This window comes from Oncorhynchus kisutch, linkage group LG10 (assembly GCF_002021735.2).
Source record: "Oncorhynchus kisutch isolate 150728-3 linkage group LG10, Okis_V2, whole genome shotgun sequence".
Lineage (NCBI taxonomy): Eukaryota > Metazoa > Chordata > Actinopteri > Salmoniformes > Salmonidae > Oncorhynchus > Oncorhynchus kisutch.
The window spans coordinates 51,113,664-51,256,820 of record NC_034183.2 but is presented as its reverse complement, the minus strand read 5'-3'; the positions used below and the strand labels follow the sequence as shown (position 1 = coordinate 51,256,820).

The window sequence follows — 143,157 nt, the reverse complement described above, 5'->3', positions numbered from 1 at the left end:
TCTCAGCAGGTAGCCTAGTGGTTAGCGTGTTGAGCCAGTAACCCAAAAGGTTGCTAGATCAAATCCCCGAGCTGACAAGGTAAAAATCTGTTGTTCTGCCCCTGAACAAGGCAATTAACCCACTGTTCCTAGTCATTGTAAATAAGAATTTGTTCTTAACTGTCTTGCCTAGTTAAATAAATGTTAAATAAATACAAATATTCTCATCTTTCTATACCGGTGCTATCTAGAATCTTAAAGGGTTCTTCAGCTATAGTGGAACCTTTTTGGTTCCAGTTAGATCCCTTTTGAGTTCCATATAGTACCCTTTACACAGAGGGTTCTACCTGGAACCAAAAAAAATTATCCTATGGGGACAGCTGAATAACCCCTTTGGAACCCTTTTTTTCTAAGTGTAGGATCTTAATTTGAGCCAGCAGGAAAATAATCGTGCAACAACAGGAAATGTTAATTATTATGTGAATTATAATTCATGGCAAGTTTTTGTAAGTGTTGATACATTTTTAATCCGGGCAAATCAAGTCTGACATTTTAAAGTGGAAATTACAAACTGTTGAAGCCTTTTTAAACCTCGAATACAGTTCAAGTTTGCATTTCCTGCTTTGCAGGAAAATTCTCAGCAACTAAAGAGGGATCAAATTAATATCCTACATCTGTATACTCACAAGCCATAGGGTTACTGCTATTGGCAGTCGACGAGTCATCTTGAGGTTTATTCAGTGTCACAACACTGAACTTCAGATCATTTTTACATTGGCTCAAACGGGACTTAGATGTTCAAGAAGGGTCATCAAATGGTCTACCTACCTAAACACAGCCGTAAGGCTTCATGAAGACGTAAAAACTTAGTTGACATGTTTTTTTATTTTTATTCCTGTGTTGGGAAAGGGGTAAACAAAGAAGATAGAAAGAGAGGAGAGGAGCACCCTCACACTTTGCACTCCCTTGCACACTCATTCGTGGCAGCCTAAGTGTCAAACAGAAGAACACTGTCACTAGAGCCAGGGTGACACCAGTGTGTGATCTGACCCCGCCCAGCGCAGGAGTCCAGACGGGGTGAGAGGAGTCCAGACGGGGTGAGAGGAGTCGCAACAGACCAAAACAGGGAGGGAGGGAGAGAAAGAAAGAGAGACAGAGAGATTTAGATGGAAGAAGAGGCAGACAGTCAGAGTAGCAGACTGAGGGAGACCCAGAGAGAGAGTGCAGGCCCTGTACACTAGAGTGTGATAGCCTTAGTCATGTTCTATGCGTCAATGTCGGAGTGAGGGAGCAGAACAGTATCTGGGCCTTATGTGATGTGCTGTCCTGACCGTCACTCATTAGCCGGAGCTTTACAGACAGATCATTTGTCTATGGATGAGCACTACAGAGCAACTGAGGCTGCCATGAATCATGCCTGAGTTTAATGACGTGTGTCTCACACACACACACACATGGATGGGGGGTTAGGGTTTGCGTCGTGGTGACATCACCACCCTTGGTGGCAGGGTGCTCTGTTTGGCCTGTAACAGTTACAATGGGACGGGAGGACGGGCCCCACCTCCGCGACGCGCACCGCGATGCTGAACAAAAACAAGGACTGGGGGACCCTGCGTTAAATATACAGGACTGTCAAAGATGGGCCATTAAGAATACATGTGTGTGCCGCTGCATGTTAGTGGAGTTGGCAGGTATTGAGGGGGACACAGAATAGACTCTCCCGCTCCCCTCAGCGCACACACACACGTTTCATGCATAGCTTGCACATCCGTGAAACCCCAGCAGGCACATCAAATCAAATCATATTGGTCACATACACATGGTTAGCAGATGCAATTGCGAGTGTAGCGAAATGCTTGTGCTTCTAGTTCCGACAGTGCAGCAATATCTAACATGTAATCTAACAACTACCTAATACACATAATTCTAAGTAATGGAATGGAACAGGAATATATACAGATAATGCCACGCTACATCCAAAAGCCAGTCTGTTGGTGGTGGTGCATATGGAGGCCAAAGGGGCCCGACAACAATACAACCGAAACAGAGCCATTCACTTCAACTCTGCCCACACAAGTCGAGAGGGCCGGACACAAAAGAGGGAGAGAGGCAAAGGGGAGAGAGACGAAGGGGAGAGAGGGGAATCCATATGTTCCACATTCATCAGGGACAGGAGAGGAAGGAAGAGGGCTGGGGTGAATACTGAGGCAATAAGGGAAAGTAATGGGGTTGAGGGGGAAGCGGTTTTGTGGGGTAGGGGGAAGAGAGTGGTGAGGGGTAAGAGGTTTGAGGGGATTGGGGAAGAGAGTGGTGAGGGGTAAGAGGTTTGAGGGGATTGGGGAAGAGAGTGGTGAGGGGTAAGAGGTTTGAGGGGATTGGGGAAGAGGGGGGTAAAGAAGGGGTTTCAGGAAGAAAACAAGATTGACAGTTAGGGAGAAAATGGGATTACAGCATGATACCATAGTAACAAGCAGCAGAAGATGAAGAAGAATGTCTGCATTAAAAAGTGGGAGAGAAAAAACGTGAAAATGGGTTTGTGAGAAAATGTTGGCCAGCTTCGTTGATTGTGTGGGAGGTGTCGTGAACCCATTTCGCAAAGCTAATTAAAATGCACAAAACATCAATGGCAAGAATAATTCATTTATTTCTTCTTCAAAATGAGCCTGTTTACATAAGAAACATGGCTGTGATCCCTCCCGGGCCAGAACACAAGCAACAGTTTAGAACTGTCAATCCAAAACCTCACATGGCAGCTGCCTCCATGAACAACGTGCGATGAAATGAGTCGCTCGTCAACTGCATTAAAAAAGCATGAGACAGAGCCTGCTATTGGACAGCATAGGTGTGGAAAAGAGACAGCATTGTAATGTAAATGCTGAGCGTCTTCATTCCAAATGTACTGAATATATTAGGCCACTTATAACATGGTTATTAAAGCAGGGGATGAGTAGTACATGAGTCCAGTATCTGCAATACAAGGTTTCTGTATGACTCATAATATGGCTGGGTGTTATAGAGAATCACTTTGATTCTGCCGTTACTGTCTGCTGGTGGCTGAATTCTCTCTTTCTGACTGTTGGCATGTACAGTGGGGCAAAAACGTATTTAATCAGCCACCACTTGTGCAAGTTCTCCCACTTAAAAAGATGAGAGAGGCCTGTAATTTTCATCACAGGTACACTTCAACTATGACAGAAAAAATCCAGAAAATCACATTGTAGGATTTTTTATGAATTTATTTGCAAATTATGGTGGAAAATAAGTATTTGGTCACCTACAAACAAGAAAGATTTCTGGCTCTCACAGACCTGTAACTTCTTCTTTAAGAGTCTCCTCTGTCCTACACTCGTTACCTGTATTAATGGCACCTGTTTGAACTAGTTATCAGTATAAAAGACACCTGTCCACAACCTCAAACAGTCACACTCCAAACTCCACTATGGCCAAGACCAAAGAGCTGTTAAAGGACACCAGAAACAAAATTGTAGACCTGCACCAGGCTGGGAAGACTGAATCTGCTATAGGTAAGCAGCTTGGTTTGAAGAAATCAACTGTGGGAGCAATTATTAGGAAATGGAAGACATACAAGACTACTGATAATCTCCCTCAATCTGGGGCTCCACACAAGATCTCACCCCGTGGGGTCAAAATGATCACAAGAACGATGAGCAAAAATCCCAGAACCACACGTGGGGACCTAGTGAATGACCTGCAGAGAGCTGGGACCAAAGTAACAAAGCCTACCATCAATAACACACTACGCCGCCAGGGACTCAAATCCTGCAGTGCCAGATGTGTCCCCCTGCTTAAGCCAGTACATGTCCAGGCCTGTCTGAAGTTTGCTAGAGAGCATTTGGATGATCCAGAAGAAGATTGGGAGAATGTCATATGGTCAGATGAAACCAAAATATAACTTTTTGGTAAAAACTCAACTCGTCGTGTTTGGAGGACAAAGAATGCTGAGTTGCATCCAAAGAACGCCATACCTACTGTGAAGCATGGGGGTGGAAACATCATGCTTTGGGGCTGTTTCCTGCAAAGGGACCAGGACGACTGATCCGTGTAAAGGAAAGAATGAATGGGTCCATGTATCGTGAGATTTTGAGTGAAAACCTCCTTCCATCAGCAAGGGCATTGAAGATGAAACGTGGCTGGGTCTTTCAGCATGACAATGATCCCAAACACCGCCCGGGCAACGAAGGAGTGGCTTCGTAAGAAGCATTTCAAGGTCCTGGAGTGGCCTAGCCAGTCTCCAGATCTCAACCCCATAGAAAATCTTTGGAGGGAGTTGAAAGTCCGTGTTGCCCAGCAACAGCCCCAAAACATCATTGCTCTAGTGGAGATCTGCATGGAGAAATGGGCCAAAATACCAGCAACAGTGTGTGAAAACCTTGTGAAGACTTACAGAAAACGTTTGACCTCTGTCATTGCCAAAAAGGGTATATAACAAAGTATTGAGATAAACTTTTGTTATTGACCAAATACTTATTTTCCACCATAATTTGCAAATAAATTCATTAAAAATCCTACAATGTGATTTTCTGGATTTTTTTTCTCATTTTGTCTGTCATAGTTGAAGTGTACCTATGATGAAAATTACAGGCCTCTCTCATCTTTTTAAGTGGGAGATCTTGCACAATTGGTGGCTGACTAAATACTTTTTTGCCCCACTGTAAATATTCACAAGGAGGGTGATTGGTGCTCCGTGTTGGGGAAGCTACTCTGAAAACATAGTTTACCAAGCTACTAATTACTTCACACTGAAAGAAGTTAAGCTACACTAAAACGTCCCTTAAGAAAAATATAGTTTTAGTGTTTAGTATGTATCAGGAGCCCCATTAGCTGCTGTGAACTGAAGTTATACTTTGAAAAAGTAGTTCACTACATCCAAACTACTTTGTGATAAAAAAATATATATATCTAAATCTGAAATGTCATAGACTACAAATTGCAAGAACAGATCACTCTGGAGTCAGATGTTAAAAGAATGTGCATATTTGGCCTATTAAAAACGTACACTTTTTCAAGTAAAAATTTGTCAGGTCTGATAATGAAAGGAAACTCTTGCCTATTTCACACATATTTTGTTTTCTTGCAAAAAAATAGTGGGAAGTTCCAGTAGTTAGCTACACCTCTACATGTCAAAATAGTAATTAACTACTGAAAACACTACCTAGATTTGAATTGATTTGAACCACAAAGCTACTGCAAAATGGAGTGTAATTACTAGTCGAACTACATGTAGTTCACTACTCCCCAACACTGTTGATGGTGAAAATTCTGTATGGAAAGTGATGAGAGTCTGGAACAATGAGGTGAGAGTCTCACCTCAATGAATATTCAATGCCTCTCTCTTCTCTCTAATTTACCTCCAATACATTTGTGCCCAAAGGAATGAGTGTATCGAGAGCAAAGTTCACTAAACAGAAGAAGCAAACCACTCCTTTTTGGGGGGGAAAGAGGAAAACACATCCTATATTAGCTTTGCTTGTCCTCCAACACCTGAGTTCTGGTGGAATGTGGCCCAAATGGACCCATTAGTTATGGTAGGCTACCAATAAAAAAAAATTTGGTCATAATGTCTCCACAATCCTAACCTTCAAAGAAAGAATGGTTGAATTTTAACAGTGGCTTAACTCTGAAACTCTCAGCTAAAATATACATATTATACCATGGGCCAAGATCAAAGTAAACCTCCACAGCGGTCTAGGGAGTTTGAATTAGTTCAGCTTTTAGCCCCCTGGCTGTGCAATATTCAGAGTTTTGACCTCATTCATACACAATTATTGATGTAGAAGCTTGAGTACCCCTAGGCTTCCCTCAGCTCCTCCCACCCGCACTCCTCTTACACCAGACCAGTAGGCTCCCTAACGCTCAGCTTTACTTGAAATCTTTCATATGGTCTGGTTCCTCTCAATGTTTCTTCCACAAGTGTTTCATCTCAATGCCAAATGTCACCTTCAGTATGCTCTGTGAGAGTTTACACCTGGCTTTTGTAATAAATGGTCTGTGACAAATGACTGTGGAAAGCGCTACAAATACATTTAAGTGGATACACTATTCTCATCCATGCTTGTATGAAGCGAGATACCACATTGGTAAGTAGATAATGCCGCTGTGGCTATTTTCAAAGTGCACTCTGTATACCTACATTCTCCAGAAGATGTCATGACAGAAACATTGTAATTTGCTACATGGCAGAAAGTGAGATTCCACCCTATTGGTAATGTCAGCACCAGATTGGCATAGAGACAGACAGAGGGACCCTGGCAAAGAGATGGCAGGCAAGTGCATTTCCTTTGTAGCCTATCCTGTACAACATAGCTAAGTATACAAATACAGCAATGCCTTGTCCTCTTATTCAGATTTGAATCAATCGTGTTTACCTCGTTTTTGAAACACAAACCATATTTTACACTCGAAGAATCAAAATTGACCCGTTAATGTCTCTTGCCATCAAGCTTTCACTCATCTCTGTAGCTCCACAGCAAGAGGCCTTTCAGTCTCAGTACAGGCCCCAGCCATTATAAGTGGGCTATTTTACCATCCATCAAAGGCCCCATTATAATACAACAGTGAAATGCAACTAATTTAATTTTCATGTGATGGCTGGACTCAAGTCATGTTAACTTAAGGGTCAACTGGGAAAGGGCAAATTGTATCATTGAGTATTCTGACTTGTAGAATTGTGGCCATCAGTTCGTAGATAGATAATCCCGTATGGCCGTTGGTGGAGCATGGTGTTTGCGACACCAAGGTTGTGGGTTTGACTCCCACAGGGGGACCAGTATGAAAATGTACACACTGGATACTGTAAGTTTCTCTGGATAAGAGTGTCTGGTAAATGACTCATTTAAATAGTACATATAGTAGTTTTGTGAATGATTTAAATGTTTAATAGGCCTATATGAGAAACGCAGTACCATGCAGTCAGTCTGAAGACTTGGCACAATGTCGCCATCCAGTGGTAGCCATTGAATTAACTTCAAATCAACCACACGACAATCATTATCCTATACTTTGTTTAATATTCCTCTGTCTAAACAAAATTTGCTCCACAAAGAAACATTTTATATTCAAACATCTATGAAACAAGCCCTCAGTGTTGGCAGGTCGTCATTTAAAATTTAACCTTTATTTAAAATGAAACATTTCAAACCAATTTATTCTTAAGGCAGAGAAAATAAAATATTTAAAATAACATTACCAGCCATTTCTAAACAAATAACTTAATACAACTCAATTCAGTTTATACTGATTCAGTAGTTTAAGAAAAGATAGCCAATTTAAAGATACATCAATAACCTGCCCTTTTCCAGGCAGACTTAATATAACAGCTTGCAGCCACCAGCACCAACTGAATTATTTTCACAATCATATCTATGTATGTATAACATGCATGTATTGTAGGTTTGTTAGGTTGCTTTTAGAATTCTATTCAAAGTCTTTTGACCAATCAGATCTGAAAAATATCTGATGTGATTAGTCAAAAGAACAATTAGTGGAAAACGCTCAGAATTGGGCTGCCTGTGTGAAACGCAGCAGTTATAGGAATTTTCTTTAGGCAAAAAAAAAACATTTCAGATCAGCAGTATGTTCTGCAAACAGACCAATCAGATCCAGTTTAGTGGTTGAGTGGCCACACCAGTCACTCTACTTTTACAAAAAGGATTCTGAGGAAATAAGGAAAAAGCAAACCTCCAAACGACCATTTAAAATGTCAAAAGCCAGACGTTTTTAAATGTATTTTTTATCCATCCATAACCATGTATACAGAAAACAGACTGGACATCCCTGCAGACTTTTGTTCATTGTGACAGTATTCATTTGATAAGGTGGTAGTATTTATACGAATTTAAGCCACAGGCTTTAATATACATTTATCTATATACACACTTACATTAGAGAAAGCTATCACCAAGCAGTAGCACTGTCAAGTACATCAGTTTCAGGCAAAGTTAAATGGTTCTCTGGTAATACAGTAATACGTTTAAACAACAAACAAAAACAGTACAATGTGGAAGGTATCAAGAGAAATGGAAAATAACAAGTTATTGAAATTCTAGGGTACTAGCTATAGGTTAGCACCATTTGTATATAGGATTTATTCTTTATCTAAAAAAAGTGCGTTAACGAGACTTAAAACCATAAAATAATAACTAAGGCATACGATGCCGTTGTGAGATGAAATGACACTCCTCCACGTATTTAGTTGGACAGTGAAGCAAAATTGTATTATTTGTCTCTACTCCAGCATTTAGATGAGATTCAAATATTTCATTTGATTGGACTAGATACATAGTGCTTTCATTTTTAAAAAAAGAGAAAAAAAAAGATATTTATTAAAAGATCCTTAAATTAAACAGAAGGACGACATTCTGTACTGCCGCCTCGTATGAAACATTGACCTCAAATCCAAAACGCTGGAGTAGACATTTAAAGTTTTGCTTCACTGTCCAAATAAATACGTAGGGGAGTGTAAATGTAAAAACTTTTTTTTTTTTTTTTTAGCTATGGAGGGTTCCGGAAACACTGGAGTAGAATCTGTCTGGTGGGTGGGATGAACACAGCTCTAGCTAGCCCACATAAAATGACTACCTATCCCAGTTATAACTCTCCATAATACTCACGACACATTTAACCCAGTCCTAAACATTTGTTCGAGCTTACAACACGTTTTTTGCATGAATATACCTACAGTTGAACGACAGATTGTTAGAAGGAACAAAATTCTACGAATGTCGTCATCGGTGTCAAGTAATGTTTAAAGAGGAGTTGTTTACCAAGGGCTTTCGTTAACGGTTTTATATGGTTACATTTTATAGGGGTTTTAAGACAGCACTCCACTCAGAGGCAAAACACTGGTAGGTGAACCAAAACAGCGAAAAACCATTCAGCATTGTGGGCGACCGACCAATGGTGCACCTGAACACAAGGCAGATAAAAACGATTCATCATCCGCTCCACAGGTGGTGCTGGTCCTCTATTGCAGACCCAGTCTCCCTGTCCCTCGCTCTCTTCCGACTGGTGTAGTCATTCGGAACATCGTGCTAGGATCTGACCTCCTGACTGGCCTTCCCACTCCGGTCCTGGAGAGACGGGAAAAATAGCAAAAACGGGACAAATCAGCGCAACTGTTCTGTCGCACAAGCTTTGGATTAGGCAGGAAGAGGGAGGCGAGAGAGACATGAACGCATGGTTCAGCAATTACAATTGAGCTCATTGGAAAAGTCTTGAGATTTTCACGCAGCTAGGTGTTGGGCATTCGTTTGTTTGCCGGTTACCTCTGCACCAAAGCACATCTCTGCTGGGACTTTGAATCATGTCTCTGTAGAGTGTGTGTGTGTGTGTGTGTGTGTGTGTGTGTCCACACACATTTCAAAAAGAGACATCAGTTTGAAAGCAGTTTTAGGAGGAGCTCTAGGGGATAAGAGGAGCTCGTCTGTCATAACGAACTGGAGAGCACAGATCTAAACACACATTCAGCTGCTTTCCTCAGACTCAGAGCCACCGGCCTTCACGCGTGTCCAAGGCAAAAACACCATTTGATTTAGACATGTAACCTACGTTTGAACGGGGGCTAAAAATAAATCTAAAATAAAAGAGGAACACAGACACATGTATGGCTATGGTATGGTGTGACCTACAGCTACACAGACCTATTCCGTACTCCTCACCCACCCAACAAAACAGACTTTCAACATTACCAACATTTTAAAAGAACATAACCTTCCCTTTTGTCCTACTCTCACACCGGCTCATCCAGTTAGGACTGAGGCAGGTCTAAGTCTTGGTGTTTGATTGGGCGAGTGGGTGAGAGACTGAAGACTTGCCAGTTGTTGGGTCGCTGGGGTTTGGGGCTCACTCCGGGCCGTACCCTACCTCTGGTGGGGGAGGTTTGACGGTGACGGGCTGGGAGGAACGCCGGGGAGGCGAGGGTTTGGGCTGGGCTTGCTGCTGCATCGGGTCGTAGTACGTCACCCCACCGTACACCTGCGACTGGCCGTACACCTGCGACTGGGCCTGAGGGGAGGTTAAACGGTTTATGCATGAGTGTCAATACCAGTATATTTGTAGCATGTGCTACACATTACTAAATGTTAACGGTAGAGTCGAACACCCCTTATAAATTTGCCAAGAATTGCAGAGCTGACAGAATATTGCAACAATAATGTTGCACTGGGTATATAGAATATATAGCAACATTTGACATGCAGATATGGTAGCTATGGTGTCGAGGGCAGAGGTCTCACCGGGGGGTTGTACATGGGGGGCAGGGTGGCTCCTGCCGGGTAGGGGTAGTTGGTGTTCCCAAAGGTCATGACACCTGGCGGAGGGTAGAATGACGGGGCCAACAGCTGCTGTGGAGGGGGCTGTCCAGGGGACATGGAGACAGGGGGAGCAGCGTAGAGAGCCGGGTTGGGCATGGGGCCGCTCGACTGGTGGGGGTGTAGACCTGAGGGGAGACAGGAGGGATTCATGGGTGTGACTAGACAGACCCATACAGTAGCCAACACCATACCGGCATTTCTGGTCAGGACTAGAAGTGGCCATTTAAATTAAAGGGATTGCCAGGGATTGTAAACATTTTGAAAAAAATCGTTCACCGAAGAACAGTCCCCCCCCCCCCACAATTAAAATCACAGTGCAGTTAGTCATCACACAACTACCATTAAAAAAGGTCACCAGTCATAAATGGGACAAAATAAACATACCCAACGCAACAATGCTGTAACGTTAGGAGATATGAATCTTTCAAAATTATTTGCCACGAATATAAAGCGCGCCGCCGCACGTCATCATTGCTAACAGTTGAGAAAATGTCAGAGTGAGACAGGGAAGCGACAGCAGCAAAGTCCCATACGGCAATAATTAGAGGTTAAATTAGGTAGTGAAATGCAAAACTTTGCAAAGTGGAATTGAGCTACAATGGCAGTACAGGTACAATGCTCAACTATCTGAAAGGGAGGCACCGCGAGACTCGAAACATTGCTGGCAGCAGCACAGGACCCCAACAAAAGACAGGATCTTCACAAGAAAAGTGCGATAAGGGATGGAGAACAGCGCTGATTATAGAAACTATTGCAGTTAATATGCAGCCATTGTCAATGGTAGAGGATGTCGGCTTCAATGCCCTGATGGTATATCTAGAACCAGACTACAAGAAAAACCGTGAAGCCCCAGAAAGTGAAATTGTACAATGATATCTCTGCAATCTGAACACGCGGTCATACATCATTGCCACGAGCCATCACATTGATGAGAAGCGGGACATTAAGTTCCATGTGCTGACCACCGAGCATGGAGAAGAGGCACACAGGAGAGCCTACCATCATTGCTGAGTGGATGGGGGACAGCAGTAAGGTGAGCGCCGTCTGGCAGCCATGACTGGGGTGGATTGAACGCCATTGCCCCCTAGTGGTCATATGAATAACCATATCTGCATTGTGAATTCACATGTCATTTTATGTCGTAAAAAAAAAAATGGTTAAAGACAAATTGTACATTTTTCACATCCCTAGTCTGGAGGCACTTGAGTCAACTTTTTATGAAGTGAAACACTTGTTGAAAAGCACTATACAAAGTAGTTATTTTTCTTCATTAATCCAGTAAGAATAACAATTAATTTGAGAGTTGAGAATTTAAGCAATACTATTACCGAGTTGATTGAACATGTCTTCACTTGCATGGTGATTATGCAGAGGTAAGTGATGTTCAAGAAAGCTCGTCATTGATGTATTTTTTTTTGCCAGCGAAGACTCCAGGCCAAGTTCATATCTGTCATCTTAGTTGAGAGTAACTGCTACCCACACCATGTATTTCCCTGGCAGCAAGTTGACAGACACTAACCTGGGTGTCCTGGGTGGGGGAGGTGCATCTCAGGCTGGACCAGAATGCCCTGGGGTGGGAGGGGGGCGGGGCTGTCACCGTGGGAATAGATTGGTCCTTGGTAAGACACTGCAGGAGGAGACAATATAGCATTTACACTCTACAGTATATTATTCTACAACTCCATGACCAAACCAAAAGTATGTGGACACCTGCTTTTCAAACATTCCTAAATCATAGGCATTAATATGGAGTTGGTCCCCCTTTGCTGCTATGACAGCCTCTACTCGCCAGGGAAGGCTTACCACTGGATGTTGGAACACTGCTGCGGGGAATTGCTTCCATTCAGCCACAAGAGCATTAGTGAGGTCGGGCACAGATGTTGGGCGATTAGGCCTGGCGGCTTTCTAATTCATCCCAAAGGTGTTCGATGGGATTGAGGTCAAGGTTCTGTGCAGGCAAGTCAAGGTCTTCCACACCGATCTCAAAAAAAAACATTTCTGTACAGACCTCACTTTGTGCACGGGGGCAGTCATGCTGAAACAGGAAAGGTCCTTCCCCAAACTGTTGCCACAAAGTTGGAAGCACAGAATATTCTAGAATGTAAGTTATGCTGTAGCATTAAGTTATCCCTTCAGTGGAACTAAGGGGCCAAGCCCGAACCATGATAAACAGCCCCAGACCATATTCATGCATTGGGGCAGGTAACTTTCTTCTGGCATCTGCCAAACCGAGATTCGCCTGTCGGACATTTCTCCAGACAATGCGTTTCCACTGGTGGCGAGCCTTAAGCCACTCCAGGCGACGCTTGGCATTGCACATGGTGATCTTAGATCTTTCATGAAGCTCCCGACGAACAGTCCTTGTGCTAACGTTGCTTCCAGAGGCAGTTTGGAACTCGGTAGTGAGTGACGCAACCGAGGACTGATGATTATTACCCGCTTCAGCACTCGGCGGTCCCATTCTTGTGTGGCCTACCGCTTCACGCCTGAGCCGTTGTTGCTCCTAGACATTTCCACATCACAATAACAGCACTTACAATTAACCGGAGCAGCTCTAGCAGGGCAGAAATTTGACGAACTGACTGGTTGGAAAGGTGGCATCGTATGATGGTGCCACGTTGAAAGTCCCTGAGCTCTTCAGTAAGGCCATTCTACTGACGTTTGTCTATGGAGATTGCATGGTTGTGTGCTCAATGTAATACACCGGTCAGCAACGGGAGTGGCTGTACAAGCCATATCAAAAGTATCTGATGTGGCAATCAGGTAATCATGTGTTAAACTATAACAAAATAAGCTACGTGTTTATGACAGCTCCCCAGACACCCGTGTACACTACCATTCTAACTAACCTCTCAAAACAGTTTCAACATTTGAAAACAGCTTTTTAATGCAGCTAAAACATGTTGTAGTTTAGTACTGATTCTACCAGAGCCTGGCTCTGAGCCTATGGACAAAGACACCGGCTAGTGTGTGTTTTCAGTTGTGCCCTGCCTTCTGGTGGTAGTGTGTGGCACTGACTCACTGGGCTCATAGTAGTGGCCCTCCATGACCCCTATGTGCATAGGAGGAGCGGGCTCCGGGCTTGGCCTCTGGCGCTGGGACGAGTACCGCTTTGCCCGGTTACCAGCTCCCTGAGATGGAGGAAAAGAGGATGAGAGCTAACCGAACCACTCAAATGTCAGGTAAAAAAAAATCCAGATTTCCCCTTGAAGGCAACATATAAAAATGACACTCATCTTGCTACATAACACAAGCAGGCCTACTCACCAGCTCTTCTATGTTACTGTATTGTGGAGGTGCTCCACCCATGTGTATAGAGCTAGGGATGCCTGCAACGAAACGAGAAAAGGGTCAACAACACGCAAGCAAAACAAATCCAACTAACTGATCAACTACTGCTGTTTAGTTAGTTACAGTGAGGAACATGTTACACCGTATAAGCTTCATGTCAAAACAGCTACCAACGTGTAGTTTTAACTAGGGTTTCTGTCCTGACAAAATGTGTACTTGGGGCACTTTAAACCTTGGGTGCCAAAAGTACATTTTATTTCCGATGTATTGCACGATAAAAACCTCCCAGGCTCCAGACTACGTGCAAGGCTTAGGAGAGAGAGACTTCCATTCCCACACTACTGTCTGCCCACACTGACTGCAATGGTCTCATTATGTCAACCAGCCACACTGAGCGGTCAGCGACTGACCGACCAACCAACTCAGTGCTGCACCAGGGAGCTGCTGCTTAGCATCACCTGGGCTGCTGGTGCAGTGGTGACTGAGCTGCTTGTAACAGTGCGGCTGGAGCTCTGAGAGGGTGTGTGTCACTATATAATACTCAAAATATCAAAAAATGTAGAGCGAGCGAGAAAGGAGAGAACAAAAGAGAAGGCTCACCCCTCATCTCAGCGCGTAGATACGAAGATGGGTTCTGGGGCCAGTTCGGTCCGGCCAGGCTGAGTCTGGTCAAGTCCTGGTCCAACCCTGTGAGTACTGTCCCCTGGCTGCTGTCTCCAGCATCCCCCTGACTCTGACCGGGGCCATGCCACGGCTCACTCTTCAGGGCCGAGGAAGAGACAGTGGAGGCAGGCTCCTCAAGAGAGGCCTGCTTGCCCAGCTCAGTGGCCCGGGTGCGAGTTCTCCTGGCTAGGGAATAAGACTTCTTCTCCACGGGGCGCTCTGGAGCCGGGGAGACATCGCGGGTAACCTGGTCGTCTGCCGGAGGAGCAGAGCCCCCTCGCTGCTGCTCCTGTCGTCGTGGCGGTGGCGCAGAGTCCCTTTCACGATCTCCCTTGCCACTGTAGTGGCGATTGTAGTACACGGACTGTGACGTTGTCACTGTAGTTGTGTTGCGCTCGTCATCCTCCTCGCTGCGGACCTCTTCCACCACGACCGAAGGGCTGCGCTCTGTATGGGCCCCTCTGTTCCCCCGGCCCCTGGGGCCTTGTTCCCCGTCCATGGGCGGTAAACTCCGAGTCTGGAGGGGCTCGGCCTTGGGGCCTGGCCGTTGGGAGTCCTGGTTTCGGTCATTCCTGTGGTGGGCCTGGGGAGGGCGGTTGCCCTGGAAGCCCCGGGGTGGGGGGTGGGAGGAGGGCCTGGGGGGGTTGTTACTGCGCTGGGTGTTTGGGGCTGCTGAGGGGGGAGGACCAGACTGCTGCAGGGCCACGGCTGGGGGGGCGCTACGGCTGTTGGGGTTCCCTCCTTGCTGCCAGGAGGTATGGACAGGCCTCTCCCAGTCTCCGTCCTGCCAGCGCTTGTCCCGGACTGGAGAGGTGCTGTGTCTGCAGGGGGAAGAGGCGGCTAGTGTGAGGACAAGCTGCAAGTAGACCAGCAATGGGCAAACTATGGTACGTGGGCCAGATTATTTTGATTTATTTTTAACATCTAAAACGAGATAGTAAGTATGTAGAAATGACAAATGGGGAACTATATATTTTCAAAGAATTTTCCCTTTTCTGTCCTGCAAAAAGCTCTTCACTATCTATTTTTACCTCAATGTGACCCTCATGACAAAATTATTGCCACCCCTGCAGTTAACCATTGTGGTTTTTCACGAGATGACATTGTAAGGGGGTGACATTGTGCCTAATGTGTTAATATAAATTGGCACGATAGACGGTACTGGTGGTTAGTGTTACAGGCTGTCAGGGACATGGGGATTTGAACACTGGGCCAATAGAGTTGAAGGGTTAGTAGTACCTGGGCTTGCGCTGTCTATAGGACCGCTCATTGGAGACACCTCCGTTGCGGATGTCATAGCCATAGATCGCAACCAACTCCTCATGTGACTTGGGCGCCTGCTCCTCCTCCCTGAACCTATCGTGTTCCCAGCGACCCTCATCCTTCCACAGCTTCCTGTTACGACCCTTAGGCCTGGAGGACAGGAAAGAAGCCACAAATATATCAATAAACAGGTTTACCAATGAAACAACACCCATCTATTACCAAGGGATACAAACTGGTGAGGGCCCAAAAAGGTGACACTTTGTTGTTGCACTGAAACATGCTAAAAATACCTGCTAGGGGGAAATGCAGGTTTTAACTAATTAAACAAAGAATATGATCTACATTATCAGTCTGAGTGTAAAATAAGTGGTTCATGTGAACCTAACTCACAGCTAAAAAATTTAAAGAAAGCAAGCCAATGTTACTGGTTGCCTAGACTTTACAGCAAATTACACTCAAGTCTTGAGAAAAAAACAATATACTACTATTGCAGTTAGCCATGACAGCCTTCATAATAGAACACTTGTGACCACACACAAACACACCTAAATATTACACTTGGGGATTTTTTAAATATTTTTAAGTAGAATGCATTACACAAACAAGCATTCTGTGTTTGCTCTATTATAGTGGCCACTATAGATGACATCAATCAGGTGCAACAGGCTCAGTGTGCAAAAATAATGTTCACTTCGTAAACAAATTAAATCCCCCCCCCCCCCCCCCCCATTTCAGTCGCGTGCTTGCATGCGGTTTTGTGAACGATAGGCTGAGCCTGGGATGCAGCCAGTATTGCTCCAAACTCCCATCACTCGTTCGCTTACAGCCAGTAGTGATCCAAAGCCTCCGCCTCTATCCCCAAACTTTTCTCATCGGATCTACACGAATCTATCACCTATTCTGGATTCAAAACGGCGAAATTCATCGAAAGGTGACTAGTTTGCATCCCTGATTAGTAGGAGTTATTCCTCCTTTCTGTGTGGTTGTTGGTCACGTTTGGCTAGTTCCAGTTGGACGAAAAACATTTAAATGGATAAAAAGGGTAAACGCTCCCCCTTTACCGTTCCTCCTCCTGTGCATTTCCTCTGACGTCGTGCTCAAAGAACATTCCCTTACGGGGGATATAGGCTGGGTTATTACGATCCTGGTCATCATCCAGCTTCTGGCCTGGTTTAGCGCCTTTATTCTCAGAGTCCTCTGTGCTTTCCTAGTAACACAAGAGTAGAATTACTCAAAATGATTGACCAAGAGGCCTATATTTGTATGTGATTCCTCAACTCCCATTTTCTTTTCAATTAACCATCTTACCTGTCCATCCCCGCTTTGACGCTCCCCTGCCAGGTTGCCTTTGTCTTCACACTTCACTTCTTTCCTCATACTTTTCTCACCCTCCTCATCCTTTCCCCCTCCTTCCTTCAGCTCCCCCTCTGCAGCAGGGGTGTCGGAAGCAGGAGTGGGTTTGGGCCCAGCAGCCGGTGGAGGGACCTCTTCCTCCTCCTCACCTCCCTGAGAGAGAAAACACAAGACTTGAGTTAGTTTGCTCCATGTGTATCATTATCAAGATACTGTCAGAGAGCTCAATGCAAATATCCTTGGAGTCCTACTTATTGCAGTCAAAACCATCCACGCATAGTGGACAAATTCAACTTCACATCAGAACCACAGTTAAGACCTCATTAAGAGGATTCCAGTACCATCATAGGCATTGCAATGCACGAGTACATCAACTGTAACTGTTTTTATTTTTCTGTATTCTGCAAATAGGGGCTGCTACAATGCAGAAGGTCTATATTCCCAAAATACCAGTACCTGTATCAATGGTTGAAACCTGCTCATTTTGCATGGCAATATGCAATGATTTGGTCAAATTTGTTACAAAAATGCACTGACGAGGGAAAAGCTTGTGATGTGTGCTTAATTTAACAATATTTTATAGTAAATGTGCAGTGGAATTAAAATTGTGAGCCCTTTATAAGTGTGGTGATCGGTCAGTTGTATGCGATAATTTGACTGTTTTATGAGGTAATAGTACAAGATTGGTCAAATTTGCAAGCCCTTAAATAATATACTAGGAATTGTTGATTTAACAAACAAAAAGGGGGGGGGGGGGGGGGTCTCAGAATAGAAAAATCCTGGAGGGACTCTCGTTTCATGGTGATACACAAAACAATTTTCACAAATATTTTGGAAGTTAGAAACATCATGATCTTTCCAATCTATTTGTTGGGATATTCTGTTGGGAGAATGAGGAACCTTGTGGTAGGCTCATGAAGCCTGCATGACTGAAATTCAAACAACCTGGTTAGTCATACTATTTTGCCCATGCAAAAAAAAATAACAAAAATAAAATGACATTCAAATTTTACCCTAAAGCATAACTCTGTTCAGCAGTGGAAACTTACCTCTGAATGGGAGCCATTCTCCTCAGGATCTGCGCTTTCATAGTCAGAAAGGACAGCTGCAAAAATAAACAAACTGTGGGAAATGCCTCAGATGCGTGCATCATTCTAGATAGATAGGCCATTGGATTGCATCAAACACTGACTCACCTTCTCCTACACCATCTTCACTTTCCTGTTAAGAAAGGATAACACTAGTCAAACAATGCGACTGAACCGACAACAAATAGCAACAGTATGTAGCCTACACACCACTGACAGGCAAACATGATACCAACTCTACAGATGTGGAAGCGGAGAGGTTTTTCTATCCACAACCCAGACTGACTACAATAAATGGTTTCCTAAACAAAATCTAATCCAAACCTGGCCAAAAGAGCACCCTTCCTTGGCTAAATGGAGAAATTGGGAAACTGATGAAACAACGAGAGCATGACAGACATAGGTTTACCATGTTGAGAAATAAGGCGATGAAAGAAATCACAGGCCAAGGATCCTTGTAGTTTTTGTGGAAGCTAGAGCCCAGCCCAAACACATATTTGGCTTTAGTGAGCTAATCACCTTGTTCACCTCTGACTCAGAAACCTCCCTTATGATGAAGACAGGTTGAGTGTCCTTCACTAGTGCTGAGCCCAGGAAACCAGCGGAGAGGTTGTGTCAGTACCTTAACACTAAAAAAAGGAGAAATCGAAGGCTGTTGCTAATGCATCCTGTGTTAGACTGTCATTCACATAGATGTCTAGTCTTTTGGCAGTGTCATTGTGGTCTTTCCCTGTTAAGTTTTTTAGATTCTCCCAGATCAATTTAGAATTTCCCTTTGCTTCACCAATTATGTTGATTTAAAAAAAGTTTGAGTCACTCATTGGCCCCATTACCAAGGTCACCAACACATCTATTGGTCATGGTGTTTCCAAGGGTCTGGAAGTTGGCCATAACATCAATCTTTAAATCAGAAGACCCTGCTGAAGTGAGTAACAGGCCCATTAGTAAAGTACCTGTGGTGTCAAAGGTTGCTGACAAGTGTGTAGCAGAGCAACTGATTGCCAACCTCAACAGCCCCTTCACATTACACTCCATTCAGTTTGACTTCAGAGCAAAACACACCACAGAAAGGGCCAACTGCTTTCTTCTGGAAAATGTGAAGTCCAAGATGGACAAAGGGGGCATTGCTGGGGCTGTATTTCTAGACCTAAGGAAAGAGTGACACTGTTAACCATGAGGTTCTCATCACAACTGTCCCAAGTTTTAACTTCTCCCCTGATGCCTTGAGATGGATGAGCTCATACTTTGAAAAGGCAGAACCCAGTGTGTCAGAGTGAGCAATGAGCTGTCGACCACTATCAGCTATGAGGTGGGTGTGCCCCAAGGATCAGTACTGTTCAGCCTGTCTTCTGTCTGTACTGGGTCTGAAGTTTAAATGTATGCAAATTATAGTGATATAGGTGCATGCAAAGAGCAAACAAGCTGCACAATAACTCACTACTGTAATGGTCCAGGTTACAAAGTGGCTCATGTTTGCATCTCAAAGTTTAAAGAAAAAATATAACAGTCTGCATGTTCTTCTCAAAGAGGGCAACTGATGATCCTGAGCCAGATGTCTATGTCAGGTGGTATCTGATTTTAAGTACCGTGGCATCATACTTGAGTCCAACCTCTCGTAAAGAGCAGGTGAAAAGGGTGCCTCAAAAAAACAAATTCAACCTAGCTAATTTCTGATTTTATACGAAATTGTATGACTAGGAGGTAGCAAAACTGTAAGTCAAATCTATGATACACATCTTAACATACTACTTGATTAGTTGGGCCCAAGCTTGCTGTACAACATTAAAACCCATTCAGTCCGTCTACAAACAGGCTCTCAAAGTGCTTGATAGGACGCCCAATAGCCATCATCACTGTTACATCCTCAGAAAGCATGAGCTCATGAGCACATTTAATCAACCTGCTTTCTCTGTGAGAGCTTCCCATGTCTGGAACACACTGCCACCACACACTGCCCTACCTATCGCACCGCAACAAAACATGGCTAAAGGCCAATCACACTTGTGAACATAAACCTTAGTTGTATATTGCCACTTGCTATGCTATAGCTTGTGAGGTGTGGAAACTGTTGCTTTGATGTATTTGTTGCTTTTTGTGCTATTGCTCAGTCTGCGTGCTACGTGTTGCTTGTCCTATGTTGTTCTGCAAGTGCTCACTGCTCATTGTCTGTATTGTTGTTTTTAAAAACCTGCCCTGGGACTGCAGTTGAAAATTAGCTGGCTGACTAAAAAGTGCACTTTCACTGAAACGTTGATTCATGTGCACAAGTCAAATAAAAATAATCAAACAACCATTCATTGTGCCAAACATGGATTCCTCACATCACTAGGGATTTCGATAAATATCAACAAGCTTTGGCGTAGTGATGGCCATTCAAAACAAGAGGGTGAAGTCAAGTTCTTTACTGATTACTGGACAAGAAAATGACTTTAAAATGAGGCGTGGTTGGTAGAGGTAAATATCGTAACTAGTTAACGACGTTAATTATGGTCACATTTTCAGTCAGTGGTGGAATAACTCAACAATATCAAAGCTCCCTTTGGATTTAACATTAGCATAGCTACTACTAGCTAGTACAGTTGGCAAGAGCTTAACTACAAACACTGATAGTACAGTAACGTTATTTAGCTAAATTAAACACTTCCCTATAGATAACGCGTTACCAGCGTGGTAAACATCAAGCTAAAATTACAAAACAAAGTTAGCTAGCTCCAACGTTAGTTTACGGTTTGGCGCTGCAGACGGTTCCCGGCCGAACATGAGCTAGTTTGTTGATTTATGAGAAACATTAGCTGGACGTGGCAAACTCAAAACATGGGGATATGACTTGGCCTAAACACCGGACAACTATCCGCCCGACACCGTCCCATTCCCATAGCCGGGTGACTTGTTGACCCAGCCATGAATTAGTAGCGAGCACGCTAACGTTAGCCGAGTTAGCTAGTTATCCAACTAATCAAGTCCTATTAATTGATCGGCTTCGCGTCTCGGGAGTAAGACTCACACACTCGGATTCAACCGCGTTTTCCGGCACCACACGAACAGCTGGTGCCTCTACTGGTTCAGGGTCCCGTACTCGGGGCTTTGTCGTTGGCGAAAGGGACTTTCCACTTTCTGATCCCGAACCAGATTCATCGTCCTCCTCGCTGTCCTGCGATGCGCGCCTCCTTCGACGTCGCCGGTCCGCCATCTTAGGAATCAGATAAAGGAAACCGGAAGAATGCCAGGAATTGTGGGTGAATGTCAGTTACGCAATTCCGCCCTAGCCTACTCGATCTTTTTTCAATCAAGGCATTTCAATCTTTCTGCCAAGTTATCTTTTCAATTAGCAAGTGTCGTTAATTGGTTGAAGCATTTTGAAATGATAAAAAAATGATTGATGACATCTGTGAACAAAAGTATAAATCTCCTGAAATCTCAGAGGTTGAATGAATATGAATTATTAACCAGAGACAATATATTGATAGTGATAAAGATTCACTTTCACTCATACCTAATTCCCATTATGTTCCAGTGTTTTCAAGGTCATTTTATATCCTGCACTTCAGGCACAAATCAGGCAGACACAATTCAAAAGAAACCAAGTCATGTTCATAAAGCATTTTTGTTTTTTAAAATTTCAACATCTTGTTTGAAACACAAACCATAAGTGCTGCTGAAGCGCTTTCAAACCATCTCACTCTCCTAATGTCCAATGTTTTTTTCCCCCCCTTTTATCTCCAACAGGAGATGTCCTTTCTATAGGATGCAACAGCAATCACATACAGATGGGAGTCAGCCATTCTGGCATGTCAATGTGAATGACAACGTCAACAGTTTGTACAACTTTAGCTTGGGGATTTTTGGGGTGAAGTGACAAAGAGGAAAACTGTCCTCAAATGAACCCAGTGGGAATCTAGAGGAGACAAACATGTCTGCTCTTCCTGGATAGTCCACACCACCCTCAATCTTCTTCCAAACCAGCCCTACTATATGATCTGTTCTGCAGTCCAGCAACCATGTCCAAACTGTGGCACAGTGCATCCTTTGATTTTAGGGGATTGTGGCATGCAATTCCCCAACCTCCTGTGTGTGTTCCTCTCCCAAATAACAAGGCAGACGTTTACACAGAGGAGTCCTGCCTGGCACCAATCCAGCTGGTGTCTCCTCTCTTGGACTCAGGTGGAAAGGACAGATTTATTTACGGCAGGTCCGGTGGGGAGTCTGCTTTTTGGGCACCTCGACTCGACAGCGGCTCCGCTCATCCAGCCAGGGCAGGTCAAAGATCCTTCAAGGGTGAATAGAGAAACACAGGGGTTTAGGTTGAGAGGCAAGCACTCTGATTGTATTCAAGTGATGTTTAGCTTGGTGTAATTCAAGAACCAGTGCGTATGACTCAACTCACCGTCTTGACAGCTTTGGCAGAGGTCGTCCAAACACCACCACTGGAAGGTGGGGGGTGATCATGAGGTACTCCACTGAGGAGAGAGAAAGAACACTTTCATAAGCAATGAGTATAAGACCCTGCTCAGTATTTCGACTGACTACATCTCAACAATCATTCCTTATGGGATAGTTGATTTTTGGCAATATCTAAAAAATAAAATGTAATTGGTCACATACACATATTTCCCAGATGTTATTGCAGGTGTATGAAATGCTTGTATTCCTAGCTCCAACAGTGCAGTAGTATCTACAAATTCAGTGTATAGGTGGACTTACCATCCTCAGCTTCTGGGTAGAAGGAGAACACTTCTGGCTCACTCTCTTGGATACCCTTCCTCTTGTTCATGCGCTGCTGCAGTCGCTGGAACATCCGCTGCTCACGGATCCGCTGGATGTCCCATCTATGGGAGGTGAACGAAGGAGAGTGAAGAACACAGCGATGGAAGGTCAAAATAAGGGACACACAAAAATAAGGAGAAAGTCAGAAGCGGTATGCCAGAGAAACAGACCGACTCATAGCAAGAGTTGGTCAGACACGCAAACAAAGCCGAGTGAAAACTCCAGCCCTCCCTTACCTCTTCCTTCTCTTCTCATCCAGTTCATGCTTCGAGTGGCGCTTCAGGAAGACATTGTCATCCAGATTCTGTAAGAGAAAACAGTTTGACTTTAGACCTCCTGACCAGGGGTCCAATCTGGACTTCCACCAGCCTAGGGCTTCACACAGTGCAAGACAAGTAGCCACCTCAGGGATATCAGATGCCTCCTCCTCTCCTAGGGGCTCCATAAGGTTTTCCTTCCATGAGGGAACTGTGTACAAGAGGGAGAAGGTCATTCCACCACCCATGGACTGTTACAAATCCTGTTTAGCACACATTTTCCAAAAGATACAGCAACAAAAAGCAATAATGTGGCCTATTCCAACATACTTAGGCCCAAGTCTCAGCCTTCTTATGCGCTGGTTCCAATACAACCATTTTCTAACAATTTGTAACACTCACTGGCCACAGGCTCCTCCTTCTTGGGTGAGGGCTCTCGCGAAGTTGGTGACGGGGGAGGCACATGCCAGCGACACAGGTACATGTCTATGGTGGACAGGTAGTCCAGTTCCTCAGTGGCAGCCGAGCTGGTTCCAGGAGACCCATCTGAAAACTCTCCTCCATCCAGTGGCTCCTCTTTGGGGAGAAGTGCCTCGTTGTGTGGGGACTGGGAAGCCTTGGCTTGGGCACGTCGTTTGGCTGCCCTGGGGTCCTGGAAGAGGAAACGCCTATTGGCAAGAACATAACCTTTAGAGGAATTGCCTGAGGGACAATAAGGGCTTTTTACATGCATCTACAGTATATATATATATATCTCCATGTATGCATCTAGGAAGTACGTAATATCATGGAGTCCTAAAAAAATAATAAAAAACATCGCTACGTCTACCCGAATGTGGAACCCTACCGTTTGTGGCCCTTGCCGCCTTTGCCAAAATTCAGCGTTCGGGGTGTATGGCTGCTGCGGCCCTCAGACAGCCCCTGCCCCTCTGGTGTCCCTGGCGTTGCTGCCTGGTCTTGTTGCCGGCTAGGGATGTGGGTGGGGTGCTGGCCACACCCATCCTTCTTACCTAGCCGCAGACGGCGCTCCATGCGCTCGATCTGCGCCATGAGCTGCAGTAGTGAAAAAACACGCCACGTCAATGGGGCTAAAGTGAGGTTTATACCCCTTATAGCATTTAAATAGTTTGTCTTGAAGGGTAGCCTATTCTCTTCAACACTTGTGAGATGTACAGTCCATAAGAGTACAACAAAAAGATATTGAATGTGTTTGAGGCTGATTTAGTTGACTTCAATTACATCACACTTGATATAAACAATGATGTCATAATAGTGCTGCACTGCTATTACATCACAATACCACTGGTGGCATTGTGGAGCTGGCCTAGGTTGGAGAGAAAATACCTGCTGCTGGTTATTCTGGAAAATTAAATTTCACTAAATATGCTGACCAGTTTTGACAATTGAAATGTTATACATTTGTGTTTGGAGTGTTTGCTAGCATACCATTTCCTTCTCAGCTTTAAGGTCATCTATCTCCTTACTCTTGGACTGGAGCTGCTGTTGCTGTTGTTCAATGAGTTCCAGTTGGAGGAGGAGGATCTGGCGTATGCAGCTGGTCTGTGTAGGGGAGTGACCAGGCCCTTTCCTAATATTCCCTCTTTTGCAGTCTGGGCTGTGTTCTGATGACTGTGCCCCCATGACTGCTGCCGTAGCAGCCCCTCTGACCTCCCTGCCACCCACTACATCGTCCCGGGGCTGTTTGATAGTGCTGTGCACTCCAAGGTCCGTCTTGCCTATATTGCTGTTTGTCTGTCCTAGTAGTGTCTTGCTCTTGACTGGTGTGGTGCCTTCGCCCCCCATCGGTTTGCCCTGGGGAGTTTGGGCTCCAAAGCTCACCCAGTTCTCCTCTTGCCCCGACCCAAGCCCAAGGTTCTGTCCAGATCCAGCCCTGCAGGTAACCTGTCCCTGTCCTGGCACCACCTTGGCTTTCCCCTGAAGCTGCTGGCCGCTGCTGTTGTGTATACTGCCCAGCACGTTTGGGACTCCGATGACATATTCACTTGGCTCCCTCCTCAGGCCGCTGAAGGAATCAGGTGTTCCTCCCACTGGAGCTTTGACCAAATCAATCTTCCCTACTGTGTCCAGCTTATATCCTCCACTTGTGAACACAGTGGATGTCATTGTTGTGGCAACCCTACAACCAGAACCCTTGCCAACCAACGCCCACCAATGTCCTCCTGACAGGGGCGTTGGTGGCACAAAGAGCTTGATCTCACACCGTGGATGCCGTTTCTCCTCAACAGTGGGCTGTCTAGATGTCCATGCAAGCCTGAAATACAAGGGAGGGATGTCAGATGGACACACAGTTAATTCCACATAACCTTGTGTCTATCAGGTATAAACTAACTCAAATCAAATGTTGAAACAGACAGGAATCAGCCACCTTTTACCAAGTTGGCCACAGCACCTTCTCTTACAGTAGATATAGCCCAAACAGAAAGCCACTTAGCTAGTGACGTTAGTGTTCTCAATCTCTGTGTTCTCAACCAACTACAATTTCTCCTCACACATTTCTATACGTCCAAGAATAATCTGTATATTGACACATGAACCAACAAGGTGACACAATAACAAAAACCGAGCTACCCAGGGAGATTAGCTGACTTGCATCTCAACAACACATGTGTATGCCTCACAGACGAGGTAGTTAACTAACGTTACCCTAATACAATCATTAAATAGTTGAGTTTATTCGGCTAACGTTGCCTAATGATGTGTATAACTGACCTAGCCGGTGTTTGAAAGAACACCGGTGATTGGAGAACACATTATGCAGCGACTGGCAATTGCTTGGTTACAAGGGAAACAGTCCTAGAATAACAAACGTTAACAGATGAGCTGCAGTCGCTTAGTTGGCTAGCTACGTTAGCTGGTTAGCCAAGTCCTCCATTTTAGGTCCGCAGGAAAGAGCAAAACAATGACAGCCACTTTGCCTTCAACCAACCCGGTCTCATTTGACGCCATTTTAACTTTAAACGCTTTACAAAGTTACGTTTTTCTCTTAAACGTTATAACATATTGTGCTTGACACTTATGCCTAAAGGCCACCTGTCTATTTGATGTTCTCTGTACTCATTGGAACTCACCTATCGCCTTGATGCCCACCTTCTCAGGTCGTTTAAAAATAATGATATTGCGCATGCGTTCCCCGTATGCTCGCCTCTGATTGGTCAATTAGCGAGCGGTTGCACTTCAAAGTATTTCTGAAGGATAAAAAGGCCAAGACAAATGCATATTCCTACCTAATTTGAACGATTGTTGCTATTTGTTGTAGTTCATATTTTTTTGTACAATCATGCAACCATGATGAAATTGTTATTTCTCTACTCACAAGCGGACTAGGTGCAACCAATTGGCAACTGGCTCAGTCACCAACAACGATTTTTTTTTTTACGTACTGTGGAATGGATACAGCATTACGGCATTTCACCTGCTTGCTTGATATTAGGTTGGGCTCCTCTCTATTTGGGGAGAGGACAAATCTTGTAAGGGAGTTATGTTGATGGATGATTCGTTGAAGATAAACATTACATGTTTCTATTTTTCTTATAAATGAGTTAATATCTCTCAACACTAGACCACAGGCTGCTACGTTGGTGTCACTGTGTATCAATGTCGCTCTTTTACCACTAGATGGTAGACTTTCCTAACTGAAACGGGTGTTAGTCCCACCCATCATTGTTTGTAAAAGTAACATTCAGTTGAAACACCTGTTTTTAGAAAACTGTTTTTCATAAGCATGCATGGACAGGCCAACTTCAACAGCAAAAAAAGCAATAGCCTACTATAATATTTTAACAATAACATATGAATACAAAGAAACATTAAAAAATAAAAAGTTATGCCGTGTGCTAGGTAGTTTTTTTCGAATAGGCTATAGCCTTGGCATATAATATGGAGATATACAAATCCAAGATTATATTGCGCTTCTTCCCTCACATGTCTCTCTACCTCTCATCTGATAAGTGTTTACATTGATGTAGCCTATGACTGAGTGATGCTACACTCTTAAGTATTTTTTTCCACGAAAACAGCAGAGGATCGGCCCCCATGCCTGGTCGTAACAGCACCCCTGTCACGTGGACAGGCCCGGTGACCATGCATAGCCGCTGCAGTGTTTATTAGTGTGAACACTCATCTCACGCTCCCGGGCTGGCAGAGCCGTACTCTGTGCTACAGCGCTCACATGGCGCACGGGGACCCTGCGTCAAAATATGCACCTAAGGATTATATATATTTGTTTTACAAATACTATAATAAAACGGAGTGGCAGTTAAATAGTCTAAGTTATTGTATTATTATTGGAATTATTCTCAAGAATGGTAATGAGCTCTGCCAGGTTTTAATGTTTTCTACTGCTTGTCATATGGATGCTGATGCAATTGAGAATCGTGTGAGAGGTTTCCTCTGCACTGTGCATTATGGCATAGCTTACAATGTTGTTATTTTATTGGAATAAATTCATTATAATTTTGCCTATGGGTATTGTGAATTTTTAAATAAACTTGATGTCCAAACACCGTAGGCCTATACAACATGTCCCTATTATTTTGGGAGAAAAATGAGGACACATTGAGTATGAGACATGATTGGTTATAAACTGGGTGGTTCGAGCCCTGAATGCTGATTGGCTGACAGTCGTGGTATATCAGATCATATACCACTACCATGGGTATGACAAAACATGTATTTTTACTACTCTAATTATGTTAAAAAATAGCAATAAGGCACCTTGGCCACTCCGCAATGCGTCGTAGATAAGAACACCCCACAGCCGTGGTATATTGGCCATATACCACAACCATTCGTGCCTTATTGCTTAATGATATACCAGAGAAGAGAGGCATAACATTTGCACCATTTGACAATACAGTTGCCCAATGTCTGCAGTATGGTTGAGCCCACCCATTTACTGTCGGTGAGTCCCGTGAACAGTAGTTTGGGAGGCGGCAAGACTCGCGATGTGACCTACTTTTACTTCAGTCATTCATGTCTTCACTGAAACTTTTAAAGGATTCAAGTTCAACAATATACAAATGGCGGTTTAGATGATGAAATGTTTAGGCAATTCAAAACTAGAATAGGCTTTTTCTAATTGTACATAGGCTATGAGATATATTTCGACAAACCTACTCATTCAAGGGTTTTTCTTTATTTTTACTATTTTCTACATTGTAGAATAATAGTGAAGACATCAAAATGATGAAATAACACATCTGGAATCATGTAGAAACCAAAAAAGTGTTAAACAGATCAAAATATATTTTATATTTGAGATTCTTCAAAGTAGCCACCCTTTGCCTTGATGACAGCTTTGCACACTCTTGGCTTTCTCTCAAACAGCTTCATGAGGAATGCTTTTCCAGCAGTCTTGAAGGAGTTTCCCCATATGCTGAACACTTCTTGGCTGCTTTTCCTTCACTCTGCGGTCCAACTCATCCCAAACCATCTCAATTGGGTTGAGGTCAGGTGATTGTGAAGGCCAGGTCATCTAATGCAGCACTCCATCACTCTCCTTCTTGGTCAAATAGCCCTTACACAGCCTGGAGGTTTGTTTTGGGTCATTATCCTGTTGAAAAACAAATTATAGTCCCACTAAGTGCAAACCAGATGGGATGGCTTATCTCTGCAGAATGCTGTGGTACCCATGTTGGTTAAGTGTGCCTTGAATTCTAAATAAATCCCAACAGTGTCACCAGCAAAGCACCCCCACACATCACACCTCCTCCTCCATGCTTCATGGTGGGAACCACACATGCGGAGATCATCCGTTCACCTACACTGTGTCTCAAAAAGACACGGACTCATCAGACCAAAGGACAGATTCCACTGGTCTAATGTCTATTGCTCGTGTTTCTTGGCCCAAGCAAGTCTCTTCTTCTTATTGGTGTCATTTAGTAGTGGTTTCTTTGCAGCAATTCGAACATGAAGGCCTGATTCAAGCAGTCTCCAATGAACAGTTGATGTTGAGATGTGTCTGTTACTTGAATTCTGTGAAGCATTTATTTGGGCTGCAATTTCTGAGGCTGGTAACTCTAATGAACTTATCCCCTGCAGCAGAGGTAACTCTGGGTCTTCCTTTCCTGTGGCGGTCCTCATGAGAGTTCAGTTTCATCATAGCGTTTGATGGTTTTTGCGACTGCACATGAAGAAACTTTCAAAGTTCTTGAAATTTTCCGGATTGACTGACGTTCATGTCTTATAGTAATGATGGACTGTCGTTTCTCTTTGCTTATTTGAGCTGTTCTTGCCATAATATGGTATTTCACCAAATATGGCTATCTTCTGTATACCACCCCTACCTTGTCACAACACAACTGATTGTCTCAAATGCAATAAGAAGAAAAGAAATTCCACAAAATTAACTTTTAACCAGGCACACCTGTTAATTGAAATGCATTCCAGGTGACTACCTCATGAAGCTGGTTGAGAGAAAGCCATTATTCTACAATGTAGAAAATAGTAAAAATAAAGAAAAACCCTTGAATGAGTAGGTGTGTCCAAACTTTTGACTGGTACTGTATATGGCTACTGTATATGGCTACTGATGGGCATCTCTCATAAGTAGGTGTGGTTTGTAACAAGATATGGGCATAGTGGCCCTCCTCATTCACATGGGGTAGGCTGTATGCCAAGTCTCTCTCTTTCTCAACCCTATTGGAAGGTAGTTGTAAGACAGAGACCGGCAGACACAGTTGATACATATAACATTAAGAAATAGTCCATGCACCTGACCATGCATAGGCTATAACAACTTTTTTGTATAACTTGACCACTGCCATATTTAGCATCGGAGGTCGATGTAAGGTCACTGCCACATTTTGTAGCCCTGCAACACAGCAACATAACAATACCATACCATACAAATAACAAGGGCAATTGAATGGGCTACCGAAACAGTGGTTAGGTGTGGGACCTGAATATTGAAAGGCTAAATTGGTAGCATGTTGAAAAGTATAGCATAAATTATTGAAATAAAAATACAACTTAAAAAAATAAAGATAGGCTGAATTCTCAACCTCCTCAAGCAAAATATTGACATTTTGAAGGCGCAATGCCCAATACAGTGTCTAAATTAAGGCTGTTCAAAGTCATCATTTTGAGTGTCTCATAAAAGCCTGTATGGCAAGGTTCTCAAAGGAATCAAATCGTGAAGAAACCTTTTTCATTATGGTCTCATCAGTCGCCATGGCGTGCTGACAGTGTTTTTCTTTCAAACGTCATTCATTCAAGGCGAGCCGGTGATGAAAGATCAACAGAGACGGGAACACTGCTGCAGCATGCATGCATGCGGGTGCATGGCACATAAGAATTTCCTCACCAGGACCGACACAGGCACCGCCGGTGGAACAACTGATAACCAGACACAAACAACTCTCGATTCCTAAAGGCACGAGATCATTCGACCATTAAGGTGATGCTCTGCCCTAGATTCAAAACAGATATGACAACATTATTTCAGTATGCTGAACGAATAGAACAAGTAGCCAGTTAAAGCCTATACACCAATCTATGTGATACTCATGTGCATTAGGAAGGGAATAATAACCTATTATTTGCCTGTGATTATTCAGATTACTTCACTTATAGCAATATAACTTGGAGCAAAAAACTTGCATCTCCCGATTAACCCCAAATATGGAGTTTGGCAACCTGCTCTGGGTTGCTTCCTCTCATCTCTGAGACAGATCTTGGAGAGCTGCTGGCTATAGTACAGACCTTTATTGAAAAGCAAACTTTCCTATCCCCAAAGATGAGATAGGCTTTTCGGGTCATGTTGACTGGTAAACTAGCATGAACAGCACCTTGGCTCTTCAGGCCAAGGGCACACCTCACCAAATAGGCAGACGGTGACAGGTAGTAAGATATGGTTAAGAGGATAAGGAAGTCATAATTCGAGACAGATAGCATGACGAATATAGGCCACGTATATCCCTGTTCTTATTTGTGGTCACATAAGTGCTCCAGTGACATTCATGTATTGGTCTATTTTTGATAATGTGTGTTCTCTCTTGCTAATCCTTTTAGTCAATACTATAAAGACCCTAGGTTTATAAGCGCAGAAAACTAGCATGCTTTCTGGCACAGTCGATAGAGCGCCGGACCTCGGGCTCGAAGGTCAAGGGTTCGAGACCTGCTCCCTGCTGTTTCATTACAATACATAACTAATGCTGGTTTGGGGTATTCAACATTGATTTTGTTAATTTACGAAAACATTTTGTATTTGATATCCAGTTATTGCACTTGAAATGTTCTTCATTTATTTAAGTGATAACGCCCAGAAGCTGGTGTTTGGAGGATATATTGGAATGGGTGCTGCTTCGAGGGCATTATCGCAGTATGCAAGGGGTTACCAAAATATTCAAATAATGTTTTATATATTTTCTTTAAAAACGTTATTTTGATGAATTTATTATACTATTTCATCCTTCCACAAGATATAGTCCTGACACAAATCTAGGGTTGCTACCCAAGCCGGCTGGTCGTTTGTTCTATCGGTCCGGTTGCTAGAGACGCGGTCATTCAGGCTTTTTGATTTGTATCTATTGACGCGACCCAGTTGTTCGTTCTCAATGTTCCATTGCCATACTGGCTGGCAACATTCTTATCCCTTCTTTGCTAGCTAGCCAGCTATGGCTAATTTACAGTCACGTCAAAAACTGAAGCCAAATAACAGCAAAGTAGCCACATTTGAAATTGTTTAAGCTGTTTTCTAGTGACATTTAATTGGATACATCCATAGCAATGAGCTATTGAGTCGCGATTTCGCCTGGCATAGAAAATGCGCTCACTCATCAGGATACTGTTCTTCAGAGGAGCTAGCCAACAACACAGCGAACACAGTCACTTCGAACTGAAGCTGGAAAATTATACTTTTTTCAATTTACAATTCTTTGTATACAATCAGGGTTTACATACACCTCAGCCCAAAAAAAATAAATTCAGTTTTTCACAATTCCTGACATTTAATCAGAGTAAAAAGTCCCTGTCTTAGGTCAGTTAGGATCACCACTTTATTTTAAGAATGTGAATATTTCAGCTTTTATTTCTTTCATCACATTCCCAGTGGGTCAGAAGTTTACATACACTCGATTAGTATTTGGTAGCATTTCCTTTAAATTGTTTAACTTGGGTCAAACGTTTCAGGTAGCTTTCCACAAGCGTCCCACAATAAGTTGGGTGAATTTTGGCCCATTCCTCCTGACAGAGCTGGTGTAACTGAGTCAGGTTTGTAGGCCTCCTTGCTCACACACGCTTTTTCAGATCTGCCCACACATTTTCTATAGGCTTGATGTCAGGGCTTTGTGATGGCCACTCCAATACCTTGACTTTGTTGTCCTTAAGCCATTTTGACACAACTTTGGAAGTATGCTTGGGGTCATTGTCCATTTGGAAGACCCATTTGCGACCAAGCTCTAGCCTCCTGACTGATGTCTTGAGATGTTGTTTCAATATATCCACATAATTTTCCTACCACATGATTCCATCTATTTTGTGAAGTGCACCAGTCCCTCCTGCAGCAAAGCACCCCCACAACATGATGCTGACACCCCCGTGCTTCACGGTTGGGATGGTATTCTTCGGCTTGCAAGCCTCCCCCTTTTCCTCCTAACATAACGATGGGCATTATGGCCAAACAGTTCTATTTTTGGTTCATCAGACCAGGGGACATTTCTCCCAAAAAGTACGATCTTTGTCCCCATGCGTAGTCTGGCTTTTTTATGGCAGTTTTGGAGCAGTGGCTTCTTCCTTGATGAGCGGTATGAAGGCTGCGTGGTCCCATGATGTTTATACTTGGGTACTATTGTTTGTACAGATGAACGTGGTACCTTCAGGTGTTTGGAAATTGCTCCCAAGGATGAACCAGACATGTGGAGGTCTGCATTGTTTTTCTGAGATCTTGGCTGATTTCTTTTGATTTTCCCATGATGTCAAGCAAAAAGACACTGAGTTTGAAGGTAGGCCTTGAAATACATCCACAGGTACAACTCCAATTGACTCAAATTATGTCAATTAGCCTATCAGAAACTTCTAAAGCCATGACATCCTTTTCTGGAACTTTCCAAGCTTAAAGGCAAGTTTAAAGGCACAGTCAACTTGGTGTATGTACATTTCTGACCCACTGGAATTGAATTATAAGTGAATTATAAGTTAAATAATCTGTCTGTAAACAATTGTTGGAAAAATTACTTGTGTCATGCACACAGTAGATGTCCTAACCAACTTGCCAAAACTATAGTTTGTTAACAAGCAATTTGTGAGTGGTTGAAAAATTAGTTTTAATGACTCCAACCTAAGTGTATGTATGGGACAGCTGGAGATCGAATTTGAACATTGAAACAATGGTGCAAGTGTCAGAGAGACAGACAGCAAGGTTTATACAAATTTCCTCGGTTGAAAACTAAAGGTTAGTCTAAAAGAAATGGCTAGATGCTTTTTATAGTGGAGATCAAGTTTATAAAGTGCCTGGCTGGGCTGATGAGACAGAGGATTGTGCAGTCAGATGGAACAGAGTAAGTAGGCATTTTAACGTCATATATTTAGCCAGTGGTAATTTATGGAATAGACAACAGTTGGAATGTGGTTTTAACCAATCAACATTCAGGATTAGACCCACCCGTTGTATAATTAAGCAATAAGGCACGAGGGGGTGTGGTATATGGCCAATATACCAGGACAGAGTGCCTGGACACAGCCCTAAGCTGTGCCTTATTGCTATTATAAACGGGTTACCAAAGTAATTAGAGCAGTAAAACGAAATGTTTGGTTATACCTGTGGTATAAGGTCTGATATACCACAGCTGTCAGCCAATCAGCATTGCGGGCTCGAACCACCCAGTTTATAATGAATCATAATGCACTGGCAATACTTCTGTAGGGCTTAATCATGGGTCTGATATACGGTCTCCAATGGTATCAAATTTGATGACTTGAGACTTGATATGGAGCCTCAAGATTCGGGACTTGACTTTGACTTCATACTTGAAATTATTTTGCCAGGTTTAGTAACATTTTGTCACTAATTTTGTTGCACAAAGTCCATGGATTACTCTCCACACAGCCAGAGACAGTAGCCGCAGCATCATCTTTGTCAATCAACACAGGACAGGTGAGCTAGAGAAAAGATTGCTGATTGGTACAGCCATATGATCAGTTGCAGCACAAACGTCAAATTGTAGGGAGAGAGGATTACCATAATAAATACAAAAATTGTTTGGAATCAAGAATATTGTCCGTTTACTTTGCAAGCTCGCCAGCGTTCAAGCATCAAGCAACACTTACTAGCATAGGCCTACTGGTCTTTTGGTATGTCAAAATTGCTTTAAATTGATAATTTGATGCATTTAGAATTTTTTGTTAAACTTATTACGGTGTGGAAGACGCACCATTGGCGTCTCTTCACTTGCACTCTCCAAACTCCTGCCAGTGGAGAGAGAGAGCGTGCTTGTTTAAATGTTTGTGGTTGCTTTCACAAGTAAATTAAATGCATATGTGATAAATCTATATTCCATCTAATCCTACAATAATTGCTAGCGTTTCATCATTCCATTCCAATAGTAGCATGTGCGTAAATTGAATAATACATTTAACAGTAAATTGAATAATATCAAATGATTGTTCCATGTATGAATGGTGATGAAATATCATTAATAATCATAAGTCTAACTAATGTAACAATGGATGTGGAATATGCATTTTACATTGTAGAACCAGTTTATTGATTGTAATTGCCAATTGGGTAATTGTGCTGTCCTGGGAGGGGCTAAGTGCCTAAACAGTGCATTCAGAAAGTATTCAGACCCCTCGACTTTTTCCACATTTTGTTACTTTACAGACTTCTTCTAATACAGATCAAATGTTTTTCCCCCCTCATCAATCTACACACAATACCTCATAATGACAAAGTAAAAACAGGTTTTATAAGAAATTTTAGCAAAATGATATAAAATAAACAACTGAAATAGCACATTTACATCGGTATTCAGAACCATTTCTCAGTACTTTGTTGAAGCACCTTTGGCAGCGATTACAGCCTCAAGTCTTCTTGGGTATGACACTACAAACTTGGCACATCTGTATTTGGGGATTGTCTCCCATTCTTCACTGCAGATCCTCTCAAGTTCTTTCAGGTTAGATGGGGAGCGTCACGGCACAGCTATTTTAAGGTGTCTCCAGAGATGTTTGAACGGGTTCAAGACCGGGCTCTGGCTGGGCCACTCAAAGACATTGAGAGACTTGTCCCAAATCCACTCCTGCGTTGTCTTAGCTGTGTGTTTAGGGTCGTTGTCCTGTTGGAAGGTGAACATTCGCCCCAGTCTGAGCTCCTGAGGTTTTCAACAAGGATCTCTCTGTCCTTTCCCTCGATCCTGACTAGTCTCCCAGTCCCTGCAGCTGAAAAACATCCCCACAGCATAATGCTGCCACCACCATGCTTCACCGTAGGGATGGTGCCAGGTTTCCTCCAGACGTGACGCTTGGCATTCTGGCCAAATAGTTCAATCATGGTTTCATCAGACCAGAGAATCATGTTTCTCATGATCTGAGAGTCCTTAGGTGTCTTTTGGCAAACTCCAAGTGGGCTGTCATGTGCCTTTTACAGAGGAGTGGCTTTGGTCTGGCCACTCTACCATAAAGGCCCGATTGGTGGAGTGCGGCAGAGATAGTTATCCTTCTGGAAGGTTCTCCTGTCTCCACAGACAGGAGAAGAATATTTTTTGCCCCACTGTATGCATAGTCACTTTAACCATATCTACATACTACCTCAATCAGCCTGACTAACCGGTGTCTGTATGTGACCTCGCTACTTTTATAGCCTCGCTACTGTATATAGCCTGTCTTTTTACTGTTGTTTTATTTCTTTACTTTCCTATTGTTCACCTAATACCTTTCTTGCACTATTTTTTTGAGCTTGTAAGTAAGCATTTCACTGTAAGCTATTTGGTGCACATGACAAATAAACTTTGTTTTGAAATCTACACTCTTAACACTTCAACCTGCCTTGTCTTCTGCTGATTTAATGCCCTTAGAACTGCTACAAAGTCCATATTTTACAATTACATGATCGAAATGTGTGTTGAAAAGGGCTGTCTGGTAGCCTCAATAAATAGAGAAAAAAATACTTGACTTGAGACTTGCTCTTTTATTTATTTATCCGTTATTTTACCAGGTAAATTGTGTCACGTTTCTTCAAAATCGAACCCAGAAGCAGACCAGGACAAGGAGAGTAGGAAGAAGGTGAGTATTTATTTACAAGTGAATGTGAGTGGGTAGATACATCCAGGTGGCGTAGCGGGCAGCGGTGGTGAGTTGATGGGAGTAAATAGGTGGATCCAATGGGGAAGCGGAATCCTCCGATGACCAGGCGGGAATGGGGTAAATGATCCGGGTGAGTAACTGAAGACAGAACAAACGGAGGTAAGTTGAAGGCAAGCAAGACGTACAAAACAACAAAACAAATTCTATCCAACTTGAGGCTGATACTATGGCACAACATACTGTTCATGGCTAACGATCCGGCAGGGAATGGATGTCAGGTCAGAGCTTTTGAAGGGGAGAGGTGATGATCAGGACAGGTGTGCAGATTACTGATGGGATACAGGTGCGGGTGAACATCGATCTCCCAACAAGCTAATCTGCCCGGCAACCAGACAGGGTGCGTTCCAGGACACCGGAAACACACTCCAGGACAGAAACACAGGCAAACACAGACTCAGGAAGCGGGGTTCGTGACAAATTGACTGAGAACACGTTCTCATTTACAGCAACGACCCGGGGAATAGTTACAGGGGAGAGGAGGGGGATGAATGAGCCCATTGTAAACTGGAGATTATTAGGTGACTGTTTGAGGGCCAGATTGGGAATTTAGCCAGGACACCAGGGTTAACACCCCTACTCTTACAATAAGTGCCATGGGATCTTTAATGACCTCAGAGAGGCAGGACACCTGTTTAACATCCCATCCGAAAGACGGCACCCTACACAGGGCAGTGTCAACCACTGCCCTGTGGCATTTTTTAGACCAGAGGAAAGAGAGCATCCTACTGGCCCTCCAACACCACTTCCAGCAGCATCTGGTGTCCCATCCAAGGACTGACCAGGACCAACCCTGCTTAGCTTCAGAAGCAAGCCAGCAGTGGTATGCAGGGTGGTAGAATGCACAACTTCGATTTGACTCGAGACTCAACCTGTTTTACTTGGGACTCGACTGAGACTAGGACCGTGTGACTCGAGACTTGCTTGTAACTCGAATAATAGGCTGGCCAACCAAGAAAACCCAGTTGCCCGTAAAGACAATAATGTAGCATATCTCGAGTGATTTATCTAATTGTCTGCACGGTACACAGTGAGCAAAGATAGCTCTTATAATATTGTTCCAAATGTCTGTTTTGAATGCTTCAATAAGCCTGACCAACTATTAATAGCCTAATGATGTTCCCATGCACACTATTGGATTATGTTTTTTTTTTCAATTATTTAACTAGGCAAGTCAGTTAAGAACAGATTATTTTTTACAATGCCGTCCTACCAAAAGGCTAAAAATATCCTGTGGGGACAGGGGCTGGGATAAAAAAATAAAAAATAAAAAACAGTATAATAATAGGACAAAAAAACACATCACGACAAGGGAGACAACACAACACTACATAAAGAGAGACCTAAAGACAACAAAATAGCAAGGCAGGAACACATGACAACACGGCATGGTAGCAACACAACATGACAACAACATGGTAGCAACACAACATGGTAGCAGCACAAAACATGGTACAAACATTGATGCAGCTATTGTAGCTTATGGAACAGTCTGAAATGGTTGGCTGTATATTGTAAACACATATGGCAAATAATAGGATATAATAGGTTCTGTTTATTTCCTCAACAGCCCTTTCCTCTCGGACAGTGATCTATGCCTTCAAACTGGACAGTTTCATCTCCATCTCTTCATTCAAAGACTCAATCATGGACACTCTTACTGAGTTGTGGCTGCTTCGGGTGATGTTTTGTTGTCTCTACCTTCTTGCCCTTTGTGCTGTTGTCTGTGCCCAATAATGTTTGTACCATGTTTAGTACCTCTACCATGTTGGGCTGCTGCCATGTTGTGTTGCTACCATGCTGTTTTGTCATGTGTTGCTGTAATGCTATGTTGTTGTCTTGTTGTTACACTCTTTATGTAGTGTTGTGGTGTCATGACTCTTGTCATGATGTGTGTTTTGTCCTATATTTTTATTGTATTTTTACATTTTTATCCCAGCCCCCATCCCTGCAGGAGGCCTTTTGCCTTTTGGTAGGCCATCATTGTAAAAAAAAAAAAGAATGTGTTCTTATTAACTAACTTGTCTAGTTAAATAAAAAATAATAATTTAAACAAATGTAAAAACATCCGTGGTAACCCAGCTAGCAATGAGGAATCGGCACAGCCCTCTTTCGGGGGCCGGAACTGATTGAATCCGCCCGGAATTGGGTGTGGACTCAGCCTGGAATCAAAATGAATGACTGACCAGAATCGGCCCAAGTACATCGGGATGTTTCGGTCTACCGGAATTCCACGAACTTTGCCGGCATCTTACCAGAATCCCATGCAAATTTAAATAAATGTATACAAAATGACCTGCTTTTGTCATTTTAAATATTACTATTATACATTTTATGCATACAAATCATACCCATCCACCCCAAAAAAAAATATGTCGGAAGAAACACAGTACATCTGGTGACCGTGTCAGCGCGCATGCGCCGGGCCAGGCACAGGAGTCCCTACAGCGAAATGGGACAAGTACATCCCGGCCGGACAAACCCTCCCCGATTGACGAGGCTTCGGGCGATTAGAGAATTGCGTAACATTTTCGTCACGTTTACTAATCACTCGTCGGGCGATTAGAGAATTGCGTAACATTTCCGTCACGTTTACTAATCACGTTACTTATCTGGCCAGCCACCACGAGACAGCAGGGAACGCGCACGAGTCAATTAGGCCTGCAGGCTTGGCAGCTTCCCAGCTAGCACAGTGGATCAGGGCCGATTCCGGCTGAGATTTGGGGCACTCGGCTGAGAGTCAGACTCAGTCGACGTTTTATGGCTAGGATGCGGGATTAAGTTCGGGCCGATTCCGGTGTGAATTATCTGGGCAAAATGTGTACACTGCTCAAAAAAATTAAGGGAACACTAAAATAACACATCCTAGATCTGAATGAATGAAATATTCTTATTAAATATTTTTTTCTTTACATAGTTGAATGTGCTGACAACAAAATCACATAAAAATCTGGATTTGGAGTCACATTCAAAATTAAAGTGGAAAACCACACTACAGGCGGATCCAACTTTGATGTAATGTCCTTGAAACAAGTCAAAATGAGGCTCAGTAGTGTGTGTGGCCTCCACGTGCCTGTATGACCTCCCTACAACGCCTGAGCATGCTCCTGATGAGGTGGCGGATGGTCTCCTGAGGGATCTCCTCCCAGACCTGGACTAAAGCATCCGCCAACTCCTGGACAGTCTGTTGGTGGATTGAGCGAGACATGATGTCCCAGATGTGCTCAATTGGATTCAGGTCTGGGGAACGGGCGGGCCAGTCCATAGCATCAATGCCTTCCTCTTGCAGGAACTGCTGACACACTCCAGCCACATGAGGTCTAGCATTGTCTTGCATTAGGAGGAACCCAGGGCCAACCGCACCAGCATATGGTCTCACAAGGGGTCTGAGGATATCATCTCGGTACCTAATGGCAGTCAGGCTACCTCTGGCCACCCCACACCATGACTGACCCACCGCCAAACCGGTCATGCTGGAGGATGTTGCAGGCAGCAGAACGTTCTCCACGGCGTCTCCAGACTGTCACGTCTGTCACGTGCTCAGTGTGAACCTGCTTTCATCTGTGAAGAGCACAGGGCGCCAGTGGCGAATTTGCCAATCTTGGTGTTCTCTGGCAAATGCCAAACGTCCTGCACGGTGTTGGGCTTTAAGCACAACCACCACCTGTGGACATTGGGCCCTCATACCACCCTCATGGAGTCTGTTTCTGACTGTTTGAGCAGACACATGCACATTTGTGGCCTGCTGGAGGTCATTTTGCAGGGCTCTGGCAGTGCTCCTCCTGCTCCTCCTTGCACAAAGGCGGAGGTAGCGGTCCTGCTGCTGGGTTGTTGCCCTCCTACGGCCTCCTCCACATCTCCTGATGTACTGGCCTGTCTCCTGGTAGCGCCTCCATGCTCTGGACACTACGCGGACAGACACAGCAAACCGTCTTGCCACAGCTCGCATTGATGTGCCATCCTGGATGAGCTGCACTACCTGGGCCACTTGTGTGGGTTGTAGACTCTGTCTCATGCTACCACTAGAGTGAAAGCACAGCCAGTATTCAAAAGTGACCAAAACATCAGCCAGGAAGCATAGGAACTGAGAAGTGGTCTGTGGGCCCCATCTGCAGAACCACTCCTTTATTGGGGGTGTCTTGCTAATTGCCTATAATTTCCACCTGTTGTCTATTCCATTTGCACAACAACATGTGAAATGTATTGTCAATCAGTGTTGCTTCCTAAGTGGACAGTTTGATTTCACAGAAGTGTGATTGACTTGGAGTTACATTGTGTTGTTTAAGTGTTCCCTTTATTTTTTTGAGCAGTATATAACTTGGGGCTTGGGCCGATTCGGGTGTGAGTTATCTGGCCCAAATGTATTACTTGGGGCTCAGGCCGATTGGGGTTACTCTCTGACAGATGATTACACAGGCTGCTTTATATAATGAACATTTCATTGTTTATTTTCACATATTTTCTCACAATTAACATTTAAATGAAATTCTTTAAGAGTCCTGTGTAGTATTTTAGTATTTTGATACCTGGTGCAAGGAAATTGATAAGCTTTAAACACTTTGAGGATGGAGCCTCCCAAGTGGCGCAGCGGTCTAACTGCATCGCAGTGCAAACTGAGTTATTACAGATGCTGGCTCGAGACCCGTGCCGGCCGCGAACGGGAGACCCATTAGGCGACGCACAATTGGCGGAGCGTCGTCCGAGTAACAGCCTTGATCTACACCCCGTTTACCTGAGTTGCAGAATGAATTACATCCGCTCATTAACTTGTCATAGCAAACGCACCACCGTAGAGAAAGCTCAATGTTCTCAGGGCTCTAAAGAGCCATGGCAATAAATAGCCTACTGGATATGCTTTTCTGCATGCAGTAAAACCGTTTCTAAGAATTTCAAACCAACACCCACGAAGTCTTTCAATAACAAGTAAGACAACAGTAGTCACCGGTGGAGCCACGTGTGCTTGGCATGCATCATTTGTGTTATTAATGAACTGCCATAATAATCACTGAAATGATACATGAAGTCGATATGACTCGTTTGGTTATATTGATGTTATCATGCACCTCCACGGATGCAAAATGAATCGACATTTACATTTGACAATGAGTGACTGCTTTGTAAGTACGCCTACGCCTAAACAATTTATATTTAGAAGTGCACCCATGTCTGCTCGACAGGCTTGCACGCACACATAATCAAGTTATTCCTCCTCTTGCTTGGTAATGCGCTGTTTCGAATAACATTGCTCTCGGACACTTGTACAGCGAAGTTAAGGCTGGAATCCTTATATAGTTGCTACATCCATTTTTGGACATACACATTAATTATATATATAAATGCCTCATGAACTTAGTTCAACTATCGTACTCACAATACAAGCTTGATTTAAATGTAAACAAAACATGGTTAAAAACAGGTTAAATAAAAATTTAATAAAAAGTTAAATCTATAGGCCTGATTTTGGTGTGTCCTTGCATCCATAGCTCTGTATATGCATTTGAAAGTGGTTACATTTGTTCAGGCCCATGCCTCGGCTTTTTACCAAAACACAGGGGGGTGACCCTTTGTTATTGTTTCAATTATGGATTCTAGCTTTGAAAATGAATGAGTCTACCGATTTTAGATAACCGCTTTTGGGTTACTTTCTCTCCTGCGCTATATGCAGCAGCAGCAGCACAGCGGGTGGCATAGGCCTCCTCATTTTGGGTTTAAAATACTTTTTATCACGGGGAGTGCATTTACTAGATGCGTGGAGGTAGCCTAACTCTGCAGGTGGTAACAGCCTTTGTTCAAGATTCTAGAACAGTCCCCAGCTAGCACATAACGTTCTGAGAACCATGTGAGAACCATTTTTGCTGCTTGGAGAGAGCATGGTTGTCCTATGGTTATTTTGCATACAACCTTCCCGCAACTTCTGGAAATGGTGAGGATAGTTGCTTATCTTTGGCACATGCGCAGCACATTCAAGGAACCGGAAGAAAAAAAAATATTGGTATTTCATAACTTTAACATAACTTTTCTAAAAGTTTCAATATGGGTTGACATTGGGAATGTTCTCAAATAGTTCAGACAACATTAATAAACATTCTTCTGTGGAAATTTCAGTACTTGCAACCCTGCCCAGTCATGTTAAATCCATAGATTAGGTCCTAATGAATTTATTTCAGTTGACTGATTTCCTTCTATGAACTGTAACTCAGTAAAATCATTGACCTTTTTGCATGCTGTGTTTTTATTTTTGTTCAGTATATATTCTACTTAAATATTATTTACATATAAATTAAAAAAATTGATCCAAAATGTGACCAGAGGACAATATTCAGAAAGTATTACAAAACACACACAAAGTAGGCTATTTGATTGTCAATGATTCTTAATTCTGTAACAATGTAAAAATGCAAACAACTATTTAGGGACTATTTCAAAATGTAGGTAACCTCTCTCAATAAGATTTAGTACAGTCCGGGCCTGACACAAAATGTAGAAATAGTAGCCTACTTCGACAACAATTCAGTGAATGCAACAAGTATTTCATATTTCACACTTTAACATGTTTGCATTTAGCCTACGACATATCATGGAACTTCTGGAAGCACTGCCCCATCCTGCAAAGTGGCACAGAACACGTAGAGCACCCAAAGGAGGTTTCTACACATTTCTCACTCTTTGCCCAGCGTCCACTCCGGATGCACACCATCCACCCTCTCTTGCGCCCTTCCGACTTCACCTGCTTTCAAATGAGTTACAACTCGGTCCACACACCCTCTTGGCTCCCCTCTTCCTGCCAATGTAGCCATATTACTAAGTAAATGCACTAGCTGCTTTTTGAATGGCTTCAGGGACCAGCACCTGTGGTTTCTAGGAAGAGGCTTTTGCAGGGTCCCCCCACACAATGTACGCAATTATGATGTTCATGTTGAGCATCCCCCAAAACACATACTTACACCTATTTCTGCCTGTGCGTCCAACATCGTAATAAATCAAGATGGTCAACCAGGCACATTTTATTGTTGTAATCCATTACAAGCTCTGGAAAATACATAAGTTCCTACCACTTTTAAAAACAACTCGAAAACCCCTGCCACTACCAATTTAGAGCCAGGCCGTGTGGTACAAGGGTGAATGGTGGGACTGACTCAATCCATGGAAACGTAGGCTCCCCTCTCGGGTGTGCTCTCCCTCTTCCCCTCCCTCCTCCTCTCCCTCTGCTTCCTCCTCTCCCTCTTCTTTGTACTCTCCCTCTGCTTCGTCCTCTCCCTCCTCCTTTCCCACTTCCTCCTCCTCTCCCTCCACTCTCCTCTCATTCGCTCTCCTTTTCCTCTCTTCCTCTACTCTCCCTCCTCCCTCCACTCCTCATCTCTATCCCTCCAATCATCTCTAACTCCTCTTCCTCCCTTCCTTTTCCTGCTGAGCCCTGACTCTCCACATCACTTCCCTTATTTTCACTGACCAAGAGGAACATGGGGTATTGTGTTTAGATTGATGAGGAAAAAAACAGAATAAGGCTGTAAAGTAACAAAATGTGGAAAAAGTCACTGTATTTGCACCTAGCAAACATATAACATAAGGCCAACATATAAAAACAAATTTCTCTATCCTTAAATTTAGCCTAGATGTTAGAACATTGCTCTGGGGACTTGCTTCCATTCAGCCATAAGAGCATTAGTGAGGTCGGGTACTGATGTTGGATGATTAGGTCTGGCTCTCAGTCGGCGTTCCAATTCATCCCAAAGGTGTTCAATGGGGTTGAGGTCAGGACTCTGTACAGGTTAGTCAAGTTTTTCCACACCAGTCTCGACAAACCATTTCTGTATGGACCTCACTTAGTGTACTGGGGGCATTGATGCAGCGTAGGGGGCTTTTGATTAACGCAGCGGTCTAAGGCACTGCATCTCAGTGCTAGAGGTGTCACTACAGACCCTGTTCAATTCCATGCTGTATCACAACCAGCCATGATTGGGTGGCGCACAATTGGCACAGCGTCATCCGGGTTAGGGTTTGGCCGGGGTAGGCCGTCGTTGTCAGCTGAAGAGGCCCATTGGACAAATTCTTTGGCCACTATACATATTTTGCCAATTGGCCTGGACCCTTTCACCACACGGAGCCCTGCTGATCCATCAAGGCTAGTCTGCCGACGTAACAGCACGCGGGGGCTACAACAGACATCTTCCGTCTCAACATCCCTCTAAGGCCCTTCTGCTATCTGTCTGAATCGCCGTGTCTCCAGCCTGCAGAGCTACTCACTGGACCCCTATGATCACTCGGCTACGCAGAGGTTAATCCAGGCCCTGCAGTGCCCTGCAGTGCCTAGCTCCACTCCCATTCCCCAGGCGCTCTCATTTGTTGACTTCTGTAACCGTAAAAGCCTTGGTTTCATGCATGTTAACATTAAAAGCCTCCTCCCTAAGTTAGTTTTATTCACTGCTTTAGCACACTCTGCCAACCTGGATATCCTAGTCGTGTCTGAATCCTTGCTTAGGAAGACCACCAAAAACCTTGACATTTCCATCCCTAACTATAACATTTCCGACAAGATAGAACTGCCAAAGGGGGCGGAGTTGCAATCTGCTGCAGAGATAGCCTGCAGAGTTCTGTCTTACTATCCAGGTCTGTGCCCAAACAATTTGAGCTTCTACTTTTAAAAATCCACCTTTCCAGAAACAAGTCTCTCACCGTTGCCGCTTGCTATAGATCACCTTCTGCCCCCAGCTGTGCCCTGGACACCATATGTGAATTGATTTCCCCCCATCTCTCTTCAGAGCTCGTGCTGTTAGGTGACCTAAACTGGGACATGCTTAACACCCTGGCTATCCTACAATCTAAGTTTGATGCCCTCAAACTCACACAAATGATCAATGAACCTACCAGGTACAACCCCAAATCCGTAAACCCGAGCACCCCTCATAGACATCATCCTAACCAACTTGCCCTCCAAAGACAACTCTGTTGTTTTCAACCAGGATCTCAGCGATCACTGCCTCATTTCCTGTGTCCATAATGGGTCTGCGGTCAAACGACCACCCATCATCACTGTCAAATGCTCCCTAAAACACTTCAGCGAGCAGGCCTTTCTAACCGACCTTGCCCGGGTATCCTGAAAGGATATTGACCTCATTCCGTCAGTAGAGGATGCCTGGTTATTCTTTAAAAGTGCTTTCCTCACCATCTTAAATAAGCAAGCCTTATTCAAAAAATGTAGTACCAGGAACAGATATAGCCCTTGGTTCACTCCAGACCTGACTGCCCTTGACCAGCACAAAAACATCCTGTGGCATACTGCATTAGCATAAAATAGCCCCCACGATATGCAACTTTTCATGGAAGTTAGGAACCGATATACACAGGCAGTTAGGAAAGCAAAGGCTAGCTTTTTCAAACAGAAATTTGCATCCTGTACCACAAACTCCAAAAAGTTATGGGACACTGTAAAGTCCATGGAGAATAAGAGCACCTCCTCCCAGCTGCCCACTGCACTGAGGCTAGGAAACACTGTCACCACCGATAAATCCACGATAATTGAACATTCATCGACTTGGCCAAGGCGTTCGACTCTGTCAGTCACCACATTCTTATCGACAGACTCAATATCCTTGGTTTCTCAAATGACTGTCTCACCTGGTTCACCAACTACTTCTCAGACAGAGTTCAGTGTGTCAAATCGGAGGGCCAGTTGTCCGGACCACTGGCAGTCTCTATGGGGGTGCCACAGGGTTCAATTCTCGGGCCGACTCTTTTCTCTGTATACATCAATGATGTCGCTCTTGCTCCTGGTGATTCTCTGACCCAACTACGCAAACAACACCATTCTGTATACTTCTGGACCTTCTTTGGACACTGTGTTAACTAACCTCCAGACGAGCTGCAATGCCATACAACTCTCCTTCCGTGGCCTCCAACTGCTCTTAGATGCAAGGAAAACTAAGTGCATGCTCTTCAACCGATCGCTGCCCACACCTGCCCGCCCGTCCAGCATCGCTACTCTGGACGGTTCTGACTTAGAATATGTGGACAACAACAAATACCTAGGTGTCTGGCTAGACTGTAAACTCTCCTTCCAGACTCACATTTCAAATCCAAAATTAAATCTAGAATCAGCTTCCTATTTCGCAACAAAGCATCCTTCACTCATGCTGCCAAACATACCCTTGTAAAACAGACCCTCGTTAACTGACTATCCTACCGATCCTTGACTTCGGCGATGTCATTTACAAAATAGCCTCTAACACTCTACTCAGCAAATTGGATGCCGTCTATCACAGTGCCATCCGTTTTGTCACCAAAGCCCCATATACAACCCACCACTGCGACCTGTATGCTCTCGTTGGCTGGCCCTCGCTTCATATTCAATGCCAAACCCACTTGCTCTAGGTCATCTATAACTCTTTGCTAGGTAAAGCCCCGCCTTATCTCAGCTCACTGGTCACCATAGCAGCACCCACCCGTAGTATGCGCTCCAGCAGGTATATTTTACTGGTCACCCCCAAAGCCAATTCCTCCTATGGCCGCCTTTCCTTCCAGTTCTATGCTGCCAATGACTGGAACGAACTGCAAAAATCACTGAAGCTGGAGACTCATATCTCCCTCACTAACTTTAAGCACCAGCTGTCAGAGCAGCTCACAGATCACTGCACCTGTACATATCCCATCTGTAAATAGTCCATCCAACTACCTCATCCCCATACTGTTATTTATTTAGCTCTTTTACACCCCAGTATCTCTACTTGCACACTCATCTTCTGCACGTCTATCACTCCAGTGTTTAATTGCTATATTGTAATTATATCGCCACTATGGCCAATTTATTGCCTTACCTCCCTTATCCTACCTCATTTGCACACACTGTATATATATATTTTTCTATTATATTATTGACTGGATGTTTGTTTATTCCATGTGTAACTCTGTGTTGTTGTTTGTGTCACACTGCTTTGCTTTATCTTGGCCAGGTCGCAGTTGTAAATTAGAACTTTTTCTAAACTAGTCTACCTGGTTAAATAAAGGTGAATTTTATTTTTTACTATAAAAATTTTAAATAAATCAAATCAAATCATATTTATTTATATAGCCCTTCGTACATCAGCTGATATCTCAAAGTGCTGTACAGAAACCCAGCCTCCAACCCCAAACAGCAAGCAATGCAGGTGTAGAAGCAAATAAACATTTGTTCTTAACTGACTTCCTTTGTTAAAGGTTAAATAAAATAAAAAATGGCACGCTGAATGTCACGTTCTGACCATAGTTCTTGTGTGTTTTCCTTGTTTTAGTGTTGGTCAGGACGTGAGCTGGATGGGCATTCTATGTTGTGTGTCTAGTTTGTCTGTTTCTGTGTTTGGCCTGATATGGTTCTCAATCAGAGGCAGGTGTTAGTCATTGTCTCTGATTGGGAACCATATTTAGGTAGCTTGTTTTGTGTTGGGGTTTGTGGGTGATTATTTCCGTGTCTGTGTTTGTTTCACCACACAGGACTGTTTCGGTTTTCACATTTATTGTTTTGCATATTTGTAGTGTTCTCTGTATTCGTCTTATTAAAGATGTTTAACACTCACCACACTGCGCTTTGGTCCTCTCCTTCCCAGGAAGAAAGCCGTTACAGAACCACCCACCAACCAAGGACCAAGCGGCGTGGTAAACAGAAGCAGCAGCAGAAGCAGCAGCAAAAGCAGCAGCAGGAGAAGCAACAGGTGCAGCAGGAGAAGCAGCAGCAGCAGCAGCAGGAGCAACAGCAGCAGCAGTGGGAGAGGCAGCACTATTTGGAGAAGTGGACTTGAGAGGAGATCCTAGACGGGAAAGGACCCTGGGCAGAGCCAGGGGAATATTGCCGCCCCAAAGTCGAGCTGGAGGCAGCGAAAGCAGAGAGGCGGCATTATGAGGAGCTAGCACGGCAGAGCGTCTGGAAGCCCGAGAGGCAGCCCCAAAAATTTATTGGGGGGGGCACAGGGAGAGTGTGGCAGAGTCAGGAGCCAAACCTGAGCCAACTCCCCCTGTTTACCGTAAGGAGCCATGGATGTTATCGGAGCTGTCGGCGAAGCTGAGGGCTGAGTCTGAGAGGGTCGAGAGTGAACGGATGGGAGATGAGGAGACACTCGAGGAGGTGTTAATAGAATTGGGGGAGTGTGAAGAGAGAGAGCAGTTGATTTGGCATAGTATGCAAGGCATTCGCCCTGAGGTGCGTGTCCCCAGCCCGGTACCACCAGTGCCGGCACCCCGCACCAGGCTGTCTCTCCGTCCCATCAATACAGGTGCTCCCGCCTGTTCGGCGCTACCAGAGTTTCCGCTCCTCAGTCCAGAGGCGCCAGAGCCCCTCAGTCCGGAGGCGCCAAAGCTTCTCTGTCCAGCGCTGCCAGAGCCTTCCTCCTCTCCAGCGCAGCCGGAGTCTCCCGCCTGTCCGGCGCTGCCAGAGCTTCCGCCCCTCAGTCCAGAGGCACCAGAGCGGCGCCAGAGCCCCTCAGTCCAGAGGCGCCAGAGCCCCTCAGTCCAGAGGCGCCAGAGCTCCTCTGTCCAGCGCTGCCAGAGCCTTCCTCCTCTCCAGCGTTGCCGGAGTCTCCAGTCTGCCCAGCGCCTCCTGAGCTGGCCGTCTGCCCAGCGCCGCCTGAGCTGGCCGTCTGCCCAGCGCCGCCTGAGCTGCCCGTCTGTCCAGAGCCGCTAGAGTCTCCCATCTGTCCAGAGCCGCTAGAGTCTCCCGTCTGTCCAGAGCCGCTAGAGTCTCCCGTCTGTCCAGAACCGCTAGAGTCTCCCATCTGTCCAGAGCCGCTAGAGTCTCCCATCTGTCCAGAGCCGCCAGAGCCGCCAGTCAGCCAGGATCCGCCAGAGCCGCCAGGATCCGCCAGAGCCGCCAGTCAGCCAGGATCCACCAGAGCCGCCAGTCAGCCAGGAGCCGCCAGTCAGCCAGGAGCTGCCAGAGCCGTCAGTCAGCCAGAAGCTGCCAGAGCCGTCAACCAGCCTGAGCTACCCCTCAGTCCTGAGCTAACTCTCAGTCCTAAGCTACCCCTCAGTCCTGACCTACCCCTCAGTCCTGACCTACCCCTCAGTCCTGAGCTATCCTTCAGTCCTGAGCTACCCCTCAGCCCTGAGCTACCCCTCAGCCCTGAGCTACCCCTCAGTCCTGAGCTACCCCTCAGTTCAGTGGAGCCCTTTGTTAGGGTTCCTAGGCCAAGGTCTTTATTAAAGATGTTTAACCCTCACCACACTGCGCTTTGGTCCTCTCCTTCCCAGGAAGAAAGCCGTTACACTGAAAGAGGACAGGGCCTTCCCCAAACCGTTGCCACAAAGTTGGAAGCGCAGAATCGTCTAGAATGTCATTGTTTGCTGTAGAGTTAAAATGTCCCTTCACTGGAACTAAGTGAAGCCTAGCCCGAACCATGAACAACAGCCCCAGACCCTTTTACCTCCTCCATCAAACTTTACAGTTGGCACTATGCACTGAGGCAGGTAGCATTCTCCTGGTATCCACCAAATCCAGATTTGTCCATCAGACTGCCAGATGATGAAGTGATGGCCAGAGTATGCATTTACACTGCTCCGGAGTCCAATGGTGGTCGAGCTTTACACCACTCCAGCCGACGCCTGGCATTGCACATGTGATCTTAGGCTTGTTTGCGGCTGCTCAGCCATGAAAACCCATTTCCTGAAGCTCCTAATAAAAAAGTTACTGTGCTAAAGTTGCTTCCAGAGGCAGTTTGGAACTCGGTAGTGAGTGTTACAACCGAGGAGACACTATTTTTATGTGCTACGCGCTTCAGCACTCGGCTGTCCCATTCTTTGAGTTTGTGTGGCCTACCAATTTGCGGCTGAGCCGTTGTTGCTCCTAGACATTTCCACTTCACAATAACAGCACTTACAGTTGACTGGGGCAGCTCTAGCAGTGTAGAAATTATACAAACTGACTTGTTGGAAAGGTGTCATCCTATGAAGGTGCCACATTGAAGGTCCCTGAGCTCTTCAGTAAGGCCATTCTACTGCCAATGTTTGTCTATGAAGATTGCATGGCTGTGTGCTCAATTTTAGACACCTGTCAGCAACGGGTGTGGCTGAAATAGCCGAAACCACTAATTTGAAGGGGTGTCCGCATACTTTTGTATATATAGTGTATTATTGTTAGAAAAACAAGGCCGTTCGCGACCACTATAGTATTTCAAAGAAAGGTCATCGATGGCTGCTATGGGTTCTAGAGTTTTAAGGAAGTTGTAAAAAAAAACTAAATAATCTCTATAATTTCCATTCTCAGACCGTTAATAAAACATTCAAGAAACCAGAGCAAACCGTTCTCATAACCTCCCCGCAACCTAAAAAATAAACGTGCCCATAATAGGCTAAATGTTCACTTCAGTTCACAGAATAGTTACTAAACATTCCATTTTACCAGTCTGGAAACATATGGGTTCGTTGGGATACCACAAACCACGAATGTGAAACCACCAATTTACGTTCCCACAACTTCCAATGATCCAAATGTGCTAGCTGCGTGTAATGGGAAATAGATTAGATTTTCAGGGGTAGTCGCAGAATGGGGCTAGGTGATCTTTACATGTACCCACAGCAGCACAATGTGGGAGTGTGAGGACAATGTGCACAGCTTAGAATAGGGTGGGGCGCTGTAAACATTCTGGCAGAAATGGTTCGCTCCTTTTGATCCTGCAGAGTTTTCCTATTACAAAAACACTGGTAATAAAATGGTAATAAATAAGGTATTATGATACTTATCTGCATTCATTCTGGAGAGTTCTTGGACATTTTTTTTGTTGTATTCTATACCACCATCACCCCATTCCCATTGCTTGCAATACTACCAGAAAAGCTGAATAAAAGCTAATCCTTGTTCTTGATGATATTAAGATGTTTGACATGGCATGTTCCTCGCTTCACAACAGGTCGCACTAATCTTTTCAATGTGTCAAGTGAGTGCCTGTGGTCACATCCACATTCCAACCAGACATGAAAAGGGGAGCCCTTTGTGAGCCAGTATATAATGGCACGTCCAATTAAACCCAAATTAGACATAATTTGAATGATGGAGGGAACATGTGCCATGGCATTGCGCAATGGCGTTGGGTAATTTGGTGATATTAAAATATTGTCCTATCCCCTAAAGCTAAAATATTATTTTCCCACATTTTTTGTAGGCGTTTTCATAGGCGGAGTTACCGTCTCCATGTGTGCATTTTTTTTTTTAAAGCGAATGTGTTCGGAGAAAAAAGTGTGTCAATGGGGCACGAGGCACTCCCCGGGGGTCACATGGTCCCGTTTTCAGCCCCGTGCGGGCATGCATGCAGTGCGTCCTTGTTCCTTTCCTAGGGATGAGGGAGACTGAGCAAAACCAGGCCGACTTGGAAACTGCGGTTCAGACCAACACGGATAGAGCCTGTGACAGCATAGACGATTTTCGTAATTTTTTTTTCACTCACAGAGAAGTGATTCACATTACGCGGGAACTTGCTCGATAGCAGATGCATCCTTTGGTACAGTTTAATAACCCTGGTTCTAAGTATTTTAATGAGTATTCGAACTCAAACAGAGCTTTTATTATAGTTACTTAATGACATCGTTATAACAGAGAATAGAGGACCTGCTTTTTGCCAAGAACTTCGCCAGAAGGGAAATGATCCTTTCCTAAACTATTTTCTATTTGAACCGATATCTATATGAATGTTTTGGAGCTCAGGTTGGCAACAACAGCAATGGACACAAATAACAACAATACAGGTAAATATTCTGGATTATTTTGTTGTGCATGTGTAATGGATACTGTGTTTGGGGTTAAAATGTGTTTTGGCTACCTGGTTTATTGGCAGTCTGTTGAAGCTCTTTACAGTTTGTTGTTTATCAGTCCGCAATGCGTAAATCAATGATGAGTTGTATTGTATTGATGTACACCTGTCGATTAAGTAGAGCCAATTTTGTATGGGATTTACGTGGTTGATGGAATCATCCTTGTGATGCACTAGATGGGGTAAAGTTCAATAGGTCTCTGTACAGTTCTCCTCATGCCAAACCTCAGTGACTGATTTACGAGGCTTGAAGTAGGCCTATTTCTCTATTCCTCGTATTTTGAATTAACTGATGGCTGTGGGTTGACATTACTGTAGCCTATAGATTTTTACCCCAACCGCTCGACATAACTGCCATTGTCAAGGACGAATTACTGGCCTCAGTAAATTAAAATGAAGAAATGTTGTATCAAGAAGTATTTTAAATACTATACATTTTTTGATTGTGTACGTGTGGTAGTTAGAACATCATGGGTTAAGACACAGTGCTCTAAAATAATTCGAGGGGAAGTAGGTCATGTCAGGTGGACGGACATCGCTTTGATGCAGACATCCGCGCATGTTTTTGCCCAATTCACATGGCCCGCCAATCTAGCCATGTGCGTTTTGTTTTCATTCACTATTCTCCACCAATCTCCATTGGTATAGAGAGCAAGCTCATTACATAATTGCTCGTCAGAGTCCCATGGGTGACGCAGTCTTGGATGCCATGTGTGCACTGCTATTGGATAGCTTGCGGGTGGAATTCTTGCGATTCGATCCGGACATCAGTCAGTCACGTGTTATATTGAAAAGTGGGACACGAACATTTATGTAAGGCATAATGTGTTGTTTCTGACATAATTACACAGGCATAACCAAATACTTGCAGTGTGATTGGGACATTCCCTTTCGTTATCTAAGATGTCCAAAATATTGGGCTTACCTTTATTTTATTATTATTAGGGCAAGGCGATAGTAGGTCTAATAAAGCATTTAGTGGTTCATTCATTTGAATATAGGTTCAGAGTAAATGCATTTTCAATACATAAAATGATATTGTACAGCTACAACATAGCAAAGTGAAAACATAGATAGATACCAAGATTTTCGGTTATATTCAGCAAGTATATTGTAAATGACATGAGAATATCTTGTGGGAATTGGCTGTCTATTGGGTATCATGGATAGCGCTAAGCGGGAGGGAACGTGAGGCTGTCCTAGACACAGTTGTTATGTTCAATCTGCGTGTATTGCACAGCCAGTAGGGTTGCAAGTCTTTTTTTTTATTTTTTAGGCTGCCTGTCTCGTTGAGTAACCTGAAGTTGGAAGCGCGCACGTTGAGTAAGGGCGTGACTAGAATGTAGTCCAGCCAGCCTGCTCTAGTGCTGCTCCTCGAGCAACACAAGTGTGCAGCCCAGCCTGTTTTCATTCTATGGCTCTCCCATGCATAGCTTTCGATGTATTATTATATTTCTTTCAAGTACTTCACTCTGAATGTATGTTTACTCACTAAGACTAATTCAACATTCATAGCTATATCTATTGATGTGTTTTCTTCATTTCACATTGACTGTACAAGTGTTGGTTTAAATGGCAGGTAATTGATTTTGATACACAAGCAATCTTATTTTCCACTCACTGATTGGTTATTGTGGGTAATACCTTTTTTTTTTTAGATAGAAAGACAGGAGGTGGAAGACAGAGCGAAAGGGATTGAAAACACGAGGTGGAGAGAGGGGGGGGAGGAGCCTTAATACTATAGAAACATGCAGGACAAGGAAGTACACGTGTTGTGGATGTTGTGGTGACACCTGACACAGTGACCCTATAAGACCTTATGTTCCTTTCCACAGTGAAATATGTTTCTCCTCCAGGGCTGCCTGGCTTGCTGGACTCTGAGATTGGAATGTCTCAAAAAGAACAGAACAGAACAGGACAGACATTCTCTCACTGTTTGTTCAATCAGGAAATTTGAATTCATCCTGTGTTAGGCTCACAGAACAGAAGTATGGAGTTTGGTTTTGTTAAGCACAAAACAACGATACCATCCTTCAATAGGCCCCACCCAAACATACAGTAGGTGGGCAGCTTGCCATCAATGCAGGGAAATTAAATCATAAAGACGGTTTTCAAGGGCATCATCAATTGAAAGCCTCAACAACACCAATAAAATGTATTGCAAAGGTATCAAAGACTCCTTAAAACAACACATTATCGACTCACAACAACACGTTATCTCCTAACAACACATTATCTCCTAACAACAACACAATACAGTTGATCTGGTATTAGAGCACAGGTTAATTGGAGTCAACAGGAAGTGCAGAAAGTCTTGGGCATATGCTTTGTAGGTTCGGGTTTCGGCAGGGACGCTGTAAGTGGCAAGGGCGGGGCACACCATTTGGCATTTAAAAAGCGATTAGCCATTCCCGGTAGCCTTGTGCGTGGCACCCCCCGGCGCCTGGGCACGAGTTGGTGTGTGGGTGGCCAGCTGTGGCGAAACGTGATCCTTGGACGGAACTTGTGAGAATTAGCCTTCACAGCGGGAGAAACCGAGACAGCTGGATTAGAACAAGCGGGAGGGAGAAAGAGAATGAAAGTGAGAGAGGGAGAAGAGAAACAGAGTATGAGCAAGATAGAGTACAGAGGGGAGGGGGTGTGGAGAGAGAAGAACAGGGAGTTTCACGGAGAGTGAAAAGGGAGAGTTGGAGAGAAAGGGAAGTAGGGCAAGTGAAAGTTGTCAGGAGAGTTCCAACAAAGAGAGAGAGAGAGAGCACAAGAGTATCTAAATCCACTCGTGTGGGTGGCTATGTCTGGCCAATGAGACTGCACAACAGCAATAGCACTGCCTGTGCTATTGGGCTGCATCCAAAAAGAACGCGCTCATTCTCCATGCTGCAATAGCTTCTTCCATAATGTAAATAATGTTCTGTAGGTGATACTTGCTCACGTGGCACAACCTACGCAGGACAATCTTGCCCTTATGGCTTCCTATAAATGTACTCTGTGGTCAGGGCTTCTGTTTTGGTAAGAGTGGTGACCTCTGAACTAGAAAAATAAACGGAAAGCTAGTCAGGGCAGCCATTCCTGCCAACATTTCCTGGAAAGCAATGTTCTTTTCCAGTCACTTGTCTTCTTGGACTCTCTCCAGCCACCCTGTTGCTATGGTTATCCTAACATTGCCACAGTTTCCTTGCATAACTGTCCTGGGTAGCTAAGGGAACATTTGGAATGTACAGAATGATACAAAGTTGCATCCGCCCCCTCGTTTTTTGTCAGTGAACATGAATGGGCACAATATCAATCCTAACCAGTGGGCTTCCTCTCTCCAACCCTCTTCCTCTTTACCTCCTCTGTTTTAGTGTCCATCAGTCCTCACTGTCAGTTGACTGATGTACAGTGGTTAGAGAGTCAAAGAACGGAGAACCAAATGTGACAAATCAAATTAGCTCACTGTTTTTAAACCACGCATCCATTCTAACAAGTGGTCCTCTCGCTTTTTATTTTGTGCACCAGGGGGCGTAATCTCCTACATCGGCTCCAGTGGCTGCTCACCGAATCACACCAGCCCGGTGTCTATGTACAGCGAGAACTCCTTCGGAGCCTCCTTCCCTCCCTCCCCCAATGGTTCCCAGAGCTTCTCCAATGCCTACTCCGGCAGCTCCAGCTCCTCCAATGGGGATGATGGCAACTCCTCTTCCGGCTCCGGAGGGTCCCCAAGGCCTAGGGGTCGTAATGACAACAGCATCTCTCGCTGCTCCACCAGCAAGTCAGTGGCAAGCCTTACCAGTGAGTAGACCACCTTACCAGAACCACAATACTTTATATGACTCCAGATTGTGCACCCCCATCTGTCACTGCTGGAACTGCAGCTTTGAGTGTTTTTGGAATTTGGACTCATTGTCGGTTCTACTCTTTATGTTTGTAACAGAACTGAATGGGATGGTGCTGCTGTGTAAAGTGTGTGGAGACGTCGCCTCAGGCTTCCACTATGGGGTCCATGCCTGTGAGGGCTGCAAGGGATTCTTCCGACGCAGTATCCAGCAGAACATCCAGTACAAAAAGTGCCTGAAGAACCAGACCTGCACCATCATGAGGATTAACCGCAACCGCTGCCAGCAGTGCCGCTTCAAAAAGTGTCTGTCCGTGGGCATGTCCCGTGATGGTAAGTACAGCTTCACAGGCTAAAACATGACGCATATAACCACAAAAGGTTTAATAGATCTGTTACACTCTCATCCCTGTTAGGACTGTTGTCTCTACATGTCTCTTTCTCTCTCCCCAGCTGTTCGCTTTGGCAGAATACCTAAGCGTGAGAAGCAGCGCATGCTCGCAGAGATGCAGAGCGCCATGAACAACATGAACAACATGCAAAACGAGTTCCAGCTGGCCAGCCTGACCCACAACTCTCCCCCTTCTCCCACTTCCTCCTCTCCCTGCCCGGGTCTGACTGTGGCACCCCAGCCTCAGGCCCTGTCTTTTGCCCCTTCCCCTTGTCCTCCAGCACAAGCCCCTGCTTCCCTTCTGCCCCCACCAACCACCCAAAGCCCGCCACTGTTGGCCAGCTCTCCACCCCTGTGCCCCAGCCCTGGGGTGGACTGCACCATAACGGCCATTGCCCGGGCGCACCGTGAGACCTTCGTCTACGCCCACGACAAGCTGGGCGAGTCCACGAGACAGCATAACGGAGAGGTGGACAACTGGGGCTCCAACTACTGCCCTGCTGGCTACCATCAGAACGGCCTCAACACAATCTACCACCACAACAACAACGTGGGCCTCCAGCACCATGGCTCCCAGGCTATGTCTGACAGACATCACCAGAACAATGGCAAGCAGTTCCACGACAGCAACCTGTTCGGGTGCCACCAAGGCATTGAGACCAGCAGCGTTCCCCAGGGGCAGAACTTCCCATGGAAAAACCACAAGGACATTGTGCTGGTGAGTCACTGAACAGAGTAGCAACATTGAAAAGATCTTGACGTCAAAGATTGTCAATAATAATGGCAGGTAGTCATAGCATATAGGAAAATGCTGATTACGATTCTCCTCGCTCCTCCAGGCATGTCCAATGAACATGTGCCCCCAAGACGAACCCAACAAGACCCCTCAGGAGATCTGGGAGGACTTCTCGCTCAGCTTCACGCCGGCTGTGCGCGAGGTGGTGGAGTTCGCCAAGCATATTCCAGGGTTCAGTGCACTCTCTGAGAACGACCAAGTCACCCTGCTCAAGGCCGGCACGTTTGAGGTAGGCATCCGTGAAATATGTGCAAACACAGATATGCAAAGACCCTTCACACAGGGATAAGCAAAAATACTCACAGCTTGAGAAGATACAATGACTCACCACTCACTTACTTTAGCCTTTCTTCTGTTACAGGTCTTGACGGTGCGCTTTGCCTCTCTCTTCAACGTGAAGGAGCAGACTGTCACCTTCATCTCTGGTGCCACCTACAGCCTGGAGGCCCTGAAGGGCATGGGTATGGGAGGCCTGCTAGACACCATGTTTGAATTCAGCGAGAAACTCAACTCCCTGGAGCTCACGGCCGAGGAGCTGGGTCTCTTCACCGCTGTAGTGCTAGTGTCTGCAGGTAAGAACAATGCGAAGCCTTATTACTTTTAACAACCTATCTAAGCAGTCAGCGAAGGTACTGTACTTCTCCTGCCAGTAAATCACCATGACCAGTGTTCCCCCTAAGCTGCATGCAGGTGCGCAGCTCCACCGGGACTGCCCCGCAGAAGAAATAACGAGATTGAACTTCACTCAACTTTCTGGAGTTTTCCCCATTAGTTAACAATATCAACATTTCCATTTACTGGGGGAATCAAACCAAACTTTATTTGTCACATGCGCTTAATACAACAAGTGTAGACTTTACCGTGAAATGCTTAAATTACAAGCCCTTAACCAACAGTGCAGTTCAAGAAGAGTTAAGAAAATACCAAGTAGGCTAAAATAAAAAGTAATCATAAGAAATAACACAATAAGAATAACAATAACGAGGCTATATACAGGGGGCACCAGTACCGAGTCAGTGTGCGGGGGTTTCAGGTTAGTTGAGGTAATTTGTACATGTAGGTGGGGGTGAAGTGGTGAAGTATACATAGGTCATAAACAGTGAGTAGCAGCAGTGTACAAAGGGGGAGGTTCAAAGTAAATTGTCCAGGGGCGATTTTATAAATTGTTCAGACAGGAGTCTCTGACAATTTTATGGGCTTTTTTCTGACACCGCCTATTATATAGGTCCTGGATGGCAGGAAGCTTGGCCCCAGTGATGTACTGGGTTGTTCGCACTACCCTCTGTAGCGCCTTACGGTCAGATACCGAGTAGTTTCCAAACCAGGCGATGATGCAACCGGTCAGGATGCTCTCAATGGTGAAGCTGTAGAACATTTTGAGGATCTGATGACACATGCCAAATCGTTTCAGTCTCCTGAGGGGGAAAAGGTTTTGTCGTGCACTCTTCACGACAGTCTTGGTATGTTTGGACCATGATACTTCGTTGGTGATGTGGACCCCAAGGAACTTGAAACTCTCGACCGCTCAACTACAGCCCCGTCGATGTTCGGCCGCCTTTTCCTGTAGTCCACGATCAGCTCCTTTGTCTTGCTCACATTGGGGGAGTGGTTGTTGTCCTGGCACCACACTGCCAGTTCTCTGACCTCCTCCCTATAGGCCGTCTCATCGTTGTCGGTGATCAGGACTACCACTGTTGTCGTCAGCAAACTTAATAATGGTGTTGGAGTTGTGTTTGGCCACGCAGTTGTGGGTGAACAGGGAATACAGGAGGGGACTAAGTACACACCCCTGAGGGGCCCCAGTGTTAAGGATCAGCATGGCAGACGTGTTGTTGCCTACTGTTACCACCTGGGGTACTTTAGTACTTTAAATGCAACATACCGAAACAAAACATAGTATGCAAGATATTTTGTTGTAGGCAGAACGCATCGGAGTAGGATTCTATTGTTTTGACACACACGACTCAGCCCATACTCCACACAGACCTGTGCGGCATAACCAATCAGAGCTGCAGTAGGCCTATATGCAAATATTGCCATATATGGATCTGTGGCATTGACTTGGAACTGGACTGTGTTTACAGCATGAGCTGTACATGAGTAGATTCACTTGTTTTGAGATCAAAGCAAGAGATGCATGCAGCCACGTGTGTACACTTGTTCATATCCTTTGATAGTTAGTGAGTTATTAGCCCAGTTATAGATCATTTGTATTCAGCAATTGGGGAGTGATTGCTTCCTACAAGAGCACAAAACGTGAATATTTCTAGACATCTTTGAAAAGGGAGTTAGATAAAGAGCTTTTTTGTGTCTTAAAGGGGCAGTGTTGTATTTTGAGAGTCTTAAATAAGCTAAATAGCCAATAGGCAGTAAGTAGCATTGTTGGTCTGATACACTATAATATTTTGTCAAGTGGTTTCATCGAACAACACAACATTTTCAGTCAAGCCCTGCATGTTTTTTCAAAAGTCTAATGGAATGTATGCCTACATTGAACACCACACGTTGGCTGCTACTTTCGGCTGAATGATAGAACAGCCATTTCCATGTTAAAATGTTATGGAATGCATTTTTCCATTGTTTTTGATGGTAGGCCAATCTGGTAGGCCTACATTATGATCAAATTGCCACAGTAGCCTACTTGACCACTGTCTGAAACTGTTACTTAAAGTGTGTACAGCCTCAGCGTTCACAGTAAATACTCGCTGGAAGTTGCACAGAATTTCCACAATGTTCAAGTTTGCGCCCAGCAGACCTGAAATTTGCTTAGTGCCGGAAAAAATGATGGGGAACATTGACGATGACACTTGAAACTTAAAAAAATCACTCACTATTATGGCATAGTAATGGTCTGTACTAAAGTGTAAAGTAGTCTAACGGGTCTCTCTTTCTTCTCTGTCCTCTTTCAGATCGCTCAGGTATCGAGAACATTAACTCAGTGGAGCTGCTTCAGGAGTCTCTGATCAGAGCGCTGCGTGCCCTGGTCAGCAAGAGCAACCCCTGTGACGTCTCTCGCTTCACCAAGCTGCTGCTGAAGATGCCCGACCTGCGCACACTCAACAACATGCACTCAGAGAAGCTGCTGTCCTTCCGCATCGACGCCTAAGAATGTCACCACTGATGACAAGAAAACCTGTCTGGACTCGTCGCTCATCTCCACCTCACAGACATTGGTGGTTGGTAAGCTAAGGGGCGGGGCGGGGCAAGTTTGGGGAGGTGACGCAATCTGATTCCGCCTGCTCGCTTGCCCACTTCAGGGACACCCGCCCGCCTCCGAGTTGACTGATGTGCGCTTCAGCCAATAACATGGCCAAGAGACAGTGACTGACAACTGATAGGGGTAAGGCCAATAGACCCGTGGAGAGGAGGGAAACTAAGCCCTACATAAATGATTTTGGGTGGAGGTTGGGGTGGTCGCAGCTCAAAACTACCCAGAACAAGTGCCCCCTTTACACCAGCTGGTCTGAGGGGGCCAGAGACCACTTGTCGGTTGAGGTGAACCAAAAGCAGCATGGGACTTTTCTACCCTACATGTCCAGCTAGGCCTGGTTCCTTCCAAGAGGCTGCTAGATACATATTAAAACCATCTGCTCTCTGTTTTATCATGACTGTAAATAATTAGTCAAATATATGCATTGTTGTATACTTTATTCATACTGCAAACTGAGTTTGTACAAATGTGTAAATATCTAGCTACAAACATCAATAGGCCTACTTGAAATGTTAGAAAAATGTGTATAATATATATTTTTTTGTTTAGATGAAATGCTTTAAGGTGCAAAGTTGTAAATGTGGGGGTAGAAATGTATAAAATTCAATTTGAGTGTATTACATAAAATGTTTTATGTAATGAAGGAATTATATATATAAAAAAATACTTACTTGAATTCCTTTGTGTGATCTTTTTCTGTCGTACCAATCTTGTTATTCTACTTCTGTCTGGGACTGGGTTGGAGAGACATCACCGAGCATTTAGAGGGCTGTGCTACGTATCAGTCAGCCACATGTCACAACACTCACTTAGGATGCTGACAACACTAAAGTGGGAATAACAGTTCGTACTGACCAATTTTTTTATTCCACCATTATTTAACCAGGTAAACTAACTGAGAACAAGTTTTCATTTACAACTGCGACCTGGCCAAGATAAAGCAAAGCAGTGCGACAGAAACAACAACACAGAGTTACACATGGAATAAACAAGCATACAGTCAATAACTATAATGTAATAACTATAACAAATAATGTCTATATACAGTGTGTGCAAATGGCGTAAAGAGGTGAGGCAATAAATAGGCCATAGTAGGAAAGTAATTACAATTTAGCAGATTAAAACTGGAGTGATAGATGAGCAGATGATGGTGTGTAAGTAGTGATACTGGTGTGCAAAAGAGCAGCAAAGTAAATAAAAACAATATGGGGATGAGGTGGGTAGATTGGGTGGGCTATTTAAACAGCAAGCAATGCAGGTGCTTCTACACGGTTGAAAAACATGCATTTGGTTTTGCTAGCGTTTAAGAGCAGTTGGAGGCCACGGAAGGAGTGCTGTATGGCTTTGAAGCTCGTTTGGAGGTTAGTTAACACAGTGTCCAAAGAAGGGCCAGATGTATACAGAATGGTGTCATCTGCGTAGAGGTGGATCAGGGAATCACCCGCAGCAAGAGCGACATCGTTGATATATACAGAGAAAAGAGTCGGCCCGAGAATTGAACCCTGTGGTACCCCTATAGAGACTGCCAGAGGTCCGGACAACAGGCCCTCCGATTTTACACACTGAACTCTGTCTGCGAAGTAGTTGGTGAACCAAGCGAGGCAGTCATTTGAGAAACCAAGGCTACTGAGTCTGCCGATAAGAATACGGTGATTGACAGAGTCGAAAGCCTTGGCCAGGTCGATGAAAACGGCTGCACAGTACTGTCTTTTATCGATGGCGGTTAGGATATCGTTTAGTACCTTGGGCTGAGGTGCACCCGTGACCAGCTCTGGTAATTGAACAGACTGGTAATAGGGGTTGAACAGACTGGTAATAGGGGTTGCAACAATGGTGCCGGATCATTTTAGAAAGAGAGGGTCCAGATTGTCTAGCACAGCTGATTTGTACAGGTCCAGGTTTTGCAGCTCTTTCAGAACATCTGCGATCTGGATGTGGATGAAGGAGAAGCTGGGGAGGCTCGGGCAAGTAGCTGCGAGGGGTGCGGAGCTGTTGGCCCGGGGTTGGGGTAGCCAGGAGGAAAGCATGGCCAGCCATAGAGAAATGCTTATTGAAATGTTCGATTATCATGGATTTCTCGGTGGTGACCGTGACGCCGAGCCTCAGTGCAGTGGGCAGCTGGGAGGAGGTGCTCTTGTTCTCCATGGACTTTACAGTGTCCCAATGACCAAGGCTGCACATTTTCTTGGATTAGGTCTTAGTTATGGAATCCATTTATAGTTTGAGTAACCCAGTCCACGTTGACCATGAGATGAACTTATTTGAAAGGACATGTTGACAGTAATAATAGCCCCTTCAATAGTAACAGATTATTGTTGTAGCTCATGGTCTTGTCTATAATTCTTGAAGGGTAGTGGGGTATTTTCAGTTGAGTGGCACAGCGGTCTAAGGCACTACATCTCAGAGCAAGAGGTGTCACTACAGTCCCTGGTTCGAATTCAGGCTGTATCATCTGGCCGTGATTGGGAGTTCCATAGGGCGGCACACAATTGGCCCAGCCAATTATATATATATATATATATATATATATATATATATATATATATATATATATATATATATATATATATATATATATATATATATATATATTAAAAAAAATACTGACCATGTGAGTGTCAGCTCTGAGTGACAGTGTAGGGCCAAAAAGTATGTTCTCTTCAGAAAACCAAACTGTAATCTACTTTCATAGAACACACTACAAGCAGGTATTTATTTTACCTTTATTTAACTAGGCAAGTCAGTTAAGAACAAATTCTTATTTTCAACGACGGCCCATTTATAAAACCACTCAAAATATTTCTCATGTTTCTGTTTTGTTTTGATGAACAACATTTAAAAAGTTTTAAAAGTAAGACGATGATTTGGTTTGCAAAAGTCAATGAGATACAGTCCTGGAGACAAATTTTAGGTTAGAAACTGTATTATGTAATAAATATGTATGGGTAGGAACATTTCCATGGACGCAGGGTTCTTCATTAATGGGAGCAATTTGTAATTTACTGTATGCATTTGTGCATTTGGAAAGTAGTCAAACCCCTTGACTTTTTCTACATTTTTGTTTCAGCCTTATTCAAAAATGGATTAAATATGTTTTTTTTTTCTTCATCAAACTACACACAATTACCCCGAAACGACAAAGCAAAAACAGGTTTTTAGAGATTTTTTGTATAAAACTGAAATATCACATTTACATAAGTATTCAGACCCTTTACTCAGTACTTTGTTGAAGCACCTTTGGCAGCGATTAAAGCCTCGAGTCTTCTTGGGTATGATGCTACAAGCTTGGCACACCTGTATTTAGGGAGTATCTCCCATTATTCTCTGAAGATCCTCTGAAGCTCTGTCAGGTTGGATGGGGAGCATTACTGCACAGCTATTTTCAGGTCTCTCCAGAGATGTTGGATCGGGTTCAAGTCCGGGCTCCGGCTGGGTCACTCAAGGACATTCAGAGACTTGTCCCAAAGCCACCCTTGCGTTGTCTTGGTTGAGGGATTGGGTCGTTGTCCTGTTGTAAGGTGAACCTTCACCCCAATCTGAGGTCCTGAGCACTCTGGAGAATGTTTTCATCTGTACTTTGCTCCGTTCATCTTTCCCTCGATCCTGACTGTCTCCTAGTCCCTGCCGCTGAAAAATATCCCCACAGCATGATGCTGCCACCACCATTCTTCACCGTAGGGATGGTGTCATGTTTTCTCCAGACGTGACACTTGGTATTCAGGCCAAAGAGTTCAATCTTGGTTTCATCAGACCAGAGAATCTTTTCTCATGGTCTGAGTCCTTTAGGTGCCTTTTGGCAAACTCCAAGCAGGCTGTCTTTTACTGAGGAGTGGCTTACATCTGGCCACTTTACCATAAAGGCCTGATTGGTGGAGTGCTGCAGAGATGCTTGTCCTTTTGGAAGGTTCTCCCATCTACCACAGGGGAACTCTGAAGCTCTGTCAGAGTGACCATCGGGTTCTTGGTCACCTCCCTGACCAAGGCCCTTCTCCCCGATTGCTCAGTTTGGCCAGGCGGCCAGCTCTAGGAAGAGTCTGTTGTTCCAAATTTCTTCCATTTAAGAATGAGGGAGGCCAGTGTGTTTTTGGGGACCTACTATAATGGAGAAACATTTTGGTACCCTTCCACCGATCTGTGCCTCGACACAATCCTGTCTCAGAGCTCTACGGACAATTCCTTCGACCTCATGGCTTGGTTTTTGCTCTGACATATACTGTCAACTGTGGGACTTTATATAGACAGGTGTGTGACTTTCCAAATCATGTCAAATCAACTGAATTTACCACAGGTGTACTCCAATCAAGTTGGAGAAACATCAATGATGATCAATGGAAACAGGATGTACAGTTGAAGTCGGAAGTTTACATACACTGAGGTTGGAGTCATTAAAACTTGTTTTTCAACCATTCCACAAATTTCTTGTTAACAAACTAGAGTTTTAGCAAGTTAGTTAGGATATCTACTTTGTGGATGACACAAGTCAGTTTCCACCATTTGTTTACAAACAGATTATTTAACATATAATTCACTGTATCACAATTCCAGTGGGTCCGAAGTTTACATACTCTAAGTTGCTGCAGGAGGGACTGGTGCACTTCACAAAATAGAAAAATTATGTGGATATATTGGAGCAACATCCCAAGACATCAGTCAGGAAGTTAAAGCTTGGTCACAAATGGGTCTTCCAAATGGACAATGATCCTAAGCATACTTCCAAAGATGTGGCAAAATGGCTTAAGGACAAAAAAGTCAAGGTATTGGAGTGGCCATCACAAAGCCCTGACACCAATCCTATAGAAAATGTGTCTCTAGAACTGAAAATGTGTTCGCGAGCAAGGTCTACAAACCTGACTCAGTTACACCAGCTCTGTCAGGAGAAATGGGCCAAAAATTCACCCAACTTATTGTGGGAAGCTTGTGGAAGGCTACCGGAAACGTTTGACCCAAGTGAATCAATTTAAAGGAAATGCTACCAAATACTAATTGAGTGCATGTAGACTTCTGACCCACTGGGAATGTGATGAAAGAAATAAAAGCTGAAATAAATATCTCTATTATTCTGACATTTCACATTCTTAAAATAAAGTGGTGATGCTAACTGACCTAAGACAGGGAATTTTTACTCTGATTAAATGTCAGGAATTGTGAAAAACTGAGTTTAAGTGTATTTGGCTAAGGTGTATGTAAACTTCCGACTTCAACTGTACCTGAGTTTAATTTTGAGTCTCATAGCAAATGGTCTGAATACCTACGTAAATAAGGTGCACACTGGATATCTGTTTTTGCTTTGTCATTATTGGGTGTTTGTTAGTGGAATTCTAAATTCCTCTGTATTATTTCCCAATTATAACATAAACAACAAGCAATTGTCTGTGTAAAACTGCCCTAGAGAAAGCTAGGGAGCTCCCAGTCATTAGAAACAGGGGACAAAAACAAAGTAGGACTGATGCTGTTTGATGAGATTACTGGATGACATTGAAGACAGAATAACAAGATCCCTTTCATTTGCGTACACAGTGGAGTGGAATCTGATCTATGAAGAGAATTATCAAACCACCCTACCCCTCAACCGCAAAGAGAGGAGAATGTAACCTAATAGCTGCAGAAGCTGCTGCCTCATGGATCAGAAGTGGGTCAAACGGTCCGCATAACCAACTTTTCACAGCTCCGACATTGGCCCCGCCTGCTGCATCCCAGGGAGCAAATTGAAATGCAGCTGGTGAGGAGCAGTGTTGGAAAAAGTACCCAATTGTCATACTTGAGTAAAAGTACAGATACCTTAATAGAAAATGACTCAAGTAAACGTATCAATCATTTCAAATTCCTTCTATTAATTTACAGATAGCCAGGGGCTATCTTCAACACAGACATCATTTACAAATTAAGCATTTGTGCTTAGTGAGTTCACCAGATCAAAGGCAGTAGGGATGACCAGGGATGTTCTCTTGATAAGTGTGTGAATTGAACCTTTTTCATGTCCTGCTAAGCATTTAAAATGTAAGTCCTTTTGGGTGTCAGGGAAAATATATGGATTAAAAAGTACAATATTTGCATTAGGAATGTGGTGAAGTAAAAGCTGACAAAAAATATGAATAGTAAAGTACATATACCCCAAAAACGTATTTTTATACCACTGGTGAGGAGTGAAGCATGACGCAGGGAGGGTAACTGTGACCGTATGAAAAGTGAGAGGGAGAGCAGGCTCTCAAGTGCCAAGTAGCACCGACAAAGGGCCTGTCTTTTCAAGAATATGAGTGCAAGTTTTGTAAACAGCTTATATGTTAAGTTAAAAAGGCAGGTGGAAAAAAATGTAACACATTGCTTGTGGAAGCCATTGAAGACCCATCTTAGATAGGCTATTTCTCTTCAGGCTTTTGACAGCCTTCAGGGTTGACTTTGTCAAGAGCCACAGGCTCAATCTGTCAACCCATAGATTATCTAACCAGCCTTCAGTTAGCAACATAATTCACAGAGGCCCAGCCACAGGATATATGCAGTGCACATAGTTACTACACTCTAGTGGTGAAATTCTGAAAAAAGACACAAACAAGATATTTTACAGGGGTGCTGATGACTAAAAGAGCCTAAACTTTGATCAAGAAATAAAAGATGCACTCTACATTACAACATGCTGATTTATTTTTACGATTATAGAGAGTAGAGTGCACAACTTTCACCTTTTCTTTAAGTATAAATATTATGAAAAACAAATTAACAAAAGTTAACCGAAAATGTTTTATTTATTTACATGCGAGTGGTAATATCGTTACAACAATACATAGACAAGACAACAGATATATCTAGAAGACAAAACAGAGCAACATTAGAAAGGGCCATGAGATATTTACTAGGGATGTGCAGCTCCCTAGTAAATTCGAGAGCCCATGTATCTAGATACGCATCTAGATACATGGACTCTGATATGATACAACGATATGTTTTAGTCATAAATGATTTGGTGTGATTAGCAGTGGTTCCCAAATGTTTTAAAGTCCCGTACCCCTTCAAATATTCAACCTCAAGCTGTGTACACCTTCTAGCACCAGGGTCAGCTCACTCTCATTTTTTTGCCACACACACACTATAAGATACATTTATTTAACATAAGAACGAGTGAGTTTTTGTCACAACCCGGCTCGTGGGAAATGACAAAGAGCTCTTAAGAACACCAGGGCACAAATAATAATATAATAATCAATAATTTTGCTCTTTATTTAGATATCTGACATATAAAACTTGAATTGTTCATCGAAAATTGAGAATAACCCCCCACAGGTTAATGAGAAGGGTGTGCTTGAAAGGATGCACATAACTCTGCAATGTTGGGTTGTATTGGAGAGTCTCAGTCTAAAATCATTTTCCACACAGTCTATGCCTGTATTTAGTTGTCATGCTAGTGAGGGCAGAGAATCCACTCTCACATAGGTATGTGGTTGCAAAGGGCATCAGTGTCTTAATAGCGCGATTTGCTAAGGTAGGATACTCTGAGCACAGCCCAATCCAGAAATCTGGCAGTGGCTTCTGATTAAATAAGATTTTCACAGAAATGTTTGTTGCAATTTCGACGAGGCTCTCTTGTTCAGATATTGGTAAGTGGACTGGAGGCAGGGCATGAAAGGGATAATGAATCCAGTTGTTTGTGTCATCCATTTCGGGAAAGCACCCAACTCACTCAGGTGCTTCGCTATTTGACATTGTTCATGAGCTTGAGTTCATTTGCACACAAAAAAAATCATACAATGATGGAAAGACCTGTGTGTTGTCCTTGTTCACAGACAGAGAATTGCGGCAACTTCTTAACCCTTGTGTAGTCTTAACATTCTGTATACTCCCCTAATTTTTGGGTTAATTTTTTTACCCACCTTCACTAAACCCCTAAAATAAAGCGGCTTATTTGAATTTTAAACCCGAAATCTATTTTACACGAAGAAACAAGTGGTCATTCATCACAAAATTTGGGAATATCTGGGGTTTCCCTCTTTACAATGCAAAGATTGCATTTAATCAGTGGACACCACTCATTTTTATTACAACACACCTGCCATAATCGTTTAATATTCTAAAGTAGAGATGTATTATTATTATTATTGCTAAAGGTACTGCATATGTGTAAACATTTGTTTTGCAAGAGAGAGCACTTGTATAGCCTAAGAAAATAGATGTGCAGAAAGTAGTTCTGAATGCATTTTATTGAAGGGAAACAATAACAGTATTGTACGTTTTTGGCAACACAGTGATACATTCTTATATAGTGTACAATGAGGAATTCAACTACAAAATATTAGTCTTCTCCCATTAAAAAAAAAACATTGCACCCACCCACAAGGTGCATAAACAATAAATAAGAATAAAATAAGATAATAGGGTTGATCATGTTCCATATCAAAGGCATTGTTTGAGGACACATCAATGTTATGGAAGATGACCAGGGGCCTCCTGCAGCTATAAGTTCCAATCACATTGTCCAGGTTGTCCACACTTCCTTTGTGGTTCTAGTCCAGGATGATGGCTGGCTTCCTTTCCTCACGATCACTGATCTCAGCCGTTTTGTGGTGTGCTCAGGAGGACCACAATCTTGTTCCTCTTTGGGAGATAAGAAACTAGAGTGGTGGTGGGGGTGAAGGCAAACTTTGATGAGAAGGCCTCTCTCGCCCTTGTTGCGAGGAGTGCAGGGGGGAGCTCAGGCTTGTTCTCTTTAACTGTGCCAATCATGGTGATCTTCCTCTTCAAGAGCTGCTGGCTGAGTTCATAAGAGGTGAAGAAATTGTCACACGTGACATTGTACCCCCTCAGTCCGTCTGTCACATCAAGCACAACCCGCATCCCCTGGTTCTTCTCCGGGCCTCCACTGGTCAGTTTCCCTGCGTAGACTTGCATCTTCCAAGCGTAGCTGGATTGTGCATCACAGGTCACCCATATCTTGATGCCATACTTTGCTGGCTTGCTGGGCATATACTGCCGGAAAGGACAGCGACCTTTTGACAAAAGTTATTAGTATCAGTGTCACAGAAAACAATCATATAATAAATCAATGATATTACAGCAATACATAATAAAATTAATTGTGAAAATCAGTTACATTACAGATATGAACATAAAAATGTACCTCTGAATGGAACCAGTTGTTCATCCACTATTACTTCAGGCCCAGGGTTGTAGAGGTATGGCAGATGCTCAACCCACTTCTCCCAGACCTCTCTTATGGCTACCAATTTGTTTCTCACACGTCTTGACTCACGGTTATCAAAATCATAGCATTCTTGAGAAAGTGTGAAAGACTTTCAGTGGCATCGTGACACGGAAAATCACTCTTCCACTCCCTGCATCCCAGAGACTACACGCAGCCTTTGCCTCGGGACCTATACACACCCTCTAAGATTAGTTGCCCTATGTAGGCACGCAGGTCAATCTCATCCATCCTTTTCCAGTTGTCTCCATTTTACAGAAACCCTCCAAATTTTGCATCTCCAGGATGATTTTTGCGATGGCTGGTGTGATAAACATGTAGAATGTTGAGGCGATGTCCTGGGCATGTGTAACTGCATGTCTTGTGGGCCCTGGGGTCATCCTTGACATTTTGTGTTGCCATCCTGCCCTGGTTGTCAAATGGTGACAAGGACCATGTTATTTTGCTGTTCTTTGACAAAAATGTCTCTTTCAGCTTGGCGGATTTCTTCTTCTTCGTCTGAAGATGGTGCATCGTGCTTTGGGTTGCATTCTTCCCCATCTTCCTCAGATACCACCTCTTCTAAATCATTGTTCTCTTGCTCATCCTGGACATCTGAAAAAAAATCTGATCTACGACCTGTTGGGCACTGAAACGTACACTCATGGCTTCAGTAAAGAGAGAACTCATCTGCAGCACCTTGACAGCCTCTGACTGCATTCCCCATTAGTAAACAATGCTGTCAAGAAATGTTTATTATGTCCGAAATTGTTTTTATTTTGTCTGTGAACTTGAGTCATGTGTGGGGTCATGGAGAGGAGATGCTACACATGCACAAGAAAGTTTTAGTTTTGTCTGAGTTCAATAAGTAACACAAATAATCTAAATTTCTCATTGTGTGTGTGTCTGTCTTTGTGGTGTGTAAATGATTCTATAACTGCAGGGTCAAAAATGACCCTAAGACAATCTTTGTACTCTGGTGGTGAACAGCTTTCATGGAAATATGAACAAAGGCGATGTTTCACTTTTTCTAATGTTGGGGTCACTCTAGGAAAAGTCAAGTTTAAAAAAATATCAAGGGAGGTTCTCTGCTGTTGAACATAGTGGCGGGTAATTTTTTACCCTTAAGACAACACAAGGGTTAACGATAGCCTCAATTGTGTCCCGCACATAGCATAGCATTAGCATATAGTTGCGGATAGTCCCTGTAATCCTAGATTCAGATCATTCAGGCGAGAAAAAACATCACCCAGATAGGCCAGTCATGTAAGAAACGTCATCATCATGCAAGGGGTCAGACAAGTGAAAATTATAGTCAATAAAGAAAACTTTAAGCTCGTCTCTCAATTTAAAAAAAAAAGTGTCAATACTTTGCCCCTTGATAACCAGCGCACTTCTTCTGTATGTTGTAAAAGCGTTGGTGCTGCCCATGTCATTGCATAGTGCAGAAAACACGAGTTCAGGAGCCTTGCTTTAACAAAGTTAACCATTTTCACTGTAGTGTCCAAAACGTATTTCAAGCTGTCAGGCATTCCCTTGGCAGCAAGAGCCTCTCGGTGGATGCTGCAGTGTACCCAAGTGTAGTCGGGAGCAACTGCTTGCACGCGCGTTACCACTCCACTATGTCTCCCTGTCATGGCTTTTGCGCCATCAGTACAGATACCAACACATCTTGACCACCAAAGTCCATTTGATGTCACAAAGCTGTCCAGCACTTAAAAGAAATCATCATCTCCTGTTTTCCTGGTTTCCAGAAGAAGATGTCTTCCTTAAATTGACATATACCAGGAGCTGTGCCAGGCCCGCCATGTCTGTTGACTCATCCAGCTGTAACGCATAGAATTCACTGGCTTGTATGCGAAGCAGAAATTGTTTCAAAACATCTCCTGCCATGTCACTGATGCATCGCAAAACAGTGTTTGATGAAGACATTGTCTGTATAGTTTTTTGGGCCTTTTCCCCCAGCATTGTCCCAGCCATATCCACAGCAGCAGAAATAATTAAGTCCTCCACAATAGTATGGGGCTTGCCTGTCCTAGCCACTCGGTAGCTCACCAAAATGACGTCTCTAGCCCCTTCTTATTAATGGTATCTGCTGCTTTTATACATGTCTTCTTACTCAAAAGTAGTCTCAACTCTCGCTCCAAAAACTCCCGTGGCTGATTTTACAAATTGGCATGTTTTGTTTCTAAATGTCAACAGTGAAGGTTTCATAGAGTAGTGAGATAGTACTTTTGCACACACACACACAACACACTGTGGTTGAGGAAAGGCACTGCTCTAAATATAAGTGAACCCCAAATCAATGTAGTGCTCATCATATTTGCGCATCTTCGATGGTCCAACGTCCCTGTCTGTTGTTCGGTGCTTTCCCGGGTAAGTGGGCAGTAGCTCTTCGGCTGCATCAGATTCACATCTGTCAGTGTCCATGCTAGCTGGGCTAACAACAAATTTAGAATTACTGATGGTAGCATTGGATGTGCTCGTGGAAACAGAACAATTTGTGTCGTCGACAGGTGCAGGTGTAGTACTGCTGGTAGTAGCAGTACTACCAGTAGAGCTGGTATGTGTCTATGTATGCGGGCCTTACTTCTTTAACCATTTATCAATATTTGAGCATTTGGAATGAGCAGCAGCTACGTTTGGCTACATACGGACAGTTAGTGGAATTCCCACGAGAGTGTAACGGTTAATGTGATTGGATGTTAATTATTTGACTGGGCTACCTGTATTTGACATTGTGTTGTTATTTCGCTGAATAGTAGACTGTTTAATTTTATTTTTGGCAGTGAAACGAGGCTACTCAGGTGAGAGAAAAACCTCACCCAAATGTATAGCCCCGTTGGAAAATATAAATGGATTGTTTGAAAACGCAAAGAATTTAATAAATATATATATATATAAAAAAATATATATGTTTAATTATTTAAAAAAAAAAAGTGAATCACATTTTTATTTGGCGAACCCCAAATGGCATTGTGCTTACCCCAGTTTAGGAATACCTGGATTATAGAAATTAATTGATGGGATTCAGTTCTATACAGTATTTCTGTTGTTGTTGCATAAACACATTACATTTTCCATTTTAAAGTCATATCTGATAATGATTGGAGCGCAGGAGCTGGGACTCTGAGCTGACTTCTATAAACTGAGGCCCTGTTAGTGTCTGTGTGTCAATGGTATAGGCACATGAGCTGAGCCATAGGGCAGAGATCTACCAACCCACTATTATCTGCAATCACCATTACCCACTCATTAACTTGTCATTTCGTCAGATAAAACATGTTGAGCTTGTACTTCGTCAATAATTATCTTTACAAATTAGCATGGCATTTAATATAATGGCAATTATTATATCATGCAGAGTTGGATTTTATTTTGAATTTTCTGGAGCGCTTATGCTGCGCTCTGACCAATGAATGTGACCATGCGCATCCTTTATGAAATGACCCTGTTCATGTATAAATGACCAAATACACTGATTGGGTAGTTTTTCTTTAAACAAACTATTTATTATGGGGACCCGAACAATATAAATAAAATCAGAATGATTGAAAACCCCACTCAGCAGGTCAATGCGAGTTGTGTGCACTCCGGTAGACGACGCAACCCCAGTAAAAAAAAAACAATTCTACAGCGCATTTGGTAACAATGACCCGGCAAATTGCATTGGTTGTCACTCAACTAATAAGACCCTACGATATGACACTGAGAAAGCCTTTGAACGTTGAAGGTCCGAACAGTCGGCGCAAGCAGCTGTGTCTACCTGACAGTCATATGCAGTTACACGCATAAAAGTTCAATAGCCTACTGAACTGAAGTAGAGGACGCATCAACTCAGTCATAACACATAAGAGGTATTTTTTGAATAAAACAATGAGTGAAAAATTTTTGTGAACTGGCGATTGTAACGTTTGAAATCGGTTTTCTGACCGATGCATGCTAAATTTGGATTGGTTTGGGGTCCTGCAGAACCATGCACTAGCATCTTAAACATTTGAACCAGGATCAATGCACATTGAATTGTTACATTCCTAATATTTACATATTAGAGGTAAGGGCGCCCCTTTGGTGACCATGGAAAGAAACAGCCACTTCCTCTGTGTCAACTAGAGAAGATGGTCAGACGTACGGACTGGAGGAGAGGAACTCCAGCCACTCTGTCAGAGAGGGGGTCTTCTTGGGAGGCTGCAAATTCAAACATACATGTCTCACATTGTAACGGAACAGAATGTACAAATCAACATCACTTACATGGTTGTTTGTAGCTGTGGATTACAAAATAAATAAAAAGAAGACCCCAGAGGGTAAATAATTTCAAGAACTAAATAATTCATGTTTAAGCGTAGATAATAACTTGAAGAACAAGGGCAGTGCTCCATCTTTGCATAAATAAAGTTTTTCCTAATACCATTTCAATGGGACTCAAATGGGCCTCAATACATCAATAAACAAGTAATGGCGATGAATGTTTTACCTGTAGGACAGCGTTGTCGACCAGTTTGCCGTCCCTGCGTACAGAGATGAGTGTAGCTGTGCCTCTGGAAGGGTAGCCCTCCTCCACCTCCAGGTTGCACACCCTCGAGGCAGTCTTCAGGAACACTAGCAGTCTCTGGCCTGGACGCCAGTCTATAGCAAACCTACACACAGGGGAAATTGTCACCATGTCAAAAACAGGTGTTTAAGAACACAAGCAAATTGGACGTTAGAAAACTTCATGTGTCATTGTGCTTGAAATATGAAAAAAGTCCACAGATATGAATAACCTCTCACACAGTGTAATTCTTTCTTAGAAGTGTTGGAGTATAAGCAACGTTATGAACATAAACAGTGTTCTCGTGTGATTGAGAATGCATGGGAAAGGTACTCAATATTTGCTGACAACTTCTACTCACCTTCAGTAGAACTGAGTAGTTCAGAAGTAATATTGTGAAGATATACTATCGGGGGTCATTAAAAACATTGTCTTTGATGGGTTCTCAGCTGAGCTAGTTATGGTTTTTGAGTGCTACTCTGCATGTTTTCGTTTGTAGAAATCTCTGTTGATCTGATCGACTGTATACAACTGTTTTACATTGGTTTTTGTAAGTGTGTGTGTCTCAATGATCCCTATCCAAAAGAGAGGCAGAGGGATATAGTCAGACGGCTGCTTTCAATGCTTTAGATCACGTGGTAAGGCAATTCAAACAGTTACAGGATTCAGTCTCAGAAAGAAACATCATTCTACTATATCATTGAAGATCAAGGGTCTCACTTCTATCATCGCTGACTGTTCTTTGTAGGCACTGTGTGTGTGTATATATACCTGGAGTGTAGGGTCTGGATCTCAGCCAGCATCTCTCCCTGGCTGATGTAGCACTGCATGACCTCCAGCAGGGCAGCACTGAGGTGAGAAAGGCGACTCTTCATGGACTCCACTAACAGCCCTGTAGTACCCTGATACACCTTGAGAGAGGGACGGGGGACAAAGTGGGGGTTGTGACTAATGGCGTCAAAATGTTGTTCTTTTCTCAATAGGTGCCAAAAACTGAGAAATATTGTATCGATATCTTACTTGGCTAAATCTAACAATGATTCCCATCTAAGAGACAGGGCCAGGTAAGCGGCTCAGAGGGAGCTAAAGAGAAGAGTTGTAGGAACTAGGATGGACCCGGACAAGGAGCTATGGAAAAGAGCTGTAGGGACCGGAAACCAAACCAGGAGTGTATTCATTAGTCACTCACTGTAGCAAAACGTTTTACAACGAAAACCGATTACTCTGAGCGGAAAACTTTTTGCAAGTAAAACGAGAGTTTTTATTGGACAAATTCAGGACGGTCCCTCCACATTTTGTTTGCTAGCGTTTGGTTCATAGTGAATAACACCCAGTTCGGAAGTCAGCTGTGTTGTTTACCTGGAGGTGGAAGTGGTCATCAGGGCTCCAAGTGACAGTCAGTCTGAGAGGCTCCAGCTGGCCAGAGGAGGAGGATCCACAGGAGCAGGGCCTCAGTTCCACACACAGCTCCGAGGACCCCACTGACAACAGCCTACACTGCATCACCCCTTGTGTCTCCTCCACATAGCCCTGCAGGCTGGGGAAGGGACAGAGGTGAGTATGGACTAGAGCAGGGCAGTCAGGTGCCCATCCTAAATTTGAAATTACCAAGGGTAGTGTAGAAATAGGACACGTCTCTGCAAGGATGTATGATTGGTGGATAGAGCTGCTTGTTACTCACACATCTCTCAGGTGCTGCCAGTCAGCCGAGCGGGCCAGTGTGGCGTCTGTCTCCACCCTCAGCTGGGCCAGCTGCACCTCACATACACGCAAGGCATTGTGGGCCGTCTTGAGGGACTCCCCCATCTGCAGGCTGAGATCTTTCTATGGGAGAGATGTGGAAAGACATTACACATCCAAAACATGGCACACGACTATACAAAGTAACCATACGAAAGACCACATCCATCAAATGCCTGCAAATTGTGAGGACTGTTGCTCTCTTTTTAAAAAATGTGGAAAGTCACTGTACAGATTAAAGTGTGTGTCCGTGAGTGTGCATCATGAGTGTGTGTGTGTATACCTTCTTCTCTAGTGCTATGACCAGGTTTGTCAGTCTGTCCCGTTTGTGGTGCAGTTTGTCCATCCTGTCCTGTAAGGTGCTAATAAGTGTCTCCAGCTCCTGGACTCCCTCTTTATATTCACTCTTCAGGACCTTCCAGCGTCTGTGAGCATCGTTGCCTGAACACAGCAGACCAGTCATTTGCAAAAGTACTACACTGGGGTAGACCTGACCCCTCCAAATACTATTACATGGTACTCAGAGGCCATGGAAGTAAGGATATCTTGAGTAGCATGATAGCTGATTATGTGTTGGGTGTGTCTCTGTGTGTTACCGGGGTTTGGGGGGCAGGGTTCATTAAACAGCTGGTCAGTTGTCTCCAGTCTCTCCAGAAGCTGCATCATGTCATCCAGCACAAACAACTGTCTGCACAAAATCTTCTGTTTACTACGACTTTCCTGAACAACAACACAGATAGTACTTAGAAAACGTAATTAATGCAATGCATATGTTTTCTTTGACCATCTCCAACATTTTGACGAGTTGTTTGGCCAAGCATTTCAAAGTGTCTAAAGTGGGTGAGGTGTTAACCTACTCACGGTTAGGTAGGGCACCATCAACTCCGCTTCCCCACCCTCCTGATGCTCTGCCACATCGTACAACTCCAAATGTAGATGGTCGCATCTTTCAAGTAACCTGAAAACGATGGTTCAGAGTCAAACTCCGAATTGCTATCTAACTAGCAGCTAGCTAGCTAGCTTGCTTGTCTAACCACTCACATCATCTTGACAGTTATTTTTAGGGATTCATAATTAACTAACGTTAGGCTATTATATGAAGCCTAATTTAACGAAAGGCACGATATTATGGCATAAGGTTGAAATACATTGCATAAGAGTATTCCATTTGATAAAAATGCTTAGGCAACTTACGCTTCAACAGCCTCAGTAGCCATTTTGGTTTTCAAAATTGAGCGGCCGCCGTGCAACGTGGAATGTGATTGGATAGATTATTGTCCAATTAGATTGAAAGTAGTCCGTGCGTGATGGAAAACAGAGCGGCTTCTCTCATAGCCATAAAAGGCAACATTTATAAGGAAATCTACGTAAAAGCCTAGAAATGGTCTGCTTTTTCATTTTCCAAATGTATTTATTAGCAGCACAGGCTCCTGACTACCGAACTCAACAGTACTTTAGACATAAATACACACCACAGTGTTGGTCTTAAACAGGTATGATTAGTGACATTTCAATCAGGAAACTACCAAGCTAGCACATTTGGTTCCTTGGAAGCTGTGGGAATGTAAGTTTTTGGTTTCACATTGGTTCTGGGAACAAAGTCATACATTTCCTGCCCGGTAAAATTTAAAGGTTTTAAACGTTGTGAGAACGTTCATTTTTAGGTTGCAGGTGGGTTCTGACAATGTTTTACATGGTTCCCAGAAAGTTTTCCTGGGAGGTTTTCTTAACGGTCTGAGAGTGGAAGCTATAGGTTATTTGGAGGTTTTAGAATAATTTCCTTAACTTTCAATAACACTGCTAGCTTAGTTTGGGTTAACTGTTTTGAACTCCAAGCACTGATAGGACACATGGAAATTATTTTGCTTAGGCATTAATCATGCAAAAATGTTCATTTTCAGTGATGCTCAAACCTATGATCTTCTGTTCTCTATCCATAGAATTAGTCCATAGCGCCACCAGGATGGAGCGAGCATGCTATGTGTATTCTAACAGACCCCATTACAATGGAAACAAGCATTCATTAAGATCAGGTGTCACCAATTGGTGTGCTCAGCCAACACACGTAAACACACTTAATAAGACCGATGATAGAGTTTTGTTGGAGCTGAGAATGGAATGTATATGTTTTTAATAACATTCTTAGAACTTATTTTGAACGTTACTAATCTTTTCTTGTGGTTTTTATGGAAAGTGTTCTTAATGTTCTGAGAACATTAATTTCAAATAGAACCATGAGGGGAAAAGTTGAAATTCCCACTTAAGAAACCTATGGTTCTCAGAACGTTATGTGCTAGCTGGGTATCTTGTGCCCAGAAAGTTGTAGGAAGGCTGTATGCAAAATAACCATAGAACAAACATGCTCTCACCAAGCTCTAGGAAACGTATGGTTCTCAAAACGTTATGTGCTACCTGGGGATTTTTTTAATAAGAGGGGGGTACTGCTAAATTCATAAACTGTAAAACAAATTTAAAAAAATATATAGGACCTTGATCTAGCCAAGTGTGTACCCATGATACAATTATTCTGTGTCATTTCCTCAGAAAGTAAAGAATTTTGGTAAACTCCTGCTGAGTGTCTCCAGATATAGGCTTAAGTATATTTGTTAATACCAGTGTTTGAGGTTGTTTCTAAGAAATTTCAATACCTAAAGTGCATCCTCTTTGCAAATATTTGCAGAAAATGCAGATATAGTCATGGAGTTCCTAGATTCATAATCGATATCTTTGATTGGAATTTCAAACTCTAGATCGAGGTATCTGATGTGACATGATACAGTGTTCCACTCATGGAAATATAATACATTATTCTAGTTCTGTGGTTAAATTGTAGTTTTTCTGTAAAGACCACAGTGGGTGAAGAAGGCACTAGTGGAGGCACTGTATAGAGTTAAAAGACAACACAGAAAACAAGACAGAAGTGGGTTCCGGTTTTCTCGTCTTTTAATAACACATATCTATGCTCTGTTTTGTTTACAAGGAGTTTAAAATGAGTCTTGATGAGAACTAAAGAAACCAGGCAGGCAGAAGTTGAAAGGCCAAGGCCCCAGAGGTGGAGGAGGGCTGGCAGCAGAGCAGAGCCCGATAGATGGGCCTCTCGCTCTACATGTCCTCCTCCTCCAGCTCCTCCGGAGACTGACCAGCTAAACAGGTACGTTCTTTTCAAATGAATCATTGAAAATTAAAATAAACAATTCAATCGTTTAGACATCATGCTGCTCTGAAAAGGATTCACTGAGTGTTATTGTGTTGCAGTTCACAGAGAGAGAATCCTAATGCATCCAAACACAAGAAATACAATCCTATGTCATTTGAAAAAGCAATCAGAAAATAAATCAAACCAAAAAAAGATGAAGAATTTTGAGGCTAAAAACATCAGTCTAATGAAGAACAAAAATGCAACTGGATAATTAAATCTAGTTTTTTTTGGAGAGAAAAAATACTTAAGTTTCTCTCCCCTTGAATTTTTCCATTTCATAATCTTTTCAAAACAACTTCTAACAACAGAGAAAACAAAATAATCTTTGGAAGAATTTAAAGTTATTTTTCTTTAATAGACTGAACTGCAGTATATGGAGATGCCGCTACATAGTTATTTATTCATTTACTTACTTTTTATTTCAGCATTTTCAAATGTTAAACTTTTTGTTTCCTTTTTTAATTTGACCTTTTACCATTTTTTTTCTGAAGAGGTAAATCAATTATTTTTTACAGGGTTACAGGTATCGTGCCCCTTGATTCCAGAAGTGAAGACAAAAGGAGAGATGGTGGAAGAGGGGCAGAGCTAGAGGAGGACTGTGGGAGGAGGAGGGTGGGACACTGGGTCTCAGGGCCCCAAGTGAGGGCCCATGGGGGAGCTGGTTATCCGAAGGGAACACAGAGAAATGTGGAACAGGCACAGAGTGTGGTGTATCTACTGAGGGACAGAAGCAATTTCAGGGCCCTTGGGTTCTCATTCAAGAGAGACCGAATAACCCTGCTCCACCAGAAGAGCCACAAAGGGTTTAGTTTCCCATGTATTCACTTTGTTCCAATCCTCAGTGCCCCCTTATCACTCAAACCAACATGTCCCAGGCCTTATGGGGATGCCCATAATAAACCCAGTCACTCCCCACACATAGTCCTCTCCCTCCCTGCTCCTGCACCCCACTTCACCCTCTGTATTTATTTTTACCGTCCCAACAATAAGCCGGAGAGGTAAAATGAAAATTAAAAAATTAATGAAAGTGAATGAAAGAAAATACTGTAACATGCACTGTTTGCTCTTGTCTGGTTGATAAAAAAACAATCTTATGGCTAAGTCTTGAGGTAGCGTTCCCAGTTATGTGTGAGGTTTGTTTCATCTTTGTAGCACCCATCTATGATGTTTCGTTTAAGTGAAGACCAGAGTCTACCAATGAGGAAAAAACCATTGCGGTGTGCATCTTTGTTTCAATAATCATAGCCATCATTGAATCTGTCATCAATATGCGAAAGCTACAAGCTTTGATGGGAAGTTTCAAAAGAGTTTTGTCATATTGTTGTGGGTTTGTTTTGTAAGTGGATAATCAACAGTCCACATGCCAAATGTTGACCATGAATATAGCTTGTCAACATATCACTCAAATTGCATAAAAATGGACTTCAGTTCAGACATGAGAGGAATTTTGTTTGTGGACACAATAGTGAGCCATTCGCTTTGCCATAGACAACGAGCATGGATTTCATGTTATAGTGCTTCAAAGTGTGAGGGCTGAAGAGTAAGCCACTCAGTGAACAGACCAGGTGTCATCCATTACAGATAAAACCAAATTCTTATTCTTTCTCTTTTTGAGTACAAAAACTTGTGTTTGGCACAGTTATTACTTACATCATGTAATGCGTTACATGTTAGTATTTTGTATTTATTTAGTAGCTGTTTAAGAGTCCTGTGCATTAAAAAACATGATCAGAAAAAAAATTAATCAACCATTTTTCCAAACTAAAGCAACGGAAACAAATTGAAAAAAAGTATATGTAATACATCTAGAAACGTCTGAACAGAAGTGAGAAAACGAACACAATCGAGGCCAGCGTAAGAGAGGGTGGAGGACTCTGTAGTTCCCCTCAACTCCCCAAAATGAAATGATTTTAAAAAAGGTCCTCCTAGTCCTGTGAAGTACAGAAAGTACAAATAAAATCCTGGTAGTAAGAGTGTGAGTAGAAGGATCTTAAACCAGGGTGGTGAAATAGTGAAAGAAGACTAGGGGGGAGGAGGTTAAGTGTGTGATGTTAAGTCTACTTTGACTGGACTATGGTATACAGTTGCATTTCCAGTCACCAAACATAAATAGGCAATTCCTGTATGTCAAACAAGGGTACGCTATTTGTCTGTCAGTCTCTGACATGGTAGATAAGTCCCTCCCCCGCTTTTCACAAAATATTGGCCCATCTCCTGTTACTCGTCTACGCCTCCGTTACTAAATTGCATCAAGTTTTAAAAAGCCCTGGAGGTTCTCTGTCATTTCAATATTTAGTTGTTTACATTTTTCAATTAGTGTAACAGTATTTAACCAGATGTCATGTCCAAATAAAGCTTGCTGAATACAAAGAAAAGATACAAAAAAATGGCTGCAGTCTGAATAATCCAAAATAGTGTGTCTTGGTGTTTGTGAACAGAGCTCTATGGGTCGGAAAGAGACTGAAACTTCCGAGGAGCATTTGTACCCCACATGATGATGGAGTCATATGCTCGTTGCCAAGGAGACCTCTAAACATGTCAAGTCAGCTCTTGCCATGGCAAAACAAGAAGTTGCCCGTCTCTTGAAAAAAAAAATGGAAGCATAAACAGTAGAATAGACTTTCACCTGTCGATGGTAAGAAAGTATGTTTCAAAGCCGCTGGCCAGTCTACTGGATGTGTTAAATGAGTAGCTCAGGCTGTGGAAATGATGCTATCTGGCAGTGTCAATCAGTGACCTGGAAGTTTTTACTCTTCGGCTTTTCCATCATTCCTTCATCATTTTCCCTCCATAGTCATTTCAAAAAATACAAAAGTCTGGTGATCGGTTTCCTTTTACATCTTATGAACAGGTTGAATCTATTTATTTTATGCATTTTTTTTTTCAACTTCCTTGTTTTTTGCTCCCATTTTTAAAAGGTTTTTGAACACCCCTCTGTCTGTTGAAAGACCAACCGAGTCCATAGGTTCTCTTTCTACTTTTTTCTGCTTTTTTTTTTACACCCCACCACTTCCCCCACAAAAAAATGTAACACTTAAAACCAATTTAAAAAAAAATAAAAAACACTAACACACCCAAACCCACACACGATCACACTCACAGATCAAGATCATGAGAAATGGGGAGGGCTGAGGCTTATTGGTCAGTGCACAGAGCTAATAAATATTCACATTCAGTGTTTTCAGAGTAAGGGGACAGATCGAACGCCCTTCAGTCTTACATCAACATTTCTCTGGCACAGCACAAAAGATGGACTGCAACATGTAAGTAAACATTCTGCGCATTAAGATGATGTCATCATGAAACAGACAAGAGGGCCTTGGATACACAGTGGTCAAAGTCATATCATGGGAATTCTGCCTCAAAAACCTGTCCTGTCATGCTGTCAGTATTCTAGTTCAGCAGTAAAACAAATGATAGCTTGTATGACAAACATATATAATCATAAATAACCTTTTGACCATGTCAAAAACATAATTACCGGGACCTGATCATAACCCACACCCATGGTGTGGTATGGACCAAAATGTGCCCAGAGACCCTCTTGACTAACAGCGCCATTCCCCATTGGCCAATACTCTGATTTTAAAGACCGAATGCTCCAATCATACTTCAGAAGAGCCAGAGGCTGCCCCCAAAGCAGGCATGACAACACATGACATGGTCCTCTATCACCTGGCCATTGTTGGCTGATTTCACTTTTTCTTCTGGGGCATCACCTCTGGGTCATTCTGATGTTCAAAATAAAAGTCACACAAAAAAAACAGAAAAAAATAACCAAAGCAACAAGACAACCTAAAAAAAAGTTTTTTTCTTTCCTTAAAAAAATAAAAAATATTCAGGACTTTCAGCTTTATATAAAACACCAGCAAGCAAAAAAAAAAGAAGTTAGGAATACTGAGGTAACAATACCCTGAGGTAGGTTTTTATTTTTTATTTCATTTTATCTAATATTTTCTAGTAACGGTGAGAGCGCCCCATGCTTCTACCCCTCCTTCATTAGGTGGGGTCTGGAAGCGTCACCAGCAGGCCTTCAGCGGAGGGGAGAGAGAGCGAGAAGAAGCCATTCCCCACTAACTGTTATTACCTTTCCATCTAGAGGAAAGGACTGTGGATCAACTCACCTGACCCATGCAGTCGTGGTCCTCAAAGACCGCTGTGTGTACTGTTTTTGATTCCATCTGGTCTCCTAACTAGTTTGTGACCACAGTAAGTATGGGTTCAATCCTGCTTGGTATCAAATTAACCAATGGATTTAGTTTTTGACGTTTTTGTAGATCCAATAAAACAAAATCCAGAACACACAGGAGATTCCAAAGAACCGGTTTTGGTCTAAATTGGGTCTGAGCATGAAAAAGGCAATGAGCAAAATCAAATAAGACCTCTTCTCTGTCAGTCATTGCAGGACTGCTACATATCTGGCTCAACTGTCCACAGTATTTCTCCTTGCCCTCAATTCATTCTCCCGAGGGACCGGGTTAACTCACATATCATATATATATAATATATATAAAATATGCCGTTTAGGCGTGGGCCGCTCGCCAGCGAGCATGGCTAGCTAGTTAACGGTCGTTCTCGTCCGCGTCTCGGAGCTAAGCCTCTGCAATAGAACTGCAGGACTAGCCGCGGCCTCCACGCACTTACTGATCTCTTACTGCTCTGACCAGACGCCTATCGGGACCTCAGGAACAAACAGTGCCTCGGAAACGAGGCAGACCTGAGTCTTGAGGCGACCCCAAAAGGCAAGGCGATCGAGGGCAGCATTTCATTACATTTCATGAAGATTCTATTTACAACCTCATATTTTATTTTTTTTCCTTCGTAGTTTTCTACGAAGGAGTCAAAGAGCAGTGTTAACAACTGCGGCCCCTCTGCTGAACTTTCATTGGCTGACGAAGGGTCACCTAATCCATGACCCCACCCTCACTGCAATGGCTTCCCCGCCCCCTCTCCCGGTTCCCGATCACTGCATTCTATTAATAATACCTCTGAATAAACATTTCTATACATATATCTTTATCTTTAAAAAAAAAAAAAAACACCCTTAAAATATAGGACTGGCTGGAGATGGTTAAGAGCTCAGTGTGGGTTTAGTATCAAGTAGGCTGGCACATCCAAGTGTGATCAGGGAGAGTAGTCGCTCTCCATATGAGGAGAACCAAATGCCCCCCATTGGTGTGAGAGAGACCCTCTCTGAAACACAAAAGGAGGCCTCTACCTGCCACATCCTCCAAACAACTCACCATTCCTAGTCAGTCGCTCTGGCCTGGCATCTGGTCTCTGTTTTCTCTAAGTTTACTTTACTCCTCTTTTTTCCCCTCTCTAAACTTTGTCATCTCTCAGGCGTTTCCTCTCTCCGACTCAGTTTGACTCGCATCTCTCCCTGTCTATCGCTGGGTCCGTGTGTCGCTCTCTTTTATCCGTCTGTTCATCTATCCCCCGTCCGTTTTTCTGTCTGTCCGTCCGGTAAGGTCCCTCTGCCCCGTCACTTTCTCTGAGGCCGGGGCTCCTGTGCCAGTCCCTGGGAGGGCCCCATCTCAGACAAGACCGGGCCGGGGTGTGGCCCCTGGCGCTCCCCCTGGCGCTCCCCCATTCCTCCCTTCTGCTGCTGCCTGACCTGTGTAAGAATGTCCCTGATCTTCCTCTGGGCCAACTGCAAGAGAGACAACAACATATGAGTGAGCAAGTGAGGAGACGGAAGAGTACTGGAGAAACTGTTGATGGAAATGATGAGGAGAGGTTGGGGCCTCTTCAAATCTCGGTAAGTTCTATATCTATAGGCAGCTTATGAAAGAGAGTGAGGACTAGGAGATCCTCACCTGGCTTGCGTAGAAGTGGCCGATGATCTTGACAATAACCTGGTCATTCTCATCGGGGGTCTGTTCGCGAGGGACCACCACTTCAGCTGCAGTGAGGTTCTGTAGCTCATTCACCTGAGGAATAAGAATGTTTTGTTAGTGATTTGCACTTAGTTAAAACTAACATGACTGTTTATAGTGAGTCGTGGTCCTATGCCCAGTTGTTATAGCTCAGGAGAGGATAGCCACAAGGAAATATAGGAACATAATTGACTGTAATAAAGGGTACAAGCTATGCCAAAAAGAGAACGGGATGGAACTTGAGAAGGACTCAGAGAATATCCTTTACACTCACCGTCTTTCCGCCTTTCCCGATGACTCGGCCGGCAGCGGCAGCAGCTACCTTGATGTGTGTCTCCAGCTTCACTTCCTCCTTTGGCCCAAAGAAGTTTTCCTCCTTCAGTTTACCATAAATCCTGCCCTGAGCCTGAGGTGGCGACAAAGAGTCAAACGTCAGTTTGACATCGAAAAGTAACTACACCCTATGGCTTGACATGTGACTTCAACAGGGATTTGGAGGGGAAAAAAGAGAGTACAAAGGAGAGGAAGAGTGTAAGGCTAAAAGTAGGATAATACAGGTTGGAGAAGAGGAAATGGATGGAGGAAGAGAAGGCAGGACAGGCAAGCAGAGACCACACACAAAGAAAGATGCAAACAACAAGAAGAGGGCTCCCAGTTCTGGACACTGATATGAACACTATGACAAACAGGGGCTGAAAAAGAAATTGTCTGATCATGCTCCCATTCTACTGTACCTTGAACTGGGCCTCAGGTGGGCCAGTTACAATGACCATTCGCATCTTGGAGTCAGGAGCCTCCGCTGGGGCAATCTGGAGGGGAAAAGATATGAAGGTCAACTTAAACCACATAGATAGACGTCTATGGCACATGGGGATGTGCGAAACTTACTTCACATGGCGCCGACCGGCAAGACGCTTAAGGAGGGCGGTCACGTGTGCTAGCGAAGCAGAGGTCCCTAGTTTGAGGCAGGTATGGGCCGAATCAGAAGGAAGTGGTACTCGCTAAGCAAGCAGTGTGACGTCCTTTACAGAGACATGATATGTACAAGTATAGGTGTCTCAAAAAAGTCATTGTTTTTCTCAAATCAGTTTCAGAGCGGTGATGAAATGCACTATTTACATCCCGCTCGGTGCATTATCTTTCCTCATTGACCAATTTCCGTGTGTGAGTGAATGTCTGTGTGTACCAGTAAATCTCTCACCTTGATTGATGCTCCAGCGAAGCGGCTCAGCTGTTTTATATGCTGTCCCTTCTTGCCAATAATAGCTCCTACCGCCTGGGCCGGGATGTACACATGGACTGTCTCCTGCTCAGGGGCCTGTAGGGTGACATGAAACAGTTACAACTGTATCACAACATGACCACAGCCCAACCAAGATCTGACCCCGCTGATCTAGAGGTTATTACCACACCACAACCCAACCCTGAGGCAGACCGAGGTCATGTTTGTGAAAGCTAGCATCAGCGTTTGCAAACACAGCTAACTCAACTAAAGCTCAATGACTGGAACCCAACGGGCTTAGATAGAAGCCTGTGCACTTACCCCAAAAGAGCCATAGGGGGATGCAGAGTTGCCTGATGGGGGAGGGGGCATGGAACCGGAAGGGGGGAAAAGTCCAAGCGCTCCAAGGTTCAGTCCGGGAATCAGATGAGTCTGTTGCTGGAGACAAGAAGCAGGTAAGTGCCAAAGGAACTGATCTGAGAGTGCATGATAGTTTGAGTGCATGTGACAATTACTGCATGTGCGTTTCTCCCTACGAAAGTCAACAAATACAGGTGGAAACCTAATGTGCCAGGGGCAGGAGAAAGATCTATGTGAGAGACCATTGTGTTTTGAAGAGAATTGGAGGCCAGTAACTTTATTGAGCATTGACTCACATTCATGGCGGCCATGTCATTGTCATAGGCCTCGCGCACTTTCTTCATGATCTCCGTCTCGGCCAGACAACAGGCCTCGATGGGTCCCTTCACTGTGATGGTCCTCTCTGGGTTGTACACAGTCAGGTCCTGGAGTCTTCAGACAGGAGTGGAGGGAAGGAAGAGACAGGGTGGGAGAGGTGAAAGAGAAGAATAGGAAAGAGGGAGAGGTCAGGTGGAAAAGGAGAACGATAAGAAACAGGAAGAGCAGGTAGAATGAGAAATAAGAAGCAGAAAGGTGATGGGGAGAGGAGCAGAGGGAGAAAAATAACAAGGAACATTGTTAATCAACCACAGTTGATCACTGGAGACAATAATGAAGAAACAAGTCAGTACATTTAATCAGTTATTGGATATAGTCATATGTTTCCATCACACGGTGCATGATCTTTCCTAATTGACCATGGCAGCTCTACATAAACATACCCAGGTGTGTTTCATGATGAGTGTTGATGTGTTTGTATGTTTTTAGATGTGTGTGACTAACGGGGAGATTGTGATCTTGGTGTCGGTGTCCTGCTCCACTTTCTTCAGGTTGCGCCCCTCCTTGCCGATCAGTCGGCCGACAAAGTTATTGTGAGCCAGGATCTTCAGGGGTACTTCTTCAGCACTTGAGAGGACAAGGAGAACACAGTATGAGATTAAACACAGAAGAAAATCAAATGTACCGTTTCCTAACGGCATGCATAAACGTCCACCCCTAGCACAATCGGAGATACCGTTTTTCTTTATGGGAAAAGTTACTAAATAGCTGGAGGGTCACTTTAAAGTTGTCACACTGTGCAGGTTTGACAGCTGCTTCATGGACACTGCACTCACGTCTTGGTGTCCTTAGCCTCCTGTTGCATGATGTCCAGGATCAAACGGCAGGCAGAGGAGCAGCCCTCGGGGGTGGAGTGGATGCTGATTGGCTTCTCAGCTGCGCCGGCATTCTCTTTGCGATGGACGTCGATTCTAGCAGCAGGGACAGAAAACGCAGGAAAGTCCGTTTGGCCATACAGTGTTGTGTTCACAAGCAGGTGGGCTGGGCACTTTTGGTTTGTTCAAATTCAATCGAAAGCTCTTTGGGTTTGTGCAACGCTCCCAGTACATTTTCATAATCACTTTCAAAGCCTTAATAACAAAGATGGGATGTAGTAAAGCTTCATTTCAGTCAAGGCTTTGCTCTGTCTATTCTAGCAACAAGTCACCGGTATGGCCTGACTTGCACTCACTTGATCTGGTTCACTGGCACTGTTACTACTATATTGGTCAACTGATATTGGTACTTACTTGCTCTGGGTTTGTTTGGTGATGTTGCGGATGGTGGCACCCTCCTTGCCGATGATGGCCCCCACGAATTGGGTGGGCACCAGGAGTCGGAGGGGGATGTCGGCATGCTGGTGTTTTGAGGGCATGCCTGAGCCCGGGGAACCGCCACGGGGGCCGCGGGGCCCGTAACCGGGGCGACGACTATTGTCTGGGCCGTGTTGGGAGTCGACATCCGACGTCTCATCTGGGATGTAGGAGACACGCAAGGAATTGTTCTCAAACTCGTAGCCGTTCAGCTTCTGGATAGCCCTGGGAGAAACGGGTAGATGTTAGATTTCACATTTAATTATACATCGACAATAGCAGCAAAACTAGAAATGGTCATTTGTAAGGATGACGAAAGAGAAGGAAAGAGTTCCCGTGGTTTGTGTCTTTCACCCATGAGGTTTTCTGAATAGCTTTCTATAATGACGATCTGTTTTTACTCCCCAAATGTTTTTTACCTGGACCTCGAAAGCCAAATGTCTCAAAACAATGCTTTTCTTAAGTGAAACATTCTACTATGGCCAAATTCATCGGCTGCATGTGTGTAAGTTCATCTTTAATATCTTTGATCATTTTTCATGTTGCAGGGCAGAGCAATCCCCAACTGCAGTCCTACTATCATACCACTAGAGGTCAAGCGAGTGATATACACACCATATATACAAAAGTATGTGGACACCCATTCAAATGAGTGGATTTCAGACACACCCGTTGCTGACAGGTGTATAAAATCAAGCATACAGCCATGCTATTGCCATAGACAAACATTGCCTATAGAATGGCCTCACCGAAGAGCTCATTGACTTTTAACGTGGTACCGTCATAGGGTGCCACGTTTCCAACAAGTCAGTTCATCAAATTTCTGCCCCACTTTAGCTGCCCTGGTCAACTGTAATTCTGTATTTTTTTATTTTACCAGGTAAATTGACTGAGAATACGTATTCATTTACGGTAACGACCTGGGTAATAGTTAAGGGAGAGGAGGGGGGATGAATGAGCCAATTTTAAGATGGGGATGATTATCTTTCTATTCTGGTTAGAGACGGTTTGCACTGTTCTGTGAAGGGAGTTGGACACAGTGTTGTACGAGATCTTCCGTTTCTTGGCAATTTCTCACATGGGATAGTCTTCATTTCTCAGAACAAGAATAGACTGATGACTTTCAGAAGAAAGTTCTTTATTTCTAGCCATTTTGAGGCTGTAATCAAACCCACAAATTCTGAGGCTCCAGATACTCTACTAGTCTAAAGAAGGACAGTTGTATTGCTTCTTAAAGCAGCACAACAATTTTCAGCTGTGCTAACATAATTGCAAAAGGGGTTTCTAATGATCAATTAGCCTTTTAAAATGATGCACTTGGATTAGCTAACACAACGTGTCATTGGAACACAGGAGTGATGGTTGCTGATAATGGGCCTCTGTACGCCTATGTAGATATTCCATTATAAATCAGCCGGTTCCAGCTACAATAGTCATTTACAACATTAACAATGTCTACGCTGTATTTCTGATCAATTTGATGTTGTTATAATGGACAAAAAAATTGCTTTTCTTTCAAAAACAAGGAAAATTCTAAGTGACCCCAAACTTTTGAACGGTAGTGTAATTTAGCCCTATACGCTTCATTCATATGGTCCTCCATAGCTCAGTTGGCAGAGCATGGCGCTTGCAATGCCGGGATAGTGGGTTTGATTTCTGGGACCAGCCCTTTGTAAAATGTATGCACTCATGACTGTCCCTTTGGATAAATGAGTCTGCTAAATGGCATACATTATATGGACACAAACACATCCAGATAAGCAAGGTGTGAAAGGATATGGACTGGGTACATTTGGAAGTAGAGATGTAGAAAAGATCATGCACTATGGGAGACTTACTGTCTGGCATGTTCCCGAGTTCCATATGTGACGTTGACCACCGCAGTCTCACTGTCTGTGTTCACTAAGAAAAGGAGCCAGAGTGAGAGGGGAGGAGAGGGGAGGAGAGAGAGAGAGAGGGAGGAGGGGAGATTGCATAAGTCAGAGGATTTAAACCCACCTCCTTGTCAGACCCATTTCCTGAGAGTTAATGATATTGATTGACCTACGACAGAGCATGGGATATCCCATTGATCAAATCTGATTCGCTGACAGAGAAGGACTGAGAAGCAGCGATTTACCACTGACATAAAGACTTCACTCTTGCGGGGTGTCCTGTAGACTGGTATACTCAAGCTATTTCTTAATGAGCTGCATTCACAAAGGGAGGTGCTTGGACGACAGAAGGACTCTCAGAACTCTGATCACACCCCTTATTCATAAAGCGCCTCAGAGTAGGAGTGCTGATCTAAAATCTGTTTTTTCTCTTAATGATTAAGATAACCTGGACAGGTAGGACCTGATCCTAGATCAGCACTCCTATTTTGAGACGCTTTATGAATATGCTTTTGTTTTGTAGCTCAGATGGATAAGGGAAAGCAGATCCGGTCAGGACTCGATAGAAAAGAGTGAGTGACATTTTTGTAGTGCAAAAGCATTGTGCAAAGAATTACTGTGAATCTCCTTATAATCTTGCCCAGTGAGTGTGTAAAGGAAGCCTTATCATTGGATTTGTAGATCCGATGTTCAGAGCGAAGTCTGACCGGCTATGAATAGAACAGAATAACTTTAGTTTTTCCCCAGAGGTAACTTCAGTATCTTACCTTGTTCGCAGTTCTCAACGGTCCCATATTGGGCCAGCAGACCATCCAGCACCTAGGGAGGGGAGAACACAATTTCATTATAGTTGTGTTTCGACATTTCCACCTCAACCGAGTTTCTCCAATGTTCTCCTATTTGTCTCACTTCCTACATCAGTGTAAAGCAGTTCCAGTCCTCAAGGGCCAAAGTGTCTGCATCATTTCAACCTCCCACTTCATTGATTAGTGTTACTGACTGGAGAGAGACACTTCCCTGGTCTAAATCAGACACTGATGTCCTGTGTGGCTCAGTTGGTAGAGCATGGTGCTTGCAATGCCAGGACAGTGGATTTGATTCCCGGGACCACCCATATGTATAATTTATGCACTGGTATGACGCTTGGATAAAAGGCATATCTGGCCATCCAGAAGCTTGGTTTGACTGCTCTGATGTAATGAGTTAGAATTGTGTCTTCAACGTGGTTTCTTAGTCTGACATTGGGCCTATTTTCTTTTAAAACTCCTTCTGGCTCATGTTCAGGGCTATAACATGGATGGAGAAACGTTACCCTCGTGTGGCCAGCTAGGGAAGGACATACTGCGTTGCACGCGAGCACTGGCAGGATGGAGTGGAGAGCGAGAGAGAAAGCGAAAGAGCCCCCCCCCCGCCTTAGCAGAGACATGTGGCCCGTCTTCGTCCAGCTGTCAGCGGTAGCGTGCGCCGCTCAACACCCACACCCACCATTTATTTTAAAACCTTTATTTAACTAGGCAAGTCAGTTAAGAACAAATTCTTATTTACAATGACGGCCTAGGAACAGTGGGTTAACTGACTTGTTCAGGGGCAGAACAACAGATTTTTACCTTGTCAGCTCGAGGATTCAATCTAGCAGCCTTTTGGTTACTAGCCCAATGCTCTAACCACTAGGCTACCTGCCGCCCCCAAAATAAAGCCGCCCCACAATAAAGACAATCATGTCCGCAGCCATAGTCAATCTAAATGCCTTTTTACTCCCCTAACTCACTCACATCTCAGATGGCTACACAGAACATCATGTTCTGAACAGATTTTTCCTGATTACTTACCTATGTTGTAGTAGGGACTAACCTAGGCTTTTCCATCTAAAACTGATTGAGAGACACTAACGGACCCATTGATACATTTTGATATGGTGAAACTATGTTATGGTCAAACCAGGGGCACTCACCTCCCACTGCAGGTGTGGAGGAATGTTTCTGATCTGGAGTTTCCTGGTCCTAAAAGAGAGTGAAAGAGAGAAATAGAGAAATACTATTTGAAAATATTAAACGCAAACATGGACGTAAAACATTTACATACTTCATGCAGTCAAATGGATTTGGTCCAACTATTGCCTGGTGTGTGGGTCTAATCCTGAATACTGATTGGTTAAAACCGCATCCCAGCCGGTGTCTATTCTACAAGTTACCACCGGCTAAATCTATGATGTTAAAATGCCTATTTACTCTGTTCCATCTGACTGTGCAATCCAATGTCTCATCTCCCCAGCCAGGCAATTTATAAATGTGGATCTCCACTATAAAAAGCATCTAGACATTATCTCACATTTCTTTTAGACTAACATTTAGTTTTCAACAGCGGACAAGACAGACAAGCAGGCAGCGTTTCTCAGCCAGTCGAAATCATGAATCGGCTGGCATCATTTTGATGGGATATAAACAACCGTCAATTGAAATAAGGTCAAATGAAGTGCAGCTGGTTTGCAGTCTTTATAGTTTGAAGTGATTGTGTTAGCTGCGTTGTTGTCTAGCTCCGCTGAACAAGTGAACAAGTTTTTTTTTATGCCAGGCGAAATCGTGCCTCATTAGCACATTGCTATGTATGTATCCTAACAACTGTCACTAGAAAACAGCTTAAACAAATGCAAATGCAGTTACTTTGCTGTTATTCTGGCCGCACTTTTTAACGTGACTGTCAGTTAGCCGTAGTCGGCTAGCTAGCAAGCACGGGATAAGAACATTGCCAGCCAGTATGACAATGGACATTTAGAACGAATGGCTGGGTTGCGTCTCTGGCAACCGAACCACCAGCCGACCAGCCGGCTTGAGTAACAACCCCAGATTTGTGTCGGGACTATATCTTGTGGAAGTATGAATAGTATGACTAAATTCATCAAAATAATGTTTTTATGGAAAATATGTAAATCATTATTTGAATGTGTTGGTAACCCTTTGTATAAAAGTGATAGTACCCTCGAAGCTGGTGTTTGGAGGATATATTGGTAATAACAACACCCGTACCAATATAGCCTCCAAACACCAGCTTCTCGGGCATTATCACTTAATTAACCATCCAATTCTGAAACTTTTTTTATTATAAACCTACATGGAAATTTACCAAATATTTTTGGGTCAAACCTCATTCTTTATTTAATTGAATCAGAAGCATGATTGGGTTCTCTGGTTCGCGGTTTAGCATCGTAAAATACCAGTGTATCTCAGAGTTTGCCTGCAGCGACTGTGAGAGGAAAGAGCATCGGTGTCACTACTCCATATGTTTTATACTAGTTCACAAGTACAACTCCAATACTTTGAGCCTCTCAACTGAGAATTCTGTGACCATAAAAAAAACGACGAGCTCCATTGTACTGACCGCCAATGCACCATTGAAAGTTATGACAAGCTGTCAGAGACAGACACACACACACTCACACACACACGGTTGGCAGTCTTGTGTTTCAGGTCTTAACATCCTGGTTCAGTACACATGAGCGACGCTGAAAGTGTGTGTGTGTGTGTGTGTGTGTGTGTGTGTGTGTGTGTGTGTGTGTGTGTGTGTCTCAGCTCATCAGCATCTGCCAGCTTGCATATCCCGCTGCCTGTTGCTGGCCTGGACTCGGAGAGAGAGCGAGAGAGAGAGAGAGAGTGTTTGTGTGGGTTGGATGGACTGGGGTGTGTAGGGAGAAAGAATGGGTATATTGAAACCGGACACTGACGACAGATTTAGTACTCTGCCAGCTGCCCTGGAACGTTCCCAACACATGGGCACAGAGCGAGAAAGAGAGAGAGAGCGAAAGAAAGAGAAAGAGAGAAAAACTATGAGGGAGTATAGTAGAGGGAGAGAGGGTGTGAGGTTGGCATTAAGCGAGAGAGAGTTGACTGCAGGGGAACGCATGCGAGAAAGGGACAGAGTGTGACAGAGCGCAAACAGGAGCGAGAGAGAAAGAACTGCAGCAGGGGGAGGACAATCTCCATAACAACATCATCAAGGTTCCCCAAAATACAAGAATAAACAAACAAGCTGAATAACTTGTATATTGAACCACACAGTACCAAAGTAGTATTTACAGATTTATTCAAAGATTTGGCCACAGAGAAGGCAAAGTGGAGGAGATCAGGGGAACATAGTGAGGAGAGAAAAGAGGACAAGGAGGGGTAGCAGGTAGGTAATAGTAGCCTATCAAATTTTCCTGCTTCAACCCCTTGGAATCTCTGACTGGGAGTAGAATGACGTCGCCCCTAGATGTACGGTCAGTTTTCGCATTTTCCACCAGATTTTAGAGAGTAAGCTGATGCTAGATCTGTGTGCCTAAGGGCAACTGAAACACAGAGCTGGCAATTGGTTGCCAGCGTCCTGATTGAACTCCTGATTGAACTCTAGAGGGAGCTCTAATGATATATGTGAGAGGTGAGGGGTTGTGTGTGTGTGTGTGTGTGTGTGTGTGTGTGTGTGTGTGTGTGTGTGTGTGTGTGTGTGTGTGTGTGTGTGTGTGTGTGTGTGTGTGTGTGTGTGTGTGTGTGTGTGTGTGTGTGTGTGTGTGTGTGTGTGTGTGTGGAGGAGAGAATGGGCGCCAGGGGTCATAAGGGAGGGGCAGCTCACAGCTCTGCTGGTTTGTAAAGGGTTAACATGTTGGAATCCCCTTGTGACCTCTGAACCTAAGATTCTACACCCAGGAGAGACACAACCCAATAAAAATTCCCTGCCTCGCCTCTTGGGCTCTGCGCAACAAAACATATGGAATGGCCAATCTATGCTCATGGGCCTCAGGTAAATGACATTCTACACATATATTACCATAAAGCAACCCAATACAATCATGGCACATGTTGTTTTCAAGAGCAGAAACATTCCGAAAGGTTTCAGGGCTTTTTGATGATGAGGCTAAGAGGTTCCTGTTTCCTGTGCCACACCATTGGATGGTAGCTCAGCAACGTGTTGAATGTGCTGTAACAATTAAAGCACTACTGACTATTTAGCCACATAGAATGGTTCAGTTACTCGAAGGACACCACAGTCTTGAAAACAAATGATTTTGTCTGTTTTTGGGGAAACTTGTGCAAGCTACCAAATTAACAGTCAACATCATGGCCGTGCTTCAGGCTTCACCGCCCACGGTAGGCTATTTGTGAGGGGAGCACGTGAGGGGGACGGGTGGGCCTTTGAACTGGTACTTCTCCTCCTCGGCGAAAACCCTTCTTCATTCATCAAAGTCTCTGTCCCGCAAATCAATACATCAATAGACGTAACCATCCACCCAACCCCCACATCTACATAGCCCCCCACCCAACACTTAACTCACATTTGCCCCTTCAACCCCCCTCAACCATCAGCCCCACACCCACACCAACTGTGAAATTAAATTAACCTAGACAACACTGAACGCCGACTCCCAGGCATCTCATTGGCTGACGCCATGACGACAGGGGAGGGGAGGGGAAGATGGATGAGTGGTGAGGAGACAATATGGTTGCACCCGTTCATATGTTGTTGTTCTTCCCTTCAGGGGTGGTCTTCCCTCCACATGCTCCCAACCTCACATAGCAAATACTCCAAAATGAACAAACATTTAAAATTCCTGAAAAACTGATCTCAGCTGAAGCTTAATGAATGTTTATGTCTGTGTTACTGACTTTGTCTTTGAGGTAGCATCTAATGTACATAGCTTGTGTTGGTACCAACAGGACAATGGGAGAAAGAAGAGGGGCCTGGATGCTTAGAAGCCTCAAGCCTACAGCTTTATGCTGGTGGGGTCAAAAGCAAATGTATTTAGTCAGATCAGGAGACTCTATTGGGGGTGAGACCATAGCATTGTCACATAGGAGGGGCATGGAGGTGTTAGCTTACCATGTGAAAGAATTGAATGGTCAGGGAATATAGGGTGGCGTGGGAGAAGCACAGCATGAGAGAGAGAGAGAGAGATCCATAAACATGGTTGAAAATGAGGAAGAGGGAAAATGAGGAAGAGGGAAAGTGTAAGGGAGCATGTTTGCGCAGACCTGTGAAGGAAAACAAAGGTGTGTTTGTATGTATGTAAGTGTGTATATGTTGTACAGACACTGGTTGGTTATGTAAGGGAAAATTGACTTGAAGGAGGTTTCGAAAGGTCCTAACTGAATGGCTTGACCCTCTGTCCTCCATTATACTCATGTCCTCAATTTCGGTTCCACTGTACCTCTCCTTTGAAGATCTCTCCCGCAACATTTCACTCAAGGATAGGCCTCCACGGCAGGGGTACCCAATTACATTCAGCTGTGGGCTGATTTTTCAGCGGATGGTCAGGGGGCCGGAACATAGTTATAAATAATTGTACACTGCAAATTGGTCCACAAAAATCCTAAACAGACTTTGGGATATGATCACATATCCCTCTATTTATGCATGGGAATATTTCCTAAATTATAATCACTTTGAGCTCACTACTCACAAGTCGTTCTGGATAAGCGCGTGTCCTAAATTACTAAAATGTAAATATACATTTAATATAATTTCCTGAAATTGTATATCCAATAACGAAAATTACATAATATATACTATACACACTACCTGTCAAATGTTTTCGAATACCTACACATAAAGGGTTTTTCTTTATTTTCACAATTTTCTACGTCATCAAGTCATCAAAACTTTGAAATAACACATATGGAATCATGTAGTAACCAAAAAAGGGTTAAACAAATCAACATGTATTTTATATTTGAGATTCTTCAAAGTAGCCACCCTTTGCCTTGATGACAGCTTTCCACACTCTTGGCATTCTCTCAACCAGCTACACCTGGAATGCTTTTCCAACAGTCTTGAAGAAGTTCCCACATATGCTGAGCACTTGTTGGCTGCTTTTCCTTCACTCCCTGGTCCAACTCATCCCAAACCATCTCAATTGGGTTGAGGTCAGGGGATTGTGGAGGCCAGGTCGTCTGATGCAGCACTCCATCACGCTCCTTCTTGGTAAAATAGCCCTTACACAGCCTGGGTGTGTTGGGTCATTGTCCTGTTGAAAAACAAATGATAGTCCCACTAAGCCCAAACCAGATGGGATGGCGTATTGCTGCAGAATGCTGTAGTAGCCATGCTAGTTAAGTGTGCCTTGAATTCTAAATAAATCACAGACAGTGTCACCAACAAAGAACCCCCACACCATAACACCTCCTCCTCCATGCTTTACAGTGGGAACTACACATGCGGAGATCATCCGTTCACCCACACTGCGTCTCACAAATACACAGAGGTCGGAACCAAAAATCTCAGATTTGGACACCAGACCAAACTACAAATTTCCACAGGTCTAATGTCCATTGCTCGTGTTTCTTGGCCCAAGCAAGTCTCTTCTTATTATTGGTGTCCTTTAGTTGTGGTTTCTTTGCTGAAAATCGACCATGAAGGCCTGATTCACACAGTCTCCTCTGAACAGTTGATGTTGATGTGTCTGTTACTTGAACGCTGTGAAGCATTTATTTGGGCTGCAATCTGAGGTGCAGTTAACTGTAATTTATCTTTGCTTATTTGAGCTGTTCTTGCCATAATATGGACTTGGTCTTTTACCAAATAGGGCTATCTTCTACATACCCACCATTTAATAAACAAACACAACTACAAAACTAAAAACTTCATACTGAACAACAAATGTATTAAAAAAAAGCCCGTTCCATGCCAAAATCAGGCTCAATTGCATAGCACACACACCCTCAGGTAATTTTACATAAGATGTACACAACCACACACACGCATACACAGAGGAGGTGCGATTTTCACAGTGAGCTCTTACACAGGCATGCATGTCGCCCTGAGTGGCTCGCCTCCCCTTCCCATCAGGCCGTCTGTTTAGCATTGGAAAGGTCCCTAGAGCGCCCCCCACCGGTGGCTCACCGATGCATGACGGGCCAGTCTCAGCAGCGCTGGAGGACTCGGGTGTCCTCCCGGTGGAAGGAAAAACAATGAGAAGCATTCCATAGCCCATAATCATAAACACACACCCAGACGCCCACACAAAACACACCAAGTCACACAACCTCCAAGCAGATTAAAAACAAACACACCCACTCGTCCACACGTGTACACATTTGAACATATATCAGAATGAGTATTGTAAAAAAATATATATATATTTAAGTACAAATTAACACAGCCACATAATCACTTAGGCGCCACACATTCACGTTTGAACACACAAACGCACACTTTGTGTTCTGAAAACACCAACACACCCACACCACACGCACCAAGTGCATACAGACTTTGTAGATGCCCCTTGATTTACAAAATACAGTCAAAAACAAACAAAGGCACACCATAAATGTAGGTCCGAACACACTAGCGAAAATAAAAGGGCACATAGATAAAATACTCATGATCATACTAACATACTGTAAACACCTACCAACACAAATACACACATACAAACTGTGATTATGTCATTCACTTTTAAACTTAAGTCAGTGGGTGGTTGGCTTAAGTAACCCTTACTGTCCTTTTCATTTGAGAGTATAACTACAACAGACCATGGAGGTTTGAAAATGGAGGCCAAAATTAGTTTTAGGGAAGATGGCGTAGCTGTAGAATAGTGACAATAACACAACAGCATTACATATACAGTCTACTACACAAAGGGGCCCACGACAACTCAACCCACTCAGCAGAATGAAAGAAGTACACACACACGCTAACACACACACCAGGGTAGCTGCAGACTTCCAAATCCCACCAAATGAACTATGTGTGGCCCATTGCGAGGTGAAAGGTCAAGCAGGAAATGGAGAACACAGGAAGTCTCAGTCATGTAGCCCCACTTTGCATTTTCTTTTTATCCAGAGCTACTTCCTGTCTAATTTCACCCTGTCGGTGGCTTGGCCAATCAGCAACCAAGCTCTGAGGATGATGGGGGAGTGGGGAATGAAATGCGGAGAGAGAGAGAGATAGAGAGAGAATAAAAAACAATAGGCTTCAAAGACAGCAGCGTGCATTCTCTCTATCTCTGTGCACTGCGCCCCTCCCCCACATGCACACACCCCCACTCAAAGCTAACTTCCTCTCAATGCATGTGGAGAGCAGAGGAGAGGGGCGAGAGATGGAGGAAGGGAAAGGGGTGGGGACTTCAAAAAGGTGCCTCTTAAAAAAAATAAAAAAACAGGCTACTGATTAACGGCTCCTATGTACACTCTTTTTGGTTCCAGGCAGAACTCTTTTGGGTTCCATGTAGAACCCTCTGGGGAAAGGGTTCTACTTGGACCCAAAAGGGTTCTACCAGGAACCAAAAAGGGTTCTTCAAAGGGTTCTCCTATCGGGACAGCCGACAAACCCTTTAGGTTCTAGATAGGACCTTTTTTTCTAAGAGTGTATAGAGCAGTTGGGTAAGGAGATTAAGCAGCGCACTGCCAAAGCCCTTCAGTCAAAATGTTAACGTCTTCTTCCTACAGCTGTGATGGACCTTATGCGTTTAGACAACATAACGCAAAGACTTTATCCGGGTTTTTTTTTACAACCAGATGCTTATTTCACTGCAACTATCAGGTGACTTTGACAATAAAACATTACTATGATTATTAATAAAAATAAATCAAAAATGTATTATAAATTCGTGTTTTTATTTCAAATTTAAAAAAATACCTGCCTGGCAACATTGACATTGAGAAATTGTTTTAACACACAATTATTAAGGCTATCCCCATAACCAGTGTGTTCGAAACGGTGTATTCTACAAACGGTGCATTCAGAATGCGTACCGTTTCAATATACGCATCAAACGTTCAAGTCAATTCTGTGTTGGTTTTGAGTGATCGTTCAACATTTCAGCTTAGCTGAATACACCTCACATCCCTAATAGCCATTCTCTGCTGCCTACGCCCTTCAAAAGAGGTAGCAGTGTTTCACAGGGATGCAACAGAACTCTAGCCTGAATTTCAACCCTAAAAGAAACCAAATCCACTCCCACCATACAAAGCTCAAAGGCTCAAGATAATAACTATTACAACAAGGCCATACAATAGCAAAGGATGTAGCCTGGCAGCACCATAGCTTGTGCTCAGAGAGAACGATAGCGCTAATTGTGAATTGCAATCACTTAATTGAAAAGCTAAGCTAATTCCCATAATTGACCTCAGTAATGTTAGATTGTCATACAACGTACACCCTAAAGCTCCACACTCATCCTTCAATTGTCCCAAATTACATCAATTTGGTTGGTGGACACAATTGTTGCACCTTCATTATGATCATTTTATACAAAAATACCAACAACTTGTTAATAGTAATGGAATAGTAAAACAGATGCAGATATGGCTTATTACACAATCATACCTTGAGATTCGGTAGTATTGATAGGGATACAAACAAATATCTATTTTTTAAAATACTTCAAATCATTCATCTCTTATTTCAGCAAAATTAACAAAGTTCAACATGTTAAAGGAATGTTTTTGTTTTCATGCTGTTTCTCCAAAGTGTAGTGATTGATTTAGCAGGCCTCAGGAGAGCCCTACAGATGTAGGATCTTAATTTGATCACCATGTTGCAGGAGAACCTTCCTGCAATGCAGGACATTTTAAATGTTGAGTGCATTTAAGGTTTAAGTCTCCAGAAGTTTGTCATTTCCACTTTGAAATGTCAGACTTGAAAAGGCATCAACCCCTACAAAAATGGCCTTTAATTATAATCCACATAATAATTCACATATCCCGTTGCTGCAGGATTATTTTCATGCTGTAGCAAACTGGATCAAATTAAGATCCTGTATACACTATTCACTATACGGTCAACAGCCTATCCATCCTGGGAATGGTGGTCAAGAAAGCTGATTGTGTGTGTGTGTTTTGTGTGCTGTGTGCTGTGTGGTGTGTTTATGGGGTGGGCTGGGAATCTGCAGGATAGCAGGCCAATGGTTAAGTTCTAAGCTGATTATACCGAATGAGAGAGAGAGAGAAAGAGAGAGAGAGATTACGAGCGGACTACAGAAGTAAATGAAAACCACAACACAAAGCCTAGTTAAGAAATTGGATCAATGTCCACCTTGCTGTTGGTGAAGATGGGAATAGGCGAGCGACACCACAAAAACAACCACCTTTACACACTCACAAACACACACACACATAGACACAGACACACACATGCACAAATCAAAATGTATTGGTCGCGTACACAGATTTGCAGATGGTATCACAGGTGCAGCGAAATGCTTGTATTTCTAGCTCGAACAGTGCAGTAATACCTAGAAATTTAAAAAAGAAAACGATACACACATAATCCATAAAAATAAATGATATATGATGAGCCATGACTAGAATACAGTATATACATATGAAGTGGCTAAAACAGCATGCAAATGTTATAACAGTGTTCAGTGTTCAATGACTCTGTGTACATAGGGCAGCAATCTCTAAGGTGCAGGGTAGAGTACTGGGTGGTTGCCAGCTAGAATAGTGACTAAGGTTCAGGTCAGGGTACTGGGTGGAGGCCGGCTAGTAGTGGCTGTTTAACAGTCCGATGTCCTGGAGATAGAAGCTGCTTCTCAGTCTCTCGGCCCCAGATTTGATGCACCTCTACTGTCTCCTCCTTCTAGATGGTAGTGGGTGGAAGTTGTGGATGGTGCAATTGCCGTACCAGGCAATGATACAGCCAGACAGGATGCTCACAATGGTGCATCTGTAGAAGTTAGTGAGGGTCTTAGGGGCCAAGCCAAATATTTTCAGCTGATGTGCCTTCTTCACCACGCTGTCTTTGTGAAGGGACCATTTCAGGTTGTTAGTGATGTACACGCTGAGGAACTTGAAGCTTTTGTCCCTCTCCACTGCGGCCCTATCGATGTGGATGGGAGTGTGCTCTCTCTGCTGTCTACTGTAGTCCACAATCAGCTCATTCATTTTGTTGACGTTGTGGGAGAGGTTATTTTCCTGACACCGCTTTGCCAGGCTCTCACCTCCACCTGTCTCATCTGTGTTGGTAATCAGGCCTACCACTGTTGTGCCGTCAGCAAATTTGATGATGGAGTTGGAGACGTGTGTGGCCACGCAGTCATGGGTGTACAGGAGGAGGCTTAGCATACACCCCTGTGGGGCCCCTGTGTTGATGTTCAGTTCAGAGTTTTTGTTGCCTACTTTCACCACATTGAGTAGGCGGTCAGGAAGTCCAGGACCCAGTTGCACAAGGAGGACCCAGGGCCCTGAGCTTAGTGATGAGTTTGAAGGCTGATCAGCATTCTTCTTGCATAAGTATTTATCTTGTCCAGGTGGGATAGAGCAGTGTGTGCAGTGCAATGGCGATTGCTACATCCGTGGATCTGTTGGGGAGATATGCAATTTGTAGTGGGTCTTGGGTGTCGGGTAAGGTAGAAGTGATCTGCCTCTCAAAGCACTTCATGATGACAGAAGTGAGCGCTACAGGGCGATAGTCATTTAGCTAGGTTACCTTCGCTTTCTTGGGTACAGGAACAATGGTGGACATCTTGAAGCACATGGGGACAACAGACTGGGATATGGAGAGATTGAATTTGTCCGTAAACACTCGAGCCAACTGGTCTGCACATGCTCTGAGATCGCGGCTTGCGATGCCGTCTGGGCAGTTGGCTCGAGAGTTTACGGACATATTTTTGACATTTGGCTAGTTTGTCTTTTGTTAATCATGAAACAAACCCCACCTGCCTGTCTTTTTCCCCATAGAGTTTTTTTCTTCTCGTCTGCGAGATGGACGGAGAACCCCACTGGTTGAATGGACAGTGACAATATTGTCTGGAGAGAACCGTGAAGCCATAAAACAGAGTGTGTTACAGTCCCTGATGTGTCTCTGGAAGGTGATCCTTGTCCTGAGCCGGTCTACTTTATTGTCCAAGGACTGAACGTTAGCGAGTAATATACTCGGAAGCGGTGGATGGTATGCAAACAAAGGATCCAGGTCAGGGAAGTCACATTTAGAATGTGCTAGAATTTCTGGTGAGTGACCGCCGATCTAATGTCCAAAAGTTATTTCTGGCTGAAGGTAAAAATACAATAAATGTTCTGAGAAAATAATGTAAGAAATAACATAAAAACATATATATAGAATCGCCGTCAAGATGGCGCCGACAGACACGGTTGCACTGTTTCCTGATCCTAGCCAACTTTTCAGTATATATATCGCCATCTTGACGACGATTCCATGGGGTCCATACCAGGATGTTGTTGGTGCCCATGACTCCAGGAAGGCAGTTCACAAGCCAGGACCAATGAGAGCCATGGAGCTAAGTACTCAAAAAAAGGTAGTGGATGTGTGTTTATCACAATTCTTTGTGAAAAAAAGGCTTACTACCACCCAAGAAGCTCTCAAGATAGCATGGAGGCTAAATGACTACATCAACATAAAGTGCAAGCAATGAGCCCTGACACGAGACAAGAGTGTGGTAATCTGAGCCATTTTTTACATTCAGCATCACTCCGTCAAGCGAAATATAGTATTCTTTCTAACAAAGATATCTACATATATTTCAGTGTGTTGGGTATCCTTGTAAATGATCAGAATTCATGTAAACATTACAGTTTTAAAAACATAGCTTGTCCAAAAAAGTGGTCTCTTGGCACAACTTACCCGGGGGAATGGGGTAAATTGATCCACAGGACAGAGTAAGTTAAGCCGCCTACAAATTTCTGTACTGAATGAAATATTATCACTACTTTTTTTAAACCATGACAATCTTCATTTCCCAAACACAATTCAACACAAATCACAATCACTTTTTTTTGTCTATTAATCATTTTATGCATCTTTTAACACAGGCTTAACACCTAACAAACACTTTCTACTTTTTAAAAACACTTTTAACATAGGCCAGGCTCTGTTGTTACCTCATATCCCATAGATAAGGCCTTGCATTACACCTGGGAAGAAAACACTTCAATTTGGTTAACTTGCCATTGGCTCAACCATTGGCTCAACTTACCGGAAGGCAAACACGTGGACTATATTAGCCCACACATCTACAAGGATCCACTTTCATGCTAGGTTAAAGGACCTCATATTGAAGCTTATAGAGACCCCAACCGAACAGTCTTAGAATGATCTACTTTGATATCTTGCTTACCGCTTTTTCCATGTGGTTTCTTGCTTCATAGACTCCATGAAATGATGACATCTTCCCAAATATTTGGTCAAGTTTTTTATTTTGTTTATGGTTTCCTAGAAACAAGGATGGCTTAATTTACCCTTTTGGCTCAACTTACCCCACTCTCCCCTACACCGTATATTTACAACCCTTCCTCCCCCTCCCTCTCCCCCCACTTGACCCCCCTTCCCCCTTAGAATACCTGATAGCTGCCCCCACCTTCCCTTTTCCCCCCCTCCTCTCTTTGCTCCACGCCCTGCCATACAACGGGGTGAAAGGTCACTCCGCTAGCCAGGCAATCAGGAGGCGCCGATGCAACATTAACCCCAAATGTGCAATGGACTCTGATGGGGAAGAGCCACCACACACACAAAGAGTTGGACCTTTCTGCTGCTATAACAGGCTGTCTATGTCACTGCCTACTCCTGCCTACTGCTCGTATTCACCTAAATCTACAGTAGACCCTACTACTAGAACATAAAGCTATACTCTTTTAATCACTCGTCTCTCTTTCTCCTCGCTTGACTGCAAGTTGCTGTGAGGTCGAAGAAATCTGTTCTTCCATTTCATCATTTCTCAGAAATCCTTCAAATAGCAACCTATAGGGATTTGAGTCATATGGAAATGCCCAAAACCTGACATGCTAATAAAAAACAAACACAGGGAGATCTTGCATAAGTAGGTAGAATCTGTTGCATGAAGAGAGAACAGAGAGCTGGTGGAAAGACTGCCGCTGTCGATACGATTACAATCTTCACCTGGTGCATTACACTTCAAAAACAGCCGTCATGGAAAAGAGGCTCCAAATTTGCCCGTGTGGAGAGTATTGCAGAACAACAAAGGGGGGAGAAATAGCATGCAGCAGTCTTATTTTCTCAGGGTGCTCTAACGGTACTTATATAGAACGCATTGAAAAAACTACAGAGTGGGAAGACTTGGGGAAATGGTTAATCATCCCAAACGCTACAACTGTGAACTGTAGTAGGCCTATATGAATAAAAGGAGACAGTTCCCACCGGGCAGAAATTGGTTGAATCAACGTGGGTTTTAGCGTAATTTGTCAATGTATTGGGACGTGGAAAATACATTGGATTTGCAAAAAGTCATCAACTATTGTTTGGGGGTGAAATTTCAACCACAGAATTATGTCATCATGGTAACCAATTATCAACATAGACAAACCTTGTATAAAACATTTGTACAATTTGTACATGAAACAGCGTCAGATCTTCAACGTTGTATCCACTATAAGAAAGAAAAACTAAGCTAGGCAGCAACTCCTACTGGAGAGTTGATCTAACTACAGCTAGGAATTTGGTTTCCCATCTAGGCTTTTAACCAAGCCCAGCCTTGCTTAACTTTGATATTCATCACTAACTACTACCAATGTGCTATCATGATAATGATTAATTAGAGATCTCTTAATAACCAAATAGATTCACTGTTGCTATCGAAGTCATTCCAAAGGGAAGGTTTAACAGAGCAAATAAAACGTAACCATACTCTCTATAAGTCATATGTCATCAATGATACTATTTAGGCCTATACATACTGAACAAAAGTGTAAAATGCAACATGCAACAATTTCAAAGATTTTACTGAGTTACAGTTCATATAAGGAAGTCAGTCAGTTAAAATAAATAAACAACGCTCTAAGCTATGGATTTCACATGACTGGAAATACAGATACGCATTTGTTGGTCACAAATACCTTAAAAGAAGGTAGGGGCTTCTTTTTCAGAAAACCAGTCAGTATTTGGTCTGACACCCATTTGCCTCATGCAGATCTCCTTCACATAGAGTTGATCAGAGTGTTGATTGTCACATGTGGAATGTTGTCCCACTCCTCTTCAAAGGCTGTGCGAAGTTGCTGGATATTGGTGGGAAATGGAACACGCTGTCGTACACGTCGATCCAGAGCATCTCAAACATACTCAGTGGGTGACATGTCTGATGAGTATGCAGGCCGTGGAAGAACTGGGACATTTTCAGCTTCCAGGAATTGTGTACAGACGCTTGCGACATGGGGCCGTGCATTATCAGTCTGAAACATGAGGCGATGGCGGCGGATAAATGGCACAACCTTTGGGCCTGAGGATCTCGTCATGGTATCTCTGTGCATTCAAATTTCCACAGATAAAATTTAATTGTATTCGTTGTGCGTAGCTTATGCCTGCCCATAACATAACCCGCCCGCCACAACGGGCCACTCTGTTCACAACGTTGACATCAGTAAACTGCTCGCTCACACAACGCCATACACGTGGTCTGCGGTTGTGAGGCCGGTTGGACGTACTGCCAAATTCTCTAAAATGATGTTGGAGGTGGCTTATGATAGAGAAATTACCAGTAAATTCTCTGGCAACAGCTCTGGTGGACATTCCTGCAGTCAGCATGCCAATTGCACACTCCCTCAAAACTTGAGACATCTGTGGCATTGTGTTGTGTGACAAAACTGCACATTTTAGAGATGCCTTTTATTGTCCCCAGCACAAGGTGCACTTGTGTAATGATCATGCTTTTAATCAGCTTGTTGTCATGCCACACCTGTCAGGTGGATGGATTATCTTGGCAAAGGAGAAATGCTCACTAACAGGGATGTAAACAAATTTGTGCACAACATTTTAGAGAAATACGCTTTTTGTGGGTATGGAAAATGTCTGGGATCTTTTAATTTAAACTCATGAAACATGGGACCAACACTACATTCATATTTTTATTCAGTGTAGCATTTGCAAAATCATCAACAGCTATTGTTTCAATTCAACCCAGGGTTCAACTAAAAATAGACAATAAATAGGCCTAGGATTTCAAGCTTCGTTTGATGTCAAATTTAATCTTCAAGTTAATAATGAATATGTTGGATTCTCATCTCCAATTCAACCCAAAATCAAAGTTAATGAATAGGACTAAATCAAACCAAACTTTATTTGAAGTGCATTTTTAATGTTTGATTTGATTTGATTTAGTCCTATTCTTTAACTTTGACTTTTGGTTGAGATTGGGAATGTGAATCCAATATATCAATTATTAATTTGTAGACAAACTGGAATTAAAGTCAGACTAAGTCAGCGGCACAAAATATACATCTCCTTCAAATGCAAATATTTGGTTGTGTTGAAAACAAAACGCAATTCTGTATCAGTAAATAGCCTATTAACTTGCCTATTAACTTGTCGACAAGTTAACAAATTATATGTTGTGTACTTTTAATGTAATCTCAACTACAATCCAGGTCATTTGGTTGTGCTATTAGATGAAGCGCGGTGATAACACATTAAGTTGTTGTATAAATACAAAATATCTGAGAGTGTATTCCTATTTCAACTTTGTTGTGCTTTGAAATGGTTGAAAGTGCCCTTAGATGACAACTAAACCAAAAATGAGACATTGTTTTTTATTTATTGGAACTTAGTTGTGCTTTTAGATGGTTGAGAGCATAGTGATAACATATTGGGAATTGAACACACGTCTGGCTCTCTTTTTGAGTGGGTGAATAAAGGTTGAAATGTCATTGATTAATGTCTCAACCAAACATGTCCCACATTTCCACGTTGAAATGATGTGCTGTGCCCAGTGGGTTGTGTCAGTTCAAAAGTATCTTCACACTATGCCTAAAAGGAAGGAGATGTGCACTTTCCAGGTATGAATCAAAGAAAATTGAAAGTCGGAAGTCGGAAAGCGAAACCCGAAAATCGTCCATCATCTCTAGGCACTCAAACACAATAAATGGTTGGCTTTCGTTGAAATATGCACGTCATCACCAGTCAGTTTCTATCTACAAGCCATCAGACTGCTGAACAGTCAAACTGGACTGACCACCTGCTCTGATTCTTCGCACCATAGCACACATGCGCTCACTCACGTACACACCCACACATACAAACACACACATACAGTACATATACATTCATGCTACACACACACACATCACAACTGCTGCTACCATACTTTTATTAAACTGCGAAATTCACACACATACCCACTTTCCCCAATACACGTGTAAATATTGGACTATAAATTGTGCCTTCCTGTATTATACTTATGCAAAAAAAAATGTATGATGTTCTACTGCCATTTACTTTACGTTCGTCTTCTTATATTTGATTATGTGTTATATGTCTTGCATTGTGGAGAAGGAACCTGCAAGTAAGCATTTAATTGGATTTGTACACGCACTTCCTTACACAAAACTTGTAACTGAAACACACTATTTGAAAATCCTATTCGAGGATGCAATCTCAAATTTAAACAACGTACAGAGCAAAAACAATGGCACTAAGAGATGATTGGAGCTCTGTGCTCATCAGTGACAGATAGGCTACACGAATGTCAGAGGAGCTGACAACTGTTTTGATAAATGATTGATAGAAATGCATCACATGAATTGCAATGTAGAATTATTTGCATAACAAACCAGGGATTGTACAGAAGCGAGATCACACTTCCAATATGGCTCCACAGCAACGTTGTTAACCGACTGAAAACTACACTTGCATGGATTGGTTATGCTCGTTGAAATGTTTCTTACTAAGACGCTAACTCACATTTTTCAAAGAGCAGAGAACAGATAGAGGGAGAAACGAAAGCCAAAAAAGGCAGCTTGCAAGTACACATATTGAAAAATATGAAAGACCCACAATGTCTGCTACAGGAGCAGCTATTACGTATGAGAGACAAGAAGATAAGTAAATATTTAATGGGGACTATCTAGCAAGCATAAAATCAGAGATGAATATTTCATTGTTAATGTGAAGGCGCAAAGGCAACCAAATATCGTGACAGTGTACGCTGGTTCGACTGATCTAGCAGCTAGAGCCTGAAGTGACAATATTCCTCAGTGTGTCATTCAAAGACAGACACATGAACCCTTCTGTGGATGTATTACTGTACTTCATGCTTTAAATAGCTAGGGTGTGCAAGAGAGGGAGGGAGAGAGGGAGGGGGTTGTGAACGAGAGAGGGGGTGGAGAAGAGCGCAAAGAAAGAGTGGTAGGGGAGAGGAAAATCTCACAAGCACTTGGTGAGATTTCTTGAAGTCAACTGGCAGCAGGCAGTCAACTGGCAGCAGGCAGTCAACTGGCAGTATGCAGTCAACTGGCAGTATGCAGTCGTCAACTGGCAGCATGGATGACATGTTCTTTACACACACTGAGCTTCAGTCTGCTTGGGGATACCACTGCTTGGTATTAAATAGGTGCCAGTACTAATTTCAGGTACTGGAGTCAGATTGTCGAGTCAATATTCTACAGAGTTTGAGTCTAAATACAAGGTCCTGGTACTCACGACAAGTGCACACCTACCCAGCCCAAAGCTAGTGGATAAGTATTACGTAATGAAAAGACAATGAATCGTTGCCTTACAAAGACACTACAGTAGCAAGAATCACCGGGGGAGTTCAAAGACTCTGGGCAACCTCATTGGCCCGAGAAAACCCGCTGAGAGGGATGAATCTCTTCTAATCAAAAATGTATTGATATGTCACAACACATTTCCTCTGTGGTCGTATAGTATCGGTGGATGGGCTGACAAGGCTACTGTGATGAGCAGTGGTTGAAGGTGGAGGATTGATTCCCCTGGCACTGGCCTGGTCCTGCTCCCTTCGCATATGAGTATTTCATGGTTCACGATTAAAGACGGATCAAAAAAACAAACAAAACAACGTATTTTGTTTGTTTGAATATACAGTGCCTTACGAAAGTATTCAGACCCCTTGGATTTCATTGCGTTCTATTGTGTTCAAAAGTGGGATTCAAATAGATGTAATGGTCCTTTTTTTCTGTGTGTCAACAATCTACACAAAATACTCTGTAATGTCAAAATTGGAAGAAATATTCTTTCAAAAATGTTTTAATCAACTTAAAGGTCTTAAAATATGGTCGTTCAATAAAAGTATTCAGCCCCTTTGTTCAGACAAGCCTAAATTAGTTCAGGAGTAAAAATTTGGCTTTAACAAATCACATAATAAGTTACATGGACTCACTCTGTGTGAAATAATAGTGATTGACATGATTTTTGAAGGACTAACCCTTCCTCTGTTCCCCATACATACAACATCTGTCTGGTCCCCTCAGTCAAGCGTTGAATTTCAAGCACAGATTCAACTACAAAGATAAAGGACCTTTTAGAAAGCTTCAAATAAGGGCAGTGATTGGTAGATGGGCAACAATAACAAATCAGACAGTCAATATCTCTTTAAGCATGGTCAAGTTAACAATTCAATTATGCGGTGAATTATATACTAAACCACCCAGACACATCAAAGATACAGTTGTCCTTCTGAACTGAGCTGCAGGACAGGAATGAACCTGCTCAGGGATGTTACCATGAGGCCAATGATTATTTTAAAACAGATACAGAGTTCTGTGATGGTAGAAAACAGAGGATGGATGAACAACATTGTAGAGACTCCACAATAATGACCTAAATGACAGAGTGAATAAAATGAATACAAATAAATATACAGAATACTTGCGCCTTGTATGCAACAAGGCACTAAAGTAATACTGCAAAAAAAAAAACAATAGCAAAGGAATACAATTTTTTGGCCTAAATGCAAAGCAGTATGTTTGGGGCATATCTATCAAACACGTCACTGGGGTAACTGCCTCCTTATTTTCAAGCATGATGGTGGCTGCATCATGGCATGGGTATACTTGTCATCAACAAATACTGGGGAGGTTTTCAAGATAAAACAAAGTGTGATGTAGCAAAGCACAGGCAGAATCCTAAAGGAACATTTGCTTCAGTCTGCTTTACACCAGAGAATGGGAGAGGAATTCACCTTTCAACAGGAAAATAACCTACAACAGAAGACCAAATCTAGACTAGAGTTGCTTACCGAGAAGACAGTGAAAGCTCCTGAGTGGCCAAGCTACAGCTTTGACTTAAATCTGCTTGAAAATCTATGGCAAGATTTAAAAAATAGCTGTCTAGCCATGATACCCAACATTTTGACAGAGCTTGAAGAACTGTGGAAAGAATCATGGCAATCCAGGTGTGCAAAGCTCTTATAGACTTACCCAAGAAGACTCACAGCTGTAATCGCTGCCAAAGATGTTTCTAAAGTCTATTGACTCAGGGAGCTGAATACTTATGCAACAACTATATTCTAATTATTTCATTTCTATTCATCTTTGAACAAAAAATGTTCTTCCACTTTTACGTTAGGCTACAGGGTATTTTCTGTCGATTGTTGACAACAACAAAAAAGTACAATTAAATAAATGTTATTACCACTTTGTAACAAAATACATTGTGAATAAATTCAAGGGGTCTGAATACTTTTGCAAGGCACTGTACTTGTAAGGCACTGTAGCTTCCTCTTCTCTGGAGATCCCAAAGATTTGTTTCTAACCAGGATTTTATCGAAACAAAACTCAATCAATTCCAGAAAATGACCAAATCTTAACTCGGGTAAAGGATGCTATTTTCTTTGCAATCAAGCACCCAATGGCATTCTAGTTTTTTTTAATCGCTTGATTGAATTTGTTGATTTGTTCCAGTACACTACAAGACCTTCAATCTAATCAATCATGTTATCGTCGAGTCCCATATATTTCAGAATCATAAAAGCTCCTCATCTTTGGAAACGCATCCACAGTAATCAAGTATATGGCAACCATGTTTTTGACAATGCCATAAAAAACAAATGGACTAATAACACATTCATAATACATTCAGCACTAAAGGAACTGGACAGTTACAGGGTTACAATAATAAACATATTATTACTCAGATACAGCATGAACATTCTATTAGGCATTAATAGCCTAACACTTCATGACAAGGACAATTATTAATGACCAATGGTAGGTTTATAATGAAGTAATAAGGCACGAGGGGGTGTGGTATATGGCCAATATACCACAGCTAAGGGCTGTAGGCACGGCACAAGTGCCAGGACACAACCCTTAGTCGTGGTATATTGGCCATATACCACAAACCCCCGATGTGCGTTATTGCTATTATAAACTGGTTACCAGCCTAATTAGGGCAGTAGAAATACATGTTTTGTCAAACCTGTGGAATATGGTCCGATATACCACAGCTGTCAGCCAATCAGCATTCAGGCTCGAACCACCCAGTTATTAATGTTGCCTATACACTTTTACAATATGATTAAAATAGTGTACATTACTGTTGAGGTAAATGATGTAACTTAACCATTAAATAATATGCCTACTTAAATTAAACTCTATGCAGCTGTTTATTATCATGTGTATTTCCTGCTTATAAGTCAACTTTGGATGTTTTCTAAAATAGAGTCAAGGTAAGGTGTTACTGACTATTATGCTTCTGTAAACAATAACGCCTGGTCATCAACGTTTGTGTATTTATCTGTGGTGTGTGTGTGTGTGTGTGTGTGTGTGTGTGTGTGTGTGTGTGTGTGTGTGTGTGTGTGTGTGTGTGTGTGTGGAGCGGTCAGTCCTGACAGTTTGAGGCCCCTGGAAGCCTCTGTGTTTTTGGTGTCATCTCTCTCACGCATCACAGTACTGCACCTCACACGCACACACACGGATGGACTGAGGAGAAAAAAAGCTCTGCTCAGCTGAGGAATGTGGGGCTTCTGCCATGGCAACCAGCAGGGGAGGGCACACAGGTCATCTCCTGCATTATCACGTTAGGAGCCCCACCTTCTTCCCTCCTCCTTTCCTCCCTATATCCCTCCTCTCACTCACTCACTCCTCCCTCTCCCAAACGCCGAATTCCACAGTTCCCGAGCCCAAAACAAATCTGGTTAGGTTTTCGATCCGAGCTCATTCCATCGCAGAAATGGCGGTTTGACCCGAACCATTACACCGCAACCCTTGACTCCGGAGTGGTTATGGAAAGCTGTAGTTTAAGAGTTTAGGAAGGGCCAGAGGGCTGGCATGGTCAGGGGGTAGCACTAGCAGCAAACAATTGTACTGTTCAAAGGGGCCGCAGCTTCAGCTGAGGTTCAGCCGCCATAGCGGGGGATGGGCTTCCCCTGATTTAAAATAGCCCGCGCAGGGTATGTGGAACACTATCAGACAGTCAGCTGCACACTAAGGCTCATTTTTCACACGGCTGCCTCTGGCACTCCTCTTACATGACATCATATATATTAATAGGCTATACATGGATATCATATTTGAGATTTTACGTAATTGCTTGAATCAAAATACCACACAAAAAACCACACCTCAACCAACAATCGCCCGAAAGCGTGAGATTGATCACATCTGATATGCAGGCGTTTTGGTTGCATTTTCAGAGTACTTGGGTCCCATTTGTGCGTTCGCCACTTTATTACAGAGTTGTGGCTTGCATACACTAATCCTATTCTATTGCAAAATGCTGAAGTACAGATGTAGGATTTGATAACTGGTTTGATGCTGAGAATTTTCCTGCATAGCAAACGTATAGTCTATTTTAGTTTTAAAAATGTTCTTGAACGTTTGAAATGTCCATTTATACATTTCAGATTCGATTTGCCCTAACGAAAAATGTATTAGTTTATTACAAAAATGGCCATTATTATAATCCTCATAATAATTAACATTTCCCGTTGCTGCTCAAATTAAGATCCTACATAAGTTAATACACTGTGCATATGAATCAATGATGGGAATCGCAGCCAAGGACCTTCTCCTTCACTGTTGAAATGAGTCTGCTCTACAGGTCTGACCTACACAGTAGAGAGCGCATTCGCGCCATTGCCTGGAATACGTGGGGTGGTCGTTGCGGTGGCTGGTATTGGGAGAAGAAGCTGAACATGCGAGGACAACAACTCTGGAGTTCATTTAGCAGTGGAGTCGGAGAGACGTGCCTTCAGTCTGGCTCAAAGTTCATGCTTTTCTCCACAATGACCCGTTCGCCATGAGAAGATGGCAGCCGCAAGATCTCCATTTTGTGTGGCACAGTAGCCTAACAGTGCGTAATCTCCACGTTGTAGGCGAGACATTGATCACCATCGAGTACATTTAGCCACTGTCACTTTATTAACACGTAACTTATGAATATCTATTTTCTGTTATACCATTCCGATTACTAAAACAACACTTATATAGCCTATATTTCCATTCTGATAAGAGCAAGGTTGAGAGAATCTACCCATCTACCTACTACGCATGCAGGGCGATGAGTGCCTTTATTTGTTTCCAACATACCATATGGAATAATAAATCAATATTTATGCATGACAGTTGTTAATACTATTCCAATGCATGTTTTCTTTACACTGTAGATGTACTACTGGAGTCTGGTCACTTTATGCCCTGTGCATATGGTCAGTAGGTTGAGTGGAAAAACGGTGAACATAGGCCACTTTAGGAGAACGGAGAGTGAACCTACTGTAGCACACTACGTAGTACAACTATGCCTTGATGCTGCCTGCGCCTCTCGCTCACCACTCCCTCGTGCGCCATTTTGTGCGCAACAGTAGCCTACATTTTATGCACTGCAATGGGTTCGAGAGAAAGGCATGTCCACTTCACAGCATGTAAAGTAAATTATTAACTTTGATTGAAATGATTCCATATACTATATCTCAAGAATAGTCTATAGGCTACTAGTTTAATTACTTACAGTTTAGAAAAAAGGTGTCACTCAGATTTGGGTTGACGTTATTAAGAAGAGGGTCAAATGTATTAAAATGTATTCATTTTGGTAGGAGCAGGCTACCTAGGTGGATGACCTTGCATCTATTTATCTTTCAAAGCGTTGTCCCTTTCTCGATAACCCACCCAATTTGACAGGCTCCGCCATATCACCTGAGGCCCTATGCCCATATAGACCTATTGATTTGATATTTCTATGCAATATTAATGCCCAAATGATTGCCAATTAATTTATATTGATCAAAAAAATCAACAAAAAACACTGCTATAAAGGTTTAAAATGTATATTCGTTCAACAGTTGATTCAGTCAACTGATGGTCTAAAGACGTTTGTCTTTAGAAACCTGTATCCAGTTTTCGCATAGGCACATAACTACTTGTCGCCAACAATAATCTCGAGTGTCCAGAAAGCAATAGAGAGATTTAGGCTGCTTGACTGAGGCCGCAGGCCTAAACATTCCTCATTCATTAGGCTATATGGTCTATAAACTCATAATCAGAACCGACGGCTATTTGCCTTATTTGACTCTGTCCATATTCCATATTTGCCATGCAAGAACCCAGCGGGTAAACATCTGAATCAGACAGATATTGGGATGAATTCGCGGCCACTTGGTTAATGAGAATGCATAATATGTTTAGAATATAAACAAAACCAAAACACTGCATATAACTTGCGGCGGTGGCAGTTAATAAACACTTACAGGGCTCTTAGACACACAGATGTTGGTAAAGCCGGATTTTCTAGTTCACTGCGAATGACACCACCCTGGATAAGTCTGAACCATGTGAGCCAGCAAGTTGGCAGCCATTTTTATTTGACAACGCCCAATTACCACAATGAAAAACAGTCACATGTGGCAGAGCAGAATATACCAGAACATTTAGAAACATCAGTGACAGACAGCGCAATACATCTGGGCGTCACCTTTTGAAAAAATTGATATGGATGAGTGTCACGTTGAGAATTCCTGGCTAGGTTCCTGTACAAACGCTTATAAAGATAATATATTATTAATAACTTACAACCCAAACAGCTGACATTGTATCACTATTGTTTAAAGGTTAAACAATAGCAGTTTTATAGGCTATGCAACCATAGTCGAAGGCATGCACAACATTGTAAATCTACATATTATGAATGCACGTCTGGCTATATTTCATTCGAAAGCAAGGACTGTCTATTAAATTCTACTGGGGATGCAAACACTCTTGCTCCTCTCTCTGTCTGCGGGTGCCGTGGCTACACCCCCCCCCCTCCCCCCCCATCGCTCAGCTGCTAGCGCTCGCTCTACAGCCTAGCGCTGCTGTTAGGAGGAAAACCTGCCTTCATTCATAAAGTCTGTAAACTACTCGAGAGTACTACAGCATCGTGGAAGAGGCGGTTCTCCGAGTAGCTGCACCGCCCACATAGAGAAGAGAAAGGGAGGGGAGGGGGAGAAGATAGAAGCAGTCATTGGATAGAAGAAAGGGGGGAGAGTGTGGCTACAATGTATGCCAGAGAGCACGCCTGACGCACACAGGGGGTATATAGCAAGGGTTTGGCTATGCTGGTGATATCGAGCAGTGACACATTTCTGATACATGTGAACTGTTTTCGACGAGTGCCAGATGAATCGTTGCTACAGTTGCCGTGGACGATTTGATTCTCGTCGCTGCACTGTTCAGGAGAAGCCAAGCCTCATAGCGTGCAGAATAGAACCACGTAGGCTACTTTTCTATAACGTTTGACATGACTCATGGAGCAGAAACCTAACCGCACATCCTTACATTCGCTTTTAATTTGATGTCGACATGACTGCTGGTTCTAAAGAGATTAAGGGAGTGTTTAAATGGTTAGCCTAGATTTTATATGCATTATAGCCTATACATTAATTATAAAAGCCTCATGGGTCCTCATAAACGTGCAAAATGTTTTTCTTAATTGCAACCATAACGTAGCATAAATATGACAACAATATGTTCCATCTGAATCCAAACTTTAGATCTATGTTGTCAAAAGTTAGAGCATTCATATGGGAATCGCACTCATTTTGCATGCAAGCATCATGCCAATGATCGCAAACAAATAATTAAATACTAAGGGAGAATGCCTACTAGTTGAACGAATTCTAGTTACCATCAGTATTATATAAACCCAAATAAAATGCAACAATTCTCAAGTTTATCCACATTGTTTTGCCAGAGTAACAACTTTAGTGTAGTCAACTCATTCCTATCTAATCTACACTATGAACAGAACTTCTAAATCTTAGAATTCAATAATGAGAAATGTACATATTTCCAAACAAAATTCTTTAAGATAAACAATTCTTCCCCACTAATAATATAAAGCATTACACCGAAGAAACAAGAAACAATTACATGACGAAAACACTGGTGAACATTTGTATATTTGCTCACTCTACCTAGTTGTATATAATGTACAGTACGTAAACGTTGTCTAAACTAAGATTTCTGTATTCTGTCTCTAAATGCTGTCAATCACTAGTAGCACCATATCACCAAGTAACATTCCGAGTATGTGTAAATGTACTTGGAGAATGAAGGTGATTCAGATTCTGAGAGAACTGATTTACACCTAGGCCTACTGCTATAAATCTGATATCAATCACTGATAATTGTCTGAACTTAAATTTTAAAAAATAAACTTTGAAAACTGAACAGCACTAAAGTTGATGTAACGTCAAATGGTCATTTTGTTGCTTTATTACACATCAAGATACATTATATTCTCGGCTTAACTCTGATGTAAAACAACTATCAGAGTAACTTTAGGATGCACAGTGAATAACATGAATATACGTGAGAATAGAGAGTGAGAGGAGACAAACATTACTCCTAAATTAGAAAAATGAAAACATGATGAAAAGCTAGTTGTCTTAAATCTGACAGTGTTAAAGCATTGTGCCCACACCCTAAGGAAATCACAATGTTACCACTGCAATATTCCGAATTCAAAACCACTCCTTTACATCTCAATTAAGCCCAGAAACCTTTACAACTAATGAACATATCATACTCAAAAAAAGTTATTACATATCTTTACACATAAATTAAATTAATTGAATAACAAATTCATATCCATAGAGTAATAACAGAAATTGTATTGTATTATACTCAATTATACAGTAATATTTCCAGTTCAATTTATAGGACCCTGTCCAACCGGTCAGCATTGGGGTAAAGCCTGTCCATTGTCAGAATGTCATTTTCTACCAAGTACACGTTGTGGTAAGTGACATCCAATTGACCACAAAGTTCTATGCCAACAACACCATCATCTTTAGTTAACTGTAAACTTGGTCCAACCAGAAGCCTTCTGTGAGTTCCACTTTAGAAGAATAGAGAAGTTATTCTTCCAATTTACCTTTAAAAAGGCAAATAAGGATTTGGACTAAATAAGATTTTCCTACTTTCAGAGAATTTAGAGTCCTGGATCAAATTGGAACACTTCAAAAGTAACAACGTGTGAGGTAATCACTGACTACAATGCTCATGTACCTCTGTTTTCCCCAGTCACATATCAACAGATGAACAAAAATAAACACTGAAAATCTGCCTCTAAAAACATCGACCAAAATATCCATATTCATCAATATGACCACAAACAGTTCTCATAATCTTACTTGAAAAATCTGCTAAATGTAACAAGCATCTCCAACTTCCAAGTTCACTTTAAGAGATTAAGAGAGAAAGAGAGAGAGAGAGAGAGAGAGAGAGAGAGAGAGAAAGAGAGAAAGAGAGAGAGAGCAAACTCGAGCCACAATGTTCTTGTGTTTCAAAAACAAGGGGGTGGTTTCTTCCTCGGAGGGTGTGACGTCAGCCCTGACTTTGTTTTGAATCAATGAACCCCAAGTACCTATAGAACGTCCAGAATGTTGGGGCCAGTCCACCCTATATGCAACTGACTCCTAGGAACAGCCAAGGCGCCCCACCCACGCCCGTCCTTCCTCTGTTTTGTCCCCTCCTCATGTGCAACTTCCAACACACAGCACAACGCTATGGCTGCTGCCCAAAACATTGATAGAGGAATGTCAGGTAATGATCATTGATAGAGGAATGTCAGGTAATGATCATTGATAGAGGAATGTCAGGTAATGATCATTGATAGAGGAATGCCAGGTAATGATCATTGATAGAGGAATGCCAGGTAATGATCATTGATAGAGGAATGCCAGGTAATGATCATTGATAGAGGAATGTCAGGTAATGATCATTGATAGAGGAATGTCAGGTAATGATCATTGATAGAGGAATGCCAGGTAATGATCATTGATAGAGGAATGTCAGGTAATGATCATTGCTGATCAACATGGCAAAGATATTTGGGCCCTGGATTCTAGTAAAAAAAAATACATTTTTAAGAAGCACTAGAGCTCAACTCTTAACTATTTGTTATGTTTAGTACAGTCCACATAGCATTAGAGGAGAGAAATAACGAGTTAAAACTAATGCAACTAAACTAGTTATAAACTAGTTGACAAATAACATTTATGTCAAGCATTTGGCTCAATACTTGAACATTGACGCAAGGACACACTGCGTCATAATTCCATTGCATGGTTTCAGGTAGATTGCAAATCTTTTTTCACATTTACTTGAGGTATCAGAAGTCCTTCTAAGAAATGATACAAACTGCAGGGAGTCTCTGTACATGTGTGTTTAATCAACGTTCAATGAATCTATCAAATTCCCAGACTCAAAATATTAACATTTACATTTTAGTCAATCACCCGACGCACTTATCCAGAACGACTTACATTTAGTGCATTCCTCTTAAGATAGCTAGGTGAGTCAACCACATATCACAGTCATAGTAAGTACATTTTCCTCAATAAAGTAACTATCCACAAAGTCTTGGAACAGAAGTATTACTAGAAGTGAAGTGTCAACTATGCAGAGATCAATCAACACCTTGGTTAACAAACCTACAGGTACCTGCCAAAATAAAGGAAACACCAACATAAAGCGTCTCAATAAGGTGTTGGCAACTTGTGGTGGCCCCAACACCCTATTCAGACACTTTATGTTGGTGTTTCCTTTATTTTGTGATTTGAAATGTGTTTCAATTCCTCTTCACTTCTAGTAATACTTCTGTTCCAAGACTTTGTGGATAGTTACTTTATTGAGGAAAATGTACTTACATTTGTGTGATATGTGATATGTGGTTGACTCACCTAGCTATCTTAAGATGAATGCACTAAATATAAGTCCTTCTGGATAAGTGCGTCGGCTGAATGACTAAAATGTAAATGTTAATATTTTGGTGTTTTGTTGATGGTGGTGGAAAACGCTGTCTCAGCTGACGCTCCAGAATCTCCCATAAGTGTTCAATTGGGTTGAGATCTGGTGACTGAGACGGCCATGGCATATGGTTTACACCATTTTCATGCTCATCAAACCATTCAGTGAAGGGGGCATTGTCATCCTGGAAGAGGCCACTCCCATCAGGATAGAAGTGCTTCACCATAGGTTGAAGGTGATCATACAGAAGGGCTGTGTATTTATTGGTGTTTACCTTTCCCTCTAAGGGCATGAGAGGACCTAAACCACGCCAGGAAAATGCACCCCACTCCATAACCGAGCCGCCAGAACCCTCATTTACTCAAGTGTTTCCTTTATTTTGGGAGTTATCTGTATATGGATAATGAAGACAAGGATTAAATGTTGACCCAATGGCATCCCAACATGCCAGTCATTTTAATTAGACCCTTAACTGAAAACCCTACAAAAACAAGTTTTATTCATAACATCGGTCAGTGTGTTCAACCTCATCCTTTTTCGTATGAGACTGAAATGACGCCTGCGACCACAACTGGGGAGGAAAAATACAGTCGTGCATTCTCAAATAGCAAAGCAACCAAACATGTTTGCTGGACAAAATCAAATCAATGTGGAACATATTTCAATAGATCTAGATCTCATCGCTCCTCGATCTATGTGCTCAGAAACTCAGTAAATACATCTCAATCACGAAATCCAACACCACACTCACATCCATGTGAGCATGTGTCCTGTGTGTGACATGGCACACACTCCCAGTATGATGAAGTGACTAGTATGAGGTGGCTCACTCAGGGTATGGGGGAGGGGGGTTGAGTAAGGGTGTAGGTTTGTAAGCTGCCCTCGCTCCCTCTGCCTTGTAGTGTGTGTGTGTGTGCGCAAGTGCGCGCGCAAGGGTATAGCATGGCCATACCAGCACATGCCTGTTTGGCAGACATGTGACCTGGAGGCTCCATTTTAACTGATTCAGAGTCAGAGCTGTGAGACTGAGGGAAAGAGCGAGAAAGAGAAAGAGGGAGAAGGAGCGATAGAGGGGAAAAGAATGGAGGGGAGAAAATGGGTCTTCACTGGGCTCTGTAAGGCCTCATAAGAGAATAATAATACAATTCTTACATATCATTTAACACACCCACTTCTTACCACCTTATATCCACATTTGAATTGCAGCAGAGACATGTCTATATCAACTTATCCAAACACTTATCTTCATACATCTAAAGTAATCATACTCACTGATATTAGACTATTTCTATCTTTTTCCATTGATGTTGCCCTCTAATTAAACACATTTTAAAGCTTGACATAGGCTTATTTTTGTATATATTCAAGTATTTCCTTAATACTGCAGTAGGCTAAATCAGGGTCACACAGAGTGTTTCTTGGTAGTCTTAAACAAACATAACCACCTCATACACATGGTTATGGGCATAAAAAAAGAAGACCTGTACAATTTCAGTTAATGTCTTGAAGTGTATAACATTGTATAACAGTTTGCATCCCAATATTACACTTTATATACATCACAGAAGACTGAAATAAAAGAAAAGCATTTGACATAGAAACACTGGATTTTTGGAGGTAAAAAAAAAAAAGTTGATTAATTATGAAGTTATTACAAAGATGAATAACATTCCACCCATGAGGCCACTAGGTCTTTAGACTGCAGGAAAGGGCTACAAAAAAACTCAAACTTTCACCAAGGTCAATGGATCTGGTAAAGGAAACCCCATTAACACATCACTGTTAACAAATATCAAGCCATCCTTGCATGTGCCCCTGATACATCACAACCTTCTTAACTGTATGGGAAGGTTTACATGAAGTTGTCCGGTCATTCAGTAACTAGTTGAGTTGTGAAAATGGTGATGACTTCTATGCACTGATAGAGCATGGCAATACAGAGAGTGTTGAGCCGTGAACGACAGAGCTATTTGGACACTAAGACATACTTTAAAATATAGATAAATGACCCTATACTCAGTTCAGTCACAATTATTTTCGTTGTCTCAATAATTGGCCATTTTGGATGTCTAAAATAACAACGCTTTCTCACCTGTGATGCAGCAAAATAATTAGTTTATAAACCATAGTTTAGTAAGGTTCAGTAACACTTTTATATGTGATGTCATATTACATACTTTAAAGACATATTTTATTTTTCAATTCAATACTATGAAAAATGTCGTTAAGATTTAATTCATTCAAAGACAGTTTTCAAAAAGTACCAACAACTTCTCCATTGAGCGCAAACATGTTACCAGCATTAGATCATTAATCATATGAAAACAATATTTCATAAATCAATAGTTATTCATTACAAAAAGGTAAACATTCCGATTAGAATCCAAGAACCCTTCTTATAAGTTAATATAAGAACATAACACAATTATGAATCTTTGGCCCACACAACTCCACAATCTTTAGATCTTGCTACTACGGCTACGACCATGAATCCTATCACGTTCCCACTTCAAGCTGCAGACAGTCTTTCAATAACTTCATTGAGCTATTCAAAATGTATTATGAAAATGGAACTAATTCTCAACAGTCCATTAACTTAGAAAATGTAGAAATCAACTTGCCTAAAGGACATGCTGTCCACAAAAGCTTTATCTTCCTCAGCTCTTTAATGACCTTGTACAGTACATACAAGATGTGCACTGGAATTTAATCTGTTGCTTGTCCTTAACAAAGTTTACAGCACCTATGCTTTCCACACCTGGGATCTGCAAACCCCCTTGTGAGTCAATGATGAGAACAAGGCTCTGAGTGGGAATCCACTCATATGAAACAGGATTTGGATGTTAAGATATACAAACTATGATTTTTGATGTTGTTGAAAATGTATAGAAATTGGCTGACAATTTAGAGCTCCGCTACTATGGAACCCATTGTCTACACCACTGAGAAGTGGGCCACGTATTTCTGAAGACAAGCCAAAAATACCCTCTCTCTCCCGAACGAAACCTTCCCCATTCCGGCACCCAAGACCCACTGTGACACCCACAGAAAGGAGATGGGAAGACAGTTGCTAAATCCACACGAGGAGACGCAACACCTCTTAAAGCAGAGCAGAACAGCAAGGGGACTGACTGGGGAAGCTCCGCCCACTAGGCTCTCTGCTCATTGATGTCCAAGTGTACAGGGATCACTCTGGAACAAAATGTCTGCCCTGGCTGATCAACCAGGTGGAAGATGAAGCACATTCATGACAAACAACATTTGGGTCCTTTATGAGAAGAGGTGATTAAATGCAACAGCTAGTGAAAAGGGACTCTTCTCCTGCTGTGAACCAAATCTAAGGAGAGGAAGATCGTTGACACTACACAAATTGTCAACATCGTTGGCTATGAAATGAATAATCAACATCTTGGCATTTAATATTTAACCATTCAAAATGTGGAAACACATTCATACATATTTGTGAACTAATGAATGTATACTCAAGCAAAAAAACTACACAAATAGTCAACATCAGAATAGCCCAGGAAGGGCCTCCTGAGTGGCGCCGTGGTCTAAGGCACTGTATCGCAGTGCTAGCTGTGACACTAGAGATTCTGGGTTCAACGGGAGACCCATGGGGCGACACACAATTGGCCCAGCGTCGTCCGGGTTAGAGGAGGGTTTGGCCGGCAGGGATGTACTTGTCCCATTGCACACTAGTGACTCCTGTGGTGGGCTGGGTGCAATGCACGCTGACACGGTCGCCAGGTGTATGGTGTTTCCTCCGACGCATTGGTGCAGCTGGCTTCCGGGTTAAGTGGGCATTGGGTCAAGAAGCAGTGCAGCTTGGTTGGGTTGTGTTTCAGAGGACGCATGGCTCTTGACCTTTGCCTCTCCTAAGTCCGTATGGGAGTTGTAGTGATGAGACAAGACTGTAACTACCAATTGGATACCATGAAAAAGTGGAATGAAAAATAAAAGAATAGCTCGGTCACTTTGAAAGGAATAATGAACATCTTGGCATACAACATTTATCCATTCAAACTGTGATGTAATTCATGCTTAAATTCAACTGTTAAGATAAATTAAGAGCAAAGTTTTGAGAAAATAAATGCTATGATGTCATTTAAATTTTCAAGCAAAACAATTGTTTCTGTCTACAACGTGGGCCATGAACTTAACGTGAATTACATGTGAAAAATATCCAGCAATCTTTTGATGATGCCCAAATGTGACTACATTAAAACTCTCTGCAGCACTATATATTATAGCACATGAAGTGGTAATAACATGGTAATAAGATTTTAACAAGATGTTAGTTTCTCCCCAATGAAAACATTACTTCAATATCCTTTGATTTAATAAACAGAACTAAAGATCAAAAACCAGTCACACCTTTTGTAATAATGTATCCAGTTGGAATTTTCACACGGTGAAATGAAACAAGACACGTGGCAATGGATGCAAATTATGACTGTCTATCAGTCATTTGTTCTGACTGTGGACCAAAGGTGCTGAGAGAATGCGAAGTACTGTATGCCGTCTAGAGCTGCAACCCGGAGGCTTATCTTAGCTTCCTTTGGGTTTGCAGATGCAGAATAATACAGAGGCTCTGCCCTGTTCCCTCTGGCCTTGCTTTTTTCCCATATCTACTCTGGAAGGATACAAAGGAACAGGCGTGATAGACATAGCACTGATAGACACTTTCATAACAAGCCATCATAACAAGGCAACAAGACAAGCTTGTCTGCATTGAGTTTGGGAAGCCAAAGACTAGGAGAAATCCAATAAGGATGTTTGACCTCCAGACGGATTCAATTTGATGAGTCAAACTCACAAAAATGAAGGAGATTGCACAAGATGCACACCCATAACGCTATTCATCTTTTAATTTTCTCCACATTTAGAGGGGAGATGGTATTCGGTGTTAAAGGAGCCTTTGTCCTTGAATACATTTTTACAGTTTGGTCATTTAGCAGACACTGTTATCCAGAGAGACTTACAGTCACTGCATTCAACTAGGTAAGACAACCACATATGGGTCTTTCCACAGACCACAGCAAACGTACTGATAGTGTAATACATTTTAATACAAAGTTACTAAATACGAGGATGTCAGTCGGATCTAGCTGTTACTGTGTCAGGTTAACTTATTTACAAAAAGCTGCATCATATTGGAGCAGAAGCTATATGTGACAACTTAAAGATAGGACATCTCCCAACCTCAACAGTTTATATGATAGAAAGAATATTTCAGAAAAATGTGCCCTTGGTACACATATTTCCTGTGAAGTTTGCAAAAACTCTAAAAAAGCAACAACAAAAAAATGATAGAGCACTGTTTTTACAGCAGTCAACTTCAGGTTTGAAAAGATCCACATGGATAGCAAGAGAGGGACTTCAATTACACAGAATAACTCTGCCACAAGAACCACTGACAAAAAACAACTATAGCTCGCTCCTTGATCTTAAATTTCTCACATTGCAAAATATATTTTTAAGTAATTAGGTCTAAGGGGCAGTGCCTGCCATCTCCCTACCCCTTCATGCACACACACCCCTCCCCTCCTCCGCTTTGCCCCGGGGGAAACTTTGGGAGTGTTTACTGTGTTCCTCACCCTTCCGAGCCTCCAGAGAGGCCGGTTCACAAGGCACACAAAGAAAGGTCAGGGGTAAGGGGGCAGGAGGCCCCTAACACAGGCAAGCACTTTTTTTTTTGGGGGGGGGGGGCGTTCTGCTAGACTGAGCGAGGCTGAAGACTTTGTATTCCAGGAACAGTGAGGTAAGTAAGTAAACATCCGCTGACTGTGTTACACAGAGTAAATAAATGTGATAACTAAAAACAAATCAACAAACGTCCCTTAGTCGTGTAAGCTCTTCAGATTCAGGCCAGACATCACAAAAGGCACGCTTACTTTCAGTTCTACTCCATTCATAAATGTTCTATATTGCATTTATTTAACTCTACGTTGATGTTTTTATTCAAACCAAACTGAACAGTCTGTATAATATCATAAAGGAGAGTAAAGGACCGGATTTAACTTAACAAAGTACTTTAAAGTGTATGGGCACAACCTAAAGCATGAATCAGACTGAATTGTATCACTGTGGGAGGCCGTTCCTTCTCTTGCTAGGAAATAACTGGTACCTGCTTCGTGCCGACCCGGTAGCAATGAACCTGCCGTTTCTACTTGTAGAATCGTAATGCTCATCAGTGGCCAACAACTTGACTTCAAGCCAATCAGAGAGCATAAACCCCCACGTGAGGAAGCCAACAGGAGTGACAACAAAAAGGGAAAAAATAGGGCATTTTACCTCCACGGTTAAATGTCATGAGCCAATCACACTTCATATGCAATGTAGCTTATGGGATGGTAACTAGCGAAGTGCACTAGTGCAATAAACACAACACAAAACACTTCCTCCAAGCTAGATAACTAGTATAGACACTGTAATTAAATCACAATGGATTAGTTTACATGAAACAGCTGCCTGTGTTAGCTGCCGTGATAGGTCAGTCTGCTTAACTAGCTAGAGAATATGTTAACATGAGCTAGCTAAATATTTGGCTATGGGCTGGCACTGGCAGTAGGGGATTATGATCTTATCATCTTGTTAGGTAGTTATCTAGCTATGGCTTTCTATAAAATAGCAACATTAGCACAGCTAGCTATATAGCTAGCTAACATTGGAATCTAGACCATAAAAGAAGCAACACAAACGGACATGTATTGCCAAACAACGCTACTGCCACCTTCTGGTTTGGAGTATTTTAACACGGCTGAGTGGCTGACGACTTCAAGGTCTTTGCTGGATAAACACAAACGTGATTGACTGGCAACACTGTTCAGAGGTGCTAATTACTGTCTGAAGGCAAATGTTTGACAAGCCTACCACAGTGTCTGAACTATAAGTGTCAACCCGTCTACCAATCCATGAAAAACACATTTAAAAAAATGCATCATAAATGCCCACCCAATTTGTTATTATAGTTAACCTGTGCATTCTGTGCTTATCTGCCCCGTCAACTGCCCTTTCTATCCAGCTGTTTGGTGCAGAGCCACCCCTGGAGAAATACACTCTCAAGGAGGCTTCTTCTGGGTGACGTGCCCTTGGATGGGTGGGATGGAGTGGAGTGGGACGAGCCTCCGTCCGTCTACACAGGGACAACTCAACTCTACCCCGGGGCATCCCTGCTGTGTGTGTGTGTGTGTGTGTGTGTGTGTGTGTGTGTGTGTGTGTGTGTGTGTGTGTGTGTGCGCGTGCGTGAAGGGTGGGAAGGGTTGGTTTCCCTTCCATTTCAATTGTAGCTCGGAAAAGCCTGACTCTCACACATGGAGACAAATCCATTTGGCTGCATACTGACCCCAGCCGAGGGGATCGCTCCTTTCCTTGCTCCACCGCCATATAGGCTCTCCCATTCAACATAAAACCCAAAGATATCCTATTTTTTCTGTCCTCTCCCTCTGCCTTTCTTTCTTTTCACCCTTGGCTTCATCCAGGTCAACGGTTCACATTATTACCAAGATTTATGAGACACGTTGCCAATCCCCCTGCATTTTTTCCACAGCAGCCATAGTTGGTTGATGTGTGTGTGTTGGGAGGGGGACAGGGTTGGGGTGGATTTAGAGGCTAGTGGTGTCCATGGCAAGTCCAAAGCTGCGAGAAGATCTGAAGGGAGTAGGACTCAACCCCTTTAAAAACAGGACAGATGGTCCAAACCAGAGAGGGGGAAGAAGACACATTAGCAAGGGGTTGGGGGTTTCTTAAAGGGACGGTGCACATTTTCCCTCAGCTAGACCCCTCCAACAGATTCCCTTCCCTCTTTCCAATACATACCCACAGAAATGGACACGTCTCTCTCGCCATCTCCACAACCCACACAAACCCCCACTGGATTGTCTTTCCTTCTGAAAGCCCATAAGGAAGTCCTTCCATGCAGCGTCCCTGCCTCTCCTCCCTCCACTATAATCGGCAACTGATGCCCCGGAAAGAGAGCGAGCAGCTAATCATATGACCCTGTAGAGGAGCGCGCGATCATGTATGCGACAGCTCTCTTTCTTTCTCTCTTTTTTTGTCTCACTTTTTCTCATTCACTCACTCACTCACTCAGATGCTCGCACGCACTCTTTCTCTCATTCTGCCTGGCTGGCAAAAAGTTGTGTATCCGGAATGTAATAGAACATGTCTTTCTACTCTGGGTGTGTGAGAGGTTGGGGTGTGTGTGCCAGCTGTGAGTGGATGTGTGTGTGTGAGAAAGAGCAAGAGAGAAGGAAAGGGAGGGAGCGAGGGAATGCCTTTTTGTGTGCTGCAGCGTCAACGGCCTCTCGGCGCTGCACACAGGTGTTCCAGCCAGCTGATTGGTCGCACCCCCTCTCTCCCAACGCCCCCGCCCTCGCCTTTGGTAGTAGAACAATCGTAAGAGGAAGAAACAGTGAGTTTGCTGGTTGCTGGCTTGAGACAGGCAATGGGAGCAATACTATAGCACTACTAGGGGCTTGATTGATGCAGATCAAGGACATTTCATACGTGACACATATTTCAAGGAAGTTTGTTTGCAACGCGGGAAAGAAAGAAAAAACAACAGGACCTGTTTTTTTTTTTTTACATCTTTCAATGTACATTTCAAAGTATTTTCAAACATTTTCAATTAAACTTTGTGAAACATTATTTGAATAATCATATACTGAGCTTTTCCCTCATAATAAAATCACCCTTGTAACCTTTTTCCCCCCATTTAACCCTATATATAACAAAGACCACCACCCAACTTTAAAACTGTAAATATGCAAATATGTTTCTTGCAACCAATAAGAGGACGAACACAACTAATACATTCAGTTCCAAATCTATAAAACCCAGAGGACAACGTATTTTGTTCACATAAGCGCAACAGTAACAGAAAGCCATACTGGATGGATAGGAGGCAAATGGAAGATAATTACAGAATAGTTAAAAATATACATATATATTTACAGTAATGAACGCAATCAGGAGTAACGCAATCAGTAGTATGCTTTCTTTTTCACAAAGCACTCCAGCAACTACCCTGCTCCCCAAATACAGATGTGCCCAAAGCGTTCAATTGCCAATCGTTGCATCCCACTGGGCATAGACAAGTTGCCTGGAGGCCAGCAAACACTGGTCATGATGTCACAATAGGACACCAACCTTTTTTTTTTTTTTTCAGGTTCTCTCAGGGTGGTGTTGGGTGATACTAAAGGGGGGTGCGATGTGGGGGAAGTAGTGGGCTATTTTTTTTTACCAGCACCTGGCATTTAAGAGGGGGTCTGGAACGTCCCTTTGTTTCAACGTCTCTCAGAAGTGTAAGCACATCATAATAGGCCCACCACATCATTGCAAACGGCCATGCTCGAGCTAATTTAGCATTCCTCATTAAGCTTAAAGCAGTGAAGCAGGGCCATGAGTTCGTGTGCAAGTGTGAGTGGAAGAGGTGTTGTGCACACAAAAGCTGTACACACCCACATTAAAAGAGTAGTTCACTATTTTACAACTTGATATTAGATGGTTCCTCACCCTGAAATGTGTCTATGGGCCAAAGGAAAGTGTAATCCAGGGTTCAGTTCTCATTATTAAACAGCCTCTACAAACTTCAGCTAACACAAGTGACGCTTTTATCCAAAGTGACTAACAGTCATGCTGGTATACATTTTACATATGGGTGGTTCCGGGAATCGACCCCACTATCCTGCTGTTGCAAGCACCATGCTCTACCAATTGAGCTACAAATGGCCAGGTGAACATGTTTTTTTTTTTTTAAGTATTTGCAAATCACCTGAAATCAGTTCAAATCAACTCCATATTTGGTTTGATGTTCCTTAAAGGTGATTTGGCCATTTAAAAATGCTCACATCCTCCTATCCCTTCCATTGATTGTTAGCTTGGGGTGGCTAAAGTTAGCTGAAGTTTGTAGTGTCTGTTTAATAAAGAGAACAGAACCATGGATTACAGTTTCTCCTGGCCCATAGACTACTTTCAGGGTGTGGAAGCATCTAACACCAATTTGTAAAATAGTGAACTACTCCTTTAAATCTGAAAATTCACAACAACAAAAAACATAATGTTCCACAGTTGCTTTTAAGATTTGTGGCAAACTATGCCAAAAATAGATAACATTTAAAGCTGCAATATGTAACTTTTTGGGTGACCCGACCAAATTCACATAGAAATGTGAGTAACAGATCTGTCATTCTCACTGAAAGCAAGTCTAAGAAGCAGTAGATTTGTTCTATGTGCGCTATTTCTATGCTTCCCGTTCTTTAGTTACATTTTTTGGGTCGTTTGCTTTCGGTTTTGTACACCAGCTTCAAACAGCTTAAAATACAATATTGTTTGTTATTGAAAATATATTTATTAGCAGTTTAGATGGTACAATGATTCTCCACACTTGCTTGCTTTGTCTCATAATCTGAAATCAGATGAATTATTAGAATTTTAGCCACCAGGAAATGGCGGAGCGATTTCTACATATTACACTTTTAACTTCATCTCAAACAATGTCTCCCATTTTTTCTTAAAACATCAGATACAAACTAGGAGTTGTCACAACAGCTTAATTATCATAGTAAGTAAGCATTTCACTGTGAATCTACACCTGTTGTTTACGAAGCATGTGACAAATAACATTTGATTTGGTAGGACATTTCAACGTAAATACATTTCTAATTTTTAGTGTATGTACTTATGTCAGGAGGGACAGAGTGATGTCTGAAGATCCTTCCTCGATCACCCCTCCCCCTCTCACCTTTCTCTCTCGCTCCCTCTCTCTCTGACACACAACCACAACTCTACATCGTACTCTAGGTTCTACGTCACTCGCGGGCTTTAGCCCACCTCAATACTTAGGACGCTGCAGAAAGAACATGACTTGTGAAGATATATATTTGTGTTAATCAACAAGGGTGGCAACGTAAGCCAACACAAAGAACCAATCATAAATATACAATCTAGCTTGAATATTTGAGAGTAGTCTAATTTAAGCACCAGTATGCAGAAAACAAACGATATCAAGATAATATGCTGAAGTGACTTCAAATAGCCTATTTGTCCAAATTAGTGTTTTTACAGTAGGCGAAATAAGGTGGAACAATGAGTTGGTGTTGCACTCAAGTCACGTGGTTGCTCTAGAAGAGGACTGAGCCAAATGAGCAGAGTTTGAACCATTTTCTAATACCTCATAAAATGACCACTTTCTTCAAATGATGTTTGTCATTAAAGCTCCTATGCCCGGGCTTCTCATCAAAATCAAATGAGGCTTTGCGTAGCATATTCATTGGAAATCTAAAACAACACAACTCGGCATAGGCTACTGCAGTAGCGTTTACATAATTCCCAAATAATTGATAGGCCTATTTATATGTTCGGGTGACAATGAGGGAACTATAAATATGTATTTGCCTGAATTTAAATTCCTAATGCTTGTTTTAACAGAATTTGGCCACCGCTAGTTGAGTTGTTGCGGCCATTTTGAGTGTCAGCAAGATATTAGGCCTAGTCGAAACATTCATTTTAAGCTTATGTTTAACTTCATGGTAAAGCCTACAGATGCCTAAGATCATCAGAATAGAAAACTTAAACAGTTTTGCTACATTCATAGAGAGGAGTGAGTGCTTTGCAGCTGTGAATGAACGAACGAAAGAAAAAGGGCACCCTTTGCCATTCACGATGAGGCTCGCCATTTTTTCCCACTCAAGTGACGTTGGATGACTTCTCTCAGTGGGGGTGACCACGTGTTGTGTATCACCAAAGGTAGGCCTCTCCAGTAACACTGAAATGTAGGCTATTTCATGGGCGAAATCCTCAACACAACTATATTTATCTATGCCATTCAAGGTTGGTAACTTAGGACATATAGCCTCGTTCAAATTGCCCATAGGCCTATGCATTTGTTATTCAGACAAAGGTTATACGATTCCTATAGGCATCTATTAGTGTTATAATTGTTTTTCACTTATAGGCAAAAAATCCACCAATGAATGACACTTGAATGGTAGGTTATAAAACATATTTATATTATTATTGCAATACAGCCATTACTTTTCCTTGTCAGGGCTACCGTCTATTACAGACTTGTATGTAGTCTATACGTTTACATCAGCCTACATACATAACACTTTTACAGATAGGGCCTAACATATGTTTGAATATATTTAGTAGATCAAAATAAATTGCCTTTGATTAAATGTCGTTTTTTAAAACAAAAGTCACAAAAAAGGTACGCCTACACCTGAATTAAAAACGGTTAGCCAAACCTCACAACTGTTAGAGCCTAATCTCAAACCCGCTCTTTCCTAGACTAATAATTTAAAAAATAACCTAAGTGTGTTAAAAGGTTAATGGTAGTGAATATTTTTGAAACTAAGCTAAACTTTCGTAATATGTAACTGGGTCAACTGTAATGGAGGGAGGGCTCAATGTCCCCATTTTGTTATAGCGTCTAAATAGATAGGATAAATAACCTAGGCTACTGAAATTATTTTTGATCGAACGGTCCATTGAATTATTGTGAGTATTGCATTACATTTCAGCACAATATGTGTTTACTTCCATACACACATACACATGTATGTTTAATGTCAAAATACGAATTAGACCAGAGCAAGAATAGGCATTGCCTATGCATGTACATATAACCATGTATTTTCTACAGGCCTACTTCATGATTAGAAACAGTCTTTTTCACATTTCTAACCTAGAGACCAAATTTATTGGTGATTCGACATAATAAAACATCGCCCAGACAACACCAAAACAACGTTCGTGTGCAATAAAAGCAAAAACGTAATTAAAAGACTTCACTCTTCATAATGAATAATCGCTGTGCAACAAATTACTGAAGTTTCAGTAGTTGCCGTGACGTGATTAAACACATTTCAATCCCACATATTGACATAGCAAATCGATTGTCTCTAGGCTGTGCATGAAAATAAAGTACCAACATACACAATGTAATCACGTAACTAATGCCACTAAACTCCAGAACATGACACTTAAAATGTGAAAAGTAGCTATGGCCTACACATATAAATAAATAATTATTCACACAGGAAGGCCTAGGCCTATGACAAGGCCTTCGGGAAGTAAAATGAACATGAGGTATTTAAGTGATGACGTTGCAATCAATATGAAATTCTCTGTGACAAATAAGTGTCCCAATAGTTAATGTGAATTCATCATTTTCGTTTTAAGAGTAGCCTTTAGTGCATACGTAGACAAGACTCGTGATACCACATACTCCACACATGAGTAGGCCACACCGTTCACAGCAATATAATTAAAGAGTAGCCTAAATACAAAAACGTCATTCAAATATTGGATTTGCGAGTTTTACTACTACACCCACACACCAGGCATATAACTCGACATCTAATGCGTGGATTAACTTAAATAGCAACATGTCCCTTCTGCAGCAAAATCCATACATTACCAGATGCAACAATTGAAGTGTTATTGGGGAAGGGTGCTAAATACCTTTGCTTCTTAGGGACAGAGTGTTCGACCTCAATATGTTTCCCATGGAGCTCCACTTTACCTGTAAAATAAATGTTTCTGTTGAAAAAACGAGGCCATGTCCTCCATTCAGAGTGTAGAAAATGTATTGTATTTATTTGCCATATGGAAGCAATATTTACCATGTGACTGAGTTGTGTGTTCCTTAATTGTGTCTCATGTTGTCTAATGTGCACGAATAAATGTTCAAGATTAGTAGTCTAATAACGCAATAGGCCTGTCATTCAAAGATGATAGGCAAGAAGTTACCCTCCTGGCTCAACTGGAAAGCCATTCAAAAATTGCGTTGTGTATTAACTCATCAACTCCTATATCACGTACACACATTGTTGATCTTTTACAACTCATTCATACACAGTAAAACAGAACACGTATACCTTAATAGTCCATTTGAAAAGGACATAGTCAAGCATTTATTAAAAGCTGAAGATACACGTTTGCGTGTTCTTAGTGATCAATTGCAGGCTTAACACACGAGCAGCATGGCGTCCTTCGTGCTATATAGAACACACATCACATGCTACATATGTAGGAAATCACGAAGATACATTTAAGGAAATCAAGCACGTTCGTGACTTGTGAGAAGAATGGGAGAGTAATTTGGCAATGTAACGGTCAAGGCAATCACAGCCATTAATCTATGAAAGAATAGTTTCGATGTATGCTTTTAAACTACACCTACAATCGCTGTAGTGGCCTATTCGCCAAAAGGGGGAGGTGGAAGATTTAATTCTATAGCTCTACCGAGTACACAGAACCTAGTCATACAAGGCACCAGAGAGCAAAGGCTTCGGCAAGTACAATAAAAGCGTGTGGCCATAAGGCCGAAATATAGGTATCTGGCTATCATATCCAGGACTAAACATGGGGTTTAGTGTATGTAAATGACCTAAAATAGAATACGATTCGAGAAATCTGGATATCTTGATGTTCACATTCAAATAGGTAGGCCTATGTGATGGGCCCCCCTCTCCCTGTAAAAGTTGAGTATATTGTTGTTCGGATAAGCACTTCATAAACCTTTCGTCGATTATTATAGGCCCATGGAATATATTTTCTTCGAAGTGTCTCTTAATTCTATCATACCTTCTACTGGACATTAACATTGGGACGCGTGAGGGGAGTGGGCAAGCCCTTGTATATTTGAGCCTTGGTGGTTTCCCTATTGAATTAAATTACATAAAGGTAAGACGCTATTGAAGCGCTCATTTACGTTCAATTACTTACCAGAAAATGCTTCAATGGCTTTCATAGCCCATTGGTCGTCCGGACAATCAACAAACGCGTAGCCAGTTTTCATAAGAAACTGCCCAGAGTATGGAATCTTGTTGTCATCAAAGGTTTTAACCAAGTCCTCCGCAGTCACGTTTTCATTGAGGTTTCCAATGTATAGCTTGTTCATGTTGAAAAATAGAGGTCCTCCAATTGAAATAAAAAAAATCAGAGCAACAAAACTTTTTTTTTCTTTGAAAACGCAACAAGATAGATCTACCCAGGATGATCACAGGTTGAAAACACTTGCAAATGTCCACAAGCAGTAAAAGAAAACGAAATACATTTATTTTCAAAGTAAAACTAAAGAAAGAGGAAAAAGTTGAAAGTAATGGTAATGTTGGAGTCTGATTAAGTCCAATACTGAAGTAGAGAAACCTTGACTGCAGCAACGCAAGCGAATGTATCGCACAATGTAGAAATTGATCAATTTGAATTAATTTGATGGTGGTTAATGGTGGAATAGTGGTAGAAGTATGGCGGGATCGGGAGAAATGTTTTCCTCTCTCTGCCCCTCAACCTCGAGTTGTACTCTGCACTGTCACAGATCCTTCTGCCTGGCGATGGCACCGCCTCTTAACCGACTCGAATTCACATTTTTTTTTTTGCAGCGAGGAAACCACGTGGTATTCGAGTAGCTAGAGAAAGGGCCAGCCTCCTGGCCGCGTAGCTTCCCAGATGAGTGTACGCAGCGAGCCTTCGTGCTATGCCACCGTGTTGTGTTGTGTGCGTATAGGCTTTATGCATACGTAGCCCACACATGCGCGAGTGTGCTGGGCTTGTGTGCGGAGACTTCCCTCAAGATGCGGATGTGTGTTTTGTCCTTTACAAATATATAAATAATTCGCAGGTTCTAGATAGGAACACAATGTATGACTATGGTGGCGGACGTGTGCGAGTTGTGGTCTCCGTAGTTTAATATCAGCTCTTAGCTCATATACCATTTGGTCATAACATTCTCTCTTCAGCCCAGCTCCAAAAGTCATCCCGCCTCTCCAATAAATATGCATTGTGGTAAAGAATTTGGTCGCCAGGAGGATGTTACATAAATGTAAAATCATGAGCTTTAAGTCATTTTTGAAAAGGCTCTAACAAAAGGTTGTGACATAGGGAACGAGGCCAACAGCCGTCAAGCAAGATACATTGTAACAAACTGCCGCGTGGGAGGAAATTGTTTGGGTTCATTGTAGCACTCGTAACATTGTTGCATTCGTCTGAAACTAGAAGGCCTCGCTGGAGCAACGAGTCCTTGGTTTGAGGTTATTCTTTGGCCATTTAGACAGCCGTACAAGTGGGTGAATGACAATAGTCATGGTATGCAAATACGCCCAAGCCTCTTGGGTAACACAACTCGGCGAAATAGGCCATCAAAGCCAAAGAAGATCTTTGTTTCTTCTGTTCTCATCATAGGGCTTTGGGGAAACTGACATCACGCAAAATGGAGGATCCAGTGTTGCAGGCCCAAAAAGCACAAAGAGCAGCTTTTCATTGGAAGGGGAAATGGTAGAGCTTCTGAGGCAGTCAGTGTGCGTCGTGTGCTCCATTGAAAGTCGTGTACTTCATCATGAACAGTCACGAACTTACGTTATAGTGAGTTAAGCGTGTTTAATATAATCATGCAATTATCTCTACAGACAGAACGCTTACTTTGAATAAATCATGCGACAATGAAGCTGCATTGAGCCATTAGGTTGACTACTGAGACTGCAGCAATATACTGTATTCAACGTGGCATATAGGCATACTGTATCGCTTAGTTGTAAAATGGCTCGCCTACAGACGTTGGAGGGTTAAAAACTCAAAATCTTCCAACAATTTTATTATCTGTAACACATGGCAACGACTCACGTTATAACACATGTGTTATGGAACTGACAATAATGTCACAGTAATGCTATACGAAACATGCAAGTCGTGGGCTTGAGAACCAACAGCAAAATTATTTGTATGCTAATTGATTGTTTATTTTTTATTAATTACAAATTAAGACAAAGCCTAAGTTTCACTTACATACTCTAGAACCTGTTAGATATTAATAACATCATCTATAGCCTATTCCTCTTCAGCTTCACACAGTAGCTGCAGATAGAACAATGGCCGAATTGTACTGAAAGGAAACGGACCAGATTCTGTTTCAAATTAGCCACGAGTAAGCCTATAGAATAGGTACTGCATAGTTATTATACCAAGACCTTGAAATTCCATGTAACCACATGATATATGTTGACTTTTTATCTTTTAAAAAACGTTGTACAAACACACAATATGCGCATAATAAAAGTCAGTTATAAGATTTAAGAAAACAACTGTAAAAGGCAAAAGGAACATACATTGTGAACGTGGCATATGGCCAAAACATACCATAACATTAGAGGGAAAACATAGGCAAACACTTACAATAATACCTAAAACAATGGAATTAATGAACACTTCGGGCTACTTGAGTTGATCATGAGGACTTGGACTTCACACCAGTTTATAAAGATTCACAAAGACTAATGTAAGGAGGAACTGCCTCAGCCTTTGGCCCACCCTATATAATGTTTTAGCAACACTGTAATAGTATATACACTGTGTATGTTGAAAGCTATGACCAATGGCACCAGTCACTCAAAAAAACTAATGGTAGATGTCACTCAATATTGAGTCAACCCAAAAATAACAAGTGTATGTTTTGTGTTGTTTCGTTGATGTAATTTGTTGGGTGCAAAAAGTATTACATTCTAGAACAAACTGTCACGTCAAAGGTTAATTGGTTCCTATACTATCACACTTTTAGATTGAATTTTTACCTTTATTTAACTAGGCAAGTCAGTTAACAACAAATTCTTATTTACAACGACGGCCAAACCCGGACGACGCCGGGCCAATTGTGCGCCGCTCTTATGGGACTCCCAATCACGGCCGGCTGTGATCCAGCCTGGATACGAACCAGGTACTATAATGCACTATAATGCTCTGAGATGCAGAGTCTTAGACCATTACCCACTGTAAACAGGCTATTCAGTCTGGCACAGTGTGGAAGTATTAGTCACTAGGGAACTGAAGTTGTAACCCGGGAGGTTGCTAGGTCAAATTACAAGATACTTAACATCAATTGCAGAAAAGACCCTGAGGACAACAAAATGAATAACTCTAAATACTTGTAATGGTCTAAATGGAAAGGTTACAAAGTCATGTTTTTTTGCTTATGTCTTACATTGTGTTTTGTATCAATATGTTGCACTCACTACAACAATCAATAGAGTTATTATGGAGACCCACACACAACTGTGTTTGATAGGGAACTGGTATGTACAGATGCAGGGTCTTAATTTGACCACTCTATTGCAGGAGGTTTAAAAAGGCTTTTGAAGTTTGCCACTGAAATTTCAGACTTGATTTTCCCTTAAGAAAAATGAATTAACCTCTATAAAAATGTCCATTAATTATAATCCACATAATAATTCACATTTCCTGTTGCTGCAGTATAATTCTTCTGCTGTACCAAACTGGCTCAAATTAATATCCTACATTTGTATGGGATCACTGGTATGTAAAAAACACTGGTAATGGCATACATTGAACCTAGCTAAAAGGTTTGATAACTTTATGAAACAAATGAGGTTCTGATAACTTCATCATCATATCAAATTTTATTTGTCACGTGTCAAATACAAGAGGTGTATACTTTACAGTGAAATGCTTACTTACGGGCGCTTTCCCAACAACGCAGAGTTAAAAAGTAAAAAAAAAAAAAAAAAAAAAATGTGCAAATAAGAAAAAAAGCAAACAATAAAATAACAATAACGAGGATATATGCAAGGAATACCAGTACCGAGTCAATGTGCAGGTGTAGGAGGTAGTTGAGGTAATATGTAGGGTAATGTGGGAAAACTATCCCCTTGGGGTAGATACATAATCCACTTGTTTAGAGATACAAATTGTAATCAGATTTTAACAAACCAGTCAAATTTAAGGTAAGTGTGTTGAGGCTAACTGGCCCACTCCACAATAGGGTAACTTGTCCCCCGCAATCCAATGCAAGTCAATGGTACCTAAATTAGCATTTTCTAAATCATGGAAATGATGTGATGCAAAAATGAAAAGAGGGATCTTATATCAAACCTCATCATAGTGAGAATATTAATAGTGAGATGTGCAATGCCATTATGTTTCAATGTTTTGATTTTAGACTTTAGCTTTTAAGAGTTAATTACAAAAAAAAAATTCTAAATAAAATGTATAAAATCGTTTTTACACACTAATCTTCGGGGGAACCAGTACCTCCGGACTTTGGAAAACATTTAATTAAATAATAATTAAATATTGTAAACAGTAGCCACTTATTTCCCTTCATAGCTTGTTTGCATTAGCATGAACATCATTCACATACCTAACATTTACCAAACATTGCTTTTGTTTTCGAATGCCAAGCCAGTCAAGATCCTCTGGATTATGTAGCCAACATATTGAAAATCAAGATCATTTTATTGTCCATTGTCCACGAATGTTGAACCAAAAAATGTGTGTTGTACTTTATCCCAACCCCTTTCGAAAAAATCAAGATCATTTTATTGTCCATTGTCCACGAATGTTCAACCAAAAAATGTTTGTTGTACTTTATCCCAACCCCTTTCGAAAGACACCAATAGCCTACACACACAGAGGGTGGCGAAGTTAAAGCAGAGGGTCGGCCATAGTAGTTAAGGGGGTAAGTGCCTTGCTCAAGTGCACAACTGCAGGAGGCGGCATCTAGGATACAGGAGCACCGGTGCTTTTGATGTACAGAATCCCCTATTTGTGCTTTTCAACCATCTTTCTGCTGCTATATGAGTGAGGGGGACACTGACGATAACTTTGTTATAGAGGTAACAACAGAGAATGCTGTTCAATCAGTGCTATGCACTGTCAATTACTAACTCTGGCACCCCAATGAAAGGTTTTTCCACATACAAAAACAGTTATGTCAGTTGATGTCTGATGGCACATCATAAGGGCATCCATTGTTGTGTGTTCCAAAGCCTCATTCTTCTTCTTTGCTAGCTCACTGGTCTACCAGCAACATTAATGTCTGTGTAACAACAGCAGGTAGCCTAGCAGTTAGAGGGTTGGGCCAGTAACTGAAAAGTATCTGGTTTGAATATTTGAACCAACAAGGTGAAAAAAATCTGTAGATGTGCCCTTGAGCAAGGCCCTTAACCCTAATTTGTTCCAGGGGCGCTGTACTACTATGGCTGATCCTGTAAAAACAACACATTTCACCACATCTATGTGTCAATGCAACATATACATTTTGTATATATACAGTACCAGTCAAAAGTTTGGACTCACCTACTCATTCAAGGGTTTTTCTTTATTTGTACTATTTTCTACATTGGAGAATAATATCGAAGACATAAAACTATGAAATAACACATATGGAATCATGTAGTTAACAAAAAAGAATTAAACAAATCAAAATATATTTTATATTTGAGATTCTTCAAATAGCCACCCTTTGCCTTGATGACAGCTTTGCACACTCTTGGAAATCTGTCCTTTGGTCTGATGAGTCCAAATTTGCAATTTTTGGTTCCAACCGGCATATCTTTGTGAGACGCAGAGTAGGTGAACGGATGATCTCAGCATTTGTGTTTCCCACATTGAAGCATGGAGGAGGTGTGATGGTGGGGGGGTGCTTTGCTGGTGAAACTGTCTGTGATTTATATAGAATTCAAGGCATACTTAACCAACATGTCTAGCAAAGCATTCTGCAGCAATACGCCATCCCACCTGATTTTCACTTAGTGGGGCTATCATTTGTTTTTCAACAGGACAATGACCCAAAACACACCTCCAGGGCTATTTGACCAAGAGGGAGCGGGATGGTGCTGCATCAGATGACCTGGCCTCCACAATCACCCTGAACTCAACTCAATTGGGATGGCTTGGACCACAGAGTGAAGGAAAAGCAGCCAACAAGTGCTCAGCATATGTGAGAACTCCTTCAAGACTGTTGAAAAAGCATTACTCATGAAGCTGGTTGAGAGAATCCTAAGAGTGTGCAAAGCTGTCATCAAGGCAAAGGGTGGCCACTTTGAATAACTTTTTTGGTTACTACATGATTCCATGTGTGTTATTTCATAGTTTTAATGTCTTCACTATGTTTCTACAATGTAGAAACTAGTAGAAATAAAGAAAAACCCTTGAATCAGTAGGCGTGTCCATACTTTTGACTGGTACTGTATATATGGAATTTGAAGGGTGGTGTGTGGGTTGCTGTTAACATTGTGGGTTAAAAACTACACATATGGGAGAGTTATGGACATGCTGTGCAAACCAAAAGACAAAAAAACACCCACTTCCTACTTTGACTTTCACCAAATCAGCTCACCTCCCCTTCTTCACTGGTAGTGGTGGTTGTGTGTGTATGTTGTTGGGGGAGGTGCAAAGAAGGAGGTCAAGAGGTTAGGATAAGCAGGGGTTATATTGGGCGGGAATGCAGAAGTAGAAGAATAGGGTCTCACCACCTTTTGCCTGATGGAACACCAGACTGCTTTAAAAAAAAATAGAGCCACTAGTTAGGTTGGCTGCTATACCCTCAAAATAGCATGGAATGATTAGGTGTACCATCCTCATGGTGGAATACCCTCAGAATATCAAGTCCCTGTGAATTTGCAACACAAACGTAATATTGTTGAGTTTTAAAAAAGGGTGAGACTCCCATTTCCAAGTTACAGTGCCTAACACACAACATATATGTAGGGATAACTTTGTGGGTGGAAAGAACACCTTGAGCAATATTGATGGAGCAATGGAGATGAAAGAAAGTACAACTGCATAGATCTAACATGGCAGCTAGTTTCTAACCTGAACTAACGTTATCCTTGTCACTCCACCTGTCTTGAAAAGTGATGTACTCTCAACCCCTTTCTATGGACACTGCTGATTTCTCTGTATTCTCCATTTGATATCTGAGTGATACAGGCGACATCTAAGGAGGGAACTAAAACCGAGCTCTTACAGAGTTCCCACTCTTACACTGGTATAATGGCGTCAATGGTACACGAGTAATAATGTTTCCATTTAATTATGTTTCTATTCAATGATTAAATGATGTTGGTGATATTCTATTTACCAAGATGTTCTTTCTGTTTCTTGTTAAATTTCATGAAAATATAGCTTCATAAGCTACAGCATAAACCTTTGGGCTCACATAACCTCAGTGGTGTAAAGTTCTTAAGTAAAAATACTTGAAAGTACTACTTAAGTAGTTTTTTGGGGTATCTGTACTTTACTTTAGTACTTATATATTTTTTTACAACTAACTTTTACTCCACTACTTTCCTAAAGAAAATATGTACTTTCTACTCCCATACATATTCCCTGACACACAAAGGAATGTAACAAATGTCTGCGCATTAGTTACATTTCGAATGCTCAGACAAAACAGCGATATGGTCCAATTCATGCACCTATCGATATAACATGTCATCCCTACTGCCTCTGATCTGGCGGACTCACTAGACACAAAGTGAGTGTTGGAGTGAGCCCCTGGCTGTCCGTAAATAAATAAAAAACAAGAAAAGTGTGCCATCTGGTATGCTTATTATAAGAAATTTGATGTACAGCATTTACTTTTATTTTTTTACTCAAAAATGACTATTGAGTACTTTTTCCACCACTGAACTTAAGTACATTTAAAACCAGATCGTTAATAATTCTACTCAAGTACTATTTTACTGGGTGACTTTCTCTTTTACTCGAGTCATTTTCTATTAAGGTATCTTTACTTTTACTCAAGTATGACAACTTAGTACTTTTTATTACCAATGCATAACCTCTGCATAAAACAGTTCAAAGTACCGTTTTCAGAGGCATCAAAACACAAGGTGATAGTAGTAGTTAATGAAAATGAAGGGAAAGAAGATGTGATGAAGTTAACAAAGATAAGGTTTAGAAGAATGATAGTTAGTATAGTTTAGTTATGAGCAATTCCAGTAAAGTGATAATTGTAATAATATCTAGAATGTCGGGCCACTAAAAGCAGCGGCAGCGACCATATTGCTGTTTGCCTGAGCATTCAAAATATAACGTGTACTTTTGGGGTGGCAGGTAGCCTAGTGGTTAGAGCATTGGGCCAGTAACCAAAAGGTATCTGGATCATGTCCCCAAGCTGACAAGGTAAAAATCTGTTGTTCTGCCCCTGAGCAGGGCAGTTAACCCACTGTTTCCCGGTAGGCCGTCATTGTAAATAAGAATTTATTCTTAACTGACTTGCCTAGTTAAATAAAGGATCAAATGTAAAAATGGTTTACTACTGAGTTTAAAAAAAACACAGCTCAAGAGAACTCCAATGCAATTTTCTCAATGAAGATGAGACTGCATACCAACAACGACACTAGGCTACATTGCTGCTGCTGCTCTACCAAAAAGGCAATACCGGACGGCAACACAAAACTGTTCGTCAGTTTGTCTTCAGAGTTTGTTCTACACTTTTGTTTTAGTGGCATAATCATAACAAGAGATTGATACCTAGAAGGAGAAAAGAGACGTGTAGTGAACATAGTGAATGAAGCATTATTGTAAATA

General features: G+C 42.6%; 5 protein-coding genes and 1 long non-coding RNA gene across 15 annotated transcripts; 2 read left to right on the top strand and 4 right to left on the bottom strand.

The window, feature by feature from the left end:
* Positions 1-6,987: 6,987 nt before the first annotated feature.
* Positions 6,988-21,248, bottom strand: LOC109898347 (protein CASC3). Of its 5 annotated transcripts, XR_004211269.1 has the most exons (14): positions 20,976-21,247; positions 18,080-18,104; positions 17,933-17,988; positions 16,839-17,036; positions 16,592-16,737; positions 15,504-15,677; positions 14,202-15,085; positions 13,578-13,639; positions 13,333-13,441; positions 11,830-11,937; positions 11,310-11,394; positions 10,233-10,435; positions 9,813-10,002; positions 6,988-9,068 (listed from the first exon to the last, which is right to left on the bottom strand). XR_004211269.1 is itself a non-coding variant. In XM_020493293.2 (13 exons), the coding sequence occupies exons 1-13, from the start codon at positions 21,159-21,161 to the stop codon at positions 9,030-9,032; spliced, it is 2,331 nt and encodes a 776-aa protein (XP_020348882.1). In that variant the 5' UTR covers positions 21,162-21,245; the 3' UTR covers positions 6,988-9,029. The 5 variants fall into 5 exon arrangements, 3 of the variants coding, with proteins under 3 accessions (XP_020348882.1, XP_031689755.1, XP_020348883.1); XR_004211268.1 differs by having other exon boundaries at positions 10,233-11,394; positions 20,976-21,248; XM_020493293.2 differs by lacking the exon at positions 11,310-11,394 and having other exon boundaries at positions 9,862-10,002; positions 20,976-21,245.
* Positions 21,249-21,540: 292 nt separating this feature from the next.
* LOC109898346 (male-specific lethal 1-like 1) lies at positions 21,541-26,184 on the bottom strand. 4 transcript variants are annotated; one of them, XM_020493291.2, is made up of 9 exons: positions 26,082-26,184; positions 24,439-25,264; positions 23,840-24,045; positions 23,395-23,660; positions 23,139-23,203; positions 22,972-23,039; positions 22,673-22,797; positions 22,356-22,428; positions 21,541-22,238 (listed from the first exon to the last, which is right to left on the bottom strand). In XM_020493291.2, exons 2-9 carry the CDS (start codon positions 25,114-25,116, stop codon positions 22,148-22,150), a joined length of 1,572 nt encoding a protein of 523 aa, XP_020348880.1. In that variant the 5' UTR covers positions 25,117-25,264; positions 26,082-26,184; the 3' UTR covers positions 21,541-22,147. The 4 variants fall into 4 exon arrangements, with proteins under 4 accessions (XP_020348880.1, XP_020348881.1, XP_031689757.1 ...); XM_020493292.2 differs by having other exon boundaries at positions 25,723-26,083; XM_031833897.1 differs by lacking the exon at positions 26,082-26,184 and adding an exon at positions 25,379-25,628.
* A 25,349-nt stretch (positions 26,185-51,533) lies between these two features.
* Positions 51,534-60,961, top strand: LOC109898345 (nuclear receptor subfamily 1 group D member 1-like). Its single transcript, XM_020493290.2, has 7 exons — positions 51,534-52,008; positions 55,572-55,844; positions 55,987-56,220; positions 56,341-56,996; positions 57,118-57,303; positions 57,436-57,646; positions 59,984-60,961. Exons 1-7 carry the CDS (start codon positions 51,948-51,950, stop codon positions 60,178-60,180), a joined length of 1,818 nt encoding a protein of 605 aa, XP_020348879.1. The 5' UTR covers positions 51,534-51,947; the 3' UTR covers positions 60,181-60,961.
* An 11,977-nt stretch (positions 60,962-72,938) lies between these two features.
* On the bottom strand, positions 72,939-77,051 carry LOC109898342 (uncharacterized). Its single transcript, XM_020493287.2, has 9 exons — positions 76,920-77,051; positions 76,587-76,683; positions 76,322-76,445; positions 76,009-76,166; positions 75,667-75,809; positions 75,345-75,522; positions 74,757-74,896; positions 73,929-74,091; positions 72,939-73,639 (listed from the first exon to the last, which is right to left on the bottom strand). Exons 1-9 carry the CDS (start codon positions 76,940-76,942, stop codon positions 73,574-73,576), a joined length of 1,092 nt encoding a protein of 363 aa, XP_020348876.1. The 5' UTR covers positions 76,943-77,051; the 3' UTR covers positions 72,939-73,573.
* A 1-nt stretch (position 77,052) lies between these two features.
* On the top strand, positions 77,053-80,025 carry LOC109898343 (uncharacterized). Its single transcript, XR_002256345.2, has 3 exons — positions 77,053-77,289; positions 78,706-78,876; positions 79,440-80,025. It is a non-coding gene; the product is annotated as an uncharacterized LOC109898343 (long non-coding RNA).
* On the bottom strand, positions 78,651-135,181 carry LOC109898340 (insulin-like growth factor 2 mRNA-binding protein 1). 3 transcript variants are annotated; one of them, XM_020493285.2, is made up of 15 exons: positions 134,560-135,168; positions 133,294-133,354; positions 91,881-91,929; positions 90,697-90,748; positions 89,894-89,957; positions 87,993-88,280; positions 87,540-87,674; positions 87,208-87,330; positions 86,682-86,817; positions 86,347-86,457; positions 86,005-86,121; positions 85,538-85,612; positions 85,078-85,209; positions 84,744-84,857; positions 78,651-84,577 (listed from the first exon to the last, which is right to left on the bottom strand). In XM_020493285.2, exons 1-15 carry the CDS (start codon positions 134,732-134,734, stop codon positions 84,410-84,412), a joined length of 1,800 nt encoding a protein of 599 aa, XP_020348874.1. In that variant the 5' UTR covers positions 134,735-135,168; the 3' UTR covers positions 78,651-84,409. The 3 variants fall into 3 exon arrangements, with proteins under 3 accessions (XP_020348874.1, XP_020348873.1, XP_020348875.1); XM_020493284.2 differs by having other exon boundaries at positions 80,112-84,577; positions 86,347-86,463; positions 134,560-135,181; XM_020493286.2 differs by having other exon boundaries at positions 80,112-84,577; positions 86,347-86,463; positions 89,894-89,948; positions 134,560-135,169.
* Positions 135,182-143,157: the final 7,976 nt, after the last annotated feature.

Bases quoted from the DNA above. Each gene is read 5' to 3' on its own strand.
- LOC109898347 (XM_020493293.2), bottom strand. From the start codon at position 21,161: ATGGCGGACCGGCGACGTCGAAGGAGGCGCGCATCGCAGGACAGCGAG. The intron at 15,086-15,503 runs GTACTACTAACC...TTCCCCCTGCAG, and splicing joins TATAGACAGCGCAAGCCCAG to ACACAGCACCTCTCCAGTCC. The intron at 10,003-10,232 runs GTGAGACCTCTG...ACCTCCCCTCAG, and splicing joins CCCCCATGTACAACCCCCCG to GCCCAGTCGCAGGTGTACGG.
- LOC109898346 (XM_031833896.1), bottom strand. From the start codon at position 25,116: ATGACATCCACTGTGTTCACAAGTGGAGGATATAAGCTGGACACAGTA. The intron at 23,204-23,394 runs GTGAGTGTTACA...TCTTGTACACAG, and splicing joins GAAGGAGGAGCCTGTGGCCA to TTCCCTCATGGAAGGAAAAC. The intron at 22,429-22,672 runs GTAAGTCCACCT...CTCTCTCCTCAG, and splicing joins CTACCCAGAAGCTGAGGATG to TGGAGTACCTCATGATCACC.
- LOC109898345 (XM_020493290.2), top strand. From the start codon at position 51,948: ATGAATGTTTTGGAGCTCAGGTTGGCAACAACAGCAATGGACACAAAT. The intron at 52,009-55,571 runs GTAAATATTCTG...TTTGTGCACCAG, and splicing joins CACAAATAACAACAATACAG to GGGGCGTAATCTCCTACATC. The intron at 55,845-55,986 runs GTGAGTAGACCA...TGTTTGTAACAG, and splicing joins GTCAGTGGCAAGCCTTACCA to AACTGAATGGGATGGTGCTG.
- LOC109898342 (XM_020493287.2), bottom strand. From the start codon at position 76,942: ATGGCTACTGAGGCTGTTGAAGC. The intron at 76,446-76,586 runs GTGAGTAGGTTA...GTTGTTGTTCAG, and splicing joins TGATGGTGCCCTACCTAACC to GAAAGTCGTAGTAAACAGAA. The intron at 76,167-76,321 runs GTAACACACAGA...TGCTGTGTTCAG, and splicing joins ACCCTGCCCCCCAAACCCCG to GCAACGATGCTCACAGACGC.
- LOC109898340 (XM_020493284.2), bottom strand. From the start codon at position 134,734: ATGAACAAGCTATACATTGGAAACCTCAATGAAAACGTGACTGCGGAG. The intron at 91,930-133,293 runs GTATTTAGCACC...ACTCTCTTTTAG, and splicing joins TCTGTCCCTAAGAAGCAAAG to GACCAGGAAACTCCAGATCA. The intron at 86,464-86,681 runs GTGAGTCAATGC...TCTTGTCTCCAG, and splicing joins ATGACATGGCCGCCATGAAT to CAACAGACTCATCTGATTCC.